Below are 124,210 nucleotides of genomic sequence, written 5' to 3'. Positions count from 1 at the left end.
TCCATCTTCTTTTGGAAATGACCCTTTGGAAAACTCCCATCTTTGTGCCACACGTTGGACATTTCCTGGATTCTGAGTCATAATATCTGACTTGGTTTGCCTTCTCATTTTGATGGAGCTCATCTTTTAGAGCCTTCTGAGTTTGCATATCTAAAATGTCTTTAATTCTACCCTTACATTAGATTCATCATTTGAATGGAAATATAATTTTACATTGGAAATCGTTCCCCTATGTTTTGTTGTTGCTCAAAGTTTTAAAGATTATCTCTATCCCTGGTGGTCTCAAATTTCTCAACAACATGGTCGATGTGTTGGTCTCCCTCCTCTATTCCCTGCCAAATTTATTGTGCTGGGCACAGAGTAGTTCTTTCCAGTACTCTTTGCTGTGTAACAAACTATCCCAACCATAGGTTAAATTTAGGCAGCTTAAAGCTGGGCAGCTTTCTCTTGGGATCTCTCATGCAGTTGAAGTCAGATACTCCATGCATTGGCTGGGACTGTGGTTATCCAAAGTCTTGACTAAGCTGGATGTCCCAGACAACTCACTCATATAGCTGGCAGGTGATGTTGCACTATTGACTAGCGGCTCAGCTGGGGTTTTCAACCTGAGTAGCTATATGTGACCTCACCATGAGGCTTGGCTTCCTCACAGCAAGGTGGCCTCAGATAGGACTTCTCACATGGCATCTCAGGGCTTAAGTGCAAGTGTCCTAGTAAGCAAAATGGAAGCCCAGCTTTGGAATCTGTACAGGATCTCTACTGGTTAAAGGCAACTGGTTATAGATTCAAGGGATGGGTCATAGGTCCTATTTCTCAATGAGGATGAGTGGTAAGACCACATAGTAGAAGGGTATGTGAGATGGGAGATTTTGGAGGCTCCTTTAGAAAACATTCTCCCATGCTTTTTCAATCCAGAAAATTCTCCACAATTCTGGGAATTTGGGGAAATTATTTAATGCATTCTTCCCCTCCACTACTTCCCTTAGGAACTCCTCCTATTCAGATGTTTGACCACCTGTATTGATGCTCCAATTTTCTTTTTAATTTTTTAGTATCTTCATCTTTTTATCTTACTATCCTAAAATTTCTCTATTTCTCTGTTCTAGTGACTTTAAAACTGCTGCCATATTATGAATCACTATATTGTACACCTTTATATAATATTGTATATTAACTATACTTCAATTTTAAGAAGTTAAAAAATTTTAAATTGCTGCCATATTTTTAATTCCTGAGAATTTTTTTTCTTAATGTTTCTTATTAGAGACTTGTGCTCACTCACTCATTTATTTAGTGTATAATTTTGGAGTATTTACTATATGCCAGGCATTACTCCAGGTGCTGGGGATATAGCAACAAGTGAAACAAATTTCATCCCTCACAGAGGGCTTGTATTTTCGTAGGGAGACAGGCAATAAACAAGACAAATATGTAAAACATTTTGCATGCTAATTGATGATAAGCACAGAAAAATAAGGCAGGGAGGGTTAGAATATGTCAGATGATTATTTTTTGTAATTCATTCATTTTTGACTGCACTAGTTGAGGTGAGCAGGGGGCTACTCTTCATTGCAGTGCATGAGCTTCATATTGCAGTGGGTTCCCTTCTTGCAGAGCATAGGTTCTAGGGCACACCAACTCAGTAATTGTGGTGCACAGGATTAGTTGCTCTGTGACTGGCGGAATCTTCCCAGACCAGGGATTGACCCTGCGTCCCCTGCATTGGCAGGCGGATTCTTATTCACTGTACCACCAGGGAAGTCCAACAGATGATTCTTGTTTCATGGATGCGACATCCTATCTCTGAGGACATGTTTCTGTCAAAGTCTTCCACAACTTTCAATTATCTCCATTTCTCAAAATTTCCTTTTTCTGTGTCTTTTGTTGCCTTTCATGTTAGAGGTCGTCCTTGAATGTCTGGCTCGTTGATGGAACTCTGAGGAGCTTGCTGGAAGCTCTATGTCAACTAATAGGCTTCTCTGCTTTTCCACTGGATCCCAGTTGTTAATGTTTGCAGGTCTTTTGTGGGAGCACCATTTGCTTCAGAGAAATCCTCCTACTGCCGGAAGCTATATGGCTAGTGGGAGAAGTGAAACTCCCATATGAGTGGAGACTTCTGTTCAACACCCTGCTTTCAGTGACCCTCAGCTATGCCTTGTGCCTGAGTTCACACCTGCTCTGACTCAACTGCAGCAGGCTTCCACCCAGGTAGGAGAAAGGATCTACTGTCACATTGCTTCTTATTTAAACTTTCCACCAGTTCTAATTTTTGCACCACCAGTTCATTGGCAAAAATGGTCTTTTTTTCTGAAAGACTTTACCTCCACACGTGGGTTTCAGTTTTCTCTGCCTTGCTAGGTCAGTTATTGAAAGTGAAAGTGGTAGTCTCTCAGTTATGTTCAACTCTTTGTGACCCCCATGTAATCTGCTAGGCTCTTCAGTCCATGGGATTCTCCAGGCAAGAATACTGGAGTGGGTAGCCATTCCCTTTTCTAGGGAATCTTCCTAACCCAGGGATCGAATCCAGGTCTCTTGCATTGCAGCTGGATTCTTTACTGTCTCAGCCACCAGGGAAGCCCAAGTCAGTTTTTACTCCTTATTTTCCCAGCCTCTCTGATTTTGTTGACCTCTCTTTATGTGGTCCACTGGAGAAGGGAATGGCAAACCACTTCAGTATTCTTGCCTTGAGAATGCCATGAACAGTATGAACAGGCAAAAAGATAGGACACTGAAAGATGAACTCCCCAGGTCGGTAGGTGCCCAATATGCTACTGGAGATCAGTGGAGAAAAAACTCCAGAAAAAATAGAAGGGATGGAGCCAAAGGAAAAACAACAACCAGTTGTGGATGGGACTGGTGATAGAAGCAAAGTTTGATGCTGTAAAGAGCAATATTGCATAGGAACCTGGAATGTTAGGTCCATGAATCAAGGCAAATTGGAAGTGGTCAAATGAGATGGCAAGAATGAACATCGACATTCTAGGAATCAACAAACTAAGATGGATTGGAATGGGTGAATTTAACTCAGATGACCATTATATATCTACTACTGTGGGCAGGAATCCCTTAGAAGAAATGGAGTAGCCATCATGGTCAGCAAAAGAGTCCGAAATGCAGTGCTTGGATGCATTCTCAAAAACAACAGAATGATCTCTCTTCGTTTCCAAGGCAAACCATTCAATATCAGAGTAATCCAAGTCTATGCCCCGACCAGTAATGCTGAAGAAGCTGAAGTTGAATAGTTCTGTGAAGACCTACAAGACCTAGAACTAACACCCAAAAAAGATGTCCTTTTCATTATAGGGGACTGGAATGCAAAAGTAGGAAGTCAAGAAACACCTGGAGTAACAGGCAAATTTGGCCTTGGAGTACAGAATGCAGCAGGGCAAAGGCTAATAGAGTTCTGCCAAGAGAACACACTGGTCATAGCAAACACCCTCTTCCAACAACACAAGAGAAGACTCTACACATGGACATCACCAGATGGTTGACACCAAATTCAGATTGATTATATTCTTTGCAGCCAAAGATGGAGAAGCTCTATACAGTCAGCAAAAACAAGACCGGGAGCCGACTGTGGCTCAGATCATGAACTCCTTATTGCAAAATTCAGTCTTAAATTGAAGAAAGTGGAGAAAACCACTAGACAATTCAGGTATGACCTAAATCAAATCCCTTATGACTATACAGTGGAAGTGAGAAATAGATTTAAGGGACTAGATCTGATAGACAGAGTCCCTGATGAACTATGGACAGAGGTTCATGACATTGTACAGGAGACAGGAATCAAGACCATCCCCAAGAAAAAGAAATGCAAAAAAGCAAAATGGCTGTCTGAAGAGGCCTTACAAATAGCTGTGGAAAGAAGGGAAGTGAAAAGCAAAGGAGAAAAGGAAAGATACACCCATTTGAGTGCAGAGTTCCAAAGAATAGCAAGGAGAGATAAGGAAGCCTTCTTCAGCAATCCATGCAAAGAAATAGAGGAAAAGAACAGAATGGGAAAGACTAGAGATCTCTTCAAGAAAATTAGAGATACCAAGGGAACACTTTATGCAAAGATGGGCTCAATAAAGTACAGTAATGGTAGGGACCTAACAGAAGCAGACGATATTAAGAGGAGGTGACAAGAATACACAGAAGAACCGTACAAAAAAGATCTTCACAACCCAGATAATCATGATGGTGTGATCACTCACCTACAGCCAGACATCCTGGAATGTGAAATCAAGTGGGCCTTAGGAAGCATCACTACGAACAAAGCTAGTGGTAACGGAATTCCAGTTGAGCTATTTCAAATCCTGAAAGATGATGCTTTGAAAGTGCTGCACTCAATATGCCAGCAAATTTGGAAAACTCAGCAGTGGCCACAGGACTTGAAAAGGTCATTTTTTATTCCAATCCCAAAGAAAGGCAATGCCAAAGAATGCTCAAACTACTGCACAATTGCACTCATCTCACATGCTAGTAAAGTAGTGCTTAAAATTATCCAAGTCAGGCTTCAGCAAGACGTGAACTATGAACTTCCAGATGTTCAAGATGGGCTGAGAAAAGGCAGAGGAACCAGAGATCCAGTTGCCAACATCCCCTGGATCATGGAAAAAGCAAGAGAGTTCCAGAAAAACATCTATTTCTGCTTTATTGACCAAAGCCTTTGACTGTGTGGATCACAATAAACTGGAAAATTCTGAAAGAGATGGGAATACCAGACCACCTGACCTGCCTCTTGAGAAACCTGTATGCAGGTGAGGAAGCAACAGTTAGAACTGGACATGGAACAACAGACTGGTTCCAAATAGGAAAAGGAATACATCAAGGCTGTATATTGTCACCCTGCTTATTGAACTTCTATGCAGAGTACATCATGAGAAATGCTGGGCTGGAGGAAGCACAGCTGGAATCAAGATTGCCAGGAGAAATATCAATCACCTCAGATATGCAGATGATACCACCCTTATGGCAGAAAGTGAAGAAGAACCAAAGAGCCTCTTGATGAAAGTAAAAGAGGAGAGTGAAAAAGGTGGCTTAAAGCTCAACATTCAGAAAATGAAGATCATGGCATCTGGTCCCATCACTTCATGGCAAATAGATGGGGAAACAGTGGCTGACTTTATTTTTATTTTTCTAGGCTCCAAAATCACTGCAGATGATGATTGCAGCCATGAAATTAAAAGACGCTTACTCCTTGGAAGGAAAGTTATGACCAACCTAGATAGCATATTCAAAAGCAGAGACATTACTTTGTCAACAAAGGTCCGTCTAGTCAAGGCTATGGTTTTTCCAGTGGTCATGTTTGGATGTGAGAGTTGGACTATAAAGAAAGTTGAGCGCCAAAGAATTGATGCTTTTGAACTGTGGTGTTGGAGAAGACTCTTGAGAGTCCCTTGGACTGCAAGGAGATCCAACCAGTCCATCCTAAAGGAAATCATTCCTCGGTGTTCATTGGAAGGACTGATGTTGAAGGTGAAACTCTAATACTTTGGCCACCTGATATGAAGAGCTGAATCATTTGAAAATACCCTGATGCTGGGAAAGATTGAGGGCAGGAGGAGAAGGGTACGACAGAGGATGAGATGGTTGGATGGCATCACCAAATCAATGGACATGGGTTTGGGTGAACTCCAGGAGTTGGTGATGGACAGGGAGGTCTGGCGTGCTGTGGTTCATGTGGTTGCAAAGAGTTGGACACGACTGAGTGACTGAACTGAACTTGTTTATTGGTGCTTCCTCTCCAATACTTTTACTATGCATTTTTATCTCCTATTACTTTATGTAAGTAGGGTTTAAGTAGGAAATGGTACTTAATGCCTGTGCTCAGTCTGATACTGGAAATTCCCACTCCCCCCCCGACCCCCACCCCTTTTTAACTGCCACTGGGCTTTTCTTCTCACATCTGAGATTGCTCTTGTCAGTCAGTCACCAGTAAATTGTTTGGTACATCTAGTCACCAATTCTCAGACCTAATTTTATAATCTTTGCACAGATCACCATCTCTTCCGGCTCCCTGAGTCCACATTTCCCTAGTTTTTCTCCTCTCTTTGACCATTCCTCCTCCTCTAGATTGGAAATTGTTGCTGCCCTCAGACTGATCCTGGAAATTCTTCTCTGAAATATGTATGCCCTAGTTGATTTCATCCATTCTTATGTTTCCAAATATCAACTGAAAACAGACTACTCCCCAATTTGTGTTTCTAGTCTTGTCCTCTCTCTTGAATGCCAGCCTATTCAACCTGTCCACTTTGAATGTCTAATGGGCATCTCTGTCCTAACATGTCCCTAATCTAAGTTGAAAGCTTTCCCTAAGCCTTCTCTACTTTAGAAGTGACAGTACTATATGCCCAGTTGTCCAAGCCAAAACTCTCAGTCTTCTGTGTCCTACTTATTAAACAAGATGGAATTGGTAGGGTGCAAGTAAAGAGAAGCATTATGTTTTCTCGTGACTGTCCCTGGAAACTCTTATCTGTGATTCTCAGATAGATTTTATAGGTTTTTCCTTTCTATCTTAGAAATTTTTAAAAAAGGATTATGTATTGCTCATAAAAATCCAGTCCAGTAAAATACCAACACTCAAAGTCCACACCAATTGAAATGAGTTTGAGATGTCCACATAGGCTGGAGTCCTTATTCCCATGCTTTGTGTTTCCACATGGAAGTACATCCCTGGAGAAAAACTTCCAGCTTTTTCCCCACTCCTAGGAAGTGTGAATTAGAGAATTCGGGGGTACAGAACAGAATTTCAGGCTCTTCTGGTACACTTTCTGGGATCAATAGGCTGACAGGCATCTTTTCATAGGCACTTGGCTCCATGGTGCTTCGTGGGGCAGCTCTGTGGAGGATACAGTAGTCCCCCTCGGCCAGAGGCTGAGAGGTAGATGTGTATGATTTAGAGGTGGAAGTAGCTGGCCATCTTGTCAATCTAAGCCATGCCTTCCAAACTATAGTTTTTTCTCTGTAGCAAGGCTGGTAATTTGATATCCATTCCTCTTACTGCTATGTCTTCTTCATTGGTTTCTGAACTGGGATAGGAGGAGGCAAGTGTCTTTACTGACTGTCTACTAGCCTGATATTCCATTAGGGGAAATGTACATGTGTTTTCTTTTGCAAGTCCCCCCCGCCCTTCTCTGGCTTGCTGAGATTCATGATTCACGGCATCGGGATAGGACTCAAGGGATGGGTACAGAAAAACTCACTTGACTGGAGAAACTGACATGATGGTCAGAGCTTCTGTCAGGAAGATGAAGAAACGGTGGGGCTGTCTGTGAGTTCCTGAAGAGTTGCCTTTGGGACCTCAGTGTCTGCACAATTTCCTCCAACTCCATGGAGCCCCTGGCTCCTGCTGCACACCCTGAGACCATTTTACCGCCAACCATCCCATTCCCAGTCCTTTCAGCATGTTCTCCACTTTTCTCTCCCTTCCTTTTACAGTCCAGGCCTTCCACATTTACTTACACTGGAACTGCAAAACTGTTAGGCTCCCTTCTGAGTGACCCAAGCTCTCTCAGTGTGGCTTCCTCCCTGGGCAAATAAGTGCTTGGCATCTGTACCTTGAAAGCCCCACAGCAAAGCATCCTGAAAGATGCACTGCCCCTTGCAGCCAGCACCAGCCTGTCATCTGTCCCCTTCTGTCGTCTCCTCATGTCCTTTCCCCTCTTCTGTCGTCTCCCTTCTCCTGTCATTTTCCCTCTCCTCTCGTCTCTCCTCTCCTGTCCTTTCCCCTCTCCTGCCGTCTCTCCTCCTGTCAGTCTCTCTGGTGTCATCTCCCTTCAAGTGTCATCTCCCCTCCTGTCAGCCGCCCTACCATCATCTCTCTCCTGTGAATTCCTCTCAGGAGCTCTCCAGCAACCTTTCTCCTTCGGACGCCTCCCCCGCCCCCAACCCCCGCCCGCGTCGAGCCCTCCGCGGAATCCCGCGGCCACGTCTCCCCTCACTCACTCACCTACAGCCTCCGACCTCGGGCACTTCCTCAAAGGCACTCGCCGCTCTCCAAGCCCTTTGTCTTCTGGTCTTGGGTGGGACCCTTCTCAAGGGTCAGTCTTAGGCGCTCCTTGGTGGCTTCGTCCAGGCGCTTTGCTCCACAGATAGCTCCGAGGCTGACAGAATGTGGCTGCAGGCGTGACAGGCAGGCGCGTCCCTCCGGGACTCGCCCGCTCACCAAGCCCCGCTCACGAAGCCGCGCTCACCGACGCGCCCCCACCCACCGACGCAGCCCCGCCCACTCACTTCCTCGCCCCGCCCCCAGATCCACCTCTGTCCCTGTACTTCGGCTCCGCCCCCACTGCTCCGAGGGTCGCGCTCCACCACTGAGGTAGCCGGGCACGCCTCAGGCCCACCCTCCCTGTGCTCTGATTGGCTGCGTGGGCATCTGGCCACCGCGCACGCCAGTCCGCAGAGACGAAAGACTTCGCCGGCTAGTCCAGGTGCTGGGCCCAGGTTGCCGGGAATCAGGAGCGCGGCAGCGGTCATGACGGAGGGCACGTGAGTCCCCGCGCCCCCCAAGAAGGGAGAGCGTGGTCGGGGGCGCCGAGGAAGGGGTCTCATCGGGTCGAGGGCTTCCAGCCAGGCTGCTGCACCCTCCGGTCCAGCCCGGCGTCTGTGGAGACCTGCGGCACCAGCCTTGGGGGGCGGTGAGGGACAAGCTCTCCTTCGGAGGCGTCGCCCGAGGGCCTTCTGGGGCTGGGCTGGGGTGAGCCGGGTGGGGCCGGGGGTCGGGGTGGGGGCGAGGCCGTGGGCGGCCGTCCGGTGGCAGGTGTCTCCTCTCCCGGAGAAATAATGGCGCGATGTGTAGGTGCAGAAGCGCCTCTAGAGGGTTTTTATTTTGCAAGTCTGCTGGTAGGTTGTTGGGGTGAAAGAGTAAGTTCGTTGCGTCTCTGGCCTCTGACCAGGTCAGAGCAGGTCACTTGAGCATGATCTTTTCTAGGTGTCTGCGTCGGAGAGGGGGACCCTATAAGACAGAGCCTGCCACAGACCTCAGTCGCTGGCGGCTCAGCAATAAGGATGGGAGGCAGACATGGACCTACTTTCAAGAAGAAGATCCTGGCCGAGAGCAGTCTGGCCTGGAAGCTCACCTCTTGGGACTGGATACAGTAAGTGTTGATTCTGCTAGTCCCATGCAGTGTCTGGGACACCATCAGAAACTTGCATCCCTCCCTTCTTAGTAAGGAGCACCAGGAACCAGCAGGGAACTTTAAACAGCTAGATGTAAAGGGTATTTTTTTCTTTCTTAAAAAGAATGGATGTGTAATGTGTACTTGTGTTGCATGTCACCAAAGCTGGTTCCTACAGGAGTTAACTGGGTAAACATGAAGCCCCTTTGCTTCAATCCCTGTATCACTAAGCTGGGTGTAAAAAACAGCTCTAACTTTGTTTTTATTCAGAAAAAGAAGTTTTTGATCCAGCAAATTTCACAAGAAATTCAATTACAGAGTATGACATATAAATGAGGTCTCCCTGTCACTGTGCCATCCCGTGGCCCCTGACCGAGAGAGGTGTGAGTTCTAGGTCTGAGTCCCACACTCTTGGGCACCTGCTTTATTTAAGATGTCTTGGAGAAGTTGTGAATAAATTTGAAAATATGTGACTGGAACACAGAACTGTGAGGGAGATTGGCAATACCATCATCAGAATTTTAGGCTTTGAAACAGCTGAAACTCAAAGTAATTCAGGTTTGTTACTTTGACTTGCTGTCTAAATGCTGAGGGCTCCTCTGGCCTAGCTGCAGATCCTTCAGCTCTCATCTCTTTTTTTCTTCTTTGCAGAAGAGTTTCTTTAAGGACTTGCCAAAAGCGCACACAGCCCGCAAGGGGGCTCTGAATGGGGTGACATTTTACGCTGCACTGCAGGCTGAGGATGGGCATTGGGCGGGTGATTACGGTGGCCCACTCTTCCTCCTGCCAGGTAGGAAGGTGCTGTTGTGGCTTGTGGGTAAGACATCCTTGAGATCCTGGCTTGATCCGGTTCAGGCCTTTATTGAACATCTGTGGTGTGAGTGAATGAACAGGTGAAAAACCAGGAGCTTACATAGGAAAGGTCTGGGGAGGGTTGCCTTGTGCCTGAGTTGTCCTGGTGTTGTTGCTGGGGGATGGGAGCGAAGGCTCAGATAGCTAGTGTTCTGAAAAAGGAAGCAGGGGTACTTTGGGAGGTGCAGGGAGGCTCTGGAGTCCCTGTGCAGAGCAGGGGCATCCATGGAGGGCCTGGCCTGTGGAAAGGTGCAGAGGTGGGCAGGGTGGTAGGTGGGGATCTTTAAGTCCTCTGTAGGCAGCTTGCACGTCTGAACTCACTGGAAGGCTTGGCCAAGAGAGCTCAGCTGGGAGCTGTAGGTGGAGGTTGGTGAGCTGTAGAACTGCAGTTGCATCTCCCGGGTCCTCAACCGGTTTGACTAGATCAGACTGTGCTGCATCCTGGGAACATTTCTCTAAAGCAGTATGGGACATTCCTTTTATGAATTTCTAGGAGTCCATCAAGCTCCCATGTCTGCTTTGACTCCAAGCCCTGTTGTCTCCTGGACTGTTCAGCTTTGTATTCCTGTCCACGGACCCATGGGCCTGTCCTTGAGGGCAAGTCATTGGGCTTTCTTCCCTTGGTCCCATCTGGAGCCTGTTGAGGCTTTTCCCAGGGGTCTTTGTAGGGAGGCAGTGACTGTACTGGCTCGGTGTGACCCTGGGCAAGGTGGCAGGACTGCACCATGCCTTGGCTGACTCGTCTGTGACGTGGGGACGATGGGAACTGGGTTTGGTCATATGTGCATAGCACCAGGCACTCAGTAGGTGACAGGTCATGGGGATGCTGCATTGGTTTGTGCTTGCTGCTGCAGCTCTGGGCTCGGCCTGCTGCCCCCCTCTTCTCACCCCCACCCCCTCGACCCCCTGCAGGCTGTAGGGTGGGGCTTTCCTCTCTCCCTCTGGACTCTGGACAGACCATCTTTCTCAGGTTAACACTGGCCTGTTTTGGGGTACTGTCTCAGGGTTCTTCCATGGCTGGCTGAAATTTGGTCTTTTTCTGCTTTAGTTTGGAGAACACTCCTGGAGGCCATGACTCTGTGTGGCTGGTGCTGCACTGAGCATCACTGAGGTGATCATTGACTCTGGGGTTAGACCTCCTGGGCTTCAGCCCCGGCCCCACCAGTTAGGGGCTGTGCCTCAGTTTCCTTGACTGTAAGATGAGGAAGCCACAGGCACTGCTTCCTGCTTGTGTGTTTCACTGTCTTGAGAGCATCATACTTGTTACAAAAGGAGATGGACTTTTTTCTATGAACCTCTGTGGTGTCTGTGTGGCTGTGTCTGCTGGGGCTTCTCATGCCTCTGGCCAGAGTCAGGGATCCATTCCACAACACGTTGCTGCTGGGGCCTGCCTGAGACCCCACGGGCTCAGTGCCATGAGCATGTGGCTGATGAAGTCAAGGCTAAGGGTAGAGTGGAGGGGGAGGAGGTGGGGAGCCTTTGAACACCATGCTCAGGAGGGGCAGGCTGAGAACAGAAGGTTCTTTGTGGATATTATTTATTGTTGTCCATCTCTCAAAGTGACATGTGCAATTAAAACATTTAATAAAATGGGAATATGTAAATATAAGCAAGTAAACATTGCCCCATCCAGGGATGGTCCATTTGGGGTTTCTTTCCCAGCTGGCATGTCAGTAGCGTGGGACCCTGGAGTGGCTGGTGGGTTCTGCACCCCACGCAGTGTGTGTCACGTGTGCTGTTGCCACTGCTCCTGGGGCCCCGGTTCCCAAGTCCCTGACGGGGTGGGGAGGAATAGCCTTCCCAGGCTTGTTTGCACAAGAAGGGGCCGAGCAGAGAGCTCCCTGTTGTGTGGGGTTCCCAGGGTCTCAGGCTTGGGCTTAGAAGTGCTGAGTCCCTGCCAAGGAATATCTGTTCTGCCCCACAGGCCTCCTGATCACGTGCCATGTGGCGCACATCCCTCTGCCGGCCGGATACCAAGAAGAAATTATACGGTACCTGCGGTCTGTGCAGCTCCCCGACGGCGGCTGGGGCCTGTGAGTCTGCCTGACCCTGGGTCATGGCATGTGTATGTGTGCCTGTGCACATGAGTTCTTATGTGAGAGATGTGCCTGTTGGTGGGGAGTTACCATAGCTGTGGGCTGGGAGTGCGCGGGGAAAGAGCCTGGCAGGAGGGAATTGGGCTGGGGGCTCCATGCAGGCGGGTCCAGGTTTCCCTGGTGCTTCTTATCCAGCAGCTGGGGCATGGGCCCCTCCTGGGCTTGCTGACTCCATACTGGCAGCCTCCATTATAGAATCCTAGGAGGACAGCTCAGCTCTGCTCACCTCCTGGATGGAGTCGTGGGCGTCTCGAGCTTGGGATCCCAGCCCTCTGGCCTGTGGGCCCTGGGGCAGACAGGATCTCGCCAGTACCCTTTCCCACTTGCTGGCTGACTCTGGAGTGTGCCCTGTGGGCCTCAGTGATGTAGAGTCTTAGCTGAGTCACTGCCACACGACACTGGTCCTGTCGATTCAGTGTGAGAAGTGGACAGAGGAGGCGGGCAGGCTTGGGGAGCAGTTTGGAACAGAGGTGCAGGAGCTCTTACTGGAGTCTGCCTGTTGTGGATGTTTCTTGTGTAGTTATGTCATTCTTGATTTGCTGAGGAAACTTAATGAAAGCATTGCTTAATTTCTTAAGTAATGAAAGATATCATTTTCTCATCTGCCTCCTTCTGCCGTAGGCACATTGAGGGCAAGTCCACAGTATTTGGAACTGCGCTTAACTATGTGTCTTTGAGAATTCTGGGTGTGGGGCCTGACGATCCTGACCTGGTGCGAGCCCGGAACCTTCTTCACAAGAAAGGTACCCCCTGCACAGAACACACTGGCAGTAAAGAGGTCGTGTTACCAGTGTAAGGAGGGCTCACAAATGGGAACTATTAATAGACAGGTGCAAGGAAGGCATCAAAGCGGGAGTAGGAGGAAGCTGTCTGCCCTTGCCAGTAAAATTTCAGAGCACAAATTAAGGTTGCCGTGTTTCACAGTTCTGTTCCACAAATCGGCATGGACTCACGAAGGACACGCTGGCGCATTGCTTGCGGGAGTGTGCCTTCCCAGAGGGCAACAGGGCCGCACGTGTGGAGTGGAGCTGGTGGAGTTCTGCTCGCCCCGCCGCTGCTCTACTGTGTGCCTGGCAGCATTCCTAGTGGTGGCTACTCTCCCCTCGCCCTGGGAGGCCCTTCCGCTCCTGCTGCTCAGAGATCACCCACTGCTGCCCTGGCCCGCCTGCCCACCTGCCTGCCCCTCACAGACATGCCTCACGCTGTTCATGCTTCCAGCTTTGCGCTCACACACCAGAGGGCCTTCCTGTCGGCACCTTGAAGCCCTTTCCTGGCTCAGGGCTTCGCCTGCACTGCTTTGTGTTCCTGGGGGCAGGGGAGACACGCTTGTTCTGGGGAAGCTGTCTGTTCCAGCTGATGGTCATGGTGTGGGTGGTCTGAGGGCTCTGGAACCTGCTCGGCACAAGGGGGAGAAGACCCTCAGCAGCCTGTTGGCTGAGGGGGCTCTGTTCCTCAGGGTCTCCTCTTTAGCCAGAGGCCGGTAATGGGGTCTGTGCTCTGCCTCCAGGTGGTGCCGTGTTCATCCCCTCCTGGGGGAAGTTTTGGTTGGCTGTCCTGAACGTATACAGCTGGGAAGGCCTCAATACACTGTTTCCAGAAATGTGGTATGTGCCCCACTACAGTCAGTTTGGTGGGCGAGTCACCAGTGTCTTAGCAAGTGGAGTGACACTGCCTGGGCCACTCGCTGCCTGTTAGTCAGATATGGGACTGTCCATTCAGTGGTGTGGGGTGGTGTTAGGCTCCTGGCAGAACCCGTGCTTGGCTGACAGAGGAGAGAAGGGGGTTCCCAGTTGGGCAGGAGGGAGGGAGGTACAGTGGGATTGGGTCCTCAGCAGGTGGGTTGGTCCTGCCTGACTGCTTCCAGAGCCACTGGGGTAGGGAATGAAGCACTGGCTTTGCTGCACAAGTGGCTGTAATTGTGTTGTTATAGACACTCTTGAGCACCTGTCGAAACTGAACGAAGGTGACAGCCATGCAGCCCTCCCCAGCCAGGGTTGGGGTGTGCATGCTGTCTTACTGCCCGCTTTCTAGTTTGCCGGTGGTGAATGTTAAAGTTGATCCCAGACATCCTATTTTCCTTGTGAACAGTTCAGTGTGTATATTTGAAAGATGAGAATTTTCCTTTCAGCAGAACTGTAATGCTGTTTAAAAACTCAGTAAAATCAACATTCATTCCATATTGTGTGAAGCCTATTAGCTGTCTATTGTAAGCATTTTGTGACTATCTCATGAAAGCTGTGGATGTGTCCAGAACACATCTATATACATATAAGCACCTCGGTATCACCCCCAGGAGGTGAGGTCCCTGGGGCGGCAGCTGTCAGAGACCCCTCGCACACGTGGTCTGAGGCTGAAAGGGGAGGGTGGAGGAGACTGCCCAGGTGCTCAGCTGCCTGGCGGGCTGCAGAGCTGTGCCCACATCAGGCTGGGTGTCTGGGCAAAGCACAGCAGGGGCAATGGTCAGAGTTGGTTAGATTTGAGGAGACATGGCAGTCCTAAAGGTTTTTAGGTAAGAACTTTAAATTTTGAAATAGTTTTCAGTCCCCAGAAAAGCTGCAAAGATAGTCTAGAGCATCTCTGTAGACCCCTCACTCGGCATCTCCGTGGTTAAGGGTTTCTGTTTCTGTGACATGTTGGTCACAGCCGGGAACTCACAGGCTCCCTGACCCATTAGGGGCCGCGTCTCCTGGCATTAGGAGGCATTGGAGGGGTTGTTGGCTACTGTGGACTGCACCCCTCAGGAGCTTGGTGAAGCGCTGAGGGCTGTGCCCACTTGGCTGGAGACAGCCCTGCCTCCGGTGTCCAAAGGCTGAAACAGTTGCTGGGGGCCCACTGACATACTCTGCCCCCAGGCTGTTTCCTGACTGGATGCCAGCACATCCCTCCACGATCTGGTGCCACTGTCGGCAGGTGTACCTGCCCATGGCCTACTGCTATAGCACCCGGCTGAGTGCCGAGGAGGGCCCGCTGGTCCAGAGTCTCCGCCAGGTGAGCCTGACCGCACATGCCTGCCCCAGAGTGTAGCCCCGCCCCACGTCCCTGAATGACTGCCCGGGGGGTGGGGGGTGGGGGTGGGGGGTTATGCTGTTCTCTCGGTCCAGTGAGCCTTGGGAAGCGCCCTGGGATGGACTTGGGGAGGCTGTGCTCATCAGGGTCTGCCCGGGGGCGGAGCAGGGACGGGGGCAGGGGGCCCAGGGCCCAGCAGGTCCAGGCTGAGGTGCCGCCTGCCTGCAGGAGCTCTACCTGGAGGACTACAGCTGCATCGACTGGGCGGCGCACAGGAACAGCGTGGCCCCGGACGATCTGTACACGCCGCACAGCTGGCTGCTCCACGTAGTGTACGGTGGGTATCCCCCTGGTACTCCCTTCCCAGGCTGGCTGAGACCCCGGAGTCGGGGGACACCTGAAGTGATAGGAAGGGACACTGCCCCTCAAAGGGTCTCCTTCTGCCCTTCTCACCATCCTGTTTTGGGGTCCTGTGGGGACGACGGGAGCCGGCCTTGCACAGCTCATGTCGTGCAGACCCGCCTGACACTCGGGCTCTTGGACAGAGGATTTGGAGCCTAGGGCCTTGAGGGGCCGGGGGTGTCTCCTCTGTGGAACAGAAGGGGCGGTCCCCAGAGCCCCGTCCCGGCCTGGCTCCCGTGGATCCTTCTGCCCACTCAGAGCCGAGCGCCTCCTGATGGTGCTGTGTGAGCAAGAGGCATGTTCCCCTTAGCTCTTCCGCTCATCTCCCCCGCCCCCTGCTCCCCGCCCCTTCTGCTCGTCCCCCCACCCCCCGCCCGCACACCTGTCTGCTCCCCACCCCCCGCCCATCTGCTCGTCCCTGCTCATCTCCAGCTTGTCCATTCACTCGTTCCCTCACTGCAGGATGCTGGGGTGGGAAGTGAGGGTGCGGGGCACAGCCGCCCAGATAAGCAGGTGGGGGCAGAGGCTGCCTGCTATGATGGAGCCAGCGCTCCTCCCATGTCTGCTGCCATTGACGACCCCCTGCCACGCCCTGCAGCCATCCTCAACTTGTACGAGTGCCACCACAGTACCAGCCTGCGGCAACGGGCCACCCAGAAGCTGTATGAGCACATCGCTGCCGATGACCGCTTCACCAAGTGCATCAGCATTGGCCCGGTCAGTGCGCTCGCCCCGGGTGTCTGGGCCTGTGTCTGTGGGGCTGGGAGTGGGGTCCCCCCCCAAGGTGAGATGTCTCCTTGGGATGTGGCCTCTGATCCCCCAGGACCCTTGGCCTGGCCCGCACTGTTCCCTACCCTGGTGTGTCTGGAACGCTGCTCCCATTCCCCTCTTCCCCACCCCCTCCTCCCTTCCCCCCACCCCACCCCAATGACCCACCGCTGGCCTCCTTCTTCTCCTTTGGAGGGCCCCTGTGCTTGTTTCCATTCCTGACTCCTGATGAGCCTGCTGGCTCCAGACTCTCGCTTCACTGAGCCTCTGGGCTCCTGACCTGGTTTTGCCTCTCGTGTGCGCCCAAGCAGCCATCACAGGGTCAGTTGATGGCCAGCAGCCTTAGGGCAACAGGTACAAGAGGCAGAGTTATGTGAACCAGGGGGCAGGCTGTGACCTCCATGCTAGGTAAGCCCACGGGTCCACCGTGTGACCCACATCCTTGACCCTGCTGGCAGGTGTTTGCTGGGCCACATGTTACCTGGGACCGTAAACCACCACTGCTCCGCTGAAAGGCCGAGTGTTTCCCTTTCAACACTAGGGGTTTCTGTGTGGGCTCTTAGTGCTGCATAAACAAGTTAGACCTTGATTTGTCATCTCTTGGGGTAGAAGGGTTGTGTCTCTAGAACTTCTGCTTTGAGCAACAGGCCCTGGCTCGTTCATCTCACTTCCAAGTCTCTCCCATGCCCCCCAGACAGCTCTGCCCTCGGTCCCAAGTTATCTCGAACAGCTCAGGACACCCCACACCCCAGGCACCCATGCAGGGTCTCCACCTTGTCTGTCACCTCGTGGCAGTCCTGCTCACTCGCTGGCTAGCTTGCGTCCCTTCTGTGGGTCACCCTGTCTTTTCCCTGCTGCAGTGCCCCCTTGCTCCAGGCACACCTGCCTTGGCCCCTTGCTGCAGCCTGGATTTTTTATCTCAGGGCCTGGAAGCAGAGAGTGCTTGGGAAAGTGGTCAGAGCAGTGGCCTGGCCTGGAACAAGGCTGTGCTGGTGCCGCAGCCCTCAAGCCCAGGAACCCGGTGGGTGTGGGGCAGGGCCCTGACCAGGCTGTCTCCTGCAGATCTCGAAAACCATCAATATGCTCGTGCGCTGGCATGTAGACGGGCCGGCTTCTGCTGTCTTCCAGGAGCACGTGTCCAGGATTCCTGATTACCTCTGGTGAGTGTGTGGGAGGTGAAGCCAAGAGCCGAGTGCTGGCCTGTCTGGGGGTGGGTGGGCACAGCCTGTGTGTCCCTCAGTCTGCGTTCCAGGGGGGCCTCTTCCCCCATGGACCCTCCATGCTGGGTATGGGGGAAGCCATCCTTGCGTGTCCCATGCTGCTTGGGCGGGATACTCTTCGGATGTGGACTCTGGGCCCCTGATGTCTGGCACTGCCTGTGCTCCCTGACCCAGGTCATTCTCCCCCTCCCTGTAGGCTGGGCCTCGACGGCATGAAGATGCAGGTGAGGGCAGTGAGGCTGAAGCTGCGTCCTTGCCACCGTCCCTGTCTTGGGTTTGTTCGCATCCCTGGTCTCTCCTCCCCACATAGCCTGTTGGCTTGAGAGCCTGTGTCTGAGGGGTGGTGCTGGGCCCTCCTGGGTGGGTGCCGTCTGGCAGGAATGTTGACGGGTCCCTGGGGTGGTGGGAGAACCAAGGGCTGGCAGCCACCCTGTGGGAGTGGTCTGTACACTGAGGTCACTCAGCCGCAGCTCAGAGGGGACGAAGGCCGCAGGGGGTTCTTGGCACTAGCCGACTGCTGCTGGACGCTGATATTGCAGCTTGCACACGGGGTCTGGCTGGCGGGGTCAGGACAGTCAGAGGAGAGCCCCTACCCTCCCCAGCCTCCTGGCGCTGAGCCCCTCTTCGGGGTCCTGAGACGTGCTCCCGGTGGGTGGGCTGTTTGTGCTCTTTGCTGGTTTCCAGTGTTTGGATGCTATAGATGATGTTCCCCCCACTTGTGTCCTATGCATGGCCCTGGGGGTGGGGCTGCGGGTCACAGGGCGGCCTGGGCTGACCCGGTCCTGTCCTGGCAGTAGGGGCCCCAGAGGCAGCCAGCCAGGAGCTCTCGGGCTTTGCTCTGCTGTCACTCAGTGTGGAACAGGGCGCCCCCAGCAATGTCCTTGGGTCACACTAAGTGCTGGACCCTTTGGGATGGGTGCACGTGAGCCTGACCCTGCCCAGCACAGACCACCTGCCCAGGCGCCCTTGCTAAGGGTGCTCAAGCCTCTCTTCCAGCTTCCTGGCCCTTCTTCCAGCATTCAAGCCCCTATTCTAGTTGCCTGGGCCCCACACTGCCAGTCTTACGTGAAGTACCCCAAAACCCTCGAAGCTGAGGAAGGTGATGAGCCTCCAGCCCTGGAGCTTCTGGTTCTGACAGAACTGCCATGCCGTCCCCTGGATCTCATGGCAGCCTGCAGTGGGGCTGTGCTGTGGGTTCCCTGGTATCACGATTTGACCCAGGAGGCTGACCCTTAATGTCACCTTCGTCCTACAGTCTCCGGGTGTCCTCCTCTCCTGGGCCATTTGTCCCGAGGGTGTCCGCCTTCTGCCTGCTCTGTGCCCTGATCTGATCAGGGCTTGATCAGATCAGGTTTTTGTGGCCTGGGGCTGTCTTGGTCGTGTCCTTTCTTTCCACACATTGTCTGGCAAGGCCATGATGTCTGGGGCCGCTGAGGGCCACCAATCTGTCTGGGCTCCATGCTGCTGGATGGGCGGGCAGTGGAGGCCATAGCATCCAAATCCTGGAAGTGCCCTGAGAAGCCCTGCCCTGGCTGATATTCTGACGAAGGCAGGTGGGGCTACCTGACCCATGTCTGTCTGCTGGACCACCTGCTCAGGCTCCTGTGGGTGTCAGAGTGCAGAGCCCAGAGCCTGGGGTCAGGGATCAACTGGGCTCCCACCTCTTCAGAATCTTGTAGAGGCCCCTGCACCCTCTTTGAGCCTTTGGGCACCTGTGGGATCCAGGAAGTTGGGGTGGAGTGCGGGAGAGGCAGCTGTAACGTTATCCTTTCTCCACAGGGCACCAATGGCTCACAGATCTGGGACACCGCGTTCGCCATCCAGGCTTTGCTGGAGGTATATGGCATTGTCCCTCATTCTCCAGCTGCCCTTCCTGTGTGTCCACCCCTGCATCCAGCAGACATGGTGCCTGCTGGCCCTGACCTTCCCTTCAGCTGGGCTCTGAGCCTCTTGCCTGGCAACTCTGGGTTGCGGGGTGGGGGGTGGTGGTGTTTGAAGGCTCCAGGGACAGGGAGCCTTGGGGGGCGGTTCCTGAGGTGATGAGGTGGTGGGGTCTTTAGGAAGGGACCGTGGGCTCCAGGCCCTCTCAGTGCTCAAACAGCTCATTGTGGATACTTCTGAGTACATGCTGGAGAGAAATAGGAGCATGTTTTCATGCTGGTGGGAATGAAGAATGAGGTTGGCAGGATGGGGAGCCCTAAGAAGAGGTGTGGGCCATGTAGCAGCCTGCCTTAGACAGACAGGTGTGTGTGGTGGGCTGGGGCGGGGTGCGGTGGAGAAGCCTGCTTCATTGCTTCACCACGTCCTGCTGACTTGGTGGCAGAACCCAAGCCCATTGAGACTTGGGGGGTTTGCTCTGGCTCCCGGGAGTGGCTGGGTGTCACCAGTAGCGTCCAGGGACCAGCCACGGTGCAGACATATGCTGTCGAGCATCTCAGCCCCTTTTCTCTTTTCCAGGCAGGTGCACAACACAGGCCAGAGTTTTGGTCATGCCTGCAGAAGGCACATGAGTATCTCCGGATCTCACAGGTGAGGCCAAGCCCGGCCCGTGCCTCCCACAGGTAGGGCTCCCTCCTTCCCTCTGCCATCTCCTGCTCAGAGTGTGCCCGATTGCAGATGGGGGGAGTGGGCCAGGGGGTGCTGCCTGGGGGTGGGTTCCTCCGGTGCTGGTGACCGAGAGGGCGGCAGCCCTGGGTCTCTGCACCTCCCACTGTGCTGGCCCCTCCTGCCCCTGTCTGCGTGTGTCCAGTAGGGCAGTGATGCGTTCCCCCCCTGCTTTCCCTGTGTGCTTCCCAGGTGCCAGACAATCTCCCTGACTACCAGAAGTACTACCGCCAGATGAGCAAGGTACCATGCCCCGCACCACCGGCCCTGTTTAGCTGGACCTTGCCTGTGAGGAGGAGTTGCTCCCAGCCTCTGGGGCTTCCTGCTCTGATAGACGCACAGGGTGGGGTTCCACTGGGACACCCATGATATTCCTGACCATGGAGTCATGCACAAACCCAGTAGCTGAGCTGAGGGGGTTTCACTGCATCACATCACACATACGTGCACTAAGCAGTATGTGCAGATGTTAAACAAGCTGTCAGATGTGAACGGGAGGGAGGAGGGCAGGGCTGGCTGGGTCGTTCCTGCAGCGTGTGGGGCGTCGACACGGCCACTGCCGCCACCTCACAGCGGCTGCTTTTGCCCTTCCTGAGGTGGGGCCTGCCTGGTAGAGGCTGTAGTCCCTGTGCTGGAAGCTGGAGGCCTGTCTGCATGTGTGTGGCCTGGGGCTGGGGCTGCACTTCCCCATGATGGCCAGGCATCAGCCCTGCGAGGGCGGGCAAGGTGCCGTGGCCTCCACCCTTACAGCCCTGCACTTTACAGGGTGGTTTCAGCTTCAGCACACTGGACTGTGGCTGGATCGTGGCCGACTGCACGGCTGAGGCCTTGAAGTCCATCCTCCTCCTGCAGGAAAAGTGTCCCTTTGTTACCAATCATGTCCCACAAGAGCGGCTTTTCGACGCTGTGGCTGTGGTGAGGCTGCTGGGTGTGGGGCTCCCATCCCTGAGGGTGCTGGGCATGCCGAGTCTTGGCCACCCAACCACAGATCCTCTTAACATATCCAGGTCTTGTCCAGGTTTTACATGGAGATGGCTCGTTTGGTGGCGCGTATGTGATTTATAAGTGATAAGCATGTGTGTGCTGGGAAGGGATCCCAGGTGGTCCCAGGGTGCCTGGTTGACAAAGTGCCCACTGTTCTGGGCACCCAAGGTCTGGGCTGCTCCTCGGCTCCTTGCCCTGCGTGGATTCTCAGGACCTTCTCTCGCTGGTTTTAGTTGCTGAGCATGAGAAACCCCGACGGAGGGTTTGCCACCTACGAGACCAAGCGTGGGGGACACCTTCTGGAGCTTCTGAACCCCTCCGAGGTCTTCGGTGAGTAGTCGACCTGTCATGTGGCCATGGACTCAGGGCCCCCACGTGTCTAAGGTGGGCCCTCCTGCCAGCGCCTGGGGCTCTTTTCCTGCTTGGGGGTGAGGTGCATGTGGGCAGATGCTCTGAGGAGCCCCCAAACACCAGAACTGTCTGGGCTCCTCACCTTCCAAGGGTGTGTTGACCCTGGTGGTAGATAGAAAAGCTGCAGTCTGCCTCTCGGAGGTGGGTGGGACTCACTGGGGCTCTCGGGTCTGAGCCTGGGCCACTCCTGCTCTGCTCTGTGTTCCATGAGGGCCGGCCTGTCTCCTGAGCACTCCTCAGGGAGCCCGTGAAGGGAGGTGATGGTGGGACTGCTCACCCGTGTCCTCTCAGGTGTGGTCCGTGTGCACCCTGTGCCCTCCTCTGGGTCTCTGTTTGCTGGGCTCCTGTAGCTGGCAGGCGGGCTCCCATGCAGGCCTTTTTAGGGTGCGCGCTGCTCTTCCACCCTCCTACCAGCCTGGCCACCTGCATTGGGGCCACCCTCCCACTAGTGGCCATGTCCCCAGGCTGGTCGCCGGTGGCGTCGCCTCCTTTCCTCTGGAGGACGGTCAGGCACCGTGTTATGGCACTCTCCTGTGTCATGGTGTGGCCTGGATTGCCTCAGTCTTTCCTTCCGTTTTCCAGGGGACATCATGATTGACTACACGTATGTGGAGTGCACCTCAGCAGTGATGCAGGCACTGAAGACTTTCCACAAGCAGTTCCCAGACCACAGGGCCAGGGAGATCAGGTAAGGGGTGCTTGGCCACGCAGCACAGGTGCCATTAACTTGGTGCCAAGAACTCAGACAACCTTGATGTCATTGAGAGCTCGCTTGGGTGCTGGGGCGGGGGGGCCCATCTCGGAAAGGGGGCTCTGGAATGAGACTCATTTAAAAATGGAAGAGGTTCAGATGCTTCTGGATCCAGCTGTACGCCCTAAAGTATATCAAATGTGTGTACTGGGGGTCAGAGCAGCACAGTTATACCAGAAAAGCTATTCTTTGCATCTTCTTAATAACGTTAAAAGAGGACACATAAAGGTGTATCTGGGAGATACCACAGGTTCAATTCCAGCCACTGCAAATGTCAGTATAATGTGGGTCACATGAATTTTTTGGTTTCCCAGGGCATTTGAAACTTATGTTTATGGTATATTATAATCTTTTAAGTGTTCAATATAATTATATCTAAGAAAACAATGTACAATCTTATTTTAAAACATTTCGTCGCTAAAAAATATTAACCATCATCTTAGCCTTCAGCGAGTCGAATTGTTTTTGTAATAGTAACATCAAAGATTACTGATTATAGATCACCACAACTGATATATAATGGTAATGAGAAAGTTTGAAATATTGTGAGAATTACCAAAATGGGAGAGACATGAAGTGAGCAAATACTGTTGGAGAATGGCCCTGATAGGCTTGTTCGACGCAAGGTTGCCTTGAACCTTCAGTTTGTAAAAAAAAACATAGTATCTGCAAAGTTCATAAAACAAAGCCCAATAAAGTGAGGAATGCTCCACCTGTATTCAAATAATAGAATTTTTACGTACACCTTTCCTGGTAAAGTTCGGCACGTGTTCAGAGAAGTGCACAAACCCTACATGTAGCCCTTGGGTGAATAATGAAGTATTCACCCACACACCCGTGTGACCGTATCAAGCAAACACGGTACCAGAAGCTCCCCTCCTGTTCTCCTTTCCACTGTGATCCCAGGTGGAACCCCACGTCTGTCTCCGCTGTCGAATACAGATCCCATGCTTTGTTTATGCATGTGCTGTCCTGGATCTTTGGGGGCCTCTCAGTGGGTTATGATGAACCATCCTGCTGTGAACCCCCTTAGACTTGTCTTTTGGGGCATAGAGGTTCCCATTTCTTGAGGATGTGGATGTGGACTTGCTGTGTTATGGGGCTTCTATGCAATGTTTGTAGATTTTCCTTCATCCTTGAATGATTCTATTGTTTCATGATTCTTGGTCATTATGTGCTTTCCTTTTTCTAGATTGTTGGACTTGGTAAGTATTTTGTTCAGGATTTTGTCACAGGTTTTTATTTTGTTAAATAGCTAAAGGGAAACCAATGAATCATGGAAGCAGTAATTAGTAACAATTTATCATGCACACACCAAAAAAACAGTCTGCAAACCAAGAGTGCTCAAACCAAAACTCTGAATGAGAGTTGGGTATATATTGTTATAAAGCAGCTTATATTGTGAGAAAACAGAACGTTTATTCTTCACAATGATTGGTTTTCAGTACTAAAATTTTCAGTGTTTACTTTGTATCAAGTTTGAGAAGTTTTCTTTATGATTTCCAGAGGTGTAAACAAGAAATGACCCAGATCAAGTTGGACCTACAAACTAAGCTAAATTAGCCTTTGTGTGTATGATTAAGCTGGTTTTGTCTGCTTGGGGAATTTTCAAGGCTGCACTCAGGTTTTTCGGTCACTCTCTTGGCTGGCTGGGAGGATCACCAGCCAGTGCCGCATTACTCTTTGTCTCTACCGTTGGTGTCTCTTTTCTCATTAGTTGAATTGACCAATGGGAGGGCCATGTAGTCATGATGTTCATCATTCATGTGGTTACTGCAGATTTCACCCCATTGTCTCATTCTGATGGCCGGCATTTGGCATGTGAGTGGCTGCGGATAGACATTTAAAACCATTGAGAGTTTAATGTGATAATTATAAAAAGAACAACAGTCAAGACTGAAAAATTTCCCAGAGCCAAAATTTAATCAGTTAAGTAAATCAGATGGGTTATCCTCAGATTCAGGTATTAGCTTTCTGACTCAACCTTCAAAAACTTTAAACATTGTTTATGTAACATATAGTGTGTCAGCAACTGCATGTCCTCAGCATTCCTCAGTAGGAAAGGCACATAGGGGGCTTTACTTCAGGAGGCAGTATTGCACATTTGCTTCCACCTAAATCAGTCCTTTATATGATCTGAGCCATCTGGTAATTCAGTGAGAGGCATTCCTGGGGAAACAAAAGAAAGCAATGAGTAATAGTTAAAGCAGATTATAATTTCAGTTTCTGAGTTTGGGGAGCAGCCAGTTAAGACAATTTCTAGGTGTTGGGTTCAAAGCATTGTCAGATGAAGTGAGGACAGGTGTGGCAATCAGATAAGATAGTCCTGGTTCTCAGTGTGAGTCTCTGGTGATATTTCTGAGTGGCCACATAGCAATAGGCATGAAGACTGTCCTTGCATGAGCTGTTGAAGTTTGTATCACGTTGTCCAGCTTTTGCTTGCAAAGTTTGAGAAAAGGGCAGCATTCAGTTTGTAGTGAACTCAGAAGATGGAAGAAAATTGGAAGTGTTAGTTTGAAGAGTTCTATCCACATACAGGAAGAAATCAGAAGAATTCAGGATTCAGTCCAGCGTACACTTAGAAAACAAACTTCAAAGACAATTAATGATACTAGTATCTAATGTACATCAGTTCGGTTCAGTTCAGTCGCTCAGTCCTGTCCAACTCCTTGCGACCCCATGGACTGCAGCACGCCAGGCCTCCCTGTCCATCACCAACTCCTGGAGTTTACCCAAACTCATGTCCATTGAGTTGGTGATGCCATCCAACCATTTCATCCTCTGTCGTCCCCTTTTCCTCCTGCCCTCAATCATTCCCAGCATCAGGGTCTTTTCCAATGAGTCAGTTCTTCGCATGAGGTGGCCAAGTTATTGGAGTTTCAGCTTCAACATCAGTCCCTCCAATGAATACCCAGGACTGATCTCCTTTAGGATGGACTGATTGGATCTCCTTGCAGTCCAAGGGACTCTCAAGAGTCTTTTCCAACACCACAGTTCAAAAGCATCAATTCTTTGGCACTCAGCTTTCTTTATAGTCCAACTCTCACATCCATACACGACTACTGGAAAAACCATAACCTTGACTAGATGGACCTTTGTTGACAAAGTAATGTCTCTGCTTTTTAATAAGCTGTCTAGGTTGGTCATAACTTTTCTTCCAAGGGGCAAGCATCTTTTAATATTATGGCTGCAGTTACCATCGACAGTGATTTTGGAGCCCAAGAAAATAAAGTCAGCCACTGTTTCCACTGTTTCCCCATCTATTTGCCATGAAGTGATGGGACCGGATGCCATGATCTTAGTTTTCTGAATGTTGAGCTTTAAGCCAACTTTTTCACTCTCCTCTTTCATTCTCATCAAGAGGCTCTTTAGTTCTTCTTCACTTTCTGCCATAAGGGTGGTGTCATCTGCATATCTGAGGTTATTGATATTTTTCCTGGCAATGTTGATTCCAGCTTGTGGTTCATCCAGCCCAGCGTTTCTCATGATGTACTCTGCATATAAGTTAAATAAGCAGGGTGACAATATACAGCCTTGATGTACTCCTTTCCCAATTTGGAACCAGTCTGTTTGTTGTTCCATGTCCAGTTCTAACTGTTGCTTCCTGACCTGCATACAGATTTCTCAAGGGGCAGGTCAGGTGGTGTGGTATTCCCATCTAATGTACATAATTGTGTATTATTGAAGAATAGTTTTTCTATCCATAGTAACCTCCGTTTCTGTCAAAGATACCCAAGTCCACTTTCAATAAATTTGTCCTGATTATTTATGTAAGTGTAACTGGAATAGTGACTGACCATGTAATTTTTAAAAAATCTGTTTTGCTGAAGCTTTTCACGAGGAATCTCAGATTAGACCTTCAGCTTCTCTTTAGGCTAAGAGGCCAAGCCAAGGAATTGTCCAGTTATGGCCTGTTACTGGAACAGATTTGTATTGAACTTTCACAAATATGTATTGTTAATGAAAAATTAGAATGTTTAATAGGAATTTCAGAATTTGATCTGGGGGGACCGGATTGGGAGAAAAAGATAACTGTTTACCAAATTGTTGTTTAAAGATAGCTTAAAAGAGAAGAAAGTGAAGTGAGTGAAGTCGCTCAGTTGTGTCTGACTCTTTGCGACCCGTGGACTGTAGCCCACCAAGCTCCTTCGTCCATGGGATTCTCCAGGCAAGAATACTTGGAATGGGTTGCCATTTCCTTCTCCAAAAAGAGAAGAAAAGGGGTTCTTTAAATTTAGAAAATGAAATAAAGAATTAGCAATTAAGTTTTAAATTAAGTTATAAAAATTATAATTACCTTCATCAGTTCATTTGGTCTCCAGTGATTAATGCTTGTTGATCTTGATCTTTTGTTATCAGTTTTATGAATTCACCAGTTTTCCGTCAGAGTTCTAGAAATTTTTACCCAATTCTGTGGTTTGACCCTAAACTTATCAGAAACCTTCATTCTAGAGGACTTGTTAGAGTTTTTTCCACGAATCTCTTTGAAGATGAAGCACTTTTGCAGGAATATTTTTGCAAAAGCCGCAAAGTAAAACAAATAATAACTATTTTAAAATAATAATAACTGTTTGTTAAATGACAATAATTGGTATTATGACTGATGACATTATATCAAGACATACCAGATTTTGGGGAATTTCATGATTTCTGATTGTTGTTTAGTTGCTAAGTCACGTGTGACTCTTTTGTGACCCCATGGACCATAGCCTGCCAGGCTCCTCTGTCCATGGGATTTCTCAGCCAAGAATACTGGAGTGGGTTGCCTTTTCCTTCTCCAGGGGATTTTCCCAACTCAGGGATCGAACCTGTGTCTCCTGCATTGCAGGCTGATTGTTTACTGCTGAGCCACCAAGAAAGCCTGTGTTTTTGGAATATTTATATTAACAATTTCCATATAAATATTTCCTAAAAAAAAGTTCAGCCTCACTTCTTATTTGACAGTATTTCCCATGAAATTTAACACATAATGAAAGTTAGATAGTAGTGAAAAAATTTTTTTTTCTTTCTTTTAGTAGAGAAGACTCAGTTTTCTTAAGTAATCAAAGACCTGATAAAGACAAATCATTGAATTTTAGTTTCCTAGGCATATTATTATTAAAGGTCAACAAAAATCTTTCTTATTAAGATCAGACCAACAATCTAAGAAAAATATCCTTTTAACAAAGAAAAACAAATCCTAATCTTGTATCAGTGATTTTGATATTAAAATTCTTCCTTTTTAAAAAACTAGCATAAAATCCATTCTAATCTTAGTTGACTTGACTAAACATAAAATTCCTTTCTTATAATTCCCCTTCTATAAACCTATAGAAGCTATAAACCTATAGATTTTTACATCCATTCAGGTTTTGTCCTTTTTCCTTTTTTATTCTGGAATAGTCATTTTACCTTAGAACAAAATTACTTTCTTGTTTCCTTGAATGAAAATGCATATTTATCCCTCATGCCTTCTACTGAAAACATATATCCAACTTCTTCTATATAGTCCACTTTTTTCATCCGTATTATTTCTTGTAGTTTTGTAAACAAAGGAACAAGCTTAGCTCTTTTGCAAATCAGTTTTGGCAAGGGAACTTGCTATAGGCAGTTTGTATTTTCTTTGAAAAGCCTCTTTTTTAAATGCTGTAGTTTCAGCTTTATTAGTTCAAATGTTATTTTCTCAATTTCAAAAACTTACAAAGCTTATCTAGAAAGGATGCAAGGCAGTTGTCACTCTCAAGTGTGTGTGTGTGCTCAGTTGCTTAGTCATGTTCGACTCTTTTTTTTTATCCTGGCAGGATAGCCTGCCAGGCTCCTCTGTCCATGGGTTTTTCCAGATGAGAATACTGGAGCAGCAACACCATTTCCTCTTCCAAGGGATCATCCCGATGCACGGGACAAGCCCATGTCTCTTGCATCTCCGGCATTGGCAGGCGTATTCTTTACCACTTCACCACCTGGGAAGCCAGTTGTCACTCTTAGAGGATAGCATAGTTGCCTGTGAACTACAGCAAATGATTGTGAACTCTTTCTACATAATACAGTTAAACCATATGCTTTTTGAAAATTACATTATGAGATTCCTTTGTGTCTACGGGTTCATCCTGGTGTTCTCTGCTAGAGTGGGAAGGACCGAACAGGCAGGGATGCAGGATGCCCACATAGCTGCTGAAGGGGGTTGCTCTCTGAGTTGAGTAGGCAGAATAAAGATTTGAAAGATGGGAGAAAAACTTCTGAACTGGTGGCAGCTTCAACTATCAGCTGTGACTGTCTTTGAAAACTCCACCAGAATTCCCAGCCTTGCAAGTAGTTATAAGATTGCTCCCTGGCTGAAATCTGAAAAGACAAGGCAGCAAAGCAGGGGCCTATCAGAGAGTGGTTGCACCTGGCTTTGAGGAGTTACAACTGTGTGTGCAGGGTGGTGTGGCTGTGCTGGCCTGTTTGACTGGTGCACAGCCCTTTGTCATTCAATTTGCTGTCCTATGAGAAAGGTGATTTTCAAACATGTTCAGTCGTTCCTTAGAAGAAATACAGTGTACATTACTGCCTGTAGCTTTGCATGTAAAACCATGGAACTAACTGAAAGAAAAGTTTTATAAATGGACATATGTTTCTTGTTTTCAGTATATGCCATGCATGCATTCTATTTTGTACTTTATGAAACTATTACTTATATGTATAAGTAATAACTTACTTACCAAGTGTAAGTAATAACTATTACCTATATCAGTTCAGTTAGTCAGTTCAGTTGCTCAGTCGTGTCCAACTCTTTGTGACCCCATGAATCACAGCACGCCAGGCCTCCCTGTCCATCACCATCTCCTGGAGTTCACTCAGACTCACGTCCATTGAGTCCATGATGCCATCCAGCCATCTCATCCTCAGTCATCCCCTTCTCCTCCTGCCCCCAATCCCTCCCAGCATCAGAGTCTTTTCCAATGAGTCAACTCTTCGCATGAGGTGGCCAAAGTATTGGAGCTTCAGCTTTAGCATCATTCCTTCCAAAGAAATCCCAGGGCTGATCTCCTTCAGAATGGACTGGTTGGATCTCCTTGCAGTCCAAGGGACTCTCAAGAGTCTTCTCCAACACCACAGTTCAAAAGCATCAATTCTTCAGCACTCAGCCTTCTTCACAGTCCAACTCTCACATCCATACATGACCACAGGAAAAACCATAGCCTTGGCTAGACTGACCTTAGTTGGCAAAGTAATGTCTCTGCTTTTGAATATGCTATCTAGGTTGGCCATAACTTTTCTTCCAAGGAGTAAGCTTGGATTTCATGGCTGCAGTCACCATCTGCAGTGATTTTGGAGCCTAAAAAAATAAAGTCTGATACTGTTTCTACTGTTTCCCCATCTGTTTCCCATGAAGTGATGGGACCAGATGCCATGATCTTCGTTTTCTGAATGTTGAGCTTTAAGCCAACTTTTTCGCTCTCCTCTTTCACTTTCATCAAGAGGCTTTGTAGTTCCTCTTCACTTTCTGCCATAAGGGTGGTGTCATCTGCATATCTGAGGTTATTGATATTTCTCTGGGCAATCTTGATTCCAGCTTGTGTTTCTTTCAGTCCAGCGCTTCTCATGATGTACTCTGCATATAAGTTAAATAAGCAGGGTGACAATATACAGCCTTGACGTACTCCTTTTCCTATTTGGAACCAGTCTATTGTTCCATGTCTAGTTCTAACTGTTGCTTCCTGACCTGCATACAGATTTTTCAAGAGGCAGGTTAGGTGGTCTGGTATTCCCATCTCTTTCAGAATTTTCCAGTTTATTGTGATCCACACAGTCAAAGGCTTTGGCATAGTCAATAAAGCAGAAATAGATGTTTTTCTGGAACTCTCTTGCTTTTTCCATGATCCAGCGGATGTTGGCAATTTGATCTCTGGTTCCTCTGCCTTTTCTAAAACCAGCTTGAACATCAGGGAATTCACGGTTCACGTATTGCTGAAGCCTGGCTTGGAAAATTTTGAGCATTACTTTACTAGCATGTGAGATGAGTGCAATTGTGCAGTAGTTTGAGCATTCTTTTGCATATAGATAAATGAATCTATAACAAATCTATAAATTATGGATAAAATTGAAGGTATACACTTTCTCTATATAGATATAGGTATAGATAATATATAAATTTTATTTTCTTTTACATGCTTATGATTCTTTTTCTTTAGAACTCTAGAAAAGACAGATTGATCTTTGTAATGGAAGCAGATCATTGGTTTCCAGAGGGTGGAGGGAGCATCAGGAGCATAAGGACACATTAGGGGGATGGTTTGTCCATTGTCCTGAGTATGACGATGCTTTCTCAAGTGTATACATGTAGTAGAACTTACTAAATTATATACTTCAAGTAATATATCATATGTCAATTATACATCAATAAAACTTCTTAAAAAAAAAAACCCTAAAAACACAGGTACCTGTATCTTTGCTAGGTCAAAGAATGAGGTCCTTCACCATAAAGAAAAAGGATATTGAAGTGGCGAGAAAACAGGAATAGGTTAAAGGTCAGACAAGTTGGGCTGCACCTCAGTGGGGCTCCGCCAGCACTTTTTAAGGTGGGCTTGTCAAACAGCCAGGAAATCCAGGCCCGCTAGGAGGAGAGGCACTGGCACAGGTAGCACATTGCGCCTAGGCCCTTTCAAGTGTTATGTCCCTAGTCATGGTGTAGGACACACATCCCAGTCTCTGGGCACTCTTTGAAATGGGCCCATCCACTTGGGCCTGTCCTAGACCTGCTAAGCTAGAGCCTGCATTTATATAACATCCCAGATGATTCATAGATAAAGTTTGTGAACTGCTAACCCAAACTATCAATACACAATAGTCTTTCTTTTTAAAAATTTAACCAATTATAATGTTAATCATAATTCTCCGATAGTCTATGACCAAAGTTTGAGAAATAAGAAGTTGCAGTAAGTCCTCCCACACAGGAGAAAACTCTCTTGTGCTGTGCTGTGCTTAGTTGCTCAGTCATGTCCAACTCTGTGCAACCCCATGGACTGTAGTCTGCCAGGCTCCTCTATCCATGGGGATTCTCCAGGAAGGGATACTGGAGTGGGTTGTTATGCCCTCCTTTAGGAGATCTTCCCAACCCAGGGATTGAACCCAGGTCTCCCGCATCACAGGCAGACTCTTTTACTGTCTGACCCACCAGGGAAGCCTACCCTGGGTCCTGCAGATGCTCCAAGGCACATGCACGGCTGCCCGCTGGGCCCTGGGGTAGGGGATGGGTAGTGCTTCTGTGATAAGAGCTGAGAACAGTTACCCTCCAGTCCTTCAACAGTTGTCGGCTTCCAGAATAGTCATGTTGGACACATTCTGCCAGTGCAGCTGTCGTCCTGGTGGGAGAGGGACCCCTGTGCTGCCTGCCCTGCCATCTTTCCAGGATCATCTGCAATTGATTTTGATATTGATCTTCTAGCTAGACAGTTTCCTAAACTTTATGAAGTTTTTAATACACTTTGTCTTATGTAGCAGTCTTAGGTTTACAGAGATTGCATAGAGGGTTCCTGTTTAGCCACTTCCCTCCCACCTTGTTTCCCTGTTATTAATATCCTACATTAATTTGGTACATCTTTTTTTAATTTACAATTGATGAACCAGTATCAACACATTATTGTCATCCCAGGTCCACAGTTTACATTCAGATTCACTCTTTGCATTAAAAATTTTTTGGTGCTAACATAATGGGTATTGTGATTTTAATTTCAGAATTGAATTGTTCATTGTGGTAGGAAAACAATTGTCTATTGTATATTAATCTTGTATCCTGCAACCTCGGTATAATTATTTAGTAGTTCCAGGAGTTTTTTGGTTGAGTCTTTGGGATTCTCTAGGTGAATAATCAGGTAATCTGTGACCAAAGACAGTTTTATTTCTTCATCCCCAATATAGTATCCCTTTTATTTCCTTTTCTTGTCCTGTTGCTTTAGCTAGGACTTCCATATGGAGTTGAATATCAGTGCTGAGAGTAGACATTCTTGTTCCTGATTTGGCAGGAAAGCATCTAGTTTCTCACCACTATTATGATATTAGCTGTAGGTTTTTTTGGCTGCCCTTTATCAAGTTGAGGAACTTCCTTTCTGTCCCTAGCTTGCTGAAAGTTTTTTTTTTTTTTTTTATCATGAGTAACTGTTAGATTTTGGTAAATATTTCTTCTATAGCTGTTTGTTTGGTCATGTGATTTCTCTTCTTCTTTAGCCTGTTGATTTGATAGATTGCATTATTAGATTTTTCAGTGTTGAACCAGTTGTTTCATGCCTGGGATAAATCTCACTTGTGATATGTAATTCTTTTCATACATGATTAGATTGGATTTGCTAATATTTTATTGAGGATTTTTTAATGCCTGTGCTACTGAGAGATACTGATCTATAGTTTTCCTTTCTTATAATGTCCTTATCTGTTTTTAGTATGCTGTGCTCATCAAGTGAATAAGGCAGAATTCCCTGTTCTGGTCTTTGGAAGAGATTGTAGAGGTGGTATAATTTCTTCCTCAAATGTTTGGTAGAATTCACCAGTGAATCCATCTAGACAACTCTTTCTGTTCTGAATAATTGCTTATAGATTCTTTTGGGTTTTCTCTTAGAGAAAGCTTATAAATGACATATTTTTCCTTTCAATCTATAGGCGTGTAATCCATTTTCTTGTTTCATTGCCCTGGCTGAGACCTTTAGTATTTTGCTTAGCAGAACTGGTAATAGTGGCATCTTTCCTGATTTTGAAGGACAATGCTTCTAATATTTCTCCATTAAGAATGACATTTGGAAGCTTGCCATCTGTGTCCATTAATGAACAGTCTGAAGTTTTTACTTTACCACATCACTCTTATCTGGCTGATTGAGAAGCTTACATTGAGCTCCCAGAATGAACCAGGGAAAACCTTCCTTCCTCTTTCTATTCCCTAGAAGAGTTTGTGTAAGATTAGAATGATTGTTCTTGGTGATTCAGTAGAATTCACTTATAAAATGTCTAGACCTGGAGTTCTTTTTCTGGGCAAAGTTTGTTTTTTTATGCTTATCTTTAGTAGTTGTAGGACTATTCAGGCCCTTTATTCTTGAGGCAGTTTTGATAAGTTAATATTCTGAGTAATTTGTACGTTTTGTCTAAGTTTCCAAATGTATATGTTTTTCTTTTTTTCACTTTTTAATTTCTGCTAAAACTAGAGTCATATCACTCTTTTCATTGCTGAAGTTATTTATTTGTTCCTTCATCCTTTGTACTAGTGCCTCTTGCTGGGTGACAGTATTATGACAGACTTGGTCACCCAAAGCAACACACGTTTATCACCTCATAGTTTCTGTGGGTCAGGAGTCTGGGCACGGCTGAGCCGGGGCCCCTGCTCTGGATTTCCCTAGGTGGCCGTCAGGATGCTGGCAGTGCGGGGGCCTCACCTGAGCCTCAACTGGGGTCTGCCCCAAATGCGTGCGGTTGTTGGCCTGTTTCCATCCCCTGTGGGTTGTTGGCTCCAGGCCCCATGTCCTTGCTGACCACTGGCTGGAGCCACCCTTGAGTTCCTGACACAGGGGCTTCTGTACAGTGGCTGCATGAGAACCAGCAAGGGTGGGTCCAGTAGCGCCAGGCAGTCCATCCATCAGTCAAGGGGAGCTGGAGGCAGTGACTGTCAACTTGCAGGGTCAGTGGGCTACATGCAGGTTATGGGCCACCACTCAAGGATGACATGGGCTGAGTGCCTGGGGGCAAGTGAGCATTGTGGGGGGTGAGTCATCCTGAGGTTGTATGTATACCTTCACCTCTAGCCTTTTCAGAGAACCCGGTCTGCTTCAGAAGTATCAGTTAGGCCTGTGATGGACCTTCTCTGCCCTCTGAATGTATCATTTTCTCTCTCACTTTATGTTTATTTACAAAATTTCATTTGTGTAACTTAAACCTATCTATATCACTGACCCTGTTTTTGGTGACACTGATCCCCTTTGTACCTGCTTCTCTTATGGGCTTGTCCCTGAGATTTTCTCTCCTTCATTTGTTCCTTTATCTGCCTCTTCACTCTCCTCCTGTGACCTGTGATCGCTGTTCTTTCATATCTCCTCTATGAACCATTTGCCATTACATATTTTAAGGAAGATCATGCTTATACTTATTTTATGTATTTTAAGGGAGATCATGCTCATATTGGGCACAATAAAGAACAGAAATGGTATGGACCTAACAGAAGCTGAAGATATTAAGAAGAGGTGTCTGGAGTATACAGAAGAACTATATAAAAAGATCTTAATGACCCAGAAAACCACAATGGTGTGATCACTCAGCTAGAGCCAGACATCCTAGAATGCAAAGTCAAGTGGGCCTTAGGAAGCATCACTACGAACAAAGCTAGTGTAGGTGATGGAATTCCAGCTAAGCTATTTCAAATCCTAAAAGATGATGCTGTGAAAGTGCTGCACTCAGTATGCCAGCAAATTTGAAAAACTGAGCAGTGGACACAGGACTGGAAAAGGTCAGTTTTCATTCCAATCTCAAAGGAAGGCAATGCCAAAGAATGCTCAAACTACTGCACAATTGCACGCATCTCACATGCTAGCAAAGTAATGCTCAAAAGTCTCCAAGCCAGGCTTCAATAGTACATGAATCATGAACTTCCAGATGTTCAAGGTGGATTTAGAAAAGGCAGAGGAAGCAGAGATCAAATTGCCAACATTGTTGGATCATTGAAAAAGCAAGAGAGTTCCAGAAAAACATTTACTTCTGTTTTATTGATTATGCCAAAGCCTTTGACTGTGTGGATCACAACAAACTGGAAAATTCTTCAAGAGATGAGAATACCAGACCACCTGACCTGCCTCCTGAGAAATCTGTATGCAGGTCAAGAAGCAACAGTTAGAACCAGACATGGAACAATGGACTGGTTCCAAATTGGGAAGGGAGTGTGTCAAGGCTATATATTGTCAGCTTACTCATTTAATTTATATGCAGAGTATGTCATGTGAAACACTGGGCTTCAAAACCACTGCAGATGGTGACTGCAGCCATGGGATTAAAAGATGCTTGCTTCTTGGAAGAAAAGGCATGACCAACCTAGACAGCATATCAAAAAGCAGAGACATTACTTTGCTAGCAAATGTCCATCTAGTCAAAGCTATGATTTTTCCAGTCGTCATGTATGGATGTGAGAGCTGGACCATAAAGAAAGCTGAGCACTGAAAAATTAATGCTTTTGAACTGTGGTGTTGGAGAAGATTCTTAAGAGTCTCTTGGACTGCAAAGAGATCCAACCATTGAATCCTAAAGGAAATCAGTCCTGAATATTCACTGGAAGGAGTGATGCTGAAGCTGAAACTCCAGTACTTTGGCCACTTGATGAGAACTGACTCGTTGGAAAAGACCCTGATGCTGGGAAAGATTGAAGGCAGGAGGAGAAGGGGATGACAGAGGATGACATGGTTGGATGGCATCACCAACTTGATGGACATGAGTTTGAGCAAACTCTGGGAGCTGGTGGTTGAAAGCAGCCTGGAGTGCTGCAGTCCATGGGGTCGCAAAGAGTTGGACACGACCGAGCGACTGAACTGACTGAGTGATGTTCATGCCTCTGAGGCGGCAGCATGTAGGGTAGGGCAGCAGGTGCACTGCTGCTTTGCTGGAATGGACAGCGCGACATCCCACTGTGTTGCAGGGAGACCCTCGAGCGGGGCTTGCAGTTCTGTCGGCAGAAACAGAGGCCTGATGGCTCCTGGGAAGGGTGAGTGCTGCCTGTGGGTGCAGATGCCAGGCGCAGGGGTGGGAAGGGGTCACTGTGCTGCCCAGAAGTCTCTGGACATGCTCCTGGGCCTTCCCCCACAGTCACTGCTCAGTGTTTTGCTGGGCAGTGTAGCCAAGGGCGTTGGAAGTACTTGGTGGCCTGATGGCTCCTCACCCACTTCCTCTGGGCTTGGATCTGGCTTCTGGAGCCGTCTGTGGAGGCCAGGTTGGGCGGGTCTGTCTCCGTGTTGAAGGCTTATGGATGTTTTCCTTGGAAACAGATGCAGCCCCTCCCTGCACTCCAGAAGGTGCTGGAGGTGCCTGCAGCCTGTTGTCTGGTGCCCTGCTGAGAACTCAGGGACCGGGCTGTTCCCCCTTGTCTTCCTCCAGCTCCTGGGGTGTGTGCTTCACGTACGGTGCCTGGTTTGGGCTGGAAGCCTTCGCCTGCATGGGGCACACCTACCATAATGGGTGAGTGCAGGCATTTGCCATGTGGTGGGAGGGGGTCTTCTCAGCATAATACTCTGCTGGGGGGTTTCTTCCTCTGATGTTTGACTTTGGGGTTGTTTTTTACATGCTTTTAAACAGTGAGAGATCAGTTTTCCAGAAAAATGTGAGGTCCTGTGCCTCGCTGCTCTGCAGAGCCTCCTTGCGGGTGTGGGGCAGGAAGCCTTCGGCCCTCTGCCCTCCCCCAGCTCACCTGCCCCACCCAAGTCCCACACCTGGGCTGGAGCAGGAGCAGCCACAGGCCAGGAGGCTGGCCAGGCTGGGTTGTGTCACGTGCGGGAGCCCATCTGCAGCTGTCTGGTCATCTCCCCAAATCCTGTGATGCTGGTACCTCTGTCCCTTTCACCTCCCCTCTGGTGTACTGAGTGCAGGGGGCCCACACCCCTGTCTCCATTACCCAAGGAAGCCTGGCTAGGGTGAGGAGGGACAGGGATCCTGCCCAGAGTGATGGCTGTGCGTCTTCTGTCTCTGCAGGGTTGCCTGTGCAGAGATCTCCCGGGCCTGTGATTTCCTGCTGTCCCGACAGATGGCAGATGGAGGCTGGGGGGAAGACTTCGAGTCCTGCGAGCAGCGTCGCTACGTGCAGAGTGCCCACTCCCAGATCCACAACACGTGCTGGGCCCTGATGGGGCTGATGGCCGTCAGGTGGGGGCTTGAGGCCTGTCCCGGAGCTGCGGGGTCAGGTGGAGGAAGGACAGTGAGCCGGCAGCCAGGATGGGCACGGCAGCGGAGGGAGGGGGAGACCTATGGGCCACCTTCCTAGGTGACAGGTTCACAGGGCCAGGGGTGGGTCCTGCAAAAGGCCTCTGAACAAGGTCAGCCAGGGCACAGGGCTGTCAGGGCATGACTGTGTGGCAGCACCTGCAGCAGCTCTGCGTCACAAACGTACTCAGGCATGTGCACACGACACGCACATGCAGAGTCATGCACATGGACATGTATGTGGTGCCCCAGTCTGTGCCCCCTGTTGGATTTGGGGCCACTGGGAAACCTCCCTAAACCCGTCAGAGGAAGGCCAAGGGTGTGGGCAGGGGCAGACAGGCTGCACCCTGACCTGAGCCATCGCGCCTCCTGGTGCCTCATGTGGCAGCAAGCGAGGTTAGGCCCTGAGGACCAGTGGCCAGGTGGACAGGAAAGCACTGCTCATGGCAGGGACAGCTCTCTTGGCCACAGGTGGGCTGCCCTCCTGCCCCTTCGTCTCCATCCCAGTGGCATTCCCGCTCCTTGGGATGTCTGGAGGACTAACTGTTCCCAGCGGGCCTGGAGGTTCAGGGTGTCCATCATCTGGCAGCGTTTCTCATCCTTGTCCTTTTGCTTGGCTGTGTGAGCCTGAGGACCCTGCCGGAGGGGGGTCTCATGCAGGGGGGCAGCGGGAGTGTTCAATGCCCCTCTCCCCCAGGCACCCTGACGTGGCGGCCCTGGAGAGAGGAGTCAGCTACCTGCTTGAAAAGCAGCTGCCGAATGGGGACTGGCCCCAGGTACGTGTGGCTCCCCCAACAGGGCCCCATGCCCCTCATGGCCTGTGGGCGGGGTTTCCCCTGGGGGGTTTGGGCCTCGCAAGCATCACTAGGGTTGGAAGCAGCTCTGTGATGGTGGCAGGTCCTAATGGCCTGGGCTGGTGCACACGAAGCACTTGCTGGTGTTAGGGCTGGTGGTGTCAGGGAAGGGCTGGAGGAGAGAAGCTCACGGCTAAGACACCTTGGGCTGAACCAGTGGCTCCTCGCTGAAAAGGAAGGGTAGGAGGGCATGGGGTTAGGGGAGGCTGACCTCCCTCAGCTGAGTCCAGATGAGCCTGCGAGGGACTGGTGGCCCAGGCTGAGGTTTGCTGCAGGGCCTGGGGTCCTAGAGGTGGGGGGGGCGGGGGTGGTGGTAGGCCCCCTGCTGAGGTCAGGGTTGGGTTCAGGGAGCTGTTCACCTAGTGGAGCCACTGTGTTAACCCTTGTGTCCTTTCAGGAGAACATCAGTGGCGTCTTCAACAAGTCCTGCGCCATCAGCTACACTAGCTACAGAAACGTCTTCCCCGTCTGGGCCCTCGGGCGCTTCTCCCGTCTGCACCCTGAGAGCGCCCTCGCTGGCCACCCTTGAGAGCACGCCTGCGGGTGCCTGGGCGGGTAGGGGGGTGCTGGTCTCCCGAGTTCCAGGGGAGGTTTGGGCGGGGTGGGGTGGGGCCTGCTGCGGGGCTGGGGCCTTCAGACTCGATTTCCAGCTGCTGGAGCAGTTTCTGGCTAGAGGAGCACTGGTGAGGGGAGCGACGGGTTGACGGGTTGACGCTGGATACAGTGCGTTGCTTTCGTGGAACCGCCTGGAGCGGTACCTGGCCTCGCTGTGGGTAGGGCTGGGAGCTTTCCTGACCAACCGCTGAGTTCGGGAGACCAGCGACTACGCCTCGTATGCATCTTGCCGTGGAGGACTGGCTCTCCCTAACTCTCTCTGGCTGAGGGACCTGCTAGTCTCAGCACCCCAGCAGGAGAGGCTGGGCCTTGCTGTTCACCGAGGCCGGTTGGGCTCTCCGGGATTGGGACCAGATTTGATGAGTGTCCAGGGCTGCTCAGAGGAGAGCCAGATGCTGTACGCTGGCCCTGCCCCAGGTCGAGATTCAGCCAGCTTGTGGGGCGCCAGCATGGCTGCCTCCAGAGATTAGAGTTGTCTCCTAATGAGGAAAGCAGAAACCTGAGCTAACTCGGGGTGAGGGGTCGTGAGTGGCCCCACATGGGGACGACCCTCATGCCTCCTCCAGGGTGCTGCCTCTCAGTTCTCCTCTGGCTTCTAAATGCCTCTGGTTTGGCATGCATGGACTTCGGGCTCAGGTTGGAAAGTCTGAGTCCTGGAATTGCTTCTGACCTACGAGGATGGGCAGCTCACATGCGCAGGGTTCCTAGGAATGTGGCTATGAAGACATAGAGTTTTGATGAGGGCCAGAACCAGGCCTTGTGTCACCCCCCGGGCCCCACCTGCTTCTCGCCCACCCCAGGGCTGGAGTGACCCATAGAGGTACCACCTCCCCTTCTGATGGCAGCCTCAGCCACGCTGCCCCAGCCAAGTGCTCTCCCTCAGACAGCTAGAGATGCCTGGATGCCCCCCTGCTCCCACCATTCCTGCCGGGAACCCTGAAGGTCTCTCAGAGGCTTGCACCCTGTGGCCTTGCTCCTGCCGGGCCTGGGACCCCCAGTGCTGTCCCTGATGTTTGTCTGGGGCTCGCCTGCGAGGAGCCTTTTACTGAGCTGCCCCATTCCCCCTCCCCACAACTACCCCAGGTGGTGGTCCTCCTGCTTCAAGCCTTGTAGGGCCTGGGCACAGGTAGGCAGGCAGGTCCTGCTGCTCTACCAACTGCCCCACTGGCACCTAGTGTTGTCTAGCTGTGCTGGTTGAAGGTCAACACTCTCTGCAGGCACTTTTAAATGAGTGTTTATGTTGCTGAAGGTGCTGTGCTGGACCCTTTGGGATCTGTCCACTTTGCTCTTGTTCCAGCAGCAGATGATGGTTTACCAGTTTGCTCCTGGCAGTGGATACTGCCAGGCATGACTGGGTCACTGGACAAAACACTAAGCATCCCGAAAAGAAATGAACTCCACCTTTGTACTGAAACATTATTGGAAGCCACCTATCTCACCAATTACCTTAGTGCCCAGATCCAGCCCCTAGGCAGAGGCACGTAGTGCTCTTGTCTTGTCCTGGGAGCAATCATGGACTCTGGTCCTTCACGCCCCATGGTGGACATTGGACCACCACCCCTCAGTCTCAGGGAAAAAAGAACTGCACAAGATACGCAGGAGGCACTCTAGTTATCTGAGGGAGAAATACTTGCCTTAGCCTGATTAAAAATCAAGTTCTCTATCCTGGGTGAAGGATTAATGGGTCTTGATTCACATTGCTTTTCTTTTGGTTATTGGGAGCAAAATCTGAATGTTCACCAGGACATAAACCAGATCTGACCCTTTGAGGGATTCTCTAACCAAAAGTGCTTAATGCATAATAAAAATGTGCCTCCAAGAAAGTACTTTCCTTACTGAGCATAACCAATGTTGATACATAGATCTGAATTTTTTTCTAGTAATAAAAATGTCTAAAAACTGATGCCATCAATGGTGGCTTCCTCATTCTCTCAGTTCGCAGCAACTACTTACAGGTTAATTGGCTGGCTTGATTTAGTTTCATCTCTCCATCTGCAGTAAAAAGTTTTATTTATGACTCTCGTTGTTTTAAAAAAAAAATGTTAGAAGCATAAGACAAGGGGACATGCAGGCCAGAAAGTCAAAGGGGACTGGGAGGGACGTTGCTTGACTTGCTTGGTGGTGTCAGCCTCCAAGCTCCTGGCTCGGCTTTCTCCCTGCTTGTGGGGAGGGGCAGCTGAGTTCTTCTCTTCTCCATAAGGCGTCTGGGTCGCAGCAGGATCACAGGAACTGCCCTTGGAAATGTCCATGTTGGCAGCTAGAGACGCAGCTCTGGAGAGCTCAGGAAACTTCCTAGGTGCCCTGGGGCAGGCAGTCCTGACATTGGTTGCGTTTTTCACTTGGAAAAACGCACCTCAAGGTTGCGTTTTTCACTTGGAATTTCTGCTGCTGTTCTACAGACCCTCCTTTCTTCACTCAAGGTTAGGGTGATACTGGTAACTTCAGAGTTACTTGTTTTTAGTGAAAATGATTCACCCATTAGTTTCTATGAGCCTATTATTGGTACATGACTTCAGGCTTCCCCATGGGAAAGTACCACACGGGGGCTGACTGAGACCTACATTGCCATCACTGCAGAGCAGCTGCTTTGGCGGCTTCAGGCAGACTTGGGTGCCTGCCCCACAGCTAGGATATTCATGGGTGCAGGACAGAGCGAGCCTTCGGCCCTGTGTTCCCTGACACCCCCCATTTCTCGGGAAGATTGAGGATCAGGGCCTGCCTTCGGGTCTTCCAGGAGTAGACAGGCACTGAAACGCCTTGAAGGTGGCCAGAAGACATTAAAAAATGAGCAGAGCTTCAGTGGCCTATTGGATAATAGTGAGTGGTCCACCCTGTGTAATCTGAGTCCTAGGAAATGGGGAGGAAGGGCAGGAGGCAGGCAGCAAAATACTTAAGTAACTGTGGCTGAAATTTCCCCAAATATGATACATATAAGCTCACATTCATGAAGCTCAACTCACATGTAGCAGGATACTCACAGACCAAAAAGCCCAAGCAAAACCCACTTCAAGGCTCATGGTAATTGATGATGAAAACTAAGGATGAATACAGCTTAAAAGCAAGCAAAACAGGCAAGTTAGGCTTCCCTGGTATCTCAGTGGTAAAGAATCTACCTTCCAATGCAGGAGACACAGGTTTGATCACTGATACAGGAAGATCCCACATGCTGCAGAGCAGCTAAGCCCGTGCACCACAACTATTGAGCCTGTGCTCTAGAGCCCAGAAGCTGCAACTGCTGAAGCCCACACTCTAGAGCCTGCAAGTCACACCCACTGAGCCCACATACCCTAGAGCCCATGCTCCATAGTAAGAGAGACCACCGCAATGAGAAGCTTGTGCACCACTGCAACCAGAGAGTAGTCCTGGCTCACCACAACTAGAGAAAAGCCTGAAAAGCAACAAAGACCCAGCAGCACCAAGAAACAAAAACCAGGCATTTTATGTATCAGCAAAGACAAGAATGAAAAATGACTTCTCAGGAGGAGAGCACAGTGAAATGACTTCTTCAAAATGTCAAAAGGAAAAGAAAAAAACCCTTAAACTCTGTATTCAAAGAAAATAGAAATGAAAGCAGAGTAGACCTTTTCCAGATGAACAAACCCTGAAGGAGTTGTCCAGCAGCCTTGCCTTTGAGAAGTGTCAGGGACAGGGGAGTCTATGGGGTCGCACAGAGTCAGACACGACTGAAGCGACTTAGCAGCAGCAGCAGCAGGTTGTTTGGTGGAGGAAAGAGATGCTGGATGGAAACTGATCTCCAGAGAATGAAGAGCACCAGGTGCTGTGTGGTAAGGATAGAAGACCTCCCCAAATGGTGTTTCTGACATAAGGAGAAGTAAAACACGTGACAACAATAATAGGATGTTAAAGGTGGATAGAGATTCCCACCTGTATGTGAAGTGGTTTATTGCTTAAAGGTAGACTGGGATGAGTAAAAGAAACCTGCTGTCAACCCTATAGTAAGCCACTAAAAATGAAAGAGGTACAGTCAGTAAACGAAGAAGGTAGGTAAAACAGCTCAAAAGAAGATGAGAAAAAGAACAGATGGGACACATAGAAAACAAATAAGATGATAGACCTGAACCCCACTCTTATGCACTGAATTGCGGCCCTCTCTGTGCATATGATAGGGTTCTCAGCACTAGTGGTAAAGAATCTGCCTGCCCACGCAGAAGATACAAGACTCTGGTTTGATCCTTGGGTAAGGAAGAGCCCCTGGAGTGGAAAATGGCACACCCCTCCAGTATCCTTACCTGTAAGATTCCATGGGCACAGGAGTCTGGTGGGTTACAGTCCATGGGGTTGCAGGAGTCGACACAACTGAGAGACTGGGCACAGTACCATTCATATGATGCTGTATGATGCTGGAGATGGGGCCTTTAAGAAGATAAGGTTAAATATGGTTGTAAGGGTGAGCCCCTGATTCAGAAGGACTGGTGTCCTTAAGAGAGAGACACACCAGAGCACACGCTGAGGAAAGCCCACATGAGGACCCAGTGGGCAGTTGTCTGCATGCAATTGCCGTAGGAGGGTCCAGCCCTGCTAATACCCTTGTCTTGATGGACAGGGAGGCCTGGTGTGCTGTGATTCATGGGGTCGCAAAGAGTCGGACATGACTGAGCAACTGAACTGAACTGAACTGGACCTCTAGCTTCCAGAACCCTGAGAAAATTAATTTCTGTTAAGTCACCCAGACTGTGGTGTTTTGTTATGGCAGCCCCAAAACACTAGCAAGACATACACCACCAATACAAATAATTGTACTAACTGTAAAGGGCTAAACATTCTGGTTAAAAGGCAAGGATTGTCATGTTGGATGAAAAGCATGACACATCTATGTTGTCCATTAGAAATTTCTTTTTTGTGTGTGAAATGTATTCATTTGGCTTCATTGGGTCTTAGTTGTGGCATGCGGGACCTTTGTTGCTGCTGGCAGGCTCAATAGTTGCAGCACATGGGCTCTCTAGTTTGTAGTGTGTGGGCTTAGTTGCTCTGTGGCAGGTAAGATCTTGGTTCCCTAACCAGGATTGATCCCGTGTCCACTGCGTTGCAAGGTGGATTCTTAACCACTGAACCACCGGGGGAGACTCCATAAGAAATTTTTAATATAAAGATGCAGGATAAAGGTGAAAGCTTAGAAAAAATGTGTAATGAAAATACAAATAAGAAAAAGTGCTATATTGGTATCAGTAGATTTCAGGAAAAGGAATAGTATCAGAAATAGAGACATTTACAAATGATAAAAATGTCAATTCAACAAGAAGGCTTAGCAATCTTATATGCACCTAATAATAGAGCTTCAAAGTACATGAAGCAAAAGCTGGTGGGACTACAGAGACAATTAGACAAATACACGATAAAAGTGGGAGATTGCAGTACTTGTCTCAGCAACTGTAGACAAAACCTCCAACCAGCTTGAGTAACCGCATTTATATAACATAGCATTCTTTCCAGTGCTTATTCACTAAGATAGGCCATGTGCTGTGTCAGGAGACAAGTGTCAAGAAATTCAAAAGGATTGAAACTGCAGAGTGTACTGTGACTGCTATGGAGTTAAGTTAGAAATCAGTAATAAAAAGTCTTAGAAAATCCCAAATAAATGGAAATGAAACAATATACTTCTAAATCATCTATAGTCACGCTTTCCTAGTGGTTCAGTGGTTAAGAATCTACCTTGCAATGCAGGGGACATGGGTTCGATCCCTGGTCTGGGAAGATCCCACATGCCACTGGGCAACTAAGCTTGAGTGCCACAGCTTCTGAAGCCTGTGCACCTAGAGCTGGTGCTCCACATCAAGAGAAGCCACCTCAGTGAGAAGCTCACACACTGCAATGAACAGAGCAGCCCCCAACTAGAGAGCTCTTGTGTAGCATCAAAGACCCAGCACAGCCAAAAATAAAGACATAAAAAATAAATCATCTATAATTAAAAGCACGAGGGTAATTAGAAAATATTTCAAACTGAACAAAAAAACATAACATCAAAGTTTGTGGGTTGTCACTAATGCAGCATTTAGAGACATATTTACAGGCTTACATGTTTAGTGCTGAAAATTAGGTTTCCATCTTAAGAATCTTAAAACCAAATAAGTAGAAGGAAGGGAATACTTGACAGAAGAGTAGATGTCAGATGCTGCAGAAAACATTCAAGAAGATTAATGAAACCAAAAGGTGATGCTTTGAGAAAAGTTAACAGGCCTCTAGTCTGACCAAGTTAAGAACTTGTATTGAGACTACAAATGGTACATCAGTACAGATCCTGCGGAAGTAAGCCTGCACCCTTCTCCCTGGCGCATGTTGGTCCCACCGCTCTGCTTCCTGTAGGTGCTCCTGCCAAACCCACTGGCACTGTTGCTGCACTTTTACATTTGGCTTTTCTGCCTTGGCTGTGCCTATTTGTGCTCAGAGGTGTGAGGCTTCAGAGAGGGTAGCAAGGAAATATGAACTGTGTGATGCCTGTATTCCACAGTGTAGATGATGTGGACAAATTCCTCAGAAGCCACAACTGTTGTCTAGATGGGAATGAGATGAAGTGGAAATGTTAAGTGACTTTATTGGTACTTAAAAAAATTACATCAGAAACTTTCCCGGAAGAAAACTAGGCTCTCATGACCTTGCTGGTGAATTTATCAAACATTTAGGAGAGAAATAGCAATCTAACACAGCACACAGCAAAGAGAGGAGGGAACCCTTTGCAACTCATTGTATAAGATCAATACAACCTTGATAGTAAACAGGACAAAAAAAGGAGATACAGATCAATTTCCTCCATGAATAAAGAAAATACTTAAAATATTAGCAAGCTGAATGTGATAGAAGGGAACTGCATTATGACCAGGAAACTGGCAGGATGTTCCCAGGTCCATGGCTGAGAAGGTTTTCTTGGGGTGGGAAAGAAAATGGCATTTTAAATGTGAGGGGAGGGGCCAACAGAGTGGAGCTACTCATGCCCCCCTGCCTGATTCTCGAGCCTGGTAGGGCACTGCCTCCAGCCTTCCTCAATAGGCGCCGTCCACGTTTCCACTGTGCCATCTGCTGTGTCTCAGGATGTGAGAGGGACAGTTGGGATTTAGTATCACTTTTCCGCAAGCCCCTCCCAGGGCTCTGTCTTCCTACAGTGACCTTGCACTAAGTTATTAGTCTGGGAGGAGTCAAAGCTGTGTTCTGCCGGGGGCTCCTCCCACCCCACCCCAGCCCTCGCTGCCAGGGGGGCCCTAGACATCGGCAGGAGGGGAGAGAGGACTCAGTGCTCCTGTTGGGGCTCATCCTCAGGAGGAGCAGGCCTCTCTGCTGCCCATGGGGCCAGGAAACTGCTGACTTGGTGTGCCTCCCAGGTATATAGCTGGGGGCGGGGCTCACGGAGGTCACACTGCTTGAGGACTGGAACCTGGGCAGGACTCTGCGTGGGGTTGTTCAGACGGCCCTGTGCCCTGGCTGGGGGCCCTCAGGTGCCATACCGGTCAGTGTCCCAGATGCTCAGTGCTGGCATTTAGTGTGGGGATGCAGACGTGCTGCTGGGACCCTGAGGACCAGGGGAGTGCAGTCAGCAGGTGGCCTCCGACTGGCAGCCCTCAAGAGCCCGCCAGAGCTCCATGGGCTGTGGGGGCCGTAGAGGGGCACTCCCTGGCCTGTCTCCCTTGTGCCCGTGGCCTCCTCTTCCTCAGGCGTGCATCCTGGGGGTATGTCATCCACATCTGCAGATCAGACAGCCCCAGCTCCGGGCCGGCCTGCATGCCTCCAGGACCCTGCAGGTGGCCTGCAGTTGGGGTGGGGCAGGGAAGGGGGTCTTTGAGTCACTCAATGTAGGCAGAGCTCCCCTCCCCCAGGCCTGCGGATACTCCTGCAGCCCAGATTTCTGGCTGTTCCCGGAACATTCCGGCCTCGGCCTCGGCCTGTGCTATTCCCTTGCTGGGGAGTCCACGCCGTGAGGTGCCCCAGCCCCACCTCCTGTCCCCGCCCCTCTGCTCACCGTGGCCGAGACGCTGCCGCTTTAAGGGCGACATCACAAGGCTGCGGAAGGCCAGTGGAACTCGGGGCTCTTGATGTTTCTGGAGCGCCCACGGGCTCTGATTTTCCATCTCCATGGGGCCGCGGGCCCACACGTGATAGAGGACTGGCCATGGCTGAGGGCAGCGAGCTGATGAACAGGCTCATGAGCGAGAACGCTGACCTCAAGAAGCAGGTGCGTCTCATGAAGGAGAACCAGATGCTGAAGCGACTGCTGAGCGAGAGCTGCCAAGAGAGCTGTGGGCGCGGGGGCCGTGACTTCCTTTTCCCCAAGGCGCCCGCCTACCCCGAGGCCTGCTCCCCGGGGAGCACAGGTGAGCCGGCTCTGGGAGGTGGGTGGGCAGGCGGGTGACCCGCTTGGGCTAGTGGGGCTCCGTCCATGGTGGCCGCCGAGGTGCTGCCACAGAGGCTTAAAGCAGGTCCACTGAGGCCAGCCCAGGGGATGGCGGAGCCAGGCCGTGTGCGACTCTGCTCTCCTGGAGGCTGGCCAGCCGGGCGTGCTCAGCCCTCGGCCAGGGCAGCTGTGCCCACGGTACTGGCTGATGGCTGTGCCCGGAGAGGGAAGGACCCTGCCTAGGAGAGAGACCTGTGGGTCACAGACAGGAAGTAAGCATGGTGCGGTCACCCAGCTCACCCCGTGGGAGCCCCTTCAGAGGCCGAGACACTTTCTATGAAGGTAGCTGGCTCTGCTTGAAAGTTTTTGTATGTGGGAAGTGTGACTTAGGGCACGGTTGGCGCCGTGACCTTAGTCTGAGTGGCTGGGATATGGACCATGGGCCCTGTGACCAGATAAGCTCCGTGTTCCTGGAGGTGATGATCACTCACTGTGCAGCAGGCCAGGTGGAGTCTGTACCCCAGCCCTCGCCCTGGCAATGCCTGTGCCCACCCTGGCAATGCCCGTACACGCAGACCAGCTGTCTTCTCAGGATAAGTTGTTCACCTGGAGTGAGTTGTTTTCCTCTGTTGAAGCTTCTTTCAGAGCTGCTGCTGGTTCCCAGGGGGATGCTCGGCTGCTCTGGGACCCGCTGTGGATGTGGTCACCTCCTGAATGTTGGGCGTGGTCACCTCCTACCCTGAGCAAGCAGACCCTGTAAGCGAGCATGTCCTGGGGTGCGAGGGTCCCTCATGGCATCTCTACACCTTCAGCCTCAAGGGGGGCCTTGAGGAGGGAGCTCAGACAAGCAGGGTCCTCATGGTGGGGGATGGCGGGTAGAGGGGGGAGCAGCTGGAGGAGCCTGGGGCCCTGTCCTCAGCTTGTGGCCAAGACACACAGTGTCCCCAGGTGACCATGGGTAGAGGGGGGCCTGCCTCTCGGTGCTGTGTCCTTGACATGACACCCTGCAGAGGGTCCATGCCACCTCCTCAGCCTACGAGGAATGCCTGCCTGGCAGTGGCTGCCTGAGGCACTTGTCCCCAAGGCTTTGTCTGCGCTGTGACCATTGCCAACAGTCATGTACCTTGGCCTGCTCTGTTGTCCTTTGTCCTAAGAATTGAGCTTTGCTGAAGCACAAGCTGGAATCAAGATTGCTGGGAGAAATATCAATAACCTCAGATTTGCAGATGACACCACCCTTATGGCAGAAAGTGAAGAAGAACTAGAGAGCCTCTTGATGAAAGTGAAAGAGGAGAGTCAAAAAGTTGGCTTAAAACTCAACATTCAGAAAACTAAGACCGTGGCATTGGTCCCATCACTTCATGGCAAATAGATGGGGAAACAGTGGAAACAGTGACAGACTTTATTTTTGAGGGCTCCAAAATCACTGCAGATGGTGACTGTAGCCACGAAATTAAAAGATGCTTGCTCCTTGGAAGAAAAATTATGACCAACCTAGACAGCATATTAAAAAGCAGAGACATTGCTTTGCCAACAAAGGTCCATCTAGTCAAAGCTACGGTTTTTCCAGTAGTCATGTATGGATGTGAGAGTTGGACTATAAAGAAAGCTGAGTGCTGAAGAACTGATGCTTTTGAACTGTGGTGTTGGAGGAGACTCTTGAGAGTCCCTTGGACTGCAAGGAGATCCAATCAGTCCATCCTAAAGGAGATCAGTCCTGAATATTCACTGGAAGGACTGATGTTGAAGCTGAAACTCCAACACTTTGGCCACCTGACACGAAGAGCTGACTCATTTGAAAAGACCCTGATGCTAGGAAAGATTGAAGGCAGGAGGAGAAGGGGATAACAGAGGATGAGATAGTTGGATGGCATCACTGACTCGATGGACAAGAGTTTGAGTAAACTCTGGGAGCTGATGATGGACAGGGAGGCCTGGTGTGCTACAGTCCATGGGGTCACAAGGAGTTGAACATGACTGAGCAACTGAACTGAACCCTCAGGGCACAGAGCTGTCTGTGTGATCGGCGGACTGGCCAGGCTGGAATGTGGGCTTTGGGTGAGGTGCAGGCCCTTGCTCAGGCTGCACTGTTCCCCATCAGGGTACAAATCAGGCCGTCTCTGGGGCATGGCCAGCACCCCACCCAATGGGTAAGCCCAGATCCTCCTGGATGAGAGTCTTAGGAGGAGCCCCAGCCCCTGGCCTGCCCAAGGCCTCAAGCCTTCCAAAGAAAGGCTTTGGAGCCCCTTTTGCAGGGTGTGGGCTGATGGGCCCCCGCTGTCTTCAGAGACACCTCTGTCCCCAGGGCGTAACGTTGGCCTTGGGGCTGGAGTTGGAGAACCAGCAGGAGTTCCCCAGCAGAGCTCGAGGTTTCAGATGGACGGGGAACTGTGCACAGCAGCGGCTCAGTGTTTGCTTTAGAAACTGGGTGTGGTTTATTTATTTATTAATTTTGGCTGCAGGCCTCTCACTGCAGTCGCTTCTGTTGTTGTGCGGCACAGGCCAGGGTGCACAGGCTCAGCGACTCTTGGGCTCTGGAGCGCAGGCTTCAAGTAGTTGTGGCACAGGCTTAGTTGCTCCGCGGCGTGTGGGATCTCTCTGGACCAGGGATGGAACTCGTGTCCCTGCATTGGCACTTGGATTCTTTACCACCAAGCCACCAAGGAAGTTGCACAGGATGTGCTTTAAAAATCTGTTGTTCTCACTAAGCAAGATCACTTGGGGTGAGCGTGACTACTGCAGGCTCCTGGCCCCCCTCCCAGCAACATCCGCTGTCCACATCGACTCTGGCTTCTCTCTGAAGTTTTGGTGGCTGTTTGCATGTGTATCCCAGGATCCTCAGTTTACGTGGACAGGGTGGAGCCATTCTACACTGACTCCCCAGCCGTCCATCTTCCGTCCTTGACCATTGGCCATCTCCTGGAGGGCTTGCTCACTGTTCCCTGTGGGTTCACCACCAGCCCTTAAGTCTGGTCCCCATGACAGGAGTGCTCCTCCATCTCCCAGCAGCCATGGGGGCTTCACAGGTACCCCTGCTCACGGGGGCTGTCCAGGAATCCTTGGGTCAAAGGCCACGTGCAGCTCAAGTGTTGACATGGACACTGGGACCCTCTCCAAAGGGCTGTGGCCTCTCCTGCTGCACCTTTCCCACAGCTGGTGTCACCCATGGGAGGGGGCCACTTTGCATATGGTGCACATGTTCTGAGGGACAGGGTGGGGTGGGGGCCATCCCAGGCCCTCCCCTCCCAGGCCAGTTTCCTCCAGATCACCCTTGTGCCTGAGCCCCTGGCGTCTCAGAGCCTCCACGGTTGCCCGGACGCCTTGTCCTGCATGGAGTGTCCAGTGATGTTAAGTAGTTTCTGAGTGTTCTCTCTGCCTCTTCCCTTTACCATCACGAGACAGCTGCTTCTGTATTGTCATAAATACATTCTAAATAGCTGTGTAATAGTCCAGAATCAGATGAACCGGAATTTAATGAACTCTCCTTATGTTTGAAATGACAGTTCTTTTCTCTTACCCTGAAGTAAGTGTTAGTTGCTCAGTCGCTTCTGACTCTTGTAACCCCATGGACCATAACCCGTAAGGCTCCTCTGTCCATGGAATTCTCCAGGCAAGAATAATGGAGTGGGTTGTCATTTCCTTCTCCAGCTCTGAAGTAAGTGAAGTGAAGTGAAGTCGCTCAGTTGTGTCCGCCTCTGCGACCCCGTGGACTCTAGCCCACCAGGCTCCTCTGTCCATGGGATTCACCAGGCAAGAATACTGGAGTGGGTTGCCATTTCCTTCTCCAGGGGATCTTCCCAACCCAGGGATCGAACCCAGGTCTCCCACATTGCAGGCAGATGCTTTAACGTCTGAGCCACCAGGGAAGCCCACCCTGAAGTAAATACCACAGCAAAAGCATTTTCTATTCAGAGTTATTGCCTTAGGGTATGTTTCCCTAAAGGTAGAATCACTGGCTCAGAAGGCAGGGTAATTATTTTCACATCTCTTTTTCTTACATTTGCCCAGAGGGTGAGATAGTCCCCTGCACCTCTATTAAGCTGCTCTGACTGTTTCTTCAAGTCTCTTTAGCCATTTCTCGCATAAATCTTTCACATTAATTGGTTTATTCCTGGGGCACTTTGTGTTACTAATTGCAATCATAGATGGGATTTCTTTTTCCACTGTGTTTTCAGTTATCTGTGTTACTGTGTTTTGGAAATCTGTTGATTTGTAAATATTTAGCCTATATCCAGGCCCCTTATCATATTTTGCTTACTTTATATTTTTATTTTTACTTTTGGCCACCAGGCATGCTGGTTCTTAGTTCTCCGACCAGGGGTTAAACCCAGGCCCTGGGCAGTGAGAGCATGGAGCCTGAACCACTAGACCACCAGGGAATTCACTATCCAGTCCCTCCCTGAGCTATTTTGTTCTGCTGAGTTTTCCAGTTCTTTCTCCCCTGTTTTCTCAGTTCTGTAGCTGCTGTTTACAGACTTTTAAATGGGGTTGGCAGCTCAGATGGGCTTCCCTGCTGGCTCAGTGGTAAAGAATCCACCTGCCAAGCAAGAGACAGGGCTCAATCCCTGGTTCAGGATGATCCCCTGGAGAAGGGAATGGCAACCCACTCCAATATTCTTGCCTGGAGAATTCTCACAGACAGAGGAGCCTGGCGGGCTACAGCCCATGGGGTCACAAAGAGTTGGACACGTCTTAGCAACTGAACAACAACGGCAGCTCATACGCTCGTTTCTGTCTTTCTTCCTCAGGAATCCCAGGACTTTTGGCCTTGACAGCCTCCCCGCTCATCCTTCTGGAGGGTGGTCGGCAGTGGACAGCCCTGTCTGTCCAGGTATTGAGGGTGGGGGGTGTAGGCTGGGTGCTGGGGAAAAGCCTTCTAGTCCTTATTTTTAAAGAACAACAATGACAACAAAATTAAAGAAGGGCTCATTTTGTTAAGATTTTATGACCTCACTTCTTTTCTGGCCGAAGTGCCCTCAGCTGCACCCCCACTGGCCTGTGGGGTCTTGTTCCACTGTGTCATTGAGAGACTCCTGGTTCTGGGCCTGAGCTGTTTGCTGTGGGATCTGTTTGGCTGGGGCTTCACTCAGGATCTCTGGACTCTGTTTTCTCTAATTCCTATGTGAATCTGGGCTGCAGTTTTCTTTCTGTGAGTTGTCTTTTCAGGGATTTGATATCAGAGTTGTGACAATTTATAAGCTTGATAATCAAGCATCGTTTAATTTTTTCAGTGTTCCAGCCTCATTCATATGATGCAGGGGTTGTGAATTGTTTGGGGACTTGAAAGAACTCATCCACCAACCACCCAGGCCTTCAGCTCTTTGCCCATAATTCTATAACTTCTAGGTTTTTCTTTTTTGCTTATTCATCTGTGCAGGTTTTCTACTTCTTATTGAGTCATGGAAAATAGCTTCCCAAGTGATCTCTCCTTTATTAAAGTTTTCAAGTAATATTCAGTTGGATATAATCTTTTATGATTTAAACATTGTCTTCCTGGTCATTCTTATCTGGCTTTTCTCATTTTCAATTTTATTCTTTTGTTTTCTGTTTCTCTAAAGTAGCTTTCCACAGTTTCACTATCTTATTGGACTTTTTGTAGAACTGTTTCAAGTTTATTTCTGCTGCTATTTTTATTATTCTCTGACTTTTGCTTTCTTCAAGAGTTCATCCCTATATGAATGTTTAATTTTTTGATTATGTTTTAGAAGTAATTAAAGGATTTAAGTTGCTAATTTCACTTTAGATACAGTTTTAAATGTATTGATGGCAATATACCTAGTGTTCTGATTTTCATTATTTCTCAATAATCATTCTTTCTATTTCTATTTTCTCCTTGATCTGATTATTACTGAAGATAATTTTTTTTCTAATATGTATATATTTTTTGGTCTTAGTTGTGGCACTTGGGCTTTCTAGTTGTGGAGTGGACTGAGTTGTTCTGCAGTATGTGGGATCTTAGTTCACTGACTAGGGACTGAACCCACAACCCTTGCATTGCAAGGTGAGTTCTTAACCACTGGACCATTGGGGAAGTCCTGAGAATGCTTTTAATTTTGAGGAGATGGGGTTTTCTATTGACTCTGACTCATTTATAGTTTAATATGGTTTGAAAGTTTTGATTATGTGTGTATGTATGTGTATGTGAAGTCGCTCAGTTGTGTCCGACTCTTTGCGACCCCATGGACTGCAGCCTACCAGGCTCCTCCGTCCATGGGATTCTCCAGGCAAGAATACTGGAGTGGGTTGCCACTTCCTTCTCCAGGGGATCTTCCCGACCCAGGAATCGAACCCAGGTCTTCCACATTGCAGGCAGACGCTTTAACCTCTGAGGCACCAGGGAAGTTTTGACTGAGGATTTAAAAAATTGTTTTATGTTTCACACAACTTTGTTAAGCCTTGGGAATAACAGAAGGGAATTTCAGTTCACTAAATAGAAACTAAAAGTGAAGTGCAAACACACCTGACCGCACAACAATCCCTTTAAAATTAGGTCACAGATATGGCACTTCCCCAAGCCCACGAGTAGAGTTTTCCCGGCCCCTGCCCATGGCTGGGATGGCCTACCTCCCCTGGGAATATGGGAGTCCTGAACAAAGGGGCCCAGGCTTCTGGGACTGAGCCAGAGGAAGAACAAGCACCGGGGGCCCTTGCTGCCTCACTGCTGTGACTTCCTGATGGTTCCTGGGCCGTGTGTCTGGCAGGGGACACACATGAGGGACGCTGACCACCACTCTGCTTTTACAAGGAATCCTGGAAACAGTCCCATGTGCAGCAGGGTGGGGGGGTGGATGAAAAAAATCCATGTGTGTGTGTGCATGTATGTGCAGATGTGTGCCCATGTATGCACGTGTGCCAGGAAATGGTTCAATGAACCATAGAGCTACCCAATGACACACTCATCATGGATAAATCTCAAAAAAAGAAGTTTCATAATAAAAGGAGCTGGACGATACCATTTATATAAAATTTAAGACACATGTAGGTCACTGTCACAGTGTGTGGACACACAGTGGGAGTGTTGGAGGCCATACGTGTGCTGTGCCTCTGAACCCGGGGCTGCTGGTGTCCTAGGATCCATCGCCTCCTCCAGAGGGGAAGTGGGGGCAGATGTCAGAGCTGGGGGCAGGGTCTCTGCAAGACGCAGGTGCTCCAGGAGCCTCCGCCTCACAGCTTGTTCCTCCTTCCCTGCCCCAGTTCCAGACTTTGGAAGGTTCACCAGTGGCCCTGATGCACCCTCCCAGCTGCAGGGGTCCTCCCTGGAAGACCTGCTGTGCTCACATGCCCCCCTCTCCAGCGAGGATGACGCCTCTCCGGGCTGCGTGACGTCCTCCCAGGTGCCTTTCAAGGCTTTTCTCAGCTCCCCAGAACTGCGTGCCTCCCGAGGCTCCGACCGAAAGCTGTCCCCACTTCTGAGCCCCTTGCAGGACCCGCTGGTGGAGAAGACCCTGCTGGAGACCCGGGAAGTGGGCCGGCCCAAAAAGGTGTGCTTCTCAGAGAGCAGCCTGCCCTCCGGGGACCGAACCAGGAGGAGCTACTACCTGAATGGTGAGGAGGGTGAGCAGCAGGCAGGAGTGGGGGGTTGGCCGCTGGGGAGGGCCCAGCTTCTGCATCCAGCCAGCAGCCGGAGAAGGAGAGTGTGCCCATGCTCCTGGGACCTGGAGCCCTGTCTGTACACATCTTTTGACCATTTAAATAAGTGAGTAGCTTATCTTCTTATGATTGAGTTGTGTATTCTGGATACCAGACTTTTTTGGTACATGTTTTGCAGATATGATCCATGAAGGGGGAGGGGGTATCCTTCCCTCCTCCAGTGGACTACATTCTCTCAGAACTTTTCAGTATGACCCACCCATCTTGGGTGGCCCTACAAGGCATGGCTCATAGCTTCATTGAGTTATACAGGCCTCTTTGCCATGACAAGGCTGTGATTCTGCTTCATTGACTACACTAAAGCCTTTGACTATGTGGATCACAATAAACTGTGGAAAATTCTGGAAAGTAAACTGTGGACATGGGAATACCTTACCTTACCTGTCTCCTGAGAAACCTGAATGTAGGACAGGAAGCAACAGTTAGAACTGGACGTGGAACAACTGACTGGTTCAAAATTGGGAAAGGACTATGTCCAGGCTGTATGTTGTCACCCTGCTTATTTAACTTACATGCAGAGCTCAGTTCAGTTCAGCTCAGTGGCTCAGTCATGTCTGACTCTTCGGGATCCCATGGACTGCAGCATGCCAGGCTTCCCTGTCCGTCACCAACTCCTGGAGCTTGCTCAAACTCATGTCAGTTGAGTCTGTAATCCAACCATCTCATCCTCTGTTGTCCCCTTCTCCTCCTGCCTTCACTCTTTCCCAGCATCAGGGTCTTTTCCAACCAGTCAGTTCTTCTCATCAAGTGGCCAAGTTCTTTCTTTTCAAGTGGAGCTTCAGCACCAGTCCTTCCAGTGAATATTCAGGACTGATTTCCTTTAGGATTGAACGGTTGGATCTCTTTGCAGTCCAACGGACGCTCAAGAGTCTTCTCCAACACCACAGTTCAAAAGCATTAATTTTTCAATGCTCACCTTTCTTTATGGTCCAGGTCTCACATCCATACATGACTACTGGAAAAAACAAAGCTTTGACTAGCCAGATCTTTGTCAGCAAAGTAATATCTCTGCTTTTTAATATGCTGTCTAGGTTAGTCATAGCTTTTCTTCCAAGGAGCAAGCGTCTTTTAATTCCATGGCTGCAGTCACCATCTGCAGTGATTTTGGAGCCCAGGAAAACAAAGTCTCTCACTGTTTCCATTGTTTCCCATCTACTTGCCATGAAGTGATGGGACCAAATGCCATGATGTTTGTTTTTAGAATATTGAGTTTTAAGCCAGGTTTTTCACTCTCCTCTTTCACTTTCATCAAGAGGCTCTTCAGTTCCTCTTTGCTTTCTGCCATAAGGGTAGTGTCATCTGCATATCTGAGGTTATTGCAATCTTGATTATAGCTTGTGCTTCATCCAGCCCGGCATTTCTCATGATGTACTCTGCATAGAAGTTAAATAAGCTGGGTGACAATGTACAGCCTTGACATACTCCTTAACCAATTTGGAACCAGTCTATTGTTCCATGTCTGGTTCTACATGCAGAGTACATCATGTGGAATGCTGGGCAGGGTAAATCACAAACTGGAATCAAGATTGCTGGGGGAAATATCTCCAGGAGTTTGTTCAAATTCTTGTCCATTGTGTTGGTGATTCTATCTAACCACCTCATGCTGCCCCCTTTTCCTTTTGCCTTCAGTCTTTCCTAGCATCAGGGTCTTGTCTAGTGAGTCAGCTCTGTGCATCAGATTACCAGAGATTTGGAGCTTCAGTGTCAACATCAGTCCTTCCAGTGAATACTCAGGGTTGATTTCCTTTAGGATTGACTGGTTTGATCTCCTTGCCATCCAAAGGTCTCTCAAGAGTCTTCTCCAACACCACAGTTCAAAAGCATCAATTCTTTGGCTTTCAGCCTTCTTTATGGTCCAACTGTCACATCCATACATGAATACTGGAAAAACCATAACTTTGATCATATGGACCTTTGTTGACAAATTGATGTCTCTGCTTTTTAATATGCTGTCTAGGTTTGTCATAGCTTTTCTTCCAAGGAGCAAGCTTCTTTTCATTTTATGGCTGCAGTCACAATCTGCAGTGATTTTGGAGCCCAAGAAAAAAAAAATCTGTCACTGCTTTCAATTTTTCCCCTTCTATTTGCTATGTTCAAAATCCCTCAAGCTAGGCTTCAGCAGTATGTGAACCATGAACTTCTAGAGGTACAAGCTGGATTTATATAAGGCAGAGAAACCAGAGATCAATTTGCCAACATCTGTTGGATCATAGAAAAAGCAAGGGAATTCCAGAAAAACATCTGCTTCATTGACTACAAAATGATCATCTTTGTTGTGATCTTTGTTCAGTGGTCCTTAATGTTACTATCGTAATTGCGTTGGGACACCAAGGACTATGCCCATGCAAGACAGAAAACTTAATGCGTAAGTGTTGTGGGTGTTCTGACTGTTCCACTGACCAGGCCCCCTCTACCCCTCTCCCTCTGCTGGGGCCTCCCTTGTCTCTGAAACACAACAGTATTGAAATTAGGTAAGTTAATAACCCTTCAGTGGCCTCTAAGTGTTCAAGTGAAAGGAAGAGTTACACATCTCTCACTTTAAATCAAAACATAGAAATGATTAAGCTCAGTGAGGAAGGCATGCTGAAAGCCAAAGTGGGTTGAAAGCTGGGCCTCTTGTGCCAAACAGTCAAGCTGCGAATGCGAAGGAAAGTTCTTGAAGGAAATGAAAAGTGCTACAGTGAGCACATAAATGATAAGGAAGCACAACAGCTTTATTGTAGATATATAGAAAGTTTCAGTGGTCTGGGTAGATCAAACCAGCCATGCCATTCCCTTAAGGCAAAGCCTCCTCCAGAGCAAGATCTCAACCCTCTTCAGCTCTGTGAAGGCTGAGAGAGTTGCAGAAACTGCAGAAGAGAAGTTTGAAGCCAGCAGAGGTTGGTTCATGAGGTTTAAGGAGAGAAGCCATTTTATAACATCAAAATGCAAAGTGAAGCATCAAGGGCTGGTGTAGAAGCTGCAGCAAGTTGTCCAGAAGATCCAGCTCAGATAATTCATTAAGGTGGCTACACTAAAGGACAGATTTTCAATGTAGATGAAACAGCCTTTTGTTGGAAGAAGATTCTATCTAGAACTTTATAGCCAGAGAGTAGAAGTAAGTGCCTGGCTTCAAAGCGTCAAAGGACAGACTGATTCTCTTTTTAGGGGCTAATGCAGCTGGTGACTTGAAGTTGAACACAGTACTCATTTATCATCTAAAAGAATTCAGTTCAGTTCAGTCGCTCAGTCATGTCTGACTCTTTGCCACCCCATGAATCGCAGCACGCCTGGCCTCCCTGTCCATCACCAACTCCTGGAGTTCACTCAAACTCATGTCCATCGAGTCGGTGATGCCATCCAGCCATATCATCCTCTGTTGTCCCCTTCTCCTCCTGCCCCTAACCCCTTCCAGCATCAGAGTCTTTTCCAATGAGTCAACTCTTCGCATGAGGTGGCCAAAGTATTGGAGTTTCAGCTTCAGCATCAGTCCTTCCAATGAACACCCAGGACTGATCTCCTTCAGAATGGACTGGTTGGATGTCCTTGCAGTTCAAGGGACTCTCAAGAGTCTTCTCCAACACCACAGTTCAAAAACATCAATTCTTCAGCACTCAGCTTACTTCACAGTCCAACTCTCACATCCATACATGACTACTGGAAAAACCATAGTCTTGACTAGACGGACCTTTGTTGGCAAAGTAATGTCTCTGCTTTTGAATATGCTATCTAGGTTGGTCATAACTTTCCTTCCAAGGAGTAAGCATCTTTTAATTTCATGGCTGCAATCACCATCTGCAGTGATTTTGGAGCCCAGAAAAATAAAGTCTGACACTGTTTCCACTGTTTCCCCGTGTATCTCCCATGAGTGATGGGACCAGATACCATGATCTTCGTTTTCTGAATGTTGAGCTTTAAGCCAACTTTTTCACTCTCCTCTTTCTCTTTCATCAGGAAGCTTTTTAGTTCCTCTTCATTTTCTGCCATAAGGGTGGTGTCATCTGCATATCTGAGGTTATTGATATTTCTCCCGCCAATCTTGATTCCAGCTTGTGCTTCTTCCAGCCCAGCATTTCTCATGATGGACTCCGCATATAAGTTAAATAAGCAGGGTGACAATATACAGCCTTGATATACTCCTTTTCCTATTTGGAACCAGTCTGTTGTTCCATGTCCAGTTCTAACTGTTGCTTTCTAACCTGCATACAGGTTTCTCAAGAGGCAGGTCAGGTGGTCTGGTATTCCCATCTCTTTCAGAATTTTCCACAGTTTATTGTGATCCACATAGTCAGTAAGTCATAGCATAAATCTAAAAGAATTATGCTACATCTACTCTGCGTGTGTTCTGTAAATGGACAACAAAGCCTGGATGACAGCATATCTATTTGCAGAATGGTTCACTGAATACTTTAAGCCCACTATTGAGACATACTGCTCAGGAAAAAGATACCTTTCAAAATATTCCTGCTCATCGATGATACACCTCGTTACCCAAGGTCTCTGATGCAGATGGACACGGAGATTAAAGTTGTTTACATGCTGCTAAGGCACATCCATTCTGCCCATGTATCAAGGAGTACATTTGACTTTCAAGTTTTATTACTGAAGAAATATACTTCATAGGGGCTTCCCTGGTGGCTCAAATGGTAAAGAATCTGCCTGCAATGTGGGATACCTGGGTTCAATCCCTGGGTTGGGAAGATGCCCTGGAAGGGGGCATGGCGACCCACTCCAGTATTCTTGCCTGGAGAATTCCATGGACAGAGGAGCCTGGCAGGCTACAGTCCATGGGGTCACAAAGAGTTGGACATGACTGAGCCACTGACCACAGCACAGCACAGCGCATACTTCATAAGGCCATAGCTGCCATAGGTAGTGGTTCCTCTGAGCTGGAACTTTCTGGAAAGGATTCACCATTCTAGATGCCACTACGGACATTCATGATTCACAGGAAGAGGTCAGAATATGGACATTAACAGGAGTCTGGAAGAAGTTGATTCCAGCCCTCATGGATGACTTGGAGGGATTCAAGACTGCACTGGGGGTGTGGCTGCAGATGTGGTGGGAACAGCGAGAGAACTGTAGTTACAAGAGGAGCCTGAGATGTGAGCAAGCTGCTGCCACTGCAGATAAAGGCTTCACACAGGAGGAGCTGCTTCCTATGGTTGAGCTAAGAAAGTGGTTTCCTGAGGTGGAATCTACTCCTGGGGAAGATGCTGAAACGACGACAGAGATTTAGAACAGTACGCAAACTTAGCTGAGAAAGCAGTGGCAGGGTTTGACAGGGGCTAACTTTAATTTTGAAAGATGTTCTATCGTGGGTAAAATGCTCTGAAATAGCATTTCATGCTACAGAGAAATTATTCCTGAAAGGAAGAGTCAGTCAATATGGCAAACATCATTGTTACCTTTTTAAAGAAATTGCCACACCAACCCCAACTTTCAGCAACCACTGCCCGATCAGTCAGAATCTGTCAATACTGAGGCAGGACCCTCCACCAGCAAAAAGGTTATGTCTCACTGAAGGCTTAGAGGATGGCTAACAATTTTTAGCAATAAAGTATTTAAAAATTAAGGTATGTACCTTTTTTTTGGACATAATGCTTTGTACATTATAGACCACACTGCAGTGTAAACCTAACTTTTACGTGCACTAAGAAACAACAATTCACGTGACTCGCTGTCTTTTTCTTTTTTTTTTTTTGGTTATCCTCTTTTTTTTTAATTACTCGACTTGCTTTCATGTGGTATTTGCTTTATTGTGGTGGTCTGGAACTGAAACCAGCAATATGTCCAAGGTACGCCTGTACATCTCTCCATCTGTTCAGTTCTTTAAAAATACATTTCAGTAATATTTTATAGCTTCTAGGTGCAGGTCTTGCACATTTTTGTTGAATTTACCCGTTAGTATTTCATGTTTTTGATCCTATAATGAATAGTACTTTTTATCAATATGAATTTCTGATTATTTGTGTCTAATATATACTAACACAATTGATTTTGTATATTTATCCCATGATGATCAACTTGACTGGGCCATTAGGTGCCCAGATATTTGGTCAAACATTATTCAGGGTATGTCTATGAGAATGTTTTTAGATGAGTTTACTATTTAACTCAATAGACTGAATAAAGCAGACTGGCCTCCTGAATGCGGGTAGGCCTCATACAATCAGTTGCAGGCCTGAGCAGGATAGAAAGGCTGACTCTCTCCCAAGTAAGAGAAAATTCCTCCTGCCTGACTGCCATTGGATCACAACTGGAATCTCAGCTCTTCTTGGGTCTCAAGCCTTTAAACTGGAGCCACACCATGGGTTCCCTTGTTTCTCAGACCTTGAACTCAGCCTGGGACTACATCATCAGCTCTTCTGAGCCTCCAGCTTGCTGACTCACCATCGCAGAATTATGTCAATATTCATAATTGCGTGAGCCAATTCCTTTTAGTAAACACACAGAGACACACACAGACACAGACATACACACAGATAGGTTCTACTTCTATCTATAAAATCGATGGTGATACCATCTCTTATTTCTGATAGTGGTAATTTTTTCTTCCTCTTTTTCTGTAATTAATCTGGCTAGGGGTTTATCAATCTTACTGACTTTTTTCTATGAGGAATAGCTTTTTGGTCAGATCTTGAAGGGCCCAGGTTGGACTAGAAATGCTTTCTAGATCCTCTCAGATCTAGAGGTTGCTCGTTCCTTCCACCTAATCTATCCTTTAGAGGAGGGGAGGCAGGAGAGGGGCCGGCTCCTAATGAGATAACTATTAATACGGAAGGGGAGACTGTTTCCTGCTCCTCCACGGGCCTGTTTGCCCTACCATGCTTCTGTGTGGTGTATCTGGTCCTCAGCTGGAATTCCTGGGTCGCTTCTGCAGTGTCGCCAAGTGATTTTGGCAGGAGTGCACAGAAAACCAGGGCTTCCCAGGCGGTTTGGTGGTAAAGAACCCGCCTGCCAGTGTAAAAGACATGGGTTTGATCCCTGGGTCGGGAAGATGCCCTGGAGAAGGAAATGGCAACCGATTCCAGTATTCTCGCCTGGGAAATCCCATGGACAGAGGAGCCTGGCGGGCTATGGTCTATGGAGTCACAAAAAGTTGGACACGACTAAACAACACTGAAAACTGCAAAACATTGAAAGAAATGAAAGAAGACCTCAGTAAATGTAAAAAGTCTTCTGGTCATGGCTTGAAGGACCTAATATTATCAAGATGGCAAACCTCCCCAAATCAATCTATAAATTTCAATGGAATCCCTATCAAAGTTTCACCTGACTTCTTAGAAGAAATTGACATACTGATCCTAAAATTTGTATGGCGATGCATGGGACTCAGAATAAGCAAAACAGTCTTGAAAAAGGAGAATAAAATTGGAGGACTCATGCTTCCCAATTTCAAAATTTACTGTAAAGGTACAGTAATCAGCAGCCTGGTACTGGTGTAAGGACAGGCATACAAGTCCATGAAATAGAATCAAGAGTCAGAGATAAACCCATGTATTTACAAGTCTGATGTCTGGCAAGGATCCCAAGACAATTCAATGGAGAGAGAAGAGTCTTTTCAACAAATAGTGCCAGGAAAGTGGATCTCCACATGCAAACAGCTGAAGCTGGACTTCATATCACATATGAAAATTAACTCAAAATGCATCAGAGATTTTTTAAAAGACCTAAAAGAGCTAAAACCATAAAACTGTTAGAAGAAAACATAGACATAACCTTATGACCTTGGATTTGGCCACAGAGTCTCAGCTGTGACAGACCTGGACCGTGCTAAGTTCAACCCCATTTTCCCTGCTCAGCACGTCCACTGGCGCGGCCAAGGGAGCAGGAGGACACGGGCCCCCTCACCTATCCCAGTGCCCACAGAGGAGGAGGAGCTACCCACGCCTGGCCTTGATAAGCATGTGTTGACTGCCATTCTGTTCCTTCCCAGAGTGACTAGCCAGGATTCTGGGATGGGTGCTATGTGGGCAGTCCCAGGATGGGGCTGAGGGAGGGAGAGCAGCTGCCCACAGTCACAGGTCGGGTTGGTCCTGCAGTCCAGTGCGCACAGCTGCACAGAAGCCCTTGTGGAGGTCTCAGAGCGGCCCCTCCAGCAGGGTGGGGAGTCAGACCAACCTCTATGTGGTGGCGGTCCTGAGCCCTTGGTAGGCACAGGTGTCTGTGGGTAACAGGACCTGGGGCCAGCTCGCCATGGCAGAGCACCCAGCCCGTCTGTGCACCATCTGCCTGCTGGATGGACCCTGCAGGGCTTCACCATCCAACACTCTTGGGAGGGGTTTGGATCACTGTTGGGTTAGAAAGTTGCAGGGCTTTAGAAAAAGCTTTAGAAATGGGCCTGTTATTAAGTGTCTCCTGTGGGGAGGAGCAGAGTTTGGGACACGTGGGGGCCTGTGCAAGTGCCCGCTCTCCCCACAGAGTGCATCCTGGTCAGTGGGGCACGCCAGGCACCGTGAAGCGGGCCCTTCCTCACTCCATGCTCCCTCAAAGTCAGGTGCACCTGGTGGTAACGACCGTCAGTGTGATCTTCAGAGAGCACGGTAGTTTCGAAGGGCAGTGGTGGGATCATGGCATCGGGTGGAAGATGTGCTGCCATCAGAGGCTGCTGTGGGGAGGGGCAATTTGGAAGCAATTTTGGAGGTTAGGGTGGTTGATGTGCTGGGGTGATATTGGGGGAAATAATTAGAATCTCCCGTGAACCCAGCAACCCTCAAGTCTTATTATGAAATAAGCATTAGACCAGCCTGCAATACACACAGGCTGCTGAGGCAGAGCGTCTCACTATTTCACGTAGCTATGCAGGCTGGACCCACACGGGCTACATATGTGTTCTTGAGTTAACCAGGACCCTACCTTCAGGTGGGGACATGCCTAGCCCATTCTGAGTTCACCTGGTCATGGGGCTGAGAGGTCCGAGGGGCGTCACCCCAGACCAGGTGCTGAGCTGGTGCTGGTGACAAGGGGACCAGAAGCCAACCCTGGGCTGTGAAACATCCACCTCAGGGAACTGAGGCAGGGCCTGGGATCGGGGCTGCCAGGGAGCAGTGGAGAACAGGGAGAAGGGTGCCCCCTCCGGTCACCACTGGGCCCTGCAGGAAGGCCTTGCTGGGGTCCCCAGGCTTCACCTCAGACCCACAGTGGCAACATCTGGGTCAGCCCTCTCCCTGAAATGGACCCTGGAGCACAGGCAGGAGGAATGTGGGCAGCCCTGGACCCTCTGAACCCCTTGATCCTCCTACCCTCCCAGATACTGGCTGCCCTTCTCACCAGCCCCGCCCAACCCTGCCCCCCAGAGATCCAGAGCTTCACTGGCACCGAGAAGGATGGTCGCATTGTCGGGGAGATTGCCTTCCAGCTGGACCGGCGCATCCTGGCCTATGTCTTCCCAGGGGTGACCCGGCTCTACGGCTTCACTGTGTCCAACATCCCTGAGAAGATCAAACAGGTACGCCTCCCTGGCCGGAGGCCTTCCCCTGGCCGGGTCCCCGACCTGCCCTAGGACCCTTCTAGCCCAAGGTCCTATCCTTGCCCCTGGCCCCCAGTCCGCTGCAGTGCCCACAGCCGCAGGCCTGGGCAAGGCTGAGTGGTGTCTGAGTGGGGAATAGATAAGCTGCCCCACGAGTCCCTTTACCTTGTCTTTTGTAGTCTGGGACAGCCTCAGGAGTGGCCTGGGGCGGGGAGCCCTGTGCGTCTCTGCCCGACTGGCAAGGCACCTTTTCCGGGCTCCGGGGGTGGAGCTGCCTGCTCTTCTGTCAGTCGCTCTGCGCTGGAGGGAAACTGGCCCCCTGGTGGGGGCCTGCCCCTGGGCCTCAGTGTCCCCATCGACACAGCCGTGCTGGGAGGGCACCGGGATCTCGCCCCGAGCCTGCGCCTGGCCTCCCCGTCCCCGCGGGTCCCTGGCCCTGCCGCCTACTCGCGCCTGTGCCCGCAGACGTCCATCAAGTCCTTGGACGGCTCGGTGGACGAGAAGAAGCTGCGGGAGCTGACACACCGCTACCTGACGCTGACGGCGCGCCTGGAGAGGCTGGGCTACAACCGCGACGTGCACCCTGTGTTCAGCGAGTTCCTTATCAACACCTACGGCATTCTGAAGCAGCGGCCGGACCTGCGTGCCAACCCGCTGCACAGCAGCCCGGCTGCCCTGCGGAAGCTGGTCATCGACGTCGTGCCCCCCAAGTTTCTGGGCGACTCGCTGCTGCTACTCAACTGCTTGTGCGAGCTCTCCAAGGAGGACAGCCGCCCGCTCTTCGCCTGGTGAACCCGCGCCCCGCGCCTCCCTGCAATAAAAGCGTGTTGCAACCTCGGGCGCCACGCTCCTCCTCGTCCGCTCCCCGGCCGGCGCGCCGAGGGCGCCAGGGCCGGGTGGGCCACTGCCCGCGCTGTCCCGCCCCCCGGCCGGCGCGCACCCTGGCGCCCGCCCCACCGCCCACACCTGCGCGGTGAGCCCTGGTCTATTAAAGTCGTCTGTTTGCTGTTCCTCCTTTACCGCTGCTCTTTGAGGGCCGGCGGCGGGTTCCCATGGGCGTCTCCCTGGAGGGCAGGGCCTGGGGCCAGGGTTCAGCCGCGGACAGGGCAGCTGCAGAGTCCGTGGCAACGTGAAGACACAGGCCCTTGTTCAAAGCCAGGGACAGCAAGACAGCAGCGGAACTTTAAAGCAGGTGCCCGCATGCAGCCGGGTGGGCGTCCCTGTCAGTGAGGCCGGTCCAGGGTTGGCAGTTTACCTGCGAGATGATTCCCGGCAGCCGGAGCCCCTGGAGGGGAGCCGGTGTGGGCTGGGCTCTTCCTGCCGGGTTCTGGACTCACGAGCCCTGGTCCCTTTGGCTGCGGGGTGGTCACAGAAATCAGCATCGGGGCACTGACTGATGAGATCGCTTTCCCTGTAAATAGTGGAGCTTTCCAGGGTCCCCTCCTCAGGAGATATTTTTAGCAACTACCAGCATTTTCAATGTTTCAAAACTGCCCCCAGAACTGGTCTTGGCATCACACTGGGTCCCCTCTGTGCCTCTTGCATTCCCAGCTGTGGCCAAGCCCTGGGCCAGACCCATTTCCATAGGAGACACAGCCCTCTGCCCCGCAACTTTCACACCACCCCGCCATCTCTCCTGAGGCCTAGAGAGGGCAGGTGGCCCTCTGGGACCCTGCGACCGGCCCCTCCTGGGCTCCTCCTCTGCCGTAGGTAGGAGGATGAAGGTGCCAGGATGCCCGTCCCTTGTTCCCCACAGCCTGGCATGTCCCAGATGCCCCGGCTCCTCAGACCCTGCCTCAGACAGCTCGGGTGCTGTAACGAACACCACCAACGGGGCGGCTTGAACAGTAGACATTTATCATCTCACAATTCTGGAGGTGAAGCCTGAGATGGGGGTGCCACAGGGCTGGTTCCTCCGCGGCCTGCCTCCTCGGCATGCAGACAGCTGTCTCCTGGTGTCTCCCGCCCGGTGTCCTCAAGTGTCATCCTCCCCGTGCGTCTCTGGTCTCATCTCCTTCTCACAAGGACACCAGTCCTACAGGATTAGGACCCACCTTAGTGGCTGCATTTTAACCTCGTCACCTCTGTAAAGACCCTGGCTCCAGGCCGTGCTGGGGTGAGGGCCAGGTGGTGCTGGGGCTCCATGTGCGACGGCTAGTCACCCACACTCACCCACAGTCAGCCGGGAGCTGCAGCTGCACAGGACGGGCCTGCCCCCAGCCTGCAGGGTCTTTGGGCTCCCCCGCCCCTTCTCCCTCTTCCAGTTCCCGTGAGCAGCTGCTAGAGGGGTGGGCTTCCAACTGCCCAGACAGCTGGGGGCCTGAAAGACCTGGGTATCTCCCCTCCTGGCCCCGTGGTGACTGTGAGAAGAGTGAAGCGGCCTTGGACCTGATCACTCAAAAGGCCATGTGGGGCACCCAATGCCAGGAGAAACACGGATGGTGTGGGCTGCTCTTGGGAGGGGCCTGCGGGGGTCTGTGTGCTGCCAGGGTGACCATGTGATGGGTGGGCCTTTGCAGAAGGGAAACAGCACCACCCCCAGTTCACAAATCATGAAGGACTTCAAGATGGCATTGACCTGAGCTGGCCCTCTCTGCTCAGGGCCCTGTGCTGCTGACCTGGGGGTACATGGCCCCTTGTGGGGATTTTCTGGCCTCAGTGGGGTGGGAGCTGGGCCTCACCTGTCTGCCCCTTCCCAGTGCCATGGGCCTGCACTCCGCCCCACCCCCCCACCAATACCCCCCCTCCTGCCAGCCAGCTGTGCTGACCTCTGCTGAGAGCCAGGCCCAGGGCCTCACACACGGTCCCTCTTGTCCCTCTGTGGCCCTGAGTCTCAGTTGTTCCACAAAGAAACAGCGACCAGGAGGGTCGCCCAGAGGGTCACCAGGGGGCCCTGGGCCCATCTGGGCCTGGAGCCTGGGGTGACCTGAGGCTGTAGCCTGCTGAGGACTTTTCCCCAGGAGTCCAGTACTTCTTTCAGGGGAGTCCACACTCAGCTGGGCAGAGGTCTCGGTCCTCCCCTCCACCTCCTCCTCTGCTGGCTGCCTCGCAGGGTCCTGGCTCTGCCCCTCCCCCATCTTCCCAGTTAATAAGAAGCCTGGCTCAGGGAGGGCCCTGATTGGGGAATAAAGGCCCCGCCAGCCTCCTTCCCACCTCTGCTGGTGAAAGGAGCGTCTGGGTCAGGTTTGGATCATGTCCCGGCTGGTGGAATGTGTCCCCAACTTCTCAGAGGGGAACAATCAGGAGGTGAGGGCCTGGGGGCAGCCAGGACAGTGCAGGGGGCTTGGGACCAGGAGGGCTTGGCTTGGGGTGGGGCCTGGAGACTGTTTTTTCTGGAAAGGGTGAGGAAGGAGCAGTGGGTGGGCAACCAGTGAGGGGTCCTGGTCCAGGTCTGGGCAGGTGGTTTGGCCTCTCGGGTGCTGATGGAGCCCCAGAAGGCTGATCCACACAGCTGTTTGAGGGTCCTTGTGCGGGGCATGGCCTCCCCTCCACCACCCACCCTTACCCCCAGGTCATCTGCAGGAAACTGAGTCACGGCGCGCTGGGTAGCCTTCCAGCTGCCTCAGCAGTTTCTGGGCTGCCTGGGGGCCAGAGCCCCGACCCTCTGTGACCTTGGCCTGTAGTCACCGTCTAGGGGCCCCGGCAGCCCCCCACCCAGTTCTGCTCCCTGCCTCAGTTTCTCCCCATGGGGTTGCCTGTCGCTGCTCCCAGATGCCCCGCACCAGCTCCTGGCCCTGTGTCCGGGTGGGGGCAGGACAGACTGGGCCCCGGCAGCTCCAGTGCCCCACTCCTCGTGGGGAGACAGAGGCGTAGGCCCGGCTTCACACCCAGGTGATTGACGCCATCGCTCGAGCGGTGGCGCAGACCCCAGGCTGCACGCTGCTGGACGTGGACGCTGGCCCCTCCACCAACCGCACCGTCTACACCTTCGTGGGGCGCCCTGAGGACGTGGTGGAGGGGGCCCTGAATGCCGCCCGTGCTGCCCACCGGCTCATCGACATGAGCCGACACAGAGGTGAGGGCGGGGGAGGGCGGCCTGCCTCGCGCTCAGGACTTGCAGAGGGCAAGGGGCCAACAGGCTAGCCGGATGCTCCTTGGACCCCGTTTACATTTCAGGGGCCCAAGAGTGGCCGGTAGCAAGGTGCTTGCACTCTGCACGGGCCCTGGGTATGGCCGACAGAGCCCTATCTGTCAACAGCCCACAAACCAAACACATTCTTTGGGCAGCAGTGTCAAAGGCCAATGGACACACGGGGAACTGGTCAAAAGGGCAAGGTCTCTGGCCTCTCACAGAGGGGGAGGGAATTCATGAGTGATTCCAACTGGTGAAGGGCAACCGAGGCTTATCTCAGAGAAGCTGCCTGGTTGTGGGGGGATGATGTGGGACTGCCATCTAGGGGACCGCCTGGGGGGAGGGACGTGGGGTTGCCATCTGGGGGGCTCCCTGGGGGGAGGGGACATGGGGCTGCCATCTGGGGGACTGCCTGAGGGGAGGGGACGTGGGGCTGCCATCTGGGGGGCCACCTGGGGGGAGGGGACGTGGGGCTGCCATCTGGCCGTGGGCTGCTGGCCTGCAGTGGGACTCAGCTTCTGAGGTAACCCTGTAGGGCAGCGGGGTGCAGGAATCCCCTCCCTGCGAGCGCAGTTGGTCGCTAGGGAGGGGGAGGGGTTTGCCATCGACAGGCCGCAGTGCTCAGCCTGCCTCTCTGGAGCCCTGTGGTCAGTCTGAATGTGCGCAGAAGGGGCTGGAGGGCGGGGTTCCACACCTAGGTCCCCTTCCTCAGCCCCATCTCTGTGTAGGGGAGCACCCCCGGATGGGCGCCCTGGACGTGTGCCCCTTCATCCCGGTGAGGGGTGTCACCATGGACGAGTGTGTGCTGTGTGCCCAGGCCTTTGGCCAGCGGCTGGCAGAGGAGCTGGGTGTGCCAGGTGAGAGCCCAGGGCGGGTGGCCCCTCCTCACCTCAGCTCAACAGCGGCAACAGCAGGCACCCTGTGAGGGTCTCTGCTCTTACATCCTAAAAAATGCAGATTTTAAGGGAGAAAACTCTACCATGCAGGTTTTTGACAGGCAGGAGTAGGTCCCCCTTCTCCTATGATGAGAACCTGTGAGGACAGGGTCCCAGCCGTCAGGGAGCTGGCAGACTGTCACCCTTGCTTGGCAGTGGGCTTGAGTAGCGGCTCCATGAAGGGCTTGAGCAAGGTGGACAGACAGAAAGCCCTTAACAGTCTCTTTGGGGAATTAAATCAAGGGAAGCCCAGCACACGCAACAGGTGAACACCTGAGAGGCCAGCTGCACGTCCGGCCCCTGCCTGTGAGCCAATGGGCCGACTTGGGGATGGGTCCTGCCTCGTGCAGGCATCAGAAGCTGGCAGTGAGGTTTGTTTTCTCTCCTCCACATTCCATGTTTTGTTCAGCAAAAATGCCCTTTGGAGAGAAACATGAATATCCTTTCAGCCCCGCATGCCTGCTCCCAACTCTTGTGGGTTTTTCTGGGGCATCAGAGCCTGGGCAGTGGGAGTGGGGCCTGCCCTGCCCCTGGGTGGGCAGAGGAGGGGTCCTGCCTATACAGAGTGCCCACCAGCGACCACCCATACTCACCTGACGGGGCACAGAGATGGGGGCTGCCAGCAAGACGGAGCTGCAGGAACGGGGTCCCACAATGCCCGCCGCCAGGGGCCTGACTCGTCAGGTCCCTTTGCAGTGTACCTCTACGGCGAGGCCGCACGGACGACCAGCCGCCAGTCCCTGCCGGCCATCCGGGCCGGGGAGTACGAGGCCCTCCCTGAGAAGGTGCCGTGCCCCTCAGCAGGGGGCGGTCTGGGCTGGGCCCTCCTCCCAGCTTCCCTCACCCGCCGGTCTCCCCACAGCTCAAGCAGGCCGAGTGGGCACCCGACTTCGGGCCCAGCTCCTTCGTTCCTAGCTGGGGGGCCACCGCCACAGGGGCGCGGAAGTTCCTCCTGGCATTCAACATCAACCTGCTCAGCACCAAGGAGCAGGCGCACCGCATTGCCCTCAATCTCCGTGAGCAGGGTCGTGGGAAGGACCAGGTGGGCAGCGCCTGCAGTCCCATGAGGCCTGGCCCATCCCTGTTGCATCTCGAGGGGCTCCCAGAGAGGGTCAAGGCTGGGCACCATGTGTGGACCCCCAACACATGGCGGGTGGGTGGGTGGACCCACCCACCTTGGTGTCCATGCCATGTGGGACTGGCAGGGTCAGGGTTCCAGGGTTTGAGGTTCAGGAGCAAGTCTTTAAGGACATTTTCCATGGAAGCAGCAGGTCTACAGCTATGGCCAACATACTGCAGCTTTTCCATGCTGATAGGAAAACAGGCGTTGCTGAGTCCCAGGTATCCCCAGGTACCCCAATCCACCAAGTCTGCCATAGGAACTCCCACCTAGTTTGAGCACCACTTCTGCAGAAACTTTGCACTGGACACAGGTAGACAAAGACACACCTGGTGAAGGAGGCCCTGCTCCTCCTCTGTCAGCCTCCACCCCCAGAGGCCTGGGCCCGGCTTCTCTCTCGAATGCTCAGCTGTCGGCAAGCACAGCATAAAAGCATGGCAGCTCCCCAGTCCTGCTCTGTGCTCTGCTGAGGTCAGAAGTCAGAGGTCCCCCCTGAGAGGGAGTGAGTGCCCCAAAGAGCAAGGGCTGCGAGCTGGCCTCTGGGGCAGGGGTGGGATGGGAGGAAGGAGCCAGGCCCAAGACAAGGACGTGGGTGGAATGCTGGCCAGGCAGCAGGGCCTGGTCTGAGCCTGGACCCTGTGTGGGGTGAGCCGCCGTTGGGGGCTCTACTTCCGGTGGTGGGCAGGCCCCTCCCATGCTCAGATGAGAGGCTGGGAGAGCAAGGCAAGGAGGAGACCAGCTGCACGGCACAGTGTTCAGGCCACGGCCCCCCTTGTCCCCGTGTCTGGGGCAGAAGGGAGACCCTAGGCCAGTTGAGGGGATGCGGGTGGGGGGGGGACTGTCAGTGTGGGGTGCCAGGAGAGGCAGGGCCGGGCTGGGTAAGCCTTGTCCTCCACAGCCAGGACGCCTGAGCAAGGTGCAGGGCATCGGCTGGTACCTGGATGAGAAGAACTTGGCTCAGGTGTCCATGAACCTCCTGGACTTTGAGGTCACAGGGCTGCACACCGTCTTCGAGGAGACCTGCAGAGAAGCCCAGGTGAGCGGGGCAGGTCCTCCCCATATTCCCAAGCCCAGCTGCCTGGGCACTGATGCCTCGATCTCCGACCTCCGCCCTCTGCCCTCCGCCCTCCGCAGGAGCTGAGCCTCCCGGTGGTGGGCTCGCAGCTGGTGGGCCTGGTGCCTCTGAAGGCCCTGCTGGACGCGGCCGCCTTCTACTGCGAGCAGGAGAACCTGTTCCTCCTGGAGGAGGAGCATCGGCTCAGGCTGGTGGGCAGGGCCTGTGAGGGTGGGGCTGGGGCTGGGGGGCTGGGGATCCTGAGAGAGAGCAGGCACCTGCTCCCAGGCCTGGGTTCCTGTCCATGTGGCCTCCTGCTTCTCCTTTGTTTTATTGTCTGTGCCTGCAAGTTGAGATCACATTTTTCACTTGGTGGGCACTGTTGGGGGTTTCTCTATGACCTAAAATATATTCAGTTTTGTGAAACTTCTGTGAGAGGGGGTGCCTGGGCTCGGTCGGATGGAGGGACTTGCCCCTCCTCTGGTCCTGACCCGTCCAGATTTGGGGGTGTGAGTCTAGCCTCCGTGGGCTATTCACCACATGGTTCCTGCAGTCCTGGGTCCCTCTAGCCAGCTCTGGCTGTAGCCAGCTTTTGCCATCCTCTTTCTCTGGCCTCAGGGTGGTTCTGTTTTGAAGATATTTCTTAAAATGAGCACATGACTGGATTTCTCTGAGAGTTTTTGTCTTTTGGTTGTTGGGTTTATCCTTTTGTATTTACTAAATACAGCAGATATGCTTGGGCTTGCTTTTGTCCTGTTTTTAGGCAGAGAGGATGTGGTTTTCTTCCGGTTATATGGAGGCAATATAATGTGTGTATGCAACTCTGTGTGTGCAACTCTGCGACCCCATGGACGGTAGCCAGCCAGGCTCCTCTGTCCTTGGGCATTCTCCAGGCAAGAATGCTGGAGTGGGTTGCCATGCCCTTCTCCAGGGGATCTTCCCAACCCAGGGATTGAACCGCATCTCCTAGGTCTTTTGCACTGCAGTAGAGTCTTTACTGCTGAGTCATCGGGAAAGCCCATAACTTAATATATTCATCTCCATTTTTGATTTATTAAGTTAAAATCTATCTAAATGTATCAATGTGATTTGTCAATTTTTATCAGTGCAAGCACCACAAAGATATTCAGTTCCAGGCCATTGCAAATAAGTCGAATATCCCAATAAAGCCACTCACATGATTTTCTGGTTTCCTGGTGTACATAAAAGTTATGTTCATACTAGACTATAGTCTGTTAAGTGTGCAATATCATTGTGTCTAAAAAAACTGTGCACATACTTAAAAGTACTTTATTAAAAAAAAAAAAAAAGCTAACTTTCATCCGAGCTTTCAGAGAGTTGGGATTTTAATGCTGGTGGAGGGTTTGAAATATTGTGAGAATTACCAAAATCTGACACAGAGGCACACAGTGAGCAAATGCTGTTGGAAAAAGGGGGCCCATAGAATTGTTTGAAGCAGCATTGCTACAAAATATGTCCAAAACTCACTGTCTGTGAAGCTTGAGGTCTGCGATCTGCAGGCTGCTTGCTGTGCACATGAGAAAGTAACTCTCGATGTTTATCCTCATCTTTTCTCCCTTCTCTGCTGCCGCTGCTGCTAAGTCTCCTTAGTCATGTCTGACTCTGTGCAACCCCATAGAGGCAGCCCAACAGGCTCCCCCGTCCCTATGATTCTCCAGGCAAGAACACTGGAGTGGGTTGCCATTTCCTTCTCCGATGCATGAAAGGAAAAGTGAAAGTGAAGTCACTTAGTCGTGTCCGACTCTTAGTGACCCCATGGACTGCAGCCTACCAGGCTCCTCCGTCCATGGGATTTTCCAGGCGAGAGTACTGGAGAGGGTTGCCATTGCCTTCTCCATCTCCCTTCTCTAGTTCCCGGTTTTTTAGAGCTGTGTCATTTTTTTTTAAGGGAGTTGGTTCTTTTAAATATTTTTTCAACTTTTAAAATTATGGTAAAACATACATGACATAAAATTTCCTATCTTAGCCATATTTAAGCGTGCTGGTCAGTGGTGTTAAGGATGTTTATAAAGTTGTGTGCCCATCACCACCGTCCAGGATGGGGTTTCCCGTTTCTCTGAAAGGTACTGTCAGAAAGGTACCACTCATACTGCCCCTGCCGGTCACCAGGTGGTGCTCCATGTCACGGCACCATCTTCTCGCCCTGGACTTGGGCTGTGTCCTCTTCAGTGTCTTTAGCTCCTTTCAGCATGTTTTGTAGTTCTCATTGCAGTCTTTCACCTCCTTGGTGAAGTTAATTAATTCTTAAGTATTTAATTTTTTTTTATGCTACTGAAAACGGAATTGTTTTTGTAATTTGTTCTTCAGTGTTCATTGTCAGTGTTCAGAAATGCACTGATCTTTGTGGGTTGACTTTGCATCCTGCTACCTCGCTGAATTCATTTGTTCTCGGTGGTTACCTTTATAAGTTTGCATAGTATACTTACTCCTTTAGCTCTTAATCAGTGTTAGACTGTCTCTTGACTCATGGTGAAGAAAGACAAGAAAATCAGTGCACTGTTTGAGCTGTCATTGCTGGTCCAGATTTAAATTGCTTCGTTGATATTTTTACATTGTCTGAAGTATACCATTTACCTTCTGTAACCATATCCACATGAATTAAATATACATAGATATTTAAGCTTGGTTCTGTACTTAAGTGAGGTCACTGTGCATCTCTGTCCTTTCTCTGTTGCCTAGATTTCACAATCAAGCAGGTTTTCGAAGAAAGGCTCAAGGGGGCTTTATTCTGTAGGTTCTAGTGTGTTTGGGAATGTCTTTGTGTGACTCCATTCTTTCGAAACAGTAGGACAACCAAAGAGCTTCCCTGGTGGCTCAGTGGTAAATAACCCATGTGACAATGCAGGAGACTCACAGATGCGGGTTTGATCTCTGGGTCAGAAAGATCCCCTGCAATAAGGGAATGGCAACCCACTCCAATATTCTTGCCTGGAGAATCCCGTAGACAGAGGAGCCTGGTGGGTCCTAGAGGTCCATGGGATTACAGAGACACAACTTAGTAACTAAACAACAACAATAAAGGAGAACCAAAACCTCTAGTCACTTGTTTTTCTCCTGAGAATGTCACAGGCACATCCTTGCCACCTTTGGAATAAATGTTGCTGTGTGTATGGTGGGGGAGTCTAAGGCCGTCTGGTAATCCACACCCCTGCTGACCTGTTCTTTCTCCCCAAAGCTTGAAGAACTGTCTTTATCCTTGAAATTCAGTAACTCTGCCATATATGTCTTGGTGTTGATTATTCTGCATCAGTTTTTCTTTAGAACAGGGTTCTGTGTTATTTACTGATTCATTCTTGTTCAGTTTCAGGAATATTTTCTTTAATACTTTTGATTCAGTGTTTGGTTCTTTCACTTTGCAGACATAGTCACTCCATGGTAGCATTTTCTTCTTCCATATATCCTGTTTTTTTCTACACTTTCTCTCCGTTTTCCCCCCTCTGTATTTGCTGTGGTTTTCTCAGGCCTCACTTCTTAATCACTTATGTACTTTATAGCTTGGTTTGTTCTCTTTCTGGCCATTACAAAGTTCTATGTCACTTTTTATTTTGATGTAATTCTTGCTCACAGAAGAGGTGCGCACATAGTATCAGGAGCTGCTTTATTCCCTCCCGATTCACCTATTGTTGTATTTTGCACCATTTTCTGTATCTCTGTTTCTCTGCATTCACGCACAATCACATTTGTTTCTGGACCATTTCAGAGTAGGTTTAAGACACTGTCCTTTATGCCTCATTTATTCAGAGTGTATTTGTCTAGATCAAGGACATTCTATTATACAACCACAGTGCAATGATCAAAATCAGGAAATTCAGCACAGTACAATCTGCTCTAATCTGCAGACTGTAATCAAATCATGTCAGTGTCTCCCTCTCCTGGCTCCGGCCCAGACCAGGAGCGGGTCCACGTGCCCTGTCTTTTACGGCCCTTAATCTGGACCAGGGCCCCAGTTCTCCCTGTCCTTCCTTGACCATGATGGGCTGTGAGCACTGCTTGCTGGGTGCTGGTCTGACCTTTCTCAGGGCTGGGTGTGCTTGTGTGTTTCTGGCAAGAGCAGCACAGAAGTGATGGGGTGTCGCCCTCAGGGCGTTCGTTACTTGGGTCCCCTTGTTGGACTGGTCTCCCCAACCCAGGGTTATCACTGTGGTGTTCCTGTTTTTCCTGTTGCTGTTAATAAGCACTCCCGGGGGCAACAGTTCAAGACATGTAAATACTTTGTGCCTCTTGAAATCCAGCCTCAAGAGTCTCCCTCCTCCATCCTTTTTCCACTTTCACCTCTCCCACATCTATTTATCGTTTATTAACATGTTTGATGCTCTCTATTTCTTCTTGAAACCATAGTATTTTATATTCTTTATCTGAAAGTTCTGAGATCTGCAGCCTTTGAAGGTCTGGCTTTCCAAAGCATCGTGCCTGCTGACACACGTAGTGATGCTTCTGCAGGTGCTTTGGGAGTTCTGACTGCGTGCCTGGCTTTCTTCTGTGGTGATTCTTGGTCATCCCTAGCTGCTCAGTCATGTCCGACTCTGTGCGACCCCCTGGACTGTAGCCCGCCAGTCTTCTCTGTTCATGGGATTCTCCAGGCAAGAAGATTGGAGTGGGTTGCCATTTCCTGCTCCAGGGGATCTTCCTGAATTCTTGGTCACTGGTTTAAACTTGTGTTGCTGCTTGGGCCCTGTAGATGAGCCTCTTGTTCGGGCTTTGGGGCCACACAGAAGAGAATTCTCTGTGAACCGTGGCCTCTCTCCCTCTCAGGTTACAATTCCCAGGAAAGATATTTTTGGGGCTTCACCATCTGGCGGCTTCACCAAACTAAGCCTCAGACTGGAAAGGATCTTGATTATTTCCTGTGAAGGGTGGCTCTCCCCAAATACATCCTTGGAGGTGCTGTCTTCCAGGGGCCTCCCGTCTGAGCCCTGCTTCTGAGAGATGGCTCAGGCGTCTCTGGGTGGACCCAGCTCCAGGGTAGGGAGAGCTTTCTGGCAGTGGATGGTTTCCTTTACTTCCTGCCAGGCTTTTGGGCGCTAAAATCCATTCTGACAGTCCTGTTCCTCTCTCTGAGGTTTTCTGCAGCGGGTGGGCTGCTCTCAGGTGCCCTCTGGTATGTTCCCGCCTCGTTCCTGCATCCTCCGGGAGACCTCAGGCCATCCCTGGCTCTCAACTTGTCCCGTACTTGTCGCTTTCTGTCCCCATGTGGCTCAGAGGGGCTGGGACTGTGTTGCCAGCATCAGCGCCATGATGTGTCCTAAAAGCATCTTTAGGTGAAAAGAATTCCTCTCTGATGTGGGGAATTCATTTCACCAAAAGCTTATTTCCAACTTTTTTTTGAAGTTGGATAAACTTCACTTTTCATCACATATCGAGGGTCATAGCTGGGGTGCTCACGCAGCTCTGGGCCTTTGAGAGCCAGAGCCACTGACTCCCAGGAGCTGGAACCCTGTCCAAGAGGCAGTTGTCTTGGCCCACATGCTCGCGTGTGGGGAGGACGGGTCACACTGGGCCTGGGTCTCCCCTGGGCAGTGCAGTGGGTGGAGTCCAGGGCCCGGCAGGTCACCTGCCTTGAAAAGCTTCTGTCTGCAGGGCTGCTGGTGGGTGTGGGTGTGTGTGTGTGGCAGCTGTGTCCCTGCAAGCTCCACACCAGGGCCAGGGAGCACCCCCACAGGTGGCAGGGGTGGGACCTGGGCTCAAGGGAACCCCACTCACCAGGCCTTCTTCCAGGTGGTGAACCGGCTGGGCCTGGACTCCCTGTCCCCCTTCAACCCCAAGGAGCGGATCATCGAGTGAGCAGCCCCCGACCCCCACTCCTGTGCAGAGACCCCCTCGGTCGTCCAGAGCTCTGCTCTGTCACTAAGTGTAGGGCTGGGGGCTTGTTGGGGGGCCCAGTGAGGCCCCAACAGGTCCCACTCGCTCCTCACACAGCTCCTGGCTGGTCACAGCTGCTTTCGGGGTGGCTGCTCTGCAAACAGAGTCCATATCCCCTCCCCTGTGCTGGTCTGAGCCAGGGACCCCCCAAGTCCCACCTTCCTAGCCTAGAAGTAATGACCCAGGACCCTCTGACATAGACCCCAGCCCACCCCAACCCTGGCTTCCCTGACCGCCCCTGCCCTGCAGGTACCTGGTCCCCCAGGACGGGCCTGAGCAAAGCCTTGTGGACCAGCCCCTGCGTGCTTTCATCCGGGCTGTGGGCGCCCGCTCAGCAGCCCCAGGGGGTGGCTCCGTGGCAGCAGCCAGTGCAGCCATGGTGAGTGGGGCCTGGGGCGAGGAGGTGGGCGGCGGGGATGGGGGCACCCGGCCCGGGGCTGGTCCCATGATCAGCACGCTCTCCCCAGGGCGCCGCCCTGGCCTCCATGGCCGGCCTGATGACCTATGGGCGGCGCCAGTTTGAGCATCTGGACGTGACCATGCGCCGCCTGATCCCGCCCTTCCACGCCGCCGTGGCTGAGCTGACTGCGATGGTGGACGCCGATGCCCAGGCCTTCGAGGCCTACCTGGTGCGTGTGCAGGCGGGCCATCACCACTGGCCCTACGGAGCAGGACCTGAGGGAGAGTGGGGTCAGTAGACAGTGATGGGGGTCTCCAGAGGAGAGAAAGGTGGGCCAGGGTCATGGAGGTGAGGGGGAGACTGCCACTAGCACAGACGTCTGGAGACCAGGGGGCCTGGAGGGAGGGGACAGTGGTCTGGCTGCTCTTGGGTTGAGCCCAGCAGGTTTAGTGCAGGTGTGACCCCAGGTCAGAGTCTCTGCAGGGCTGGGGGTCGGGGGAGAGGAGAACACCTGCCCTGAGGGTCAGCCAGGCTCAGTGTCCCTCTGCCCAGCTCCCTGCGCCCTGCTGATGGGCCGACACCCAGACCTGCAGATCCTGGAGGAAGAGAAGAGCTCTGGTCCCGAAAGAGTGGGAACAGAAATCTTTACATGTAACACAGTCAGTCACAGTGTTAGCGATCAGAGAAGACAGCTCAGCAACAGAAGTAAAGGGCCATGGGAGCTGGGAGGCTAGATCCAGACCTCCCTTGTTCAGGAGGGCCTGGAGGGAGGGGTGTCTGTCAGACCTGGGTGGAGGTCAGGGGACTCGCAGGAAGGTCAAGGTGTGAGTTCAAGGTCAAGAAGTCCCAGGGGTGTGGGAGAACAGAGCCAGCAGGGGACACAGGAGAGGAGGGAAGGGGGGTGGTTGGACCCCACGGGGGAGGAGGGCCTGCTGGGGAAGGTGTGAGCTCCCGGCGGACAACAGTGCCCAAAGCCACCTTGGGGCAAGACCTAATGTGAGGGTGGACAGTGTTCTGGGCACGCCTGGGGCAGAGGCCTTGGGCCAGCCCTGCTGGGGGGTTTGGGCCAAGTCTAGTCTGCACCTGGGCCCTGGGTGGACAGCTGGCCTCCGTTGCTGGGCCTCAGTGGATGGCTGTGTGAGTGACTCGGGGGAGACTTTCGCCCTGGGGTGAGTGCGTTTCCTGTATGAAGGATGCCGCCTGGTGGCCCCTGCAGAGCTTGCGTGGGTGGTGCCTGGAGTGGTCCTCCCGAGGTCCCCTGACAACACGGCCATCCGACCTGGAGGTCACGTGCACCTCTTGGTGCATCCCACATGGGCAGGGCAGTGGGAGGAGCAGTTTCATACTTCCTGGAAGGAGGCCTGGGCTGTGTGTCGCCCTCGGGGGTGGGGGGACACGGCCTGAACCTTTATGCTGGTCTCTGGGGTTGCACAGTTGCCTCGCCTGGAGTGGGTGGGGAAGACTGGTGCTGGAGCCCTCATTCCCCTCTGGCCCCCTCCCAGTCCCTCAGAGGTGGCTCTTGATCTGTGATTCACGGAAGCAAACTTGGAGGTGGTGGGCGCTGTGTTAGGCCCCCGCCCTCCCCAGGCTCCCAGTCCCCTTGTCACAGTCCCTCACCCTGCTGTGTTTCTGTGCTTGCTCTGGCAGAAAGCAACAAAGCTGCCCAAGAACACACCTGAGGACAAGGACAGGTGAGTGCAGCGAACATCCCTGGTACTGGTCAGTCCCCGCCGGGTGTGCTGTGGCTGAACAACGATTTCCCTGTGGTCCCCAGCCTGGTTCCGTGGGCTCCTCAAGGAGTCATCGGGTAGGGACTGGGGGTGTCTGGGCACCCCAGGCTCTGACTGCCAATGGCCTTGCTTCCAGACGTGAGGCCGCTCTGCAGGAGGGGCTGAGGCAGGCGGTGGCTGTGCCCTTGGCGCTGGCAGAGACGGTGGCCTCGCTGTGGCCGGTGTTGCGAGAGCTGGCCCTGTGCGTGAACCTGGCCTGCAGGTCAGACCTGCAGGTACGTGGCAGGCCCTGCTGCCGGTGCAGAGTGAAGGGTCAGTGGGTGTCACAGCTGCTCACTGAGCCAGCAGACATGAGTGCTGGCAGGGGGTCTCGGTCCGTCTCAGCCTTCAGGGCCGGCTCTACTAAGATCTTGTTCAAGGTCACAGCGCAGAGGCAGACACTCGAGTGTGCTCCAGAGTCCACCTCTGACTGTGCCCTCTGGCCCCAGCCGCCCTCCTCCCGATTGGCCCCTCTCCCAGAAACCCCAGGCGCTCGCAGACATGCATTCGCACCCTGTCTGTAGCCTCTGCATGGAGGCCTGGGGACAAGGGCCATCACACCCAGTGCTGTTTGTCTACAGCCCGATCCAAGGCCCCCAGCCACATGGTCTTTACAGAGAGACACCTGTTTTCAGTGTCTGGTCTTCAGGCCCTAAGGACTGTATACTCCTTTCCTGGGAGGTGGCTGCCTGTGAGTTGTTGGGAAGGTTCTAGAAGCTGTCTGAGCACAGAGGCCATGGTTCCTGCATTCTGGGTCTTCCTGGCCCAGCATGTGCTGCCCATCTCTGTGGCCCCTCAGGGCCTGTAAACTGCCAACATGCTGTGCTCATTGTTAAAGGTCCCGTGCGGCCAGCTCTGGGCTTCCCAGGTGGCTCAGTGGTAAAGAATCCGCCTGCCAATGCAGGAGCTGCAGGTTCCATCCCTGGGTCGGGAAGAGCCCCTGGAGAAGGAAATGGCAACCCACTCCAGTATTCTTGCCTGGGATCATCCCACGGACAGAAGAGCCTGGCAGGCTACAGTCCATGGGGTCACAAAGAGTTGGACACTGAGTGATTGAGCATGCACTCAGCCTGGGCTAAGCACGTCTCCAGCCTGGGCTGTGCCTGAGGCATCACTGGGTCGCAGAGTTGGAGTGCCGAGGTCAGCAGGGTGTGGACTGCCGGGTGGTCAGCTGAGGGTGGGCCTCTGAGTACTGGGTGGCACAAGGGCCCTGGGACCCACCTTGGAGAGGGCCAAGCTTCTGTCCAGTGACTCTGGGCTCCCGAGGGCTCTAGTGACCGGTCAGATTGCCGTCTTCAGGGTTGAGGCGTGAGACCCCCAGTTTATGTCCTGGGCTGAAGTGGGCAGGGGGAGGCCCCGCAGCCTGCCCGATCACGGCTGGCTGGTTCTACCTCGCGGCCATTGCAGGTGGCAGCCAAGGCCCTGGAGACAGGTGTGTCTGGTGCATATTTCAATGTGCTCATCAACCTGAAGGATGTCACTGATGACGCGTTTAAGGACCAGGTGAGCGGGGGCACAGGCCGGGCCTACTGAGAGGCCTGGAGGTTGCCTTGGTTCCCGCATGTGGGGCCCGGGGGCACCTGGCTAGTATGTCCTTGAGGGAGGGATGTGTCTGTCTGACGAGACAGTCCTCCAGCTGCTACAGGTGGACAAGGCCTGTCTTGCAGAACGCAGGCCTCAGGGGACAGCTGGGGCCTTCTTTCAGGGTCTCTGTCAGGGCAAGTGGCCTGGGTGCCTGCTGGCGCCCCCTTACTCCCTCCTGGGGGCTCTGGCCAGGGCCGGGTCCCCTGGATGGGCTGGGCTGCAGCACCGGCAACACGTGGTCTCAGAGAGCAGTTGCTGGCCTGTGCAATTGTCCCACTTCAGCATTTGTGACAATTTCATTGTCACTCTTTTTGGAGGAGAATTCACAGAACGTGCAACTCGCTATGTTAAATTATACAAGTCAGAGGCAGTTGGCACATCTATGGTCGTGAGACTACTACTTCTATCGAGTGCTGGAACATTCTTGCCACTCCAGAGGAGGTCCCACAGCAACCCCCATTCCCAGCCCTGGCCACCACCCTGTATTTGTGATTTTGTGATGATTGTTAAAAAGTGATTTCCTGACTGGGAATGGGAGCACTAGGGCTTCCGACTTGTCCCGACTTGCCTCTCTAGCCAAGCTGAGCTTGTCATCAGGGAAGGCCCTGTCCACCCTAGGGCATGAGATAACATACTAGCCACTTGAGCGCTGCCCCTTTGGGCCTGGAGGACACAGCCCCGCCTTCAGCAGTGGGGAGGGTGGGGACTGGGCCTTGCTGGCCCCAAACGTCAGGAAAGACAGAGGGACCCTCCCACCCCCACTGAGAGACCTGTGAGGATCTGGAGTTCCCCAGGTCAGAGGCTCGGGGCCACCCAGAGTGGACAGCCCAGGAAACCAGCAGGGAGGCTGGGCCCGTGGGGTGGGTGGCAGGTGAGTGGTGATGAAGTGCTCCTGTGTCTCTTAGGTCCGCCAGCGCATCTCCAGCCTCCTGCAAGATGCCCAGACACAGGCAGCACTGGTGCTGGACCGGCTGGAGGCCCGGCAGGAGTGACGGCTGAGCAGGGAATCGACAGACTCCACTCCCCCTTGCAGCTGCTCCAGACACGTCCTGGGGCCCCAGATGGGGGGATATGAGGGGCAAGGATAGGGGGCTGTGAGGAGTGGGCATGGCTGGGGTTGGCAGTGCCAGTAAAGTGATGACACACTGGTGCCTGTGGGGTCCATGTGGAGTGCACGTGGGATCCCAGTGAGGGGCTTGGGGGAGGTCTGAGCTGAGTGGCAGAAATGGGACCTCGTGAGGCGCCAAACACAGAGGTGCCAAACACGGATGGGAAGGCGCTGGTGGGGACGAGGGGAGGGACAAGTGGGAGGGAATGGGGGTGGAGCACGAGGTGACACAGGGTCACAGAGTACCCGGGGTCCTGGGGGCCAGAGCCCCCTTAGTAGGACCCTCAGATCTCATGGAGGGATAAGGGCTATGCTGCCTCATGGACAGGGGAATGGCGGGGGATCCACCAAGGTGAGGGGTGGCCGGACCAGCTCCTCCCAGGACAGGAGAAGATGAGAGCAGCAAGTGGCCGGGGACATGAAAGTGATGTGTGGGCCATGTCCCGGGTTCTGGGAGAAGAGGGTGCAGTGTCAGACCTGGGGTCCCAGAAGGGAGAGTCCAAGGCACTGGGCACTGACTTCTCTTGGTGGAAGCTCAGTGGCCCAAGCCCAGTGGTGGGGGTCCCAGGAGGGTCTCTGCAGGGCCTGGGTGGTGAGGGAGGAATGGGAAGTGGTAGAAAGCCCAAGCCCCCCTGCCCCCCTACCCCATTCCCGGGGCTGGAGGCAACAGGACAAGACCTGAAAGGTTGTTTCTGTGAGCTGTGTGTTATGCCGGGATTTGTGACCTCCAGAGGAGAGGATTTCCATCCAGGGTCAGAGATGAGGCTTGACGACTTGGGGCTTTTTGTGTAGCAGAGTTTCTTTTAAAGCATAATAGAGACAGGGAAAACTTCTGATATAGACATCAGAAAGTGAAAAGTGAAAGTGAAAGGTAGTTGCACAGTTGTGTCTGACTTTTTGCCATCCCATGGACTGTAGCCTGCCAGGCTCCTCTGTTCATGGAATTCTCCAGGCAATAGTACTGGAGTGGGTTGCCATTTCCTTCTCCAGGGCATCTTCCTGACCCAGGGGTTGAACCTGGGTCTCCTGCATTGCAAACAGATTCTTTACCGACTGAGCTACTAGGGAAGCCCCTAGACATCAGAAGGGGACAGGAAAAGAGAGCCCCCTTGCTAGTTTCTAGCAAGGTGTTTTATATCTGTTAGAAAACGATTAATCAGATAAGAGAGACAACTCAAGGCTGAGGGAGTTTCACCAGGCTCAACTCCCACAATAGATAGGATGACATGAGGTGTGTCAACCCCCAACCATAAAACAATTGACAGGGAATACTGGTTTGTTGAACCATTATCAGCCCAAGTTTTGAAAAAAGAAAAAAAGTTAGTCTCAGGAGGAACCATTTTGAAGAAAGGCAAATTCTAAAGCAAATACATAGCTTCCTTAACATAGCTTAAGATAAACATTTCCCATAAGAAAAAAACACACTGGTTAGTTCCAGGCAGGATGTTTGCCACTTATTTCCTCCTGCCTCTTGGGGACCTCTGGCCTTCCTGCCTGTTACCCTCTCAGACCCACCTGGGCCAGCTCTGGTCTAGGAGCTGAGCTGACGATGACGATGATGGCCCACTGGAGGTTGGGCCACAGGGTCCTCGGGGTGTTGGGAGTTGGAGGTGGAGGAGGGCAAGAGGTGTGACCTATGGGCCCTGCGGGGGTACCCCAGGAGGGCAGCATCCATGAGGCTTGGAGCTGCAGATGGTGAGGGTCAGAGCTGCTGTAGGACTGAGCACTGCCAGGGGTCTGCAGGCTGAGGTCTTTCAAAATAGGCAGTGTGTCAGGTCACCTGGTTCTAAACCCAGGGCTGCTTAGAGATTCTGCAGAGAGGCCCCGCCCCCTCGTCCCCACCAGCGCCTTCCCATCCTCGTCAGGAAATCGCTGAATTCCCTCTTTGTGCCCATTTAGTGTTTATTTATGCAAACACAAACACATGTGAATTTATGTTCTTCATTCCTTGACACTACTTATACAGAGCAGATCAATGCTGATTTTTGTTTCTAGTTAACGTGTTAGCCCCGAGGTCTTTCACATCAGCGTTTAGAGAGACTCCTGAGCTCAATTGCTCAGTCATGTTCAACTCTTTGCAACCCCATGGAATGTAGCCCACCAGGCCCCTCCATCCATGGGATTCTCCAGGCAAGAAGACTGGAGTGGGTTAGAGAGACTCTATGTAATGTATATTTTATTCACTTGTCCTTTCCCTGTATTTCCTTTACCATTTCATTGTGAAATATGAGACACATTCAGGAAGGTGCGTGTCCTGAGCGGCCATCTCCCCATCACAGAATCCTCCTGACTCCCACCCCCCGGGCCCGGCTCCATGGTGACCACAACCCTGCCCGTGATTCCCACACAGAGGTTCAGTTTTCCCTGTGAGCTGATGTTCGGGTCAACGGGGTCATGTGTGCCCTCAGCATCTGCTGCTCCTCTCAGCCCCGTGTGTGTCCTGCACAAGGCCGTCCTAGGGTGGTGCCCTGCTGAGCCGCAGCACCCCGGTTCCCTCACGGCCCTGTGGCAGTTTGGAGGAGCCCCGGTTCTCACTGCTGACAGCAGAGTGTGTCCTCAGCTCTCTGATGCTGGGATAGGGGCAGAGGAGGTGAGCATGGTAACAAGCAGGTCAGAAGAGACTCTCACCTGTTGCCTGTCTGGGAACCATTTACCTCCACCTGAGAACAGGGTTCCCCGAGCAGCCACAGTCATGGCCTAAGTATCCCCACTGACCCACAGCCCCAGGGCATTAGCTGAGGTAGCCCCTGGAGTCTTAGGCAGAGATACCGCAGGTGACTGTGGGTGATTCAGGAATGAAGTAAATACCAACTGCCCCACCATGAGACATTGTGGCTGGTTGTTATGTAGCAGGAGCTGACAGATACACTTTCCAACACACCTCTAACTTCTGTTACATCTGAGGGTGACTGTCTTGTCATAGTAACGATGGATTTTCTTTTCTGTGGTCTGTTCACATGTGTAGCCTGTTTATCTAGTCTGTCCAGTCCTAAATATCCATCAACCTCCAGCTCCTTCCCAGGGGCGGGGTCTCCCCACCTCAGCTGCTCCTACTATAGCAGCCTCTGGCTTCCAGGACATTCCCATTAAAAGTAATTTCAAAACATCACCACACCCTGAAATTCCTTCCAGACGGGCTATGCACATGGGAAAACCAAAAAGCATGCGTGCACTTGTTAGGTAACCATGCAGAATATTGAGAGAAAATGATGTAGAGGGTCTGTCCTCCTGGAGCAAGGCAGAGAGCCCAGTATACTTTACAGGGAAATTAAAAACCTGTTTTGGTAAAAGACATGATAACCAGAGCAAATGTCAGGAACCTATTTGAAGTTACTATCGACCAACAGAAAAGCTCCTACAAGTCAAACCAGCAAGGGCAGTGTGCGAGCAGGCTGTGGTGGGTGTGCTTGTCTGTGTATGGACGCACATATGCGTGTTTGTGTGCAAATGCAAAGAACATTCCGGGAGGGTCCCCAAGGGGTGAACTCAGGAAAGAAGGTGAGCTGGGATGCAGTGTGGAGTGTGGGGACAGGAAAGGGGCCAGTGCCCAGCGGCCTCAGAGGCTCACCTGGGGCCTGCCTGCACGGGGCAGCACAGCGGGTGGGGAGGGGTCCTGCAGGCCGAGTGGGGTGGGAGTGGGTTCCTTTCAAGGGGCATTCAGAAGAACTGCAAGTGGGTTTTTAAAGCCACTCTGCAACGGCACATCCGAGGGTCCTGTGCTCCCCGAGTCGCTGTGGCTCCATCAGAACCCCTTCATCTGCTCCTGTTTGCTTCTCTGAGGCAGGGGTATCAATAGATGCTCACAACCGTTCCTTTTGTCAGCCCTCCTGGAGATGTGGGCGCTTTCATCTGCTGGTGCACCGGCCTCTGCCCCTAACTACCCCCAGCCCACTGGTCCTGATTCTCTGTGTCTCTGGGGGTCACCCCTTGGCTGCCTTTGCCATTTCCTCCCATGTTGAGGGGCTGGGAGGTGAGGCATGTGGGGTCTCTCCAGATGGTGGGGGCTGTGAGGGTGAGGTCAGCTTAGAAACACAGGGCCTCCCCCTCCTTTCCCACAGCCTTGGCTCAGCTGACCCCACTGCATGGTGGGCACCCAGCAGGGGCTCAGGTGGCACCTAACCCTCAAGCCCAAGTGGCTGCCATTGAGCTGTGGGACTGAGGGGACAGCAGTGCAGAGGCTGAGGGAGCTTGTGAGCAGCGGTGGACATGCGGCCGTCACAGAGGCCTGTTGTGAGGAAGCATCAGGGAGAGGACAGAGGTGTAGACGCTGGTGAAGTTATGGTAGTGAGGGGGTGTTCCTGAGGGGACTCTGGGGAAGAAAGTGGCTGAGGGACATTAGTAAGGGGAACTTAGTGATGAGATGTAGGGGCCTTTACTGCGGGGATGTTGGAGACGTGACTTTGGGAAGAGAGGTTAGTGAGAATGTTCATGTGGGGTGTCCCTGAGGGCACATGGTGAAGTGTGTGAGGGCTGTTAGTGTAGGGATCTGCTGAGGACACCTTAGTGAGGGACACTGGTGATGGGTGGTTTGTGAGGGATGAATGTGAGAGGGTGTTACTGAGGGGACATTAGTGAGAGGTGTTCTTGTGGGGATGTTGGTGAAAGGATGTTGGTTTGTAGACTTTGGTGAAGGATGCTCCTGAGAGACACTGTGAGGAGGTGTTGGTGGGGAGGCTTGGCTGAGGGGACATCAGTGTGTGGATGAGGGTGACGCGATATGAGACAGAGCCAGATGTTAGTGTGGGGTCACTGGTGAGGAAACTCTTGAAGGAACGTCTGTGAGGGATGGAACTGGAAGCATATTCAGTTCAGTTCAGTTCAGTTGCTCAGTTGTGTCTGATTCTTTGTGATCCCCATGGACTGCAGCACACCAAGCTTCCCTGTCCATCACCAACTCCCGGAGCTTGCTCAAACTCATGCCTATTGAGTTGGTGATGCCATCCAACCATCTCATCCTCTGTCCTCCCTTTCTCCTCCTGCCTTCAGTCTTTGCCAGCATCAGGGTCTTTTCTAATGAGTCAATTCTTTGCATCAGGTAGCCAAAGTATTGGAGCTTCAGCTTCAGCATCAGTCCTTCCAATGAATATTCAGGACTGATTTCCTTTAGGATGGACTGGTTGGATCTCCTTGCAGTCCAAGGGACTCTCAAGAATCTTCCAACACCATAGTTCAAAAACATCAATTCTTTGGCACTCAGAATTCTTTATGGTTCAACTCTCACATTCATACATAACTACTGGAAAAACTGTAGCTTTGACTAGATTAACTTTTGTCGGCAAAGTGATACCTCTGCTTTTTAATATGCTGTCTAGGTTGGTTATAGCTTTTCTTCCAAGGAGCAAGTGTCTTTTAATTTCATGGCTGCAGTCACCATCTGCAGTGATTTTGGAGCCCCTCAAAAGAAAGTCTGTCATGTTTCCATTGTTTCCCCATCTATTTGCCATGAAGTGATGGGACCGGATGCCATGATCTTTGTTTTTTGAATGTTGAGTTTCAAGCCAGGTTTTTCACTCTCCTCTTTCACTTTCCTCAAGAGGCTCTTCAGTTCCTCCTAGCTTTCTACCATAAGGGTGGTGCCATCTGCTTATCTGAGGTTGCTGATATTTTCCCTGGCAATCTTCATTCCAGCTTGTGTTTCATCCAGTCTGGCATTTTGCATGATGTACACTGCATAGAAGCTAAATAAGCAGGGTGACAATATACAGCTTTGATGTACTCCTTTCCCAATTTGGAACTAGTCTGTTGTTCCATGTCCAGTTCTAACTGTTGCTTCTTGACCTGAATACAGATTTATCAGGAGGCACACAAGATGGTCTAGTATTCCCATCTCTTGAAGAATTTTCTAGTTTGTTGTGATTCACACAAAGGCTTTGGCGTAGTCAATAAAGCAGAAGTAGATGTTTTTCTTTCTGAGAAATTCTCTTGCTTTTTCTATGATCCAACAGATGTTGGCAATTTGATCTCTGGTTCCTCTGCCTTTCTAAATCCAGCTTGAACATCTGGAAATTCTCAGTTCATGTAACGTTGAAGCCTAGCTTGGAGAATTTTGAGCATTACTTTGCTAGCGTTTGAGATGAGTGCAATTGTGCAGTAGTTTGAACATTCTTTGGCCTTACCTTTCTTTGGGATTGGGATGAAAACTGACCTTTTCCAGTCCTGTGGCCACTGCTGAGTTTTCCAAGTTTGTTGGCATATTGAGTGCAGCACTTTCACAGCATCATCTTTTAGGATTTGAAATAGCGCAACTGGAATTCCATCTCCTCCACTAGCTTTGTTTGTAGTGATGGCTTCTTCCTAAGGCCCATTTGACTTCACATTCCAGGATATCTGGCTCTAAGTGAGTGATCACACCATAGTGGTTATCGGGTTCATTAAGATCCTTTTTGTATAGTTCTTCTATGTATTCTTGGCACCTCTTCTTAGTATCTTCTGCTTTTGATAGGTCCACACTGTTTTTGTTCTTTATTGTGCCCATCTTTGCATGAAATATTCCCTTGGTATCTCTAATTTTCTTGAAGCGATCTCTAGTCTTTCCTGTTCTGTTGTTTTCCTCTATTTCTTTGCATTGATCACTGAGGAAGGCTTTCTTATCTCTCCTTGCTATTCTTTGGAACTCTGCACTCAGATGGATTTATTTTTCCTTTTCTCCTTTGCCTTTCTTTTCTCTTGTTTTCTCAGCTATTTGTAAGGCCTTCTCAGACAACCTTTTTGCCTTTTTGCTTTTTTTTCTTGGCAATGGTTTTGATCACGGCCTCCTGTACAGTGTTCCAAACCTTCATCCATAGTTCTTCAGGCACTTGTCTGTCAGATCTAATCCCTTGCATCTATTTCGCACTTCCACTGTATAATCATAAGGGATTTGATTTAGGGCATACCTGAATGGTCTAGTGGTTTTCTCTACTTTTTCAATTTAAGCCTGAATTTTGCAATAAGGAGTTCATGATCTGAGCCACCGTCAGCTCCCAGTCTTGTTTTTGCTGACTGTATAGAGCTTCCCCATCTTTAGCTGCAAAGAATACAGTCAACCTGATTTCAGTATTGACCATCTGGTGATGTCCATGTGTAAAGTTGTCTCTTGTGTTGTTGGAAGAGGGTGTTTGCTATGACCAGTGTGTTCTCTTGGCAAAACTCTTTTAGCTTTTGCCCTGCTTCATTTTGTACTCCCAGGCCAAATTTGCCTGTTACTCCAGGTGTCTCTTGAAGTGTATTAGTGAGATGACATTAGTGAGAAATGGTGGTGAGGGAATGTTACTGAGGGGACGTTTTTGAGGGAACACTAGGAACTGTTAGTATGGGAAACTAGTGAGGAGACTAGTGAAGGGTGTTACTGAGGGGACATTAGTGAGGGGACATTACTGAGGAGACATTAGTGAGGGGTTGTTACTAAGCGGATATTAGTGAGGGGACATTACTGAGGGGGCATTACTGAGAGGATGTTAGTGAGGGGTTATTACTGAGGGGACGTTAGTGAGGGGTTGTTACTGAGGGGACATTACTGAGGGGATGTTAGTGAGTGGACATTCATGTGGGACATTGGTGTGGGGACGTTTGAATGGTGACATTGGTGAGGGTCCTTGGTGAGGAGATGTTTGTGCCGGGCTGTTGCTGAGGGGTACTGGTGGGGGGCCTTAGTGTGGGGTTATTCACGAGGGATGTCTGTGTGGGGACACCAGTGAGGGGATGTGCCTTCTAGAGACAGGGGAGTGGCTGGTCAGGACCCTCATGGACACTTCGAGGGTCTAGACTCTCTGGGTCGACTGTCCTTCCTGTGGGAAGTGGAGTTGACAGGTGTGACATCCACTCAGGCTGAGGGTCCTCCTCAAACACTGTGTTTTGGTCCTGGAATAAGGACGCCATTTCTAGGTAGGTGGACCCATGCCTTTGTGCACACTTTTGTCGCCTGGGAGTCACTGGGCTCCCATGAGGAACTGGAGTCCCAGCTCGTGGACAGTTCATGCTGGTGATGCCTGCCTGGAGGTTGGAGGAGTGGCTGGCGCCCCTCTGTCCTGTGGGTCCTGTGGCAACTCTGTGGGCTTCCTTTTGTGACCTTTGCCCCAAGTGAGCCCATTTGGGTTCATCTTTGCTGGGTCTCCTTCACTCATGTCCACTGCTTTCAGGGGAGAGGATCCACACTGAGTAGGGTTGGGTGGGGGTGAGCAGGCAGAGCGGGAAGGCCCTGCAAACCCGGCCTTGCTAGAGGTCTGAGGGTGTCCTGTGTGTGTGGAGTAAAGGGCCTTGTAGGAAACCATTATTTCAGCACGTGTATGTGGCAGAGAGTGAGTCTGGGGGTCCCCCAAGGGCTGAGAGCTGGGCACGTGGGGGCTCAGAGAACAGCCCTGAGAGGGAGCTGTGCCCTTGGCCTCTGGGGAGGTTGGGGCCCTCAGGGAAGAACCTGGGGGATGCCAGTGTGGCGAGCACACTGCAGCTGTCTAGGGTGGCCTGTGCCCTGGAAGGAACCTGGCCCCCCACTCACCAGCATCACAGAGAGAGAGAGAGAGAGAGAGAGAGAGAGAGAGTGTCCTTCCCTCTGCAGAGGGGACCTGTGCAGGCCCAGTGGGCAGAACTCTGGAGACCTGGAGGGAGGGACCCCTGCCATCCCCTCCCCTCCACCCTGCCATGACCCCTGGAAGTTCACAGGCACCAGCACTGCGCTCTGAGACCTGGGGCACTCTTCTCTGTCCCCTGCTAGCATTTTGTCGAGTTCTCTAGGGGGAGAGAGGGGAGAAGGAAGGGAAGGTACTTGGTGGGATATCCTGCCCTCTAGCTGCAGGCTGCACAGGCAGATGAGGAGAGGCGGAGTGAGTCAGTCTCATGCCCCCTCCCCATGTCCTGAGCCGAACTGTGTCTCCCTTCCCCAAACTCCCATGTCCAAGTCCTAGCCCCCACCTCAGAATTTGACCTTATTTGGAAGTAGAGTCATGGCATCTGTGATTAGCTGAGATGAGGTCATCCTGGGTGGAATGGGCTCTAATCCAACATGACTACGTCCGTGTGCGAAAGGGAATCGTGGACACAGACGGGCCGGGAGAACATGTGTGAAGGTCTAAGGGATGCTGCAGGTCGAGGGGCGACAGGAGCTGGAGGACCTGGAAGGATCCCTCCCAAGAGCCTTGGGGGGGATGGTGGCCCTGCAGACACCTGGACACCTGGTCAACCGCTGGCCTCCAGACTGTGTTTAAGACCCCATGTTGGAGACCTTTGCTAGGCCAGGCCCTGCAGATGATAAACAGCCCGGGTTTAAGAGGGCACTTCCCAGAGGGTGAACTTAAAATACCTGGGTATCTGAACACAAAGTCACCGAGGCTGCCAGAAAAAACCCGCCTCTGTCTCATTTCTCCTATCTGTATCTATCGTCTATCACTCTGTTAAAATCATCAATATACCCATCAATCAATCAACCTACCTACCCATCATCTTTTTCTATCACTTATCTATCTACCCTCTATCTCTATCACCTCTTCATCATCTCTCCACCATCTATCTCTATCCACAAATATCGTCGTGCAAACACCAACAAGTGTCCCTAAAGCACTCTGGCCCTGGTCCGGGGACAGAGTGAGATTTCATCAACCAAGTACGTTGTTTGCAGCCCAGAGTCAACTAGAGAGGTGAATTCCATGGCTGAGGCCATCCTGTCCCTTGGGAGTGCAGTGTCTGGAAGAACTTGAATGTTGGGAGTTCGAGGAAGAGAGACACACTTCAGCCCAGAACACGGAAGGACACGGGGCCAGGCCCAGCAACATCTCGGTGCACAGAACAATCCAGGGGCCCCAGCGATATGATCAGTCCTGGGGGTTACGTGAATCCCTATTGGTACAGTCACTTGGAAGCTGGGGAGCAAGAGGGGTCAAAGCCTTTATTGGACTGGGGTGTGTGCACACAGGGAGGTATGGGGCCTGCTATCACAGCTCAGTCTGATGGGGAAGGTGACCCCTAGAGACCCAAAAGCGGCAGGGGGTCTGCTGGGGCTGGCAGAGAGCCTTTGCGGGGGAGGGGTTGGGGGGAAGGATGAGTCTGTGAATGAGGCTGGGCTGAGGGAGGTCCACTGGAGAAGTGCACCCCAGGAAGCCTCTGGGTTCCTGGGAGGGCATAGAGGGCGGGGCCAGGGCAGATGATGAAGAGGGGAGGAGGGCTGGGGTGCCCAAAGCTATGGGATTCCCAGTAGGAGCTGGGTGGGCCAGGGTCCTTCGCTCCTGACTTTATACCCATACGTGGAGACTCAGTCCTCAGCGGCTGGACCTCTCAGTGGGGTCAGAGTAGCACCATGGACAAGAGGACAGAGCCTGTGGGGCAGGAGTCATGGGGCTGGGGCCCGGGGCCTGGTGGGGGTGCGGGCTGGGGGAGGGGGGCGCTAGCAGATCCAGCGGATGAACCTGTCGAAGAAGCCGGGCTGGGCCAGGCTGTCATAGTCTTTCTCGCGGAAGACGGCGGCCGGGTCGCCCAGGCTGATCTTGGAGAGCACGTCCGTGTCCACGTCGCTACCCACGGCCACCACGGTGGGCACCACGTTCTGCTTGCGCATGGAGTGTACCGCCTCGTCCAGGCTGTCGTTGCCTGTGACTCCGTCGGTGAGGAACACGAAGGACAGCTCCGCGTGGCGGCGTGCCCCAGCCCGAGCGCCTTGCACCACCTGGTTGATGGCCTGCACGATGCCCGCGCCCACGTGAGAGAAGGAGTTGAGGTAGCGCGCGCTCGCCAGCGCCTCCTGAATGACGGTCAGGTTGGAGGTCAGCGGAAAGGCCACTTGCTGCTCACGCGGGCCCCCGAACTGCAGCAATGCCACACGCGCGTTGAGCGGGTCGTCTTCCCTGCGTGCCAGGGTCAGCCGTCGGGACACCTCCTCCACGAAGCGCCGCACCTTGTGGAAGTTCTGCTCGCCCAGCCGCTCAGAGCCGTCCAGCAAGAAGACGATGTCCACCGGCCGCTGTGTGCACTGGGCCACGTACAGCTCTAGGAGCGAGAAGGGGTGGTGCGCGGGCGACCCACGTGAGGCCCGGCGGCCCGGGCCCTGGAGCGCCTGCCGGGCCACGCCCCGCGCTCGCCTCTTTAGGCTCACCCCGCCCACAGGAGCACCGAGACCCAAGGCCGCTCCGTTGGGAACTCCCCAACCTGACAGCGCCCAGGACGTTGGTGCAGACTCCCACCCCGTCTCCCTCAGACCGACACCGTCTCTTTTGGTTGTGCTGCCACCAGGAAATGTCCCCAACCCTGAGACTGAGGGGTCCCTTTTCACTCTACCAGCACCATCTCTGCCCAGCAGCCTCCTGGCCCTCATGGGAGGGGTCCATAAAGCCCCTTTTTTTGACCCAAGAATTGGATACACCCCCGAAGGATCACAGTCCATGGGGAATGAGGGTGTGACTGTGTAAAAAGAGCTCAAGAAGATCCTCAGACTCAATGACCCGCCTCTGGCCAGATCTCTCCAGCCTTGGGAACGTTAGAGAGAGGGGCCCCTCAACTAGATGAGGCTTTGATAGGCCAGTGGGCACAGGTGTGGCCAGGACACCCTTGCCCTCATCTGGGCAGTCACCAGCCTGGACATGCTGGACAGTGTGCAGGCAAGATTGCTGCCAGGTTGAGGCTTGACCTAGGGGGCATGCCACTACACAGGCTGAAAACCCACTCCACACACAGGAGGGACCACAGGCTCAGTCCCTGTCCATAGGCCGGGAATGTGCAGCCAAGCCCCTCCCCTAAGCCACTGCAGAGGTCGCAACTCTAACCGCCGTGGGGGCTCGGCATGGACCAGGCTGGTCCTCCCCAATTGGGTCTAGCTCCTCAGCCCTTGATCACCCCTCCTGACCTGGGCAGGAAAGGACTCTGGTCATAGCCCAGGTATGCTGACCCAGGCGTCTGACCCTTGGCAGCAACCATGAGGGGGGCAAGGTCCTCTTTGGGTCCTGTAGGCACCAGGTGACCCCCACCCTCCTGTGCCACATGGGTCACCCTCAAAGTCCGGCGAGCAACCAATTCACCCCAGCAAGTTGCTGACCACAGCACACACTCAGGTACCTTGCTTTTCAGCTTTTATAGAATATCTGAGATGAGCTCACAGCACCTGAAGGACACGCTTGGGTGTGTCCTTGGAGTGCTGCTCCCCGTGGAGGAGCGAGGGTTTCAGTAGATTTTTTTTTCTTTTTTTTTAAGGAGCTTATTAATGATGCAGCTTATCTTGGTGGTGGTGCAGATGAAGAGCAGCTTCGAGCTGGACTGAAAGTGCCCAGCAAGCTCCCTCTGTGTCCCTGGCCGGCAGAGTCTGAGATGTAGGGACTGGTGGTATGGGCAGGGGGTTTCCTCCATGTCTCAGCCAGGGGACAAGAGCCTAGGGGCCCTGGGCAGAGGCCAGCGGTAGAGCCGGGAGCTGGGTCGTCTGTGAGGCTCTGCTGGTCTCTCTTTCTTTCTGGCCAGATAATGGCCCCCAAGAGGTCCTAATCCTGGATTCTGTGACCGTGACCTTATATGGCAAAAAAGGACTTTGCAGATGGAATTCAATGAACAATTCCCTTGAAATGGGGGCGTGGGGGACTATCCTGGGTTATCTAGCCCTAAGTGCGACCACAAGAGTCCTTGTAGGAGGAGGCAGAGGGGAAAGGGAGAAGTCTCATGACCACAGAGGCAGAGAGGGGAACTGGAGAGGCAGGAAGGACCCTCTCTTAGAGGTCCAGGGGGTGTGTGGCCCAGGACACCTTGACTTTGGACTTCTGGCCTCCAGACTGAGAGAACAGCTTCTTGCTGTCTCAAGCCTGGCAGTGTAACGCAGGCAGTCCCCGGGAGCTCATGCAGCCAGGTGGGGCTGCACCCTGCGGCTTTAGCACAGCGCCAGCGCGGTCTCGGGGTCCCCCACGATGTCCCTGTGCACCAGTTTAAAGGTGTCAATGAACAGGTCCATCCAGTCCTGCCGCTCGTTTCCTGTGGCGAACTTGGCCCGCTCCGCGGTGTAGACCAGCACAGCCACCAGCTTGGAGTAGGCAGCTGGGTCCTGCGTGAGCTCCGTGGCGTTTAGCAACTGTTGGATCAGGGGGATGGTCCTGGGGAAGGAGACATCCGGGCCCTCTTCCGTGCGGAGGAAGGTGACCGGGGGCTCGCCGCCAGGCCACGGTCCATCTGCGGGGGATTCCAGAGAGGCCTTTCAGGGATGTGGTGGGTATGAGCACGCCTCTGGCCGCTTCTCTCCTCGGAGACGAGGAGGGGCCAAAGGCTCAGCCAGGGGTTAGATGAGGAGCCAGGGAGGCTGCAGCTCCCCATCTGTTGGCCCTGAGGGCCAAGGCCAAGTAAGTGGGGCTTCAGGGAGCCCCGAGGAGATGGAGCAAGAGCTCGAGAACCGCAAGACTCTGAGCACGGACAGCTGAAAAGGACCCGGCCTGGTGGCTGCTGACAACTCAGGGCCTGCCCTGGGATGGCCTCAGCACCACCAGGAGAATTTCCTGCCTGTTTCAGCCCCACTGGGTGCTAGGCAGGTGACCCCTGGAGCCCCTCTGGAGCAATTTCTTTAGACAAATCTTCCCTGCCCTTTAGATGTAAATCTCTAGGCCCAGAGCCAGAGCTCGGTCTCCTATTCCTCCAAGGACTGAGGAATAATCGCTTGGTGAGCCTCTCGCTCTCCACCTACCCTGTCCCTGGGGAGGTCAGGGCCTACTCTCTGGGCCCAATGGGCCCAAAGCCTCCTGTCCTTGGGGGGCCTCGGTATGTCCAGTTAGCTCGTCCAGGTGGCCCGGCCCATGGCCTCACCCCTGCTCTGTGCCGTTCCTTCGGGCCTCAGCCTTCCAGAGCCCTGGCCTTGGTGTGGGGAGCAAGGCTCAGGCCTCCTGGCTCTCCTCCCTCCTACAGCAGCTCTCGTGGAGGAAAACCTGCCTTTGCTGCCTTGACTGGTGTCCAGCGTTGTTTCTCTTTGATGGCGGCTTCGTGGTTCCACCCCAGCTGAGTTGCCACCCAGGTCAGTCCAAGCCCAGAAGTGGCTGAGTCTCTGGGTGGACAGGGCCACTTGGCCCAGAAGGTCAGGGCTGCACTAGCATGGGCAGCATCCCCCTGCACCTTGTCTGCTCAGCCCTCAGCATGCTGGATGGAGTCCACTCGTGTCAAGAAGCACATTCTGTAGTTACATCTGCTCTCTTCCTCTCTGGGCACAGTATCTAATTTACTTGGAAATTTCAAATCATTTGAAAGGAAATGAGGGACTTCCCTGGTGGTGGCTAAGATGCCACAGTCCCAGTGTAAGGGGCCCAGATTCACTCCCTGGTCAGGGAACTAGATCACACATGCACAATGAAGAGTTCAAATGCTGTAACAAAGACCTAGCATGCCACAACCAAGACCCAATGCAGCCAAATAAATATTAAAAAAAAAAAGAGGACAAGGTGGAAATTAAAAAAAAAAAAAGGAGAATGAGGTTGTGAGTTTAGTAAAAGGAAGAGTTAGGAGAAGAGAGAAGGGGTCTCTCAGGGGTCTGTTCCCTTTCACTGTCAGGTCCTGGAGGCTCAGGAGAAGTGAGATCACCAAGACGGAGACCAGTATCCCTCTAATATCAAAACCAAAGACAACACAAGAAAGGTCACACAGCTCTGTTCATCTCTCAGGAGCACAGATGCAAAGATCTTCAACAAAGCACTAGCAACTGAATCCAACAGTGTATATCTATGTGTGTCCAGTTGTTCAGTCATGTCCAACTCTTTGGATTGTAGCCTGCCAGGCTCCTCTGTCTATGGGATTTTTTTCAGGCAAGAATACTGGAGTGGGTTGCCATACCCTCCTCCAGGGGATCTTCCCAACCCAGGGGTTAAACCTGTGTCTCCTGTATTCGAAGTGGATTCTTTACTCGCTGAGCCACCAGGGAAGCCCAACAGTGTGTGTATATATATATATATATACACACGTATGTATATTACACATCATGACAAAGTGGGATTTATGTCAGGTCTGTAAGGCTGGGTCAACATTCAAAATGCAAAGACTGTAGCCCATGATGTTGACAAGCTAAAGAAAAAACACCACCCAATCATATCATAGGTGCAGAAAAAGCATCTGACAAAATCCCACACATGTTCATGACAGACTCTTAGTAACTAGGAACAGGGGGACCAGCCTCCGCTTGTGAGAAGCAGCTACAGAGACCCTGCCCGTGGTGAGACTCGAAACTTCCCCAGCAAGATGACCGCTGGGCCCTGGCACCAGGGCTGGGCTCAGGTTTCTGCCCTCAAGAGGCCACCTGACCACAGGGCTCCTACCCTGGGAGGACTTGGGCATCCTGAGGGCGGCAGGGGCACAGACCATGGGTTGTGTGGGTCTCTGTGGGGACACCAGCCCCTTTAGCCCCAGAAGAGATGGGGACTGGCGCTACTGGGTCAGCCTCTGGGGGTTGGGTGGCTCTGGGCACCACACACCACTGTCTCCAGCTGACTCTGGGGCCCCCAGGCCCAGGCTGTCTTTGAGATGCCCCCACTGCTCGCCATCAGCCATGGCGTGGTCACTGGTACAACCTCAAGAGCACTTCCTTGGAAGTTCTCTGTCAGAATAAAAGCAGGGACCCTTGTCCCCAAGTCAATGCACTCCCTCCCCTCAGGCTGCCTTGGAGCCTTTGAACCTACCCAGGGGTCCATCTGACGCCTGGAAGGAGCCTGCCCCAGCGCCAACTTCATGGCAGACATGGATGTGGACGCAGGCCTCATGTTCCCGTCAACACTGGACCCACCAGCAGCCCAGCCCAATCTGGCCCCTGCCTGCTGTGGCAGCCCCTACCTCCCAGAGTCAGCCCTGGAGGCCCCAATTCTAGGACAGGCCCAGCACCCACAACTCAGCACAAGGATCCAGCTGGCTCTACGACCTGGCTGGCGAGGGCAGGGCAAGCCGTTGGGGCTCAGCTCCTGGTGTCCCTGGGCACCTCCGTGGCCCAGTCACTGCAGTATAGACCTGCAGGCAGCAGCTCGATGCCCAGCAGGGCTGGACGATGCCATCCTGGCCCCATCCCCCGCCTGAGGGACCCCCTGGAGCAGCCTCTGTGGGTCCCCAGCCTCTCACACTAGTGCAAACACATCGGGCGGGGGGCATGGCCCCCTAAACGTCTGCTTCCGGACGGAAGATCAGACCGGCGATGCCGGGCAGCAGCAGCATGGGGCTGTCAGGGGGAGAGGCCCCTCCGCCTCGCCCAGCTGCCCCTGGGCTGTGGATGTGTTCACCTCCTGGAGGGTTTAAGACCAGCCATTTCATGTATGGGGCTTCAGCCCCAGGCAGCCCTGGGGTTTCTGTTCCTCTGGGCACCTGTGGGTTTGAGACCAGTAGCTGGAGAGCCCAGCACAGTGCCCAGTGGGTAGCTCCCCTTCCCCACATGCATGAGGTGGAGGGTGGCTGAGCACCCCCACCCCCTCCTTGGAAGTGCTGGGATCCTGGAGGCTGGGCTACCACAGGTCTGGAACCTGAGGCTTCTCCTGGGGGTGGCCGCATCAGCATTTCTTGAGGTCCCTGAACAGCCCTCCCTACGGCCCTGGCTGCTGACTTGTCTGGGGGTCAGCGGCGCCCACGTTACCTGTTTGGCAGGGAAGATCTGGGCACACGATCTGGGGATCTAGGAGAGAGGAAAAGAAGCAGGGGTCCTGGTGACTCCTTCAGGTCCTACAGGGCCAGGAGCCCCTCCTCTCTCCCCGCCTCCTCTCTTCCCGCCTCCTCTCTTCCCCCCTCCCCCACTCCTCCTCTCTGCCCGCCTCCCCCCTCCTTCCCCGTGCAGCCCCACCTCTCCCTCCCCTCTCCCCGCACCCCCCGCCCCCGCCACCCCGGACTCACCCGGGCACAACACGTCCTCCATGTCATCGATGAACTTCTCGGCCACCAGGTCGGAGAAGAGCGTCATGTTGCGCACCTGCTGCGGCTTGTCGCAGGCAATGGAGTACAGGTTCTCGCTCTCGTGCTTCTCGTGGAACATGTCCCCGATGCCGATGGCCGTCACCGTCACTTCGTGGTTACACAGCGCCCGCAGGTTGAGGTCGTCGTCCCGGGGGTCGTGGCGGCCGTCTGTAATGACCACCGCGAACACGCGGGTCTTCTGGCGCCGGCTCTCCTTGATAAGCTTATTATAGGCGAACTTGAGGGCCGAGGGTGTCCAGGTGCCGCCAGCGATCCACTCAAGGTTCTTGACGGCCTCCTTGAAGCTGGACAGCGAGTCGATGCGCTCGTCGTCCAGCTGGATAGCTTCGAAGGTGCCCTCGTGGCTGTACTGCACGACGCCCACGCGGGTCCCTGCAGCGGGCGCGGGCGTGAGGTCAGCCTTGGTGGAGCTAGGTCCCCTCCAAGACCCCTCCCGTGGGCTTCCATCTTGATCCCAGGCACCCTGTGCGCCGGCCCCCCTGCTCAAGGCTGCGGCCGGGCGCTCCCGGGCCCCAGCCCACTGCGGCGCAGCTGACCCGTCTCCGACTTGGGGTCCTTGGCGATGGCCCCCAGCCTGTTGACCACGTTGATGACGAAGTTCTTCTCCAGGGTGAAGTTGGTGTAGCCGATGCTCTCGGAACTGTCGATGACGAACACCACGTCCAAGGCGCCACAGCGCTTCTCACAGTCTGCCGGGAGCCAGGAGAGCGGTGGGGCGGGGTCAGCGGGAACCACGCAGGAGGGCGGGGCTGGGCGAACCGAGGGGCGGGAGGGTCGCTGCGCTGACCCCCGGCCCATGGAGACACGCTTAGACGCCAGGGGCGTGCACCCAAGTGCACCATGGGAAACAGTGAACACAACCCGGAGGGCAGGACTAGGGCAGGTGACCTTGACCCCTGGACAGGAGCCCCAAGGGACACAAGTGCTCTGGTGTAGCCGCCTGGGGGCCGAGACTCACCACAGCACCCGCAGGTCTCCCGCACGTAGGTCATGACGTCGCATTCCTGGAACACAGCCGGGTGGGCCCGGCAGAGCGTGAACCATGGGGAGGGACCGGAAGTGCTTCCTGGGAGCCTGCCGACCCTGTCCACCTCCTGCCCTGAGCTCCCTTTCTTAGGATTTTAAGATGAAGGAGGACCCCGAGTCCAACCCTAGCTGATACCTACCGTGAGGCCGGGGTCTCCCGGGGGGCCAGGCTCTCCCTGGAGGAGGAAGGGTGACAGTGAGAGGTGACACTTCTCATGGCCGAGGCTGCGAGGGCTGCGTTCCGCATGTGGTCACATAGTTTGGGTGCCTGTTGGTCAGGCTGACCCAGGGGCTGGGCCTCAGGGCCAAAGGCATGGCGACTGACCTACCTCGGGTCCTGGGGCTCCTCTCTGCCCTCGTGGGCCAGGCTCACCAGGGGGACCAGGATCTGCCTGAGAAGGAAAAGGGCAAGTGGGCTCTGGCAATGCCCTGGGTGGTCCCCGCACACGGCTCTGCCCTGGGCGCAGAGGTACTCACAGGCTCTCCCTTCTGGCCTTTCCTCCCAGGTTCTCCTTTGAAGCCAAAGTCACCTCTGCCCCCCTGTGACACAGAACACCCTTGTTAATAGGGCAGAGAGCTCTGTGGCCCAGCACTGCTCCCCTGCCCCAGCCTCAGCAGACTGCCAGCTTTTTCAGGAGGAACCCGGACTCAGCAGTGCTGGCAGAGATGCAACCCCGCACAGATTCAGGGCATGGCCAGCTCCCACCCCCAGAGCTCAGAGGAGGCCAGACGCACAGACGGCCCCATGCACCACAGTACGTACCTCGGGGCCAGGGGGGCCCGGCTCGCCCTTCTCTCCCTGGGAGGCAAGCACAGGGGTCACTCAGCAAGGGCCGAGGGCTGGCAGGCCCTGCAGCCCCATCCCAACCCTCATGGTGAGCCACGCAGGCTGTGGAAGAAGGTCTGAGGCTCCAGGAGGCCTGCCTCTTCTCTTGCTGGTGCTCCGGGCCCTTATCCCCTCATCCTGGGCCCAGCAGGAACTAGCAAGAACCTTCCCTGGTCATGGCCCTCCCCCGGTACCTGTCCCACATCAGGTGCCAGGACTTACAGGTGCTCCTCGGGGTCCGGGATAGCTGAATCCAGGCCTGCCAGGGTCTCCCTGGGGGACACAGGAGGCCAGTCAGGGCAGGTCCAGTGGGAAAATGTGGAGACTGAGCCAGCTAGACTGGCCTGGGGCTGGTGGGGAGGGGCCTCATGGGCAGGGCCTGCTTTGGGAGGACGTACTACCCCCAAGGGTGAGAAAATGGGGGAGGTGGCGGGGCGGGGGGGTTGCTGCTCGGCCCCTGATGTCCTCCCACACCAGTCTTCCAGGTAGATTCCTGGAAGACTTGGTCAGGCTCCCGCCCCATCCTGGAGGGTGGGGAGGGGGCATACCTTGGGGCCAGGCTGTCCGGAGTCTCCGCGGGGACCAGCATCACCAGGGTCTCCCCGAGATCCCTGAGAACAGAAAGGAGGCAGGGAGTCGGCACAGAGGGGGACTGACCTCATCCTGCTCTGACCCCCAGGTGACACTGCTGCCCCATGGGGCAGGGCATCCTGAACGTCTCTACTCTCCACGAGCCATGTCCAGCTCCCAGGCCCCACACCGCCTCCCATCTGGTAAAGCTGGACCCCCCAGGGCAGGATGAGGGTGTGAGATGCCCCCTGTCCCACTGCCCCGGTTTGTGGGGACAGTGTCCTTTCTGCCCAAGGACAGAAGGACCCAAGTGGACTGCAGGGTGGGGAAGGGGGACGATGAGGTCAAAGGGCAGCGAGGGGCCTGGGTCCTGGAGCCAGGGGCCCTCCTCAGCGTTCTGCTGCTGACCTGTTTCCCAGGCTCTCCGACAGTCCCTTGGGGACCTCTGGGTCCAGGCATACCACGATCTCCCTGGAAGGAAGAGGGACGAGGCGCTTCAGAGACTCACTGTGGACGTGAGCAAGATGGGGCTGTGCTGCCCTCCGAGAGGCCCTCAGCCCTGACCACAGGGGCCCTCAGGCTGAGTCTGAAGGGTGGAGGGCAGGGGTTCCTGGTACAGCCCCTCCAGCAGGAGGACACGTGGCCTCTGTGACCACCCAGCCATGACCACTTGCCTTGGCTCCTTTGTTGCCAACCTCTCCAGCCAGGCCCCGGGGCCCCTCAGGACCAGGGTCCCCCTGTGAGAAGAAGGGCCAGGTTAGTTTGGTTTGCATGCGAGAGAGGTAGGAGAGGGGATCATTAACTCCCCGGAGGAGGAGGCCACACACTGTGGAGGGTGACGCTGAAACAGCAGGCCTGTCCACTCAGCCTCGTGCAGCCTGGGCAGGAGCCACCGCTCATGTCTAGAGGAGAAAGCCCTCCTTGGAGCCCTTCACTCACATTTCACAGGGAGCTGGCTGCCCTCGGCTTTCATCCCAAGACCTCCTGCGCCAGCTATAGGAATACGTGTGTGGGGGAGGGGAGGGGAGGCTGGGGGTGGAGCAGTGTGCAGCCTGCGCAACTGTGCATGGCGTGCGTGGAACTGGCCCTGCCCAGGCCCCTCAGCAGGGAGTGCCTCCTGCTCTCCCAGACCCTGCAGGAAGCACCCCTTGATGGTCAAGCCCTGGGGGTCACCTTCGTTCTCTGAGGTGGACTGTGGAGGGGGTGTTGGTCATCCCTTGTTACGGGGGCCCCGTTGGCCCCTCAACCCAGTGAGACCCCAGTGCAGACACAGACATGGCTGACAATGCCCCAGGCTCCCCTAACACAGGCACTCACCTTCTCACCCTTGGGGCCGTCACTGCCTGGGCTGCCCTTGGTTCCAGGGTCTCCCCTGCGCCCCTGCAGAAAACAGTCTTGTGAATGATGCGGGCTGGGGGTTCAGGTGACATGACTGACACCAGCTTGGACCAGCTCTCTGCGTGGTCACTCAGGTCCCTGCTGGATTAGGCCAGGCCTCAAGCTGCGACCTCTCTGAGGGTTAGCCTGGAGATCGGCCCCGTGTGTCTCTGGGTCTAGGTTTAGCCCTCAGGGGTGTTCTGCTGGGGGGTGAGATGGGGACACAGGGCCACTTCACAGGCACCAAGTGTCTGGCAGGGGCATGGTTGGGCCCTGCAGGCCACTCTTTGGTGGCCCTGCTTGGTGTCTGTGGCACGGGGACAAGGGGCACATTTAGAGACACCAGAGGATGTTGGGCTCAGAGATGCCCGGAGCAGGGAGTGTGCTGGGGTGGTTCAGCAGGAGGGAGGGGCCAGGGGGATGGGCACCCCGGGGCTGGGCAGGTGTGAACTCACAGGCTCGCCTTTGGGTCCTCGGGGCCCAGGCCCACCCTTGGCTCCTTTCAGGCCAGGACTTCCTGGGGCTCCATTGTTGCCTTGATAGCCCTGTGGGGAGGAGATGGCTCAATTAGTGATGGCCTGGCCACATGTGTCAGTGGCCAGGGGCAGGGCCCAGCCCCAAGTGGACTCATGCCCGCTGCCTCCAGAGGGACCACATTTGCCTCGGGTGCAGTATACCCTGGTCACCCAGCAGCAGGGCCAGAGAGGTGGGGTGGGGGGGTGCTCAGGGTCCAGGCTGGCCTGCACGGCCACTTCCCTCCCTCCCTCACCACTCCTTCCCCCGATGTGGGTAGCACGGGTCTCAGCGCAGGGCCCCCGGGAACACTTGCCTTGCTTCCTTTTGCCCCATTCTCCCCTGGGGGGCCTCTGCGTCCTGGGCGGCCAGGGTCCCCCTGGAAGTGTTTGGAGAAATCAAGAAATTAGCCTCTTGTTCCTTAGACCCAGGAGCAGGACAGGACCCCGGTGGGGCTGGGGGCTTGCGATTCTTCTCCTGTGTCCATGGAGCAAGCCCTGCCCTCATGTGGGCACCCCATGACCCCCATGTGTGGGCACCCCACGACCCCCATGTGTGGGCACCCCATGACCCCCATGTGTGGGCACCTCATGGCCCCCATTGTAGGCACCACATGACCCCCATGTGTGGGTACCCCATGGCCCCCGGCCTGGTTTGCAGGGATAGTGCCTCTTGTTGGGTGTCTAGACCGGGTGCTGTGGGCATGGAGAAGGCCCTGGGAGGGTGGTGGCCCCATCTGCTCTGGCCCGCCCAAGCCGTGGCCAGGCCGTCTACCTTTGAGCCTTGGTCTCCTCGCTCCCCAGGGCTGCCGGCTTCCCCCACGTAGCCATCAGGGCCCTGAGAGAAGGGAGAGGGTTGTGTTGGGCTCCTGCCCAAGGCCATGCTTGAATTTTCCCTGTGAGCTCAGGGCCAGCCGACCAGGGGGAGGGTGACCAGCACCCCATCTCTGGACTGGATGCCGGGACCCCTTGGGCCTGGGTGGGCCAATCAGACAAGCTGCCAACGTGGGGGGGATGCGCCTTGGGACTGTAGAGAGGCTCCCCTCCATCTGACTCAGGAGCCCTGAGGTCACTTGTCACGTTGTGACCCCAACCCTGGCTGAACCCTGGCAGGGGTCCAGGACAGGTGCTTGGGGAGGAGCCCCGCTGTGGCCCCTGCCACCTGGCTTCCCGCTACAGCTGGTGGACTGACGAGGCTGCACTCACCCGATCCCCGGGGTCTCCCTTGCAGCCAGGAGGTCCAATGCGCCCCAGCTTGCCCTGAAGGAGAAGAGGGGAGCAGAAGACGCGTCAGGGCTGGATTTGGGGACACGAGCCCTGATGTCAGGGGTCAGAGGCGCCAGGTCTGGGCACACTGGGCACCCCTTGTGGGACATCTGTGTGAATGGCTGTCAGGGTGGCACTTCCACGGAGGTGGGAGGGCATCCCTGGGGCGTGGCCGGGAGCGTGGGGGTCTGTGGTGTCTCCTCCATGTGTGTGCATGTGTGCGTGCATGCATAGTCTCCTGTGACATGTGTGTGTGTGTGTACCCGTGCAGGTCTGTGAACCCCCAACCAGGCCAGACATGAGGTCTGCAGGCCAGGCTGGGAAGCTCCTGCCTGGCCAGTACCTGCTTTTCTGCAGCAAATGTCCATTCCCCTCATGCAGGTCCCTGTTTGTCCTGTGTCCATTGAGGAGGCATGACCAGGGGCTGCCCAAGCCACAGGTGTGGGCAGTGGGCGGATGGGCCCAGAAGCCCACCCCCTGAAGGACCTGAGAGTCTGAAAGGGATCATGCTCATTCCATGGGCACTGCTGCCCCTCCCAGGGATGGTGTACTCACCTTCTGCCCATCTGTCCCGTTCTTGCCCGCCAGGCCGGGGGCACCCTGGAGGAGAGACGGGAGGGACCCCATTAGCTCCCTGGTACTTCCTTCTGAGCAGTGGGAAGGTGGGCACCCTGCCCTCGCCTGCTGCTCTGCTTACCTTCCGCCCATCGGCTCCAAACTCGCCCTGTGCAGAAGGAAGAGGCCAGTTAGTGCTGATCTCCCGCATCACAGATACCACTGCCTCCGGGCCGAGTCTGCCTCAGACCAAACACGAGGCCAGAGAGGCCCTGGAGGTCACGGCTGGCATGACGTGGGGTCTCGTGTCCCAGGAAGGGCCCTGGGCTCACTGAAGGATGCAGCTGAGGGAGTCAGGCTGGGTGAGGTCAGATGCCCAGAGTGGAATCTCACCTTCTCGCCTTTGAAACCAGGAACACCCTGAGGTCAGAAGGAAAGAAAAGAAGCATTACCACAGGCGGTCGGAGTGCTGTGACCCACCCACCAGGTCCAGGGAGGAGAAGGGGGTGTGTCGGCAGGCTCTGGTGGACAGGTGCCATCAGGGACAACGTGACGCTTCTGTGGGGCAGGGGCGGGGATGATGGGCTGCGCTGGGCACAGCCTGACCCCGTGGCTGGCCCCTCCTGGAGGCAGGAAGCCCTTGGCTTGTCCCCATGTCTCCGCCCCCAAGACAGAGTCAGCAGTAACTTACCTTGGGTCCAGGGAATCCAATGGGGCCTTCGATGCCTGGATCTCCCTGTGGAGGAACAGAGGGTGGTGGATGCAACCCCAGCCTTGGGGACAGGGGCCTCTGGACGGGCCGGGGTGGGGAAGGCACTTACCTGTCGCCCCTTCTGTCCAGGCTCTCCAGGCTCGCCCATGTTGCCCTTGGCGCCCTGAAAGCAGATGACAGAGGAAGGAATAAGGGAGGCATTGGGCCAGCGGAGCTCCCAGGAGGTGGTAAGACTGTGGTCCTGGGGTTGGGTGGCCAGGTGACGATTACAGCGCCACCTCGGGACCCCTAGAGTCCTGGATCCTGTCAGAGCAGGCCTATCTGAGCTGTTCTCTTGAGCTCTGACTGCCAGCTCTCCGAGAAGCCGCCCTGTGGTGGGGCTGGAGCGGCCCTGGGGTGGAGGTGCCCACACAGATCTACAGGACTCCAATTCTGCACCTGGCTGCTCCTGCCCGTATCTCATGCCGCGACGCCAGCTCCTCTGGATTCTGTGGGGGCAGCTAAATAACACCTCAAGACAGGCCGGCTCCTCAGAATTCAAGGTTTAACTGTACAATGTGGGGCTGTATTAAGCAAATGCATCTACTTATTAAGATGCTTCCAGTTTCAGGGCAGAGATGGGCAGAAGTGAGAGGTGGTCAGAGGAGGGAGGAGTAAGGAGCAGAAGGTCTTCGGGATCCAGGAAGAGCGAGACCAACAGACAGGAACTAGTGGGTGGGCAGAGGCTTCTGAACAGCTGTGCCTGGTTTTGGGGTTCCTTCTGCCCCCACACTAACCACAGTGATCCCTGCAGCAGCTTCCAGAGACACCCCCTCCCCACCAAGGACCAGAGTCACAGCCCTGCCATGGGTGGCCAAAGCTGCCTCTGGAGGTAAATTCACCCCTGAATCTGGGACTGGAGTCACCAGGGAGGCAGCGGGAACATGTGACCAGCGGCCTGGCAGACAAGCACCTAGATACCTCACCCCGGAATCTGGAAAGAAGCAGCTTTCTGACATGAGCCACTGGCATTTCTAATACTCAGGTAGTAATTTTGGAAGAATTTCATTTTATACACCTCTGCTGTTAAGAAAATGCAGGGCCAACCTGACCTCTTAAAAACCACTTATTTAATAAATGACAAGCATGGGTGCCCTGTATGAATTTTCATCATGTTACTAACAGTAATGTAGCTCATGCTTCTTTACATACATGGGCATGCTTGCTTACTTTAGAGGAGTATTTTATGGGCAAATCTTAATTTATAAGTATTCCTACTTTTCTGAAAATGCCATAGGAAAGGAAGTTGATAAAAACTGAATTTTAGATCTTCCAGGGTGTGAAGTGGTGAGTCCATCCAAGGTGCAGTGACCCTAAGATATGGAGCTGGGGAGAGGTCAGGGGCTTTCCTGTGACATCGATCCCACCGGTGGTCTGGGCATCTTACCTTCTGTCCGCGGTAGCCCTTGGGGCCAGGGGGCCCAGGGATCTCCAGACAGCTGACTTTGTAGCACTGAAATCAGAAGCAAGGGGCAGTGTGTGAGGCCAGGGTCACAAGTACCAGGAGGGAGGGAGGGAGGGAGGGTGGGGCGTAGCCTGGGCCCCCTGGACGCTGGGCCATCCTGAGAGCGGGGCTGTGTGATGGAACAGACTTGAGAGGTGTCCAGGAGGCCTCTGTGCTCACCAGGGACAGGTTTGGGGGTCCACATGAGTGCTCTAGTCACATTTGGGAAACCAAGGCTGGGTTAAGCAATGACTGGCAATAGGAAGGATTAAGTTGCTGCTGGCCAGTCTCCACTGTTCTTGCATGTTAAATCTCTGTGTTTTGAGCAGCTGTCCTGGGAAAGGGCAGGCTTGTAGGAGCCAGGGCTGTGAGATGGTGCTGGGGAAGCACAGGGACGAGGGTCCCACACTGGGCACACAGCTGGCCACCTGCCTTCTCCTCCTGGCCTGATTTAGGTGGATAGTGCCTGTCAGCCCAGGGGCAACCTTCAACCTCCAGCCTCATCCACAGGGATTGCAGGTGACCCTGATGCTGCACAGGGAGCAGAGGGGTCATGCTCCCTCAGCCCTGTCATTGTCCTAGCTCCTGGGAGTGGAGTGTGGGAAGGAGAAGTGGTCATCTCTTCTGAGTCAGAGGCCCTGGCAGCTGCGGGCCTGGGATGGAGACACTCTCACCTCTCCATAGGCTTCATGTTTCTGCGGAAAAGACACAGAGAGAAACCCTGGTGAGTGGGGAACTGGAGGTGGCACCAGCTCCTCATCTGGGCGGGGACCCAGGACATCAGGGCAGACATCAGACCCTTCCCCACCCCCGGCCCACACCCTTCAGTCACTTCACAGCGGGTAGACAGACCTGGAGCGTGTACTGCCTCCAGCTGCCCTGCCCCAGCCCGCCACTCACCATGACCTTGATGATGCGGTTGATGGTGTCCTGGTCAATCTCAGTGGAGTCCGGCCGCATGGTCGCGTAGTTGTTCCGGTAGAGCTCGTGCGGTGTGTTGGCGATGTCCCGCAGGCCCTGCTCGTTCAGCTTCAGGTTGGGCGGCACCGCGAACAGCCGGATGCCCTCCTCGCGGGCCCGCTCTGCCTGCAGCTTGATGCCCCCACACGGGCTGCCGGTCACGTGACCGTCGGTGATGACCACCGCGAAGTTGACCACACCCTTGCCCACGTGCCGCCGGACCTCCTGGGTCATGTTGGCCAGCATGCAATCGGTGAAGGTGCCCCGACGGAAGGAGCTGATGCTCTGCAGGCTCTTGGTGAAGGAGGCCCGGTCGCTGCCTGGCGGGCTGAACACCTCTACCAGATCGGAGAAGTGCAGGCCACCGTAGCGCCAGCTCAGGGCCACCTGGTCCAGGTAGAGCTCATCCTGCAGCTGGCTGATGAACTGCAGCACGAACTGCTGCATGTGGTAGAGCAGGCTGTCAGTGGGGGACTGCATGGTGATGCTCTCCGATGTGTCCAGCACGAAGTACACGTGGATCGGGCAGTCGGCCTTCTCTGGGGATGCACAGGCGTCACCTCGGGGCCTGAGCCGGTGGTCCTGGGGTCTGCCTACTAGGTCTCCCCACAGCCGGCCCCGGCCCTCCACCTAGGCCCCGCCCCTCCACCTAGGCCCCGCCCCATCACCCTAGGCCCCGCCCCATCCCTGCCCCACTCGGCCCCGCCCCACCACACCCACACCAGTCGTACCTGGGCAGCTATTCCTGTCAGAGGTGCCGGGGCTGATGACCTCCTGCTGCTGAGCATGGACGGCCCCCAGGAGCCCCCAGAGCAGGAGGGCGGAGCAGGGGCTGCGGAGCATCTTGGCAGCACCCTTGCGCCTCGACATCCTGCAAAAGGGGAGAGTGGCGCTGCAGACCGTGCCCCACCCTCACATGACCGGCCCCCAGCCCCCTCCCCAGATGATGCCGGGGGGACACATGGAGGTCAGGAAGCACCTCAGCTCAGGGTGCGCCTTGTTCCCTTGCCTGGGTGGGGACCACAATAACTGAGTGGGAGCACAGACTGCAGGCCTTGGGTCCACTCTGAGTGGGACCTTCATGGTTCCCCCCTGCCCTGCGCAGCCTGGGTGCAGAGATTAAAGCAAGCTCCATGGGAGCATCAGGAAGTCCAGGAGGGTTTCCTGCAGGAGGTGATGGCTGTGCCCAGACAGAGGGAAGTACCCAGAGGAAGGGAACTCCCTGCCCAGAGGAATCTAGTTTACAGAGGACACTCGATTGTGTTGACTGAGAAGGTGGAGTGAGGCGGAGGCCAGGGGTTCTGAAGAACCCCGAAGCCTCCAACCACTGGTGATGGCCGTCACTGGACCTTAGGGGGCCGGTGAGGGCTGAGCGTGGGATGTAGGCAAAGCTTTGTCTTCTACTACCCCTCACCCTGAGGCCCATGGAGGAGGGACCCCAGGGAGGGCGCCAGGAGGCCCACCATGTCCTGTGTGAAGGAGGGGACCGACGGGAGACTCACCCAGATCAGCAGTTTTCTCCATGTGCACAGGCATCACACGCCACACATCATACACACACCACACACATTATACACATCACACACACATACACACACCACACACACCACATACACAGATATCACACCCACATACATCATATACTCACACATCATACACACACCACACATCATACACACATCAAACCACACACCACACATATTATACACATCACACACTCACACATACACACACCACACATACATTATACACATCACACAAACACCACACACATTAAACACACACCATACATATCACACACACACACTCCACACCACACACACAGACATCACATATACATCATACACTCACACATCATACACACATCATACCACGCACCACACACATTATACACACCACATGGCACACATATATTATACATATCACACAGACATCACACACACAGACATCACACACACATCACACACATACCACACACAGATTATACATACCACACATACACCACACACAGAGACATCTCACACACACATCACATACATATCACACACACATTATACACATCACACACACACACTCCACACCACACATATCACACACACAGACATTACACACACACATCATACCACACACCACACACATTATACACATCACACACTACACATACATTATACATATCACACACACACACAGACATCACACACATCATACATATACCACACACACATTATACACACCACACACACCACAGACATCTCACACACAAATCACATACATCATACACATATCACACACACATTATACACGTCACACACACACTCCATACCACACACACAGACATCTCACATACACATCTCACATACACATCTCACATACATCATACATACACACACCATGCACACATTATACATATCACACACACACTCCACACCACACACAGACATCTCACATACACATCACATACATCATACACATATCTCACACACATTATACACATCACACAGACATCTCACACACACATCACATACATCATACACATATCTCACACACATTATACACATCACACAAACACTCCACACCACACACACCACATACATAGACATCTCACACACACACATTATACACATACCACACACACATTATACATATCACACACACACTCCACACCACACACACCACACACATTCCACAAACACACACATCATACACCACACATCATCCACACACCACACACACAGTATACATACCACACACACACTCCATATCCCCCCACACATCACACACATACATCATACCACACATATCATACACACACCACACACACATTATACGTATCACAACACACTCCACACCACCTATACCACACACACCACACACTCACACATCATACACCACACACACCATGCATTAACACACATAATAATAAGAGGCCCACATAATAAAGTGTACTGGTAGAAAATATTATTCTCAAATGTAATGAAAACTTCTAAAAGTATCTACCCAGTGGAAAAACACAAAAGCAACAACAAAATACAGAAATACCCAAAGGGAAAAATCACTTTGCCCTATGGGAGGCAATCTCCAAGGTATCCCCCTTGGAGTCCTCTCAGTCCCAAATTATCACTGACCACTGTGGCCGACAGAATAACTTGGAGGGTGTTGTGTGCCTTCCACACGTGGGACATAAAAGGCATGGTGGCTTCTGCCTGGTCCTCTCTTAAACTGCTTGCTAAGGAGGAGGCCGTCTGTCATGACATGAAGACGTGCCAACAGCCTTTGCAGCAGCTCATGAGGGGAGGTGATGAGGCCTCCAGCTGACAGCGGTGAGTGAGCCATCTTGGAGGCAGAGCCTCCATCCCAGCCAAGACTTCAGATGACCGTGGCAGAGCCAATATCCTGCCTGCACCTTGCAAGGGACCCTGAGCTGGAAGCACCCAGCAAAGCCTCCCTTGAATTCCTAACCTGAATAAATTACGAGATAGTAAATGCTCAGGTGGCGCTAGTGGTAAAGAACCTACCTGCCAAAGCAGGAGACATAAGAGATGTACGTTAGATTCCTGGGTCAGAAAGATTCCCCTGGAGGAGAGCATGGCAACCCACTCCAGTATTCTTGCCTGGAGAAGCCCATGGACAGAGGAGCCTGGCGGACTACAGTCCATAGGGTTACAAAGAGTCAGACATGACTGAAGTGACTTAGCACATTGTTTTAAATCACTGTTTTTGAATACTTTATTATACAGCAATAAATCACTAATAGAGGCATCAAACTCTTCTTCTACAACATTGTAGACTGAAGATGAGACAATAATTCAGAATTTTGACAGGAAAATAGAATGACCCAAGGATGTCTACCCAGCTACCTTATCTTTCATATACAAGAATAAACATCTCAGAAAACTAAAAATAGAATTCCCATATGATCCAGAAATCCCAATTCTGGGCATATATCCAGACAAAACTCTAATTAAAAAAGATGCATGCACCCATATGTCCATAGAGGCACTCCTTACAATAGCCAGGACGTGGAAACAAGCTACATGTCCACTGACGGAGGAGTGGATAAAGAAGAGGCAGTGCATATTTAATACACACAATGGAATGCTGCTGCTAAGTCGCTTCAGTCATATCCGACTCTGTGCGACGCCATAGACGGCAGCCCACCAGGCTCCTCTGTCCCTGGGATTCCACAGGCAAGAACACTGGAGTGGGTTGCCATCTCCTCCTCCAATGAATGAAAGTGAAAAGTGAAAGTGAAGTCGCTCAGTCATATCTGACCCTCAGTGACCCCGTGGACTGCAGCCCACCAGGCTCCTCCATCCATGGGATTTTCCAGGCAAGAGTACTGGAGTTGGGTGCCACTGCCTTCTCCACAATGCTACTCAGCCAAAAAAAGAACAAAATAACGTCATTTGCAGCAACATGAATGTAACTAGAGATAATCAAACTAAGTGAAGTTAAGTCAGACAAAGATAAATACCATATGACATAAGTGACATGATATGAAATCTAAAATATGGCATAAATGAACTTATCTACCAAACAGAAACAGTCTCACAGACATAGAGAACAGATGTGTGGTTGCCAAGGGGGAGAGAGGATGGACAGGGAGTTTGGGGTAAGTATGTGCAAACTAACATTTAGAAAGGATAAAAACCCAAGGACCTGCTATATAGCATAAGGAAGTAAATTAGATATCCTCAGATAAGTCACAATGGAAAAGAACATAAAAAGAATGCATATACATGTATATCTGAATCATTTTGCTGTACAGCAGAAATTAACACAATACTGTGAATCAATTATACTTCAATTAAAAACAAATAAAGAGTAAAAAATGGATAAGCACCTCAGATGTAAATGGGCTCAGATCTATGCCACCTCCACACCATTCCTAAAAAATATTCTGCAAGGAGTTTCTGCAAACAATAGAGAGGTATTGTGGATTTGGTTCCAGACCACCATAATAGAGCAAATATAATAAAGGGAGTTTAGGGAGTTTTTTGGTTTTCTAGTGCATAGAAAAGTTATGTTCACACTATAATGTAGTCTATTGTGTGAAATGGTGTATGCCTTAAAAACAATATACATAGCTTAATTAAAAATATTTTATCAATAAAAAATGCTAATCATCATCTGAGCCTTCAGAGAGTTGTATTAGTAATATTAAAGACTGCTGATCACAGATCACCATAACAAGGTAATAATGAAAAAGTCTGAAATATTTCAAGAATTCCCCAAATGTGACAGAGACACAAAGTGAGCAAATAGAGCTGAATAAATGGCTCTGATAAACTTGCTCAATGCAGGGTTACCACAAGCTGCTGATCTGTAAAAACCAAAATATCTGCAAGGTGCAATAATGTGAAGTACATTAAAATAAGGTATGTATGTAACAGCTCTATTAAAGCCACCAAACATCCATTTATGATTAAAAAAATCAGACAAGGCAAAACCCCATAAGAGATTTAGGAGTTGGATTAACACCATAAAGTATATAAATTTCAAATCAAGAAAAGTTATGACAAACCTAAACAATGTATTAAAAAGTAGAGACATCACTTTGCTGATAAAGGTCCATCTAGTCAAAGATATGGTTTCTCTAGTAGTCATGTACAGATGTGAGAATTGGACCATAAAGAAGGCTGAATGCCAAAGAATTGATGCTTTTGAATTGTGGTGCTAGAAAAGATTCTTGACAGTCCCTGGGACTGCAAGGAGACCAAACCAGTCAATCCTAAAGGAAATCAACCCTGAATATTCATTGGAAGGACTGATGCTAAAGGTCCAATACTTTGGCCACCTGATGCAGAGAGATGACTCACTGGAAAAGACCCTGGTGCTGGGAAAGACTGAAGGCAGGAGGAGAAGGGGACAACAGGGGATGAGATGGTTGGATGGCATCACCCACTCAATGGACATGAGTTTGAGCAAACTTCAAGAGACAGTGAAGGGCAGGGAAACCTGGTGTGCTACATTCCAGTGGGTCATGAAGAGTCAGACCCAAGTTAGCAACTGAACAACAATCAAATTTTACACAAAACTGACATAGATGTTTTTGTCTCCATGGGTCACAGACTCCTTTAAGAATGTGGACAATTTTACCCGACACAAATACACAGATTACTCGTGTACAAAAATCATATTCCTTATTACTTCAGTGGACCCATCTATGGAACTGACTCTGGATTTAAAACTCCTGCACTTGAAGAATGACCATTAGAGTACAAAAATTAAAAAAGACAAAGTTTGTTGATCTCACTCTATTACTCACCGTTGTATCGGAAGCCAGTGCAATAAGACAGTAAAAAGAAACAAGTATAAATCTTGTAAAGGATGAGATGGGAACTCCTTATTAAAGATGGTACTATCTACCTAGAAAACTCAATAAGATAAACAGAACAAAGTTTAGGGGAGAGAGAAAGTGGTTTCAATGAGGCAGTTATAAGGAAAATACACAAAAATCTACAGGTTTTCTTCTATCAGGAACGACCAACTAGAAAAGGTAATGGAAAAAATACTATTTACACTAGCAAGAAAACCAAAATAAATCCAAGGAATAAACTTAACAAGAACTTAAGGATGTGCATGACTTATGGAAAAAACTCAAAAAATTTCCAAAGAACACAGTTGGAGAGAAAAACCTTGTTTTTAGATGAGAGACACAATACTTAAGAATATCAGTTATTTCAGAATATCAGTTATTTCTAACCAAATCTATAATTGAATGTAATTTTGACTAAAATTTCCAATAAATTTTCTTTTTTGCCATTATTTGTTGACAAAATAAATCCTAGGTTCATCTGAAGGAATAAATAAGAGTAGGTGAGAAAAATAAAAAATGAAGGTTGATAAAATTTATGCTATCAAGTGCAATAATGGAATACAATCACAGTAATGAAGTATTTATTGTTTTGGAGCTGGAAATGGCCAGAAGACCACACAGCAAGTGGCATAAAACCATATAAGAGCTGAAAAGATGAGATGGCTGCTTTCAGAGCAGTGAAAGAAGGCTGGGAAAAGGGCTCACAATATGACTAAAAGTAATCCTACCTCATGCAGGGCACCCAAATAAAATCCAGGAGGAGAAAATAACTGTGTGTAGAGCATGGACTGAAAAGTCTTTGAAGAAAACAGAAAAGATGAAGTGGCATGGAATGCCCATGATTACTCTGCACCAGATGGTACACTGCAGATTTTTAACCTTCACAACAGCCCTTGGATATTAGTGCCAATATAACCTCCATTTCACAGATGAGGAAACTGAGACCAAGATAGGTAACTTGACCAAGGTGCTCAGCTAGTAGCTGAGCTCCAGATCCAGGCAGCATGGTTTTGAGTCCACAGTCGTGATAACTGGGCTCTCACATATCACCTTTATTACAACAAAGCAACATGGGCAGAGTGGAAACAGACCAAGAGCCAGGCAACCATCTTCCCAATGCTTGATCAAGATTTAACATTTTTAAGGCTTAAGCATTTTGATAGCCTGCTATTGTGTATATATTTACAACTATAATATGTTGTTTTCTGTTGTCTTAAACTTTTTATTAATATATAATATCCTTCTTTGCCTCTTATAACTCTTTTTGATTTAAAGTTCACTTTACCTGGTGTTGGTATAGCTGCCCCTGCTCTCTTTTGGTTCCTATTCGCATGGAATAGCATTTTCCATCCTTTCACTTTCAACCCAGTTGTGTCTTTGGATCTAAAGTGAATCTTTTGTAGACAGTATTTAGCTGGATGGTGTTTTTTAAAGTCCATTCATCCAGTATCTGTCTTTTGCTTGGACAGTATAATCCATTTACAATTCAAATAACTATTGATAAGGAGAGAATTACTTCTGTAGTTTTGCGATTTGTTTTCTATATACCTTATAGTTTTTTGTTCCTCATTTTCTGCATTACTGTCTTCCTTTCTGTGTAGCTGATTGTTGTAGTAAAACATTTACATCCCTTCCTCATTTCTTCTTGTGTTTTTAGGTACTTTCTTTATGATTACTATGGGATTAACTCAACATTATAAAATTATAACAATATAATTGGAATTTATGCCAGTTTAACTTTGTGCTGCCTGCCCAGTCATGTCCGACTCTTTGTGACCCCATAGTCTAGTAGGCCCCCAGGATGCTCCATCCATGGAATTTTCCAGGCAAGAATATTGGAGTGGGTTGCCATTTCCTACTCCAGGGGATCTTTCCCACCTAGGGACAGAACTTGTGTCTCTTGTGTCTCCTGCATTATCAGGCAGATTCTTTACCACTGTGCCACCTGGGAAGCCAGTTTAAGTTAAACAACATACACACAAAAAACTGCTCCAAAAACCAAGCAAATATTATTTTTAATGCATTGGTCCCTTAAATTACGTAGAAAACAAAATGTGGAGTTACAAAATAAAGTTACAATAATACCAGTTTCAAGAAGAACAGAGCTGGAGACTATACCACAAAGATACAGTAATCAAAAAAATATAGTACTGGCACAAAAACAGACATATAGATCAACAGGAAAGAACAGAGAGCCCAGTGCATAAACCCATGCACTTACGGTCATTAATCTATGACCAAGGAGGCAAGAATAGACAATGAAGAAAAGACAGTCTCTTCAATAATTGGTGCTTGGAAAACTGGTCAGCTAAATGTGAAAGAGGAAATTAGAACATTCTGTAACACTATATATAAAAATAAACTCAAAATGGATTGAAGATCTAAATGTAGACTGGATATCATAAAATTCCCAAAGGAAACCAGGGCAAAACACTCTGACATAAATCACAGCACTATTTTTTTTCCCTCTGTCTCCAAAAACAAAAGAAATAAAACAAGAATTAAATAAATGAAATCTAATTACACGTAAAAGCTTTTGCACAGCAGAGGAAACCACTGACAAAATGAAAAGACAATCTGCTGAATGAGAAAAGATATTTGCAAATGATACGACCAGTAATGAGTTGTGTGTGTGTGCGTTAGTCACTCAGTTGTGTCCAACTCTTTGTGACCCCATGAACTGTAGCCTGCCAGGATCCTCTGTCCATGGGATTTCCCAGGCAAGAATACTGGAGTGGGTTGCTATTTCCTTCTCCAAATAAGGGGTTACTATCCAACGGAGATCCAACCAGTCCATTCTGAAGGAGATCAGCCCTGGGATTTCTTTGGAAGGAATGATGCTAAAGCTGAAACTCCAGTACTTTGGCCACCTCATGCGAAGAGTTGACTCATTGGAAAAGGCTCTGATGCTGGGAGGGATTGGGGGCAGGAGGAGAAGGGGACGACAGAGCATGAGATGGCTGGATGGCATCACGGACTCGATGGACGTGAGTCTGAGTGAACTCCGGGAGTTGCTGATGGACAGGGAGGGCTGGCGTGCTGCAGTTCATGGGGTCGCAGAGTCGGACACGACTGAGCGACTGAACTGAACTGATCCAACATATATAAACAGCTCGTACAACTCAACGTCAAAAACACAAACAACCCAATTAAAAAATAGGCAGGAAAACTGAATAGATATTTTTTCAAAGAGGAAAGGCAGATGGCCAACAGGTACAGGAAAAAATTCTCAATACTGCTAATCATCAGGGAGTTGCTAATCAAAATCACAATAAGATATCACCTCACACATGTCAGAATGGTTATCATCAGAGAGAATACAAAAAACAACTGTTGATGACGATGTGAAGAAAAGGAAACCCTCATGCACTTTTGAAAGGAATTGGTGGATTCCACTGTGTAATCAGTTGGTGCACCTACTGTGGAAAACAGTATGGAGGCTTCTCAAAAGAACTAAAGATAGATCTACCACATGACCCAGCAATTCCACTCCTGGGTATACATTAGATTAATTACTGTTTTTTTAAAACACGTATTAGTCTCTCAAATCATGTAGAAAATAAGTGAGTTGTATGCCATTGTTATAATATTATTGTTATAATAACAGCTTTATAAAATTGCTCATGTATTTACCTTTACTGAGATCTTTATATCTTCATATGACTTCAAGTTACTGTCTACTGTCCTTTCATTTCACCTGCAGGACTCTCTTGAGCATTTCTTATAGGGCAGATCTAGTAATGAACTCCTTCAGCTTTTGTTTATCTGGCAATTTTTAAATTTTGCCCTCAATTTTGGGGGACAGTTTTGCTGGATATAGAACTTTTGGGTGACAGATTCTTTTCTTTTAGCATTTTGAATATATTAACCCACTGCCTCTAGTTTCCAGAGTTTCTGATGAGACATCTGGTAATGTTATTGAAGTTCCTTTGGATCTGATGAGCCACTTCTTTCTTGCTGATATAACATTTTTCTCTTTGTTTTTGTCTTTTGACAGTTTGATTATAATGTGTAATGTGTGAGTCTCTTTAAGTTCATCTTATTTGTCTTGATGTTTATATTCATGTCATTCATCAAATCTGGGAAGTTTCTTCAAATGTTTCATCTGCCCTTTTCTCTCTCTTCTCCTTCTGTGACTCCCAAAACTGTATGCAGGTCCTTTAGGTTCTATTCACTTTTCTTTAATCTTTTTTTTCTTTATGCTCCTCAGACTCATAATTTCCATTGTCTTATCTTCAATGTCACTGATCTTTTCTTTGCTCAAATTGGCATTTGAAGCCCTCTAATAAATAAAATCATTGTGCTCTTCTGCTCTGTTAGATCTTTTTTGATTCTACCAGGTTTTCTATTTATTGATATTTCTATTTTATTAACACATTATTTTTTACTTTCTTCAGATCTTCTTTAGCTCCTTGAGCATCTTTAAGATAGTTGTGTTAAAGTCTTTGTCTAGTAGATCCACCATGATGTCTTTCTCAGGGATGGTTTACATTTTTTCCATTGAATGGGCCATATTTTCCTGTTCATTTACTTGCCTTTTGATTCTTGTTAAAAACTAGACATTTGAGTCTAATATGGTAACTCTGGAAATCAGATTCTTCTCCTTCCCTAAGGTTTGCTATTTTTGATTGTTTTTGTTTTATTTATGTTGTAGGCTGTCTCTGTGCCAAGGATCAGCCTGAACAGTAAAGGTGCGTGTGTACATGCTAAGTCACTTCAGTTGTGTCCGACTCTTTGTGACCCCATGGACTGTAGCTCGCCAGGCTACTCTGCCTATGGAATTCTCCAGGCAAGAATACTGGAGTGGGTTGACATCTCCTTCTCCAGAGGATCTTCTTGACTCAGGGATCAAACCTGCATCTCTTATGTCTCCTGCATTTACAGGCAGGTTCTTGACCACTTGGGACTTGGGAAGTCCCGAAGAGTAAAGGTAAGGTCTTCTTATATCCTTCCTGAGCCTGTACTTTCCCCTAGATATGTGTAGTGCCAGTCTAATTTCCCCTGTATATGCAATTGCTTTCCAATGTTATAGTCTTCAATGTCTGACTTCCAAAATGAGAAAAAGAGAAAAATAAAAGGGTGGGGGAGGTGGCAGTCTTTTAACTCCCCTGGAAGTCAACTCAACCAGAGAGGGTAAGGCTTGCAATGATAGGGAAAAGTGTAACAACAAAGGAAGCCTCAAAAAATTTAAAAAGAAAATATCATGAAAAGTATCTTCTCTGATTACAATGGGATGACTTTAGAAGTCAACAACAGAAGGAAAACTAGAAAATTCACAGAATTGTGGGATTAAACAACTCACTCTTAAACAACCAAAAGATTAACAAATAATCGCTAGGGAAATCAGAAAATACTCACAGACTGATAAAAATGAAAACAAGACATACTAAATACATGAAACACAGTAAAAGCAGTATGAAGGAGAGAATTTACAGCTATAAGTGTTTACATAAAACAAGAAAGATCTCAAATCAATAACCTAACTTTATAATTTAAGGAACTAGAAAAAAAAAACAAACTAAACATACATCTAGCAGAAGGAGTGAAATAATAAACATTAGAGCAGAGAGAAATGAAATGGATAATAGACAAAAGAAAAAAATCAATGAAACCAAAAGTCGATTCTTCAAAAAGTTCAATAACACTGACAAACCTTTAGCTAGATGGACTAAGAAAAAAAGAGAGAATACTCAAATCACTAAAATCATAAATGAAAGTGGGAAATTACTACTTATTCTACAGAAATAAGAAGAATTATAAGAGAGTACTATAATCAGTTGCACATCAACAAATTAGATAACCTAGATGAAATGGACAAATTCCTAGAAACACAAAACCTATAAAGAGAAAATCATGAAGAAAAATCTGAGTATTATTAGTAAGGAGTTTGAATCAGTAATTGAAGATCTGACAAAGAAAAGCCCTGGACCTGATGGCTTGACTGCAGCCATGAAATTACAAGGTGCTTACTCCTTGGAAGGAACATTATGACCAACCTAGACAGCATATTCAAAAGCAGAGACATTACTTTGCCAACAAAGGTCCGTCTAGTCAAGGCTATGGCTTTTTCAGTGGTCATGTATGGATGTTAGAGTTGGACTGTGAAGAAAGCTGAGCACCGAAGAATTGATGCTTTTGAACTGTGGTGTTGGAGAAGGCTCTTGAGAGTCCTTTGGACTGCAAGGAGATCCAAACACTCCATTCTGAAGGAGATCAGTCTTGGGTATTCATTGGAAGGACTGATGCTAAATACTTTGGCCATCTCATGCAAAGAGTTGACTCACTGGAAAAGGCTCTGATGCTGGGAGGGACTGAGGGCAGGAGGAGAAGGGGATGACAGAGGATGAGATGGCTGGATGCCATCACTGACTTGAACATGAGTTTGGGTAAACTCCGGGAGTTGATGTTGGACAGGGAGGCCTGGCATGCTGCAATTCATGGGGTCGCAAAGAGTTGGACACGACTGAGAGACTGAACTGAACTGAACTGATGAAGCATTTAAAGTGGAATTAATATCAATCTCAAACTTATCAAAAAAAAATTGAGGAAGAGGGAATACCTCCAAACTCATTCTGTGAAGTCAGCATTACAGATGGCATCATTGACTCATAGAATATGAATTTGTGCAAACTCTGGGAGACAGTGAAGGACAAGGAAGCCTGGTGTGCTGCAGTCCAAGGGGTCACAAAGAGTTGGACACAACTTAGCAACTGAACAATATTACCACTGATAGCAAAACCAGATAAACACTACAAGAAAAGAAAACTACAGCCTAAAATCCTCAACAAAATATTAGGAAATAGAATTCAACAGGGACTTCCCCAGTGGTTCAACAGGATAGAAAAGGTTTAGACATCATGATCAAGTGGGATTTATTCCCAGAATGCAAAGATGGTTCAACATATGAAAATCAATTAATGTAACACACCACATTAACAGAATGAAGGAAAAACCCACATGAGCATCTCAATTGATGCAGAAAAATCTTTTGATCAAATTCAATATCCTTTCATGATTCAAAAACTCAACAAAGTAGGACTAGATGGAAACTGTCTCAGCACAATAAAAGCCATTTATGAAAATCCCACAGCAAATATCAAACTCAATCATGAGAAACTAGAAGTTTTTTTAAGGTCAGGAACAAAACAAGATGCCCATTTTTACCACTTCTATTCAACATAGTATCGGAAGTCCTAGCCAGAACAATTAGGCAAGAAAGAGAAATAAAAGATAGATGTAAAATTATCTCTGTTCATAGATGATATGGTCTTCCATGTACAAAATCCTGAAGAGTCCACAGAAAGAAACTGTTACATAGATGAATTAATCTAAATAGCAGGATACAAAGTTAATACACAAAAATCATTTGCATTTCTATACACCAACAATGAACAACACAAAAGGTAAATTAAGAAAACAATTCCATTTGCATTAACTGCCCTGTTACTTTGTGATCTGGCCCAACCCCAGCAAGTACTCATGGTAGGGGCTGGCCTCCAGGTCCTGTTCAGTGAGCAGAATCCCATGAGCCCCGCTTCTCTGCAGATGTGCCCCACACCATGGTCCCCCGGCTCTGCACAAATGTTTGAAAGGAGTCACAGGAGGGACCAATCCAGTGGAATGTGGGGTGGGGTTTAAAATAAAAGAATCAAACTATTTGGGTTTTTCTTAAAATAATCATGAGAATCAAGTTTTCCAGGTATCATAAAGCATTCATGGCAGCAAACTCAGTCTCCCTCCACTCTGTACCTGGAGACCCTGTCCTACAGATGAGAGGAAGGCAGGCTTGGCCCACACCCTCTGCTGAGGCCTGGGAAGACCCCTGAGTCCTGCTTCTTCTCCCAGGCACTGGCCCATTCCAGGGAGCTCGACTGACCCAAGGTACTTCAGGCAGGTCCACTGCACCACAGAGCCACTTGTGCTGGCTGGCGACGCAGAGTCCACTAGCTGTGGATGTGTCCTGCCCGACCAGGTGACCTAGTGGCCAGAGCCTGGTCTCCTATATGTTGCCTTGCCTGTGGCTTCCACCTTGGGCGGGCCCAACAACTGCCCTCAACCTGCTGTGGTCTTCACAGCCCTGCCCCCAGGTCAGTTTCATCAGCCCAGGGTAGCAGCTTTGCAGTGGCCAGAGTATTTCAGAGGTCCATTGAGACCCACGTCTGGCCGAATGGACACATCTCTGCCCCTTGCGTCTAGCCCCTCCAGTCACCTATGCCCCAGGGGCCCAGGCCCTCTCCCCAACCCACCTCCTGCCACCAAGCGACAAGAGGAGGCAGACCACTTCCCTCCTTCCAAGGAGCCCCAAATTCCCATCAGGCCTCCTGGCCCTGGTGAGGCAGACAGAGGCAGGCAGGGAATAAACCCTGCTGTAAGAGGGCCTCCAAGCCAGAGCTCCTTTACTAGAAACTAAACCCAGGGAAATGTGTGGGCCTCAAGCCTCCTTTTTGGGTGTCAATCTGCAAGTGAAGAGCCTTTCCTTGGCGACAGCTGGGTGGCCTAGGGGTGTGGGAGCCGTCAGCTTCCTCCCTAGGTGCCTGGGAGGCTGTTTGGGGGCCCTGGGCAGGATGGCAGGAACACAGGGGTGGCATCCTGCTGTTTTCGGTCGTCCTTACTGGTATCAGCAGGTATTCCCAGCGGCAGACCTCCCCCACCACCCCAGTGGGTGCTAGGCCCTGTCCCCAGCTCTGCTGGGGAGGATCCCGAGGATCTGGGGCGGGTGTGAGGCCGGCCCATACGGGGGAGCCGCCCAGCATAGTCAGCACCCGCTCGCCCCGCCACCCCCCCCCCCCCCCCCCCCCCGCGCTCCCCTCAGTCTCCCTCAGCAGACTCTCGGGTTGGGGGGCAGATGCTCCAGCCTCAGAGGACTCTGGCAGGCTGGGCTCCTGCTGGCTCCTGCGAAGGTGGGGTGTGACTGTGACCCCCTTCCCCTGCTCTCCATCGGAATGTCAGGGACCCCTCCTCCCCTGAGGCCCACTGCAGGGAAGCTGGCCCCTGGGAGCTCATTCTAGGGATGAGTCTTTCTGGGGAGGAGGGACAACCGCTCCCTCTCAGCTGAGCCGAGGAGGGGGGCCAGCACCCTTGGACACTTCGTGCCCAGTTTCGTGTTGGGGGGGGGGGGGTCATCCCATGGGAGTGAGTTCGCCTCCTCAAACTCTGGAGATGTCCCCAGGCACGAGACACAGGACAGAACCTCCCAGGAACGGCCAGGGGTCTGGCTGCAGATGGGGGACCGGGCATGGATGGCAGGCGCAGGAGCCCCCGCACGGCGCCCCGAACGGGGACCCGGCTCTACCCAGGAGAGAAGGGGGCAGCCGGAAGGGTCCCCGCGCGAGGCGCCCCAGGAGCGGACCCGGGGGCTCCAGGCGAGGCCGGCGGTGCAAGTGGGAGCACCGCGGCGGGGGCGGACCCCACCGGGCAAGACCCAACTCCCCGCGTCCCCGCGCCGCGCGGCACTGCGCTGCCAGTGGCCTTACCTCACCGCGCTTCGGACGCCCTCGTTGGACTCGTCCGGAGCGAAGAGGCTCCGGGTCCTGACCGCGCAAGACCGCGCCGAGTGGGCAGAGGGAGGGGCGGCGGGAAGGGCCGCCGCCAGACCCCGCCCCCGCCCCGCCCCGTCCCGTCCCCCGCGCGCCACTGCTCCGCGCCCCTGCCCCTCCGCGGCGCGACGGCGGCCACCGGGGGGCGCTGCGGCCACGTGGATGGCGGCAGGGCGGGGCCGGGAGGCGACCCAAGGGGACAGGGGTGCGGATGGGGGGGGGGAAGGCACCCCCGGGGGCAGGGGTGCGGAAGAGAGGCCCCTCTGCGGTCCCTGCTAAGTCAGGACCCTTCCCTGTTCT

At 51.5% G+C, this 124,210-nt stretch overlaps 4 protein-coding genes and 1 long non-coding RNA gene across 13 annotated transcripts; 3 read left to right on the top strand and 2 right to left on the bottom strand.

Moving 5' to 3' along the window:
- The first annotated feature begins 8,365 nt into the window (after nt 1-8,365).
- On the top strand, nt 8,366-40,459 carry LSS (lanosterol synthase). The gene is made up of 22 exons (XM_069567131.1): nt 8,366-8,472; nt 8,915-9,080; nt 9,753-9,891; nt 11,878-11,986; nt 12,671-12,792; nt 13,557-13,653; nt 14,902-15,037; nt 15,284-15,392; nt 16,056-16,174; nt 17,288-17,385; nt 17,642-17,669; nt 19,225-19,281; nt 19,903-19,974; nt 20,242-20,292; nt 20,815-20,964; nt 21,267-21,363; nt 22,027-22,132; nt 35,814-35,879; nt 36,269-36,349; nt 36,860-37,030; nt 37,785-37,863; nt 38,339-40,459. Exons 1-22 carry the CDS (start codon nt 8,459-8,461, stop codon nt 38,468-38,470), a joined length of 2,199 nt encoding a protein of 732 aa, XP_069423232.1. The 5' UTR covers nt 8,366-8,458; the 3' UTR covers nt 38,471-40,459.
- A 5,977-nt stretch (nt 40,460-46,436) lies between these two features.
- On the top strand, nt 46,437-65,006 carry SPATC1L (spermatogenesis and centriole associated 1 like). The gene is made up of 4 exons (XM_069567563.1): nt 46,437-46,874; nt 54,089-54,439; nt 63,823-63,974; nt 64,461-65,006. The coding sequence occupies exons 1-4, from the start codon at nt 46,673-46,675 to the stop codon at nt 64,785-64,787; spliced, it is 1,032 nt and encodes a 343-aa protein (XP_069423664.1). The 5' UTR covers nt 46,437-46,672; the 3' UTR covers nt 64,788-65,006.
- An 824-nt stretch (nt 65,007-65,830) lies between these two features.
- Nucleotides 65,831-66,974, bottom strand: LOC138929803 (uncharacterized). Its single transcript, XR_011445987.1, has 2 exons — nt 66,764-66,974; nt 65,831-66,030 (listed from the first exon to the last, which is right to left on the bottom strand). It is a non-coding gene; the product is annotated as an uncharacterized lncRNA (long non-coding RNA).
- Nucleotides 66,975-67,094: 120 nt separating this feature from the next.
- Nucleotides 67,095-85,026, top strand: FTCD (formimidoyltransferase cyclodeaminase). 6 transcript variants are annotated; one of them, XM_069567085.1, is made up of 14 exons: nt 67,095-67,241; nt 67,827-68,010; nt 68,796-68,924; nt 69,699-69,787; nt 69,865-70,044; nt 71,021-71,158; nt 71,257-71,388; nt 76,913-76,974; nt 77,306-77,435; nt 77,524-77,685; nt 79,104-79,147; nt 79,323-79,461; nt 80,633-80,728; nt 81,715-85,026. In XM_069567085.1, the coding sequence occupies exons 1-14, from the start codon at nt 67,188-67,190 to the stop codon at nt 81,799-81,801; spliced, it is 1,626 nt and encodes a 541-aa protein (XP_069423186.1). In that variant the 5' UTR covers nt 67,095-67,187; the 3' UTR covers nt 81,802-85,026. The 6 variants fall into 6 exon arrangements, 4 of the variants coding, with proteins under 4 accessions (XP_069423186.1, XP_069423218.1, XP_069423207.1 ...); XR_011252047.1 differs by having other exon boundaries at nt 67,112-67,241; nt 79,323-80,365; nt 81,715-81,960; XM_069567117.1 differs by having other exon boundaries at nt 67,112-67,241; nt 81,735-81,960.
- Nucleotides 85,027-91,754: 6,728 nt separating this feature from the next.
- On the bottom strand, nt 91,755-123,966 carry COL6A2 (collagen type VI alpha 2 chain). Of its 4 annotated transcripts, none has more exons than XM_069567070.1 (28): nt 123,848-123,966; nt 108,787-108,926; nt 107,996-108,594; nt 107,770-107,790; nt 107,039-107,104; nt 105,722-105,775; nt 105,592-105,636; nt 105,294-105,320; nt 105,043-105,069; nt 104,901-104,945; nt 104,286-104,339; nt 103,855-103,917; nt 103,397-103,459; nt 103,023-103,112; nt 102,508-102,570; nt 101,865-101,927; nt 101,599-101,661; nt 101,169-101,231; nt 100,843-100,893; nt 100,558-100,593; nt 100,272-100,334; nt 100,124-100,186; nt 99,935-99,970; nt 99,727-99,772; nt 99,305-99,457; nt 98,688-99,140; nt 98,434-98,472; nt 91,755-92,867 (listed from the first exon to the last, which is right to left on the bottom strand). In XM_069567070.1, exons 2-28 carry the CDS (start codon nt 108,923-108,925, stop codon nt 92,269-92,271), a joined length of 3,084 nt encoding a protein of 1,027 aa, XP_069423171.1. In that variant the 5' UTR covers nt 108,926; nt 123,848-123,966; the 3' UTR covers nt 91,755-92,268. The 4 variants fall into 4 exon arrangements, with proteins under 4 accessions (XP_069423171.1, XP_069423153.1, XP_069423147.1 ...); XM_069567052.1 differs by having other exon boundaries at nt 91,755-95,021; nt 101,599-101,657; nt 101,861-101,927; nt 123,848-123,932; XM_069567046.1 differs by having other exon boundaries at nt 101,599-101,657; nt 101,861-101,927; nt 123,848-123,932.
- Nucleotides 123,967-124,210: the final 244 nt, after the last annotated feature.

Source organism: Ovis canadensis, chromosome 1 (genome assembly GCF_042477335.2).
Source record: "Ovis canadensis isolate MfBH-ARS-UI-01 breed Bighorn chromosome 1, ARS-UI_OviCan_v2, whole genome shotgun sequence".
In the NCBI taxonomy this organism is placed as follows: Eukaryota; Metazoa; Chordata; class Mammalia; order Artiodactyla; family Bovidae; genus Ovis; species Ovis canadensis.
The sequence above is the reverse complement of the archived record's forward strand: the minus strand, read 5'-3'. Positions and strand labels throughout refer to the sequence as shown.

Bases quoted from the DNA above. Each gene is read 5' to 3' on its own strand.
- SPATC1L (XM_069567563.1), top strand. From the start codon at position 46,673: ATGGCTGAGGGCAGCGAGCTGATGAACAGGCTCATGAGCGAGAACGCT. The intron at 54,440-63,822 runs GTGAGGAGGGTG...CCTGCCCCCCAG, and splicing joins GAGGAGCTACTACCTGAATG to AGATCCAGAGCTTCACTGGC. The intron at 63,975-64,460 runs GTACGCCTCCCT...CTGTGCCCGCAG, and splicing joins TCCCTGAGAAGATCAAACAG to ACGTCCATCAAGTCCTTGGA.
- LSS (XM_069567131.1), top strand. The intron at 17,386-17,641 runs GTGAGTGTGTGG...CCCTCCCTGTAG, and splicing joins AGGATTCCTGATTACCTCTG to GCTGGGCCTCGACGGCATGA. The intron at 19,975-20,241 runs GTGAGGCCAAGC...TGTGCTTCCCAG, and splicing joins AGTATCTCCGGATCTCACAG to GTGCCAGACAATCTCCCTGA.
- FTCD (XM_069567117.1), top strand. From the start codon at position 67,188: ATGTCCCGGCTGGTGGAATGTGTCCCCAACTTCTCAGAGGGGAACAAT. The intron at 71,159-71,256 runs GTGAGCGGGGCA...CGCCCTCCGCAG, and splicing joins AGACCTGCAGAGAAGCCCAG to GAGCTGAGCCTCCCGGTGGT. The intron at 79,148-79,322 runs GTGAGTGCAGCG...CCTTGCTTCCAG, and splicing joins ACACCTGAGGACAAGGACAG to ACGTGAGGCCGCTCTGCAGG.
- COL6A2 (XM_069567070.1), bottom strand. From the start codon at position 108,925: ATGTCGAGGCGCAAGGGTGCTGCCAAGATGCTCCGCAGCCCCTGCTCC. The intron at 104,946-105,042 runs GTAAGCAGAGCA...TCTCTCCTCCAG, and splicing joins TTGGAGCCGATGGGCGGAAG to GGTGCCCCCGGCCTGGCGGG. The intron at 99,141-99,304 runs GTCAGCTGCGCC...CGCCCGCTGCAG, and splicing joins GGACCCCAAGTCGGAGACGG to GGACCCGCGTGGGCGTCGTG.